This window comes from Bombina bombina, chromosome 7, assembly GCF_027579735.1.
Source record: "Bombina bombina isolate aBomBom1 chromosome 7, aBomBom1.pri, whole genome shotgun sequence".
Classification (NCBI taxonomy): Eukaryota; Metazoa; Chordata; class Amphibia; order Anura; family Bombinatoridae; genus Bombina; species Bombina bombina.
Genome location: NC_069505.1, coordinates 544,997,290 through 545,141,468, shown reverse-complemented (window position 1 = coordinate 545,141,468; position 144,179 = coordinate 544,997,290). Strand labels below are relative to the sequence as shown.

General features: G+C 39.6%; 1 protein-coding gene and 1 long non-coding RNA gene across 2 annotated transcripts; both read left to right on the top strand.

The window, feature by feature from the left end:
• The first annotated feature begins 13,315 nt into the window (after positions 1-13,315).
• Positions 13,316-21,275, top strand: LOC128636064 (uncharacterized). The gene is made up of 3 exons (XR_008398653.1): positions 13,316-13,448; positions 18,155-18,294; positions 21,179-21,275. It is a non-coding gene; the product is annotated as an uncharacterized LOC128636064 (long non-coding RNA).
• A 39,180-nt stretch (positions 21,276-60,455) lies between these two features.
• Positions 60,456-121,131, top strand: LOC128636530 (zinc finger protein 665-like). Its single transcript, XM_053689528.1, has 5 exons — positions 60,456-60,516; positions 61,371-62,474; positions 65,331-65,408; positions 74,242-75,207; positions 121,022-121,131. Exons 1-5 carry the CDS (start codon positions 60,456-60,458, stop codon positions 121,129-121,131), a joined length of 2,319 nt encoding a protein of 772 aa, XP_053545503.1.
• The last annotated feature ends 23,048 nt before the right edge of the window (positions 121,132-144,179 follow it).

Genomic DNA, 144,179 nt, shown 5'->3' with positions numbered 1-144,179 from the left:
TAAATAAACCTAACACTAGCCCCTGAAGATCTTCCTACCTTGTCTTCACCATCCAGGTTCACCGATCCGTCCTGGCATCCGGTGCTGAAGAGGTCCAGAAGAGGCTCCAAAGTCTTCCTCCTATCCGGCAAGAAGAGGACATCCGGACCGGCAAACATCTTCTTCCAAGCGGCATCTTCAATCTTCTTCCATCCGGTGCGGAGCGGGTCCATCTTGAAGCAGCCGACGCGGATCCATCCTCTTCTTCCGGTGTCTCCCGACGAATGACGGTTCCTTTAAGGGACGTCATCCAAGATGGCGTCCCTCGAATTCCGATTGGCTGATAGGATTCTATCAGCCAATCGGAATTAAGGTAGGAATATTCTGATTGGCTGATGGGATCAGCCAATCAGAATCAAGTTCAATCCGATTGGCTGATCCAATCAGCCAATCAGATTGAGCTCGCATTCTATTGGCTGTTCCGATCAGCCAATAGAATGCGAGCTCAATCTGATTGGCTGATTGGATCGGCCAATCGGATTGAACTTGATTCTGATTGGCTGATTCCATCAGCCAATCAGAATATTCCTACCTTAATTCCGATTGGCTGATAGAATCCTATCAGCCAATCGGAATTCGAGGGACGCCATCTTGGATGACGTCCCTTAAAGGAACCGTCATTCGTCGGGAGACACCGGAAGAAGAGGATGGATCCGCGTCGGCTGCTTCAAGATGGACCCGCTCCGCACCGGATGGAAGAAGATTGAAGATGCCGCTTGGAAGAAGATGTTTGCCGGTCCGGATGTCCTCTTCTTGCCGGATAGGAGGAAGACTTTGGAGCCTCTTCTGGACCTCTTCAGCACCGGATGCCAGGACGGATCGGTGATACCTGGTGAGGTGAAGACAAGGTAGGAAGATCTTCAGGGGCTAGTGTTAGGTTTATTTAAGGGGGGTTTGGGTTAGATTAGGGGTATGTGGGTGGTGGGTTGTAATGTTGGGGGGGGGTATTGTATGTTTTTTTTTACAGGCAAAAGAGCTGATTTTATTGGGGCATGCCCCGCAAAGGGCCCTGTTCAGGGCTGGTAAGGTAAAAGAGCTTTTAACTCTATTAATTTAGAATAGGGTAGGGCATTTTTTTATTTTGGGGGTGTTTGTTATTTTTTTAGGGGGCTTAGAGTAGGTGTAATTAGTTTAAAATTGTTGTAATATTTTTCTTATGTTTGTAAATATTTTTTTATTTTTTGTAACTTAGTTCTTTTTTATTTTTTGTACTTTAGTTAGTTTATGTAATTGTAGTTATTTGTAGCTATTGTATTTAATTTATTTATTGATAGTGTAGTGTTAGGTTTTATTGTAGGTAATTGTAGGTATTTTATTTAATTAATTTATTGATAGGGTAGTGTTAGGTTTAATTATAACTTAGGTTAGGACTTATTTTACAGGTAATTTTGTTATTATTTTAACTAGGTAACTATTAAATAGTTCTTAACTATTTAATAGCTATTGTACCTGGTTAAAATAATTACAAAGTTACCTGTAAAATAAATATTAATCCTAAAATAGCTACAATGTAATTATAATTTATATTGTAGCTATATTAGGATTTATTTTACAGGTAAGTATTTAGCTTTAAATAGGAATAAGTTATTTAATAAGAGTTAATTAATTTCGTTAGATTTAAATTATATTTAAGTTAGGGGGGTGTTAGTGTTAGGGTTAGACATAGCTTTAGGGGTTAATCCATTTATTAGAATAGCGGTGAGCTCCGGTCGTCAGATTAGGGGTTAATAATTGAAGTTAGGTGTCGGCGATGTTAGGGAGGGCAGATTAGGGGTTAATACTATTTATGATAGGGTTAGTGAGGCGGATTAGGGGTTAATAACTTTATTATAGTAGCGGTGCGGTCCGCTCGGCAGATTAGGGGTTAATAAGTGTAGGCAGGTGTCTGCGACGTTGAGGGGGGCAGATTAGGGGTTAATAAATATAATATAGGGGTCGGCGGTGTTAGGGGCAGCAGATTAGGGGTACATAAGGATAACGTAGGTGGCGGCGCTTTGCGGTCGGCAGATTAGGGGTTAATTATTGTAAGTAGCTGGCGGCGACGTTGTGGGGGGCAGGTTAGGGGTTAATAAATGTAATATAGGGGTCGGCGGTGTTAGGGGCAGCAGATTAGGGGTACATAGGGATAATGTAAGTTGCGGCGGTTTACGGAGCGGAAGATTAGGGGTTAATAATAATATGCAGGGGTCAGCGATAGCGGGGGCGGCAGATTAGGGGTTAATAAGTGTAAGGTTAGGGGTGTTTAGACTCGGGGTACATGTTAGAGTGTTAGGTGCAGACGTAGGAAGTGTTTCCCCATAGGAAACAATGGGGCTGCGTTAGGAGCTGAACGCGGCTTTTTTGCAGGTGTTAGGTTTTTTTTCAGCTCAAACAGCCCCATTGTTTCCTATGGGAGAATCGTGCACAAGCACGTTTTTGAGGCTGGCCGCGTCCGTAAGCAACTCTGGTATCGAGAGTTGCATTTGCGGTAAAAATGCTCTACGCTCCTTTTTTGGAGCCTAACGCAGCATTTTTTTGAACTCTCGATACCAGAGTTAATTTTATGGTGCGGCCAGAAAAAAACCCGCGGAGCGTTAACAGCCCATCTACCGCCAAACTCCAAATCTAGGCCATAGTGTCTCAGAACATTTTAGATTATACCATCATCAAGACCCACGTAGCCTTAGAATTAGTATCTTGGAAACTGTCCCAGTAGGTGTTAATCCTCACCAAAGACTAACTGTTCTCAGACAAAAAGAAACTAAATGGATACAAGAGCTAGGCAGCTTAACCCCTAATGGATTAAATATTGACCTTGACTTACAAGCATTTATGATTTAGAGAGGATAATATTAATTGTCATTTCACATTAATTACATTTTGATGAGGTTCTTGATAGGGATGTTTTAATAAAAATAAGAGTGTTTATATCAACTTTTTAAAAATGATTTTATATATCAACTTTTTTAATATAAATGATTATTAGAAATTTTCTGGATATTTATGTATTTTTATTTATATGAAATTATATTATTTATAGCCTGTGTTGTTTTATGGTAATAACCTACAATGATTTTTATTAATATGTATATAACTGTTTTTTCATTAATAGAGTTTCTTTATTGGTGAAATTTTTATATATTATAAGATTATATAAATTGTTGTTCATTGATTTTATGAGCTTTGAATGAAGAAGTATGTTATTATGTATAGCGCTCTAACTCTAGGCAGACAGGAATGACACCGACTGTTATACCATCTTGAAAAACACTATGTAATGATAACTGTGGCATTAATATGATAGTATTTATGATTCTCATATATATTAATGCAAGTATCGTTTCAGGCAATACCGTTGTGCAATATTTTTGTAGTATGAGTACAGGGACATTCAATGGAAAAAAGGCTCTGACGTACTGAGCATATATTGGTCTACCAGAGGGGTGTGTAATGTGTATGTATATCTCGGCGCCGACTAAACCTTATATGCCCGGAGTGGTGGTACCTAGCTGCCACCTAGGGTGAATCTAGTAAGAATAATGTATCCAGGCGCCAACAATGGAGGCTAAGGTTGAAATTTTAACCTTAGCCTCCATTGTTGGTGCCTGGATACATTATTCTTACTAGAGGGGTGTGTAAGCAAGCAAACCACTACGCCACTACGCAACACGTAAGAGGTATGTCAGGGGCGCATACATAAGAGAGGATTCCACCGTACAGGATTAGCTGATCTCTGGGTCTTGAAAAAGTCCCAATAGGCGGGACGAAACGCGTAGACGGAGGAGCAGCCTGTCGTTTGTAGAGACACTCACTACTGTTTCCTGCAGCCGCATTGGAACTCAAAAGAAACTGGGAGAAAAAGCCTGCAAGTAAGGAACGCTTGATACAGAGTATGGACATTGTTTCCAGCTGACGATCACTCCATAGCCCCTTTTTTATGTGTAAGATTTGGTCTTCTTTTTTAACCATAGTATCTTAACTTACTAAGAACACTAGTGCACTATTTAAAGGGATACACCTGGTAATTTGAAGTAATTTTGCATTTGTTTTTGTTTTTTTATTAAAGACACACCATTAGCGAATGGCACCTGACTAATTTAGATTTTGTTTTTGATTAGCACTTTTATTCCACTAGGATATACTACTAGCAATACTGGGTTTTATCGTATTCCATAAATCACGTTTAGAGTTAATTCACCTTCAGCTTTTAGCGCTCCTGTTTTCTGTTATTTTGTACTTCTAGCTTCTGACCTATATAAGGGACCTTTAGGTCTATCAGGAGTTTGGTGATTCAACCTGCGCTCATATTTAACCTTTTTTATTTGCAGTTGTATCTCTCTAAGGGCATGTGTGCACGGGCTCCACGTCTGGCTTACCCATTACTCTTAGGGAGACCCAAGAGTAATTTACATAAATGTGAAAAGAGAAAAGCACTCCTGAGATAGAACAAAATCTAGAATAACTTCCATGCCTGTTCATTTATATTTACAACTCAGGGTGCAGGTTCTTTTAGCACACTATGCCCCTTCACAGAGAAAAAATATCCTGTAGCATATCAGTCTGATCCTGCCCAATGACAGTCCAGCGCCGAAATACCAGGCAATTCTTCTCAGAACAAGGGAAGCAACAAGGGTTGTTGTTTCTTTTGTTCAGAGAAGAATTGCCTGGTATTTGGATAGGGATAGAGGGATAGGGATAGAGGGATAGGGATAGAGGGAAAGGGATAAATGGATAGGGATAGAGGGATAGGGATAGATGGATAAAGGGATAGATGGATAGAGAGATAGAAATAGAGGGATAGATGGATAGGGATTGATGGATAGGAATAGAGGGATAGGGATAGAGATAGATGGATAGAGATAGAGGGATAGGGATAGAGGGATAGGGTAAGAGATAAATGGATAGAGATAGATGGATAGAGGGATAGGGATAGAGGGATAGGGATTGTGATAGATAGATAGATAGATAGATAGATAGGGATAGATGGATAGGGATAAAGGGATAGGGATAGAGGAGTTGGGATAGAGGGATAGGGATAGAGGGATAGGAATATATGGATAGGGGTAGACGGATAGGGATAGAGGGATAGGGATAGAGGGAGAGGGATAGATGGATAGAGGGATAGGGGCAGATGGATAGGGATAGAGGGATAGATGGATAGGGATAGAGGGATAGGGATAGAGGGATAGGGGTAGATGGATAGGGATAGAGGGATAGAGATAGAGGGATAGGGGGATAGAGATAGAGGGATAGAGGGATAGAGATAGATGGATAGAGATAGAGGGATAGATGGATAGGGATAGATGGATAGGGATAGAGGAATAGAGATAGGGGGATAGAGATAGATGGACAGAGATAGAGGGATAGAGATAGATGGATAGAGATAGAGGGATAGATGGATAGGGATAGAGGGATAGGGATAGAGATAGGGGGATAGAGATAGGGGGATAGAGATAGAGGGATAGAGATAGAGGGATAGAGATAGATGGATAGAGATAGAGGGATAGATGGATAGGGATAGATGGATAGGGATAGAGGAATAGAGATAGGGGGATAGAGATAGGGGGATAGAGATAGAGGGACAGAGATAGAGGGATAGAGATAGATGGATAGAGATAGAGGGATAGATGGATAGGGATAGGCATAAAGGGATAGATGGATAGAGGGATAGGGATAGATGGATAGAGGGATAGGCATAGAGGGATAGATGGATAGAGGGATAGATGGATAGAGGGATAGGGATAGAGGGATAGATGAATAGAGGGATAGATGGATAGGGATAAAGGGATAGGGATAGAGAGATAGGCAGATAGAGGGATAGAGAGATGGGAATAGAGGGAAAGAGGGATAGGGATAAAGGGATAGAGAGATAGGCAGATAGAGGGATAGAGAGATAGCAATAGATAGAAAGAGGGATAGAGATACACATTTTGTCCCTTGTACATGGGCTTTAAGTAACTCTAGTATATATATATATATATATATATATATATATATATATATATATATATATATATATATATATATATATATATATATATAAATGAAATAAAAATCACACATATATGATGTTCCTAATGATATTCTTATTTATCCCAGTGCCCCTCTAATATGTAAACCCAGGTGAAATGCCCACTAACTAAATCCTCATTTCTATAACAAACTCCCTGTCTTCTCACTCACTGTTGTGTTTTTTCATCAATAAAATCCTTAAAAAAAAACATTGAAAAAGAATAAAATTGTATTTAATGTCTCACAATATCAGTCATCAATTCTGAGTACAATCCCATTGCCAAGCAGCTGTTACCCGTCCATGTTTATCATTATTGGAGTCTTTATTTCCAATGACAATTATGTTTGCTGTATAGTACACAAATTTAAAGGGAAACAAAGGTTCTATTTTTTTAAAAGATACTTCCTAACATTAAAGGGACAGTAAAGTCATAATTAAAATACCATGAGAATACAATTTTACAACAACTTTTCAGTTTACTTCTATGATTAAATTTGTTTTCTTTGATTTCCTTTGTTGAAAAGCATATGCAGTGCATTGCTGCTCTTACAAATATATTACTGACAATGAATAGTGTGTGTGCTATTCTCAAAAGAGAGATAGAAGGATAGAGATAGAGGGATAGGGATAGAGTGATAGGGATAGAGATAGAGGGATAGGGATAGAGCAGGGGTGTCAAACTCAAATTCATCGGGGGCCGCATCAGCAGTTTGGTCACCCTCAAAGGGCCTGCTGCCCCCACCCCCTTTGTTTTTAGGCTGTTTTTCAGCCACAATAATTTTTGGTCATGGTATAATGTGACTTTTTTAAGATTAGGACACAAGGAAGGAACAATTATTTCTAATGTTGTTAAAGTTCACAACTTTTTCACATTCACACACATATGTACGCACACACACAGAAACATACATTCACACATTTACACACACACAAAAAACATACATTCACACTGTCACATTAACACACACACACACATTTACACACACATACACATATTTTCACACACAAACATACCTTTACACACAAACACACATATTTACACACACAGACATATAAATTCACAGATACACACACAAACATACATTCACACATTTACACACACACAAACATACATTCACACATTTACACACACACACACACACAAACATACATTCACAGATTTACACACAAACATACATTCACAGATTTACACACAAACATACATTCACACATTTACACACAAACACACATTTACACACAAACACACATACACATATTTACACACACATACTTACACACACAAACATACATTCACACATTTACACACACACAAAAACTTTATTACTGCTCTGATTTAGGTGGGCAATAAACTAATGATAATGCAGTGTGAATATGTTTTCCCATGCATGCAAGCATAACAGGCAGGGATAAGGTTAATAAAATCTGTGCAGACTACAAATCAGTCACAGACAGTACAAGTGTAGGAGCAGACTCCCGAGATAAAGATTTGATTTATTACCTGGGGAAGGCTGAGAGCAGAATAAGACAATCTGCAGAGACAGAGCCTCAGAACGGCTGTTTACTTAGAATTGTCCTGCTGACATATTATTTAAAAAAAACATGTTTTTCTTACCAGCCTCGCTGTGTGCCTGCTGCTGCCTCTTTGGTCTCTGCTGCTAGCCCTTTTCCCGCGCGTGCAGATACATAGGGAAGCTGGGAGGAAGTGATGAGGGAGCAGGAGGTCAGTGTCTTGTTCTCACCCAGTCACTTCCTACCAGCCAGAAGTTTTCCATAAGTTAAATATGTATGTGAAGGCTGGCGGCCGGCGGCGGCTACACGGGCCACATGACGAGGTCTGGTGGGCCGGATTCGGCCCGCGGGCCTTGTGTTTGACACCCGTGGGATAGAGGGATAGGGATAGATGGATAGAGGGATAGGGGCAAATGGATAGGGATAGAGGGATAGGGATAGAGGGATAGGGATAGAGGGATAGGGATAGAGAGATAGGGATAGAGGGATAGGGATAGAGGGATAGAGATAGAGGGATAGGGATAGGGATAGAGAGATAGGGATAGAGATAGAGGGATAGGGATAGAGGGATAGGGATAGAGAGATAGGGATAGAGGGATAGGGATAGAGATAGAGGGATAGATGGATAGAGGGATAGATGGATAGATGGATAGAGATAGAGGGATAGATGGATAGAGATAGAGTGATAGATGGATAGAGATAGAGGGATAGAGGGAGAGAGATAGAGGGAGAGAGATAGAGGGATAGAGATAGAGGGAGAGAGGGAGAGAGATAGAGGGAGAGATATAGAGGGATAGAGATAGAGGGATAGAGGGAGAGAGATAGAGGGAGAGAGATAGAGGTAAAGAGGGAGAGAGATAGAGGGATAGAGGGAGAGAGATAGAGGGAGAGAGATAGAGGGATAGAGGGAGAGAAATAGAAGGATAGAGATAGAGGGAGAGAGATAGAAGGATAGATGGATAGAGATAGAGGGATAGAAGGATAGAGATAGATGAGGGATAGAGGGAGAGAGATAGAGGGATAGATGGATAGAGGGATACAGATAGAGGGAGAGAGATAGAGGGATAGAGATAGACTGAGATTGGGAGAGAGATAGAGGGAGAGAGATAGAGGGATAGAGATAGAGGGATAGAGGGAGAGAGATAGAGGGAGAGAGATAGAGGTATAGAGGGAGAGAGATAGAGGGATAGAGGGAGAGAGATAGAGGGAGAGAGATAAAGGGAGAGAAATAGAAGGATAGAGATAGAGGGAGAGAGATAGAAGGATAGATGGATAGAGGGATAGAAGGATAGAGATAGATGAGGGATAGAGGGAGAGAGAGGGATAGATGGATAGAGATAGAGGGATAGAAGGATAGAGATAGATGTGGGATAGAGGGAGAGAGATAGAGGGATAGAGGGAGAGAGATAGAGGGAGAGAGATAGAGGGATAGAGGGAGAGAAATAGAAGGATAGAGATAGAGGGAGAGAGATAGAAGGATAGATGGATAGAGGGATAGAGCTAGAGGGAAAGAAGGATAGAGATAGATGAGGGATAGAGGGAGAGAGATAGAGGGATAGATAGATAGAAGGATAGAGATAGAGGGATAGAAGGATAGAGGGAGAGGGATATGCCTCCTAAGAGGTATATTTCTTTTCTTACACATTTTGGCCCATGTACACGGGCTTTAACTCTAGTATAAATATAAATGAATTAAAACTCACACATATATGTATATATTCTTTTTTTTTTCTTTTTTTCTTTGGGTTTAAGAAAATACAAAAACATACAGTTTGCTCATGTAGCATACCAAGCTTAAAGGTCAAGAAGATGATATTGCATGTACAGAAATATGACTTCATCGACGTAGAATAAAAACAGTAGGAGTTTACAAACACATTAACCAGTCACAGTACAGAATAACCTACTCTTCAAATATTTAAAAGCAAACCTAGGGACACCCCTCTTTTTCACCCTAATTAACATCCAAGGCCACTTATGAACCCCAAAAATGTATAGCTCTCTAAACTGAGGGTTTTTTAGGCGACGCAAGCCACTCTTGAACCTGCGCCTTCACTTAATATATGTAACAGTTATAAAAGTTATAGAACTATAGATAGTAAGATAACAATTATGGAAGAGAGATCCCCCACACTAATTGAAGACACTTTTGGACTTGAAGACACATTATGGCACCGTATTAAGAGGGATAATATTTTACTTGTACGGCCACTTTTGGACCGCTAAAACTATACACCCAGATATAAAACAAGCTTAGAAGGTTACATTGGTACAACCAGACACACCAAACTCTCAGAAAGAATACGGTACAATTTTTCTCTCAAATTTAGTATAGGGAGGATAGGAATATCTGGGAGCAACCATCCCATGGGTAAGGTCTATAGACCTGCTAAAGCAGGTAAAATAAGAATATGCTATGTCTCTGTCTTAAGCAGTGTCAAACATCTGAACTACAGAGGGACAGGAAAACTTTAAAATTATTATTGGCTGCATATATAGAACACACAGGCTTTCTGCTTGCCTCAACTGTGAAGTATCTACAGTATCCATGATCAGTAAATAATCAGACAAGTAATACAGCAGGGAGATATATGCCTATGAGGCAGTATGGACGTAGTATAGATTGCTGAGTTAGAAAATATGCACTTGCAATATAATGACTTAACTTCTATTTACCAAAAACTTGACAAAGAAATACATTGCAGAAAAATAAAAGAAACAGGTTCAATTCTACTATAGCAGGACATAGCAATGCTAGATTTGGTATCATAGAGTGCACTAGCAAGTGGACCCTATTAGGTAATGTAATAAAACTTGACAAACAAGCATAGTGCACTTCAACACAGGTGGTAGCCCAGAAAGGAAGCAAAAGTCCCCAGATAGGGTCCAATGGAGATGTAGAACTTGAATAATCTATGCTTGTAGAGCAATAATCTATATCACAGTCCAAAAGTATCTAAATGACCCTTTGCGAAGCATATCAGACCTAATGGTCATCATTCGTACACATAAGAGAGTCGAAGTGGACACAGGAAGATAGTCCTTATTTGAGGGCTGAACGAAGTGCCCAAAGTTATCCAATACCAGATCGGACCTCCATACTCACAGTGCTAGCGTATGTGCCATTTTCACCAAATTCCAGTGTCCCTAGAATATAGCTCCCAGCTTCTGAGGGACTAGAGTAGCTGAACAAACAACGATAGCTCTCCACACAGCAGATCCCGCCGGTGAGCTGGCGGCCCTTCCCCCAAGCTGGGCCGCTAACATCTTTAGAAAAACTTAAGCCAGGAGGCCCCGTCTCCCACCTGGGGAGGCCAGCCACATCCCCCTGGCAGTCAACAGGATCGATTCCGGTCCAGTGCTCCACAATCGCCCATCTAGCAAGGAGCTCTATGAAACACGCACAACTGGGAGCTGTCAGTGGATATTTGAGGAGCTGCAAACTATCACAGCGTATTCAGACAGCTCCGGGTCATGCTTCCCTGAGGCCATGGTAGAGAGGTCAGTAGCGGAGAGATTTCGCACTAGCTGCTCATTGCCCTTCACAACTGGGCAATTTGTGAGGTTCAATCTTTGGGAAGTAGGAAGTCTCACATCATTCTATAGCATTTCACTGTGTAGACCTGAGTTAGGCACTGAAGATGTTGCGGGCTGCTGCAAAAGGATTCGGTCAATTCTGTTACAAAATTACTCCTCACGCTCCTCCATTAGAGCTTTAACAGCAAGATATAGCTAGGGCCGCCAAAGTCCTCAACGGCCCGGTCTGGATAGCTCTGAAATATAAAGAGAAAGGTATTGCCTAATCCAGTAGAGTGTCCCCTATTTAGTATAGTAAAAATTTAAGCTGGATGGCGTGACATCAAACAGATACACAACGGACTGTAAATAGTTCAGCAGAGCTACCAATTTTTACAGCCATTTTTGGCCCGGGCATGCACCCAGGATATTCTTATTTATCCCAGTGCCCCTCCAATATGTAAACCTAGGTGAAATGCCCACTAACTAAATCCTCATTTCTATAACAAACTCCCTGTCTTCTCACTCACTGTTGTGTTTTTTCATCAATAAAATCCTTAAAAAAAACATTGAAAAAGAATAACATTTTATTTAATGTCTCACAATATCCGTCATCAATTCTGAGTACCATCCCATTGCCAAGCAGCTGTTACCCGTCCATGTTTATCATTATTGGAGTCTTTATTTCCAATGACAATTATGTTTGCTGTATACTACACAAATTTAAAGGGAAACAAAAGGTTCTATTTTTTTTAATAGATACTTCCTAACATTAAAGTGACAGTAAGGTCATAATTAAAATACCACGAACATGCAATTTTAAACAAGTTTACAATTTACTTCTATGATCAAATTTGCTTTGTTTTCTTGGTATCCTTTGTTGAAAAGCATTTCTAGAGCATTGCTGCTCTTACAAATATATTACTGACAATGAATAGTGCGTGTGTGCTATTCTCCGAAATGTCACATAAGAAATGCAAATGTTTGCAAAGTTTTGCTATATAAATCCAGTGAGTGCTGATATAGGCTTTTTAATGTTTTGTTTTGTTTTTTTAAATTTTGTTAAAGGGATACTGTACCCAATTTTTTTTCTTTCTCTTGGTATCTTTATTTGAAAAAGCAGGAATGTAAGCTTGTGAGCCGGCCCATCTTTGCTTCAGCACCTGGGTACAGCTTGCTGATTGGTGGCTAAATGTACCCACCAATCAGCAAGCGTTATCCAGGGTGCTGAACCAAAAATGGGACGGCTTGTAAACTTACATTCCTGCTTTTTCAAATAAAGATACCAAGAGAACGAAGACAATTTGATAATAGGAGTAAATTAGAAAATTGCTTAAAATGGCATGCTCTATCTGAATCATGAAAGAAAAAAAATTGGGTTCAGCATCCCAATAGATAGATGTTTGTATGTATATATATATATATATATATATATATATATATATATATATATATATATATATATATATATATATATATATATATATATATATATATATATATATATATATATATATATATATATATATATATATATACATATCTATATCTATATATATATATGTTTATATTTATTCTCTCTCTCTCTCTCTCTATATATATATATGTAGTATAATATATATTATTATTTGCAGTTATTATTATCAATAGTTTATAGGGTGCAAAGAGATTCCCTGCGTTATATAGGTATAATATTGCAAAGGTAGGAGATACATGGTTTATATATAGATATATATATCTATCTAATCTATCATCTATATATATTTCATCTATCCATATATCAATTTATCATCATCATCTATCTCTATTATCTAATCTATCCGTCTGTCTGTATATCTATCAATCAGTCTATCTCTCTATCATCTATCTATATCATCTATCATCTATCTATCTATCATCTATCTATCTATCTATCATCTATCTATCTATCTATCTATCTATCTATCATCTATCTATCTATCTATCTATCTATCTATCTATCTATCTATCTATCTATCTATCTATCTATCTATCTCTATCTATCTATCTCTAATCTATCAACACACACACACATATTTAGATTATAAACTACATTTGTTATATATTTTTAAATAACCATATTAACAAACAATTAACAATCTAGAGCAACATAAAAAAAGCTAATTTGATGAAAACTAGACTGGTCCATGTTCTCTGTCAGAATCAGAACTTTACCAACCCACACAAACATCTTTATCAGCGATTGGTCGCTGCCAGTCATGTGATGTTGAATAGCCTGATGGGAATTGTAGTCCTGCTCTTAGTCAGCATTTGGCACAAGCAACGGGCCTGCAAGTCCTGGAATACGATCAATTAAAGGGCAAGTGACCAGGATTTATCGCCCTGGGGTCTGGGGCTGCATCTCTGCAATTAGGTAGGAGCCTGGTTTACACCCAGAAGATATGTGTTAAACCTGATAATGGTAAATACACACTGAAATACATATGAGCATCATATACAGGAAGTACATTGTATCATTGTGTATGTAAATAAATGGTATTATTCACCCTCTGCAGTGACACTGCATAAATAACACAATGGTAAATATATATATATATATATATATATATATATATATATATATATATATATATATATATATATATATATATATATATATATATATATATATATATATATATATATATATACACACTAGTTAACTCAGTCTGCTGAGCCACATATGTCCAATGAATATGTTATACTGTGGAGCTGATTCACTAAAGTGTAAGGGAGATTTCCAAATCTTTGTGAATCACATCCACAGAATAGAAATAGATTTGAATCCTTAGAGAGGTCTTTCATTGTGAATCAAAGCCACTGTTAGATATTGATATTATTATATTGAAAACACAGATTTAGCAATGGAAACAACTGGATAACAGTGACAGATTTTATTCACTAAGCAAAAGATTGTATTATAACAGCAAGATTATTTCCTCCATTGAGAATCATCTCTCCAAGGTCTATGCTATAGGTGCATCAAATATGTTATAAATATATATATATATAAAAAAAATTATTATTTATTTTTTTTCAAACTGATTTTCTTAGCAAAAATGACTTGTGTATTTTTATTTTATATTGTTTGCTGTGGAGAATTAGGGACAGATATAAATGATCTCATGAACTGATCAAGCAACTACTGTCTAGAATGTTGCAGGATCAAGATGAATGCTAAAATCTTTGGGACACTAGAAAATAGCAAATATTTGAGACTTAAAGGGACACAAAACCCCATGATTCAGATAAGAGCATGTAATTTTAAGCAGCTTTTTAATTTATTTCTATTAACAAATTGTCTTTGTTGTCTTGGTACCCTTTGTTGAAAAAGCAGGAATGTAATCTCAGGAGCGGCACATGTCTGCAGCATTATATGGCAGCGTTTTTTTTTTAAGAACCATGAAATAGCACTCTTTCCTGCCATGTAGTTATCCAGGCTACCTAGGTATCTTTTTTTAACAAAGAATACAATGAGAACTAAGCAAATTTGACAACATAACAAAATTGGAACATTTTTAAAAATGTTATTCTCTTTCTAAATCATTAAATAAAAATTTAGAGTTTCATGTAATTTAACTTATAGAAATAGCGAGCAAAATAAATAAAGGTCCAAAGATGTTGTTTACTTTGAGTAGTTAATTAATATACATGGAATTACATTCTGAGTTGTTGTTTTGCAGGGTTGGTAGAGTCAAAATAATAAAAAAAATGATATAGCTAGATTTAAACAGATACACCACATTTTCATTTGTATTTAAAAGGATAGTAAACCCAAATGTTTTCTTCATTCTCTTGCAATCTTTATTTAAAAAAAAGAAGCAGGGATGTAAAGCTTAGGAGGTGGACCATTTTAGGTTCAGCACCCTAGATAGCACTTGTTAGGGCTAGATTTATCAAGCTGAGGCGGATAGAGGCGCATATACGCGCCCCTGTATGCCGCAGATCGCCTCTGGCGGGGCGAATTTCCCTGGAGAAATTTACCATTGCACATGAGCGCTATTTTGCGCTTTCGTGCAATCCTGCCCGTGCACAGCCAATCATGTGCAGGGAAGAGCTGTCAATCTCCCCGGTCGGACTAGACTGCGGAGATTGAATAGGTGGCGAAAGGTTAGGAAAGCAGCGCTCTCATGACTGCAGCTCGTTAAATACAGTGAGCAGGTTCTCTTGTGAGAACCTGCAGTCGTAGGGGCTCAAAGGCTGCCGAAAGCCTTTGATAAATTGACCCCTTAATGGTGGCTACATTTAGCCACCAATAAGCAAGCGTAACCCAGGTTCTGAACCAAAAATTGGCTGGCACCTAAGCTTTACATTCTTGCTTTTTAAATAAAGATAGCAAGAGAGCAAAGACAAATTGATGGTAGGAGTAAATTAGAAAGTTGCTTAAAATTGCATTTTCTATCTAAATCATTAAAGAAAAAAATGTGGGTTTAGTATCCCTTATTCACAAAGAAATGCAGCAGAATACGCAAACCCATAATTCATGTGAATAGAGGCATATTGCTCTCAAAAAGGACACTCAGTGCTACATATGAGAATCCTGGTTGTATATTTTGCGTGAAAACCATAAAAATTATTGTATCTTGACTTGTAAATCATAATATAGTTTGTATTTAGTAATATATTCAGATATGTTATATAAAAAAAAAAATATATGTGAAATTGCTTCCTTTCATTGTATATGTATTTGTTACAGGGTGCTCAGATAAGGAATTGTTACTATAGCCGCGTTCCGCAAACTGTTTTGTGAAGACTTCAAAGCGAGGCGCTGGGCGTTCGCTCAATGCTCTGATGACGCAAGTCCCAGCATTTCCAGCGTGCTGGTAAAGCTGGGACTTTTAAGAGAAAGCTCAGACGCTTGTAAACATGGCAGCCTCCACGATCAACACGTGTGTGTGTGTGTGTGTGTATATATATATATATATATATATATATATATATAAATAAGTGTTGTAAATTTAATAATACTTTTACAAGTAAGGGAGCTTATAATAAACGTTTGCATGCGCAAAGGGATATGCTGCACAATAATGGAGTACTGGAATACTTTAAAGGTATTAGAAATATTGCAAGCAAATAGAAGTGTCTCACATATGAATTATATAGGAGTACAGTACTCCATTATTGTGCAGCAGATCCCTTTGCACATGCAAACGTTTTTTCTAAGCTCCCTTACTTGTGACATCTCCTAGCACCACGTCATCGCTGGAGCAAATGTGCCCAGCGCTGGCTCTGAGCGTTTGCCGAATGCGGCCCATATAACACACGCCGCTCTTTTTATCCCAACAAACAGATGGGGAAATAATTCTATAGTGTTTTTTTTTTTTTTTTTTTTAACTTGTAAGAGCCATAAAAAAAAGGAAGGCGCATATTTGTTTTCCTGCCACAATTTATGCGCCCAGCAAAGTATGGCGTACATGAGATCATACAACTGTTATGATTTTTCGATTTTGAATAGCAGGTGACTGTATTTCAAAGTTTAACCCCATATTGACAGTAAGCGCTAGAGACAGCCAAAGTACTGGGTAAGCAAGCTGTTGTTAAGGGGTTAATGACACTTTACCTTTAAATTATGTTGTATACGGGTTTCAGATGTAGTCTTAAAAGCAAAATATTTAGGTTAGATAGAAGAAAAACTAAAAAATAATCAGTTTAAAAAAATTAAAGGAACAGCTAATAGCTGTAAATTATCTATATGGATACATATTTATTTTTTGGGATAAGTGGGATAAGTAAGTTTCATATTAATTCAATTAAGTTCAATTAATCTCAGAACTAATGCTCTTTTTAATTGACCTGTATATGCTTTACGCTTTAAAGGGACAATTTAGTAGTGCTGCTGTTGGCGCTCTACAAATAAGTTATAATAATAATAATTGTAGGTTAAAAAAAATAATTAAAAAAAAGTTAGATAATTTGGCATTTGAACAAATTCCCTCTGTTTTACAAAGTGTTTAACTTCTTCAAAAGGACACACCCTATTCTATTTTGTTCCAGATGAGGATACATCCAGTGACAGGAGCAGATGGATGTATGACTGCTTCTGATTGGCTCAGAGGCTGTATCATCATCTGGAGTGGCACAGGAGCAGAACTTTGACTATGTATTTAACCCCCTTAAATCATAGTAGAAGAGTTCTCTTAAAGCAGCACAAAAGTCTAAACTAAACTTTCATGATTCAAATAGAGCATACAATTAAAAAATCCAATTATTTTCTGGTATCAGATATACTTCATTCTCTTGGTATCAGTATCCTTTGTTAAGAGCATATCTAGATACACTCAAGAGAGTGCATGTGGCTTCATCACATTTTATAAACTAGTAGAAATTGTTTCTTTAATTGATGAAACCTGACAGAAACATTTATCTGTTAAGAGCTAGCTGCTCATTATTGTAGGAGTGTGCACAGTTTTATTGAGCATATGAAAAAGTTATAAGCTCATATACATATAGGCATCTGTGATTGGCTAGTGAATTTCACATGACATGGGGCAGGAAAATAGAAGGAAACTTTGAAATTTATCAAAAAATCTACTGTTCATTTTAACTTCAATGTACATGTTGTTGCATTATCTTTTCATTATGTGTTTATCAGTAGATAGATAAGCAATTTTAATGTTTTGATCCTTTAAACTTCATCTTATGAAACAGAATGTACAATATTATGGGGTCGATTTATCAAAGGCTTTGCAAGCCTTTCGACCCTTTACGGCTGCAGTTTCTCACAAGAGAACCTGCACGCCGTATTTAACAAGCAGTGGTCATCAGACCGCTGCTTACCTAATCTTTCGCCACCCCTAAATTGGCAAAATTCAGTCTCCGCGGTCTAGTCCGACCGGGGAGATTGACAGCCCCTGTCCGCGCATGATTGGCTGTGCGCGGGTAGGAGGTGGGATTGCACACGAGCGCAAAAAAGCGCTCGTGTGCAATGCTGAATTCTGCCAGGAGAATTCAGCCCGCCAGAGGCGAGCTGCGGCGGACAGGGGCGCATATGTGCGCCCCTGTCCACCTCAGTTTGATAAATCGCCCCCTATGGCTCAGTTTCAACTCAGCCCTTTATAATGTTTGTTTTTATTATAGATTCTGCTGTCGGACCAGATGAACATTACTGAGGTTCTAGTCCGGTATAATTTATCTTATCAATAATGGGGGAAGCAAGACGGATAATGGAGACGGTCATAAAACACGCTTTTGAGATAGTCTACCTACTTACTGGAGAGGTGAGTTATATGAAATTGCATAAAATCAGGCGGAAGAATTTGAAAAGCACATAAAATCCTTCCAAGGGACATTAAACACTTTGAGATGATAATATAAAATTATAAAGTGTGTATATATACTGTATATATATAAATAAAACACTCTGCAATACACTTTCATTATTTATTTTGTCCCCCTTTTTCTTGTAATTCCATTCTGAAATTGTGAGCATTTCAGTTCCTGTTAGAAATGGAAGTGCAGAACACTGTTATATTCCACACAGCTATTGGCTGCACACTCTAGTGACCTATTTATACCTGTTCCTAATTGGCCACAGCAGAGAAGGGAACCTAAGTTACAACATGGCAGATCCCCTTGTTTTATAGACACTAAAACTTTATACTTATTTTGTCAATATTTAAACAACTATTGAAGCTTTAAAAATACATCTACTTGTTATTCTCAGACTAATCTTTTCTTTGACTGCATCATTCTATCTAGCATTTATTTAATGTTTAATGTCCCTTTAAGCAGAGGATGCTGCATTGGAGACCTTACGGTGCAGGCTCACTCTTACGCACGCTGCTTCTTACTCTTCCTGACGTACGTTCATTCGGGGTAATTGACAGGCAGCGTTGCTCAAGGAAGTCTAGAACGTTGGAACCCAGAAATGTGAAATAAAGTTTTGTTTATTTTTTATTTTAACTTTTTGTTCTCACAACAATATTTATATTATTTTGATGACCATTGCAGGCAATATCAGATCTCATTATGTTATCACTTTGTGTACACACAGGACAAAATTACAAGTGGAGCGCTAAATTATCCCGCTCCTGCAAACGAGCGCGATAATTAACCAGCCATTACAAGTGGCTGGTTATTGCTACCGCAAACTAGCACTAGGCAGTTTTGGGGCTTTAAAGTTGATGGGAGTGGGGTGTTAGAATAAAATGTCACTGAAAAAGTGCCTTTGCATTGCAGTCTATGTGAACTGTGTGTTCCCAGTAAATTTATGTGTACAGTATATGCTTAAATACATAGTTAATGTGTGTATATACACATATATTAGCACATAAATATATATGTATATAATCATATACTGTACATATATATTTACTAACTGCTGCCCATTGCTGCGCTACTTACCTCTTTGCTGTGCGATGTTCTGATGCCGTCTGTGATGGCATCAGAATGAGACTCCCATAAGACCCTATGGAAGCGCGCTCTCGTGAGCGCAATGCTTCCCAGCAATGTGAATGCGAGCTCACATTCACAGTGCTGTAAACTTGTAATACCAGCGCACATTAGCATGCCGCTGGTATTACACATTGGAGCGCAAATATCGCTTTAGCTGAAGCGATATTTTGCGCTCCACTTGTAATCTGGCCCACACTTGCTTCCTTATCTTATATCTGTTTGTAAACCAATGCTCAATATTTCAAGAGAACAATAGAACATTTACATTGTATTACTTAAAGGGACAGTCTACTCCAGATTTTTTATTATTTAAAAAGATAGATAATCCCTTTATTACCCATTCCCCAGTTTTGCATAACCAACACAGTTATATTAATATACTTTTTCCCTCTGTGATTACCTTGTCTCTTAGCCTCTGCAGAGGGGCCCCTTATCTCATTTCTTTTGACAGACTTGCATTTTAGCCAATCAGTGCCCTCTCATAAGTAACTCCACGGGAGTGAGCACAATGTTTTCTATATGGCACACATGATTTAGCGCTGTCTAGCTGTGAAAAACTGTTAAAATGCACTGATATAAGAGGCAGCCTTCAAGGGCTTAGTAATTAGCTTATGATCCTACCTAGGTTTAGCTTTCAACAAAGAATACCAAGAGAACAAAACAAATGTAATGATAAAAGAAAATTGGAAAGTTGTTTAAAATAGCAAGCCCTATCTGAATCCTTACAATTTAATTTTGACTAAACTGTCCCTTTAACCCCTTCACCCAAATGAACGTATATACTGTATACGTTTTACTTTGGCTATCGTACCGCACCACATATATATACGTCCTAGCTTCAGGAAGCTCCAGCACTCTCTGTTAAAGGGTCAGTAAACACCAGATATTTTGTTGTTTAAAAAGAAAGATAATCCATTTATTACCCATTCCCCAGTTTTGCATAACTAGCAATATTATATTAATACAGTTTTTACCTCTGTAATTACCTTGTATCTATGCCTCTGCAAACTGCCCCCTTATTTCAGTTCTTTTGACAGAATTGCATTTTAGCCAATCAGTGCTGTCTCCAAGGTAACTTCACGTGCATGAGCTCAATGTTATCTATATGAAACACATGAACTAATGCCCTCTAGTGGTCAAAATGCATTCAGATTAGAGGCAGTCTTCAAGGTCTAATAAATTAGCATATGAACCTCCTAGGTTTAGCTTTCAACTAAGAATACCAAGAGAACTAAGCAAAATGTGTGATAAAAGTAAATTGGAAAGTTGTTTAAAATTACATTCCCTATGCCGATGCGCTTAGGGAAAACAAACAGACCCGCTCAGTAGAGCCAGGAGCGGCGTACTGTAAAAGTAATTTTCGTAGGAATATTTCTCTGAAATCCTTTAAGGTAGAAAGCTGGTGCTAAGCTGATGTTATATAATTCTGCACTATGTGCAGAGTTATATTACATTATTTTGTGGGTTTACTGGCCCTTTAAAACATACATATAGTTTTGACAGGTAAATAAAAAAAAAACAAGGCTTTATTTCTGTATAAATGGAGTGATAGCAAAAATGCTAAAAATTCTCAGGTATTTTGGACCAGTTTCTCTCTGAAAGTCCCGGTAATGAAGGGGTTAAATATCATATTCTGTTTGTAATTACTAGGGAGGGAACTGTAATGTGTGTGTTTCCTTGATCTCTAATATAATTCTAAACTTTCAGAGTTATATTGTAGTGAAGATAAAAGATGAGCACAGTCCATTTGTGGCTAAAAGCGTTTATGGGCCGCCATCTGCTGTGTTTGCGTGGGAGAAAACTGACAACAAATCCTTAATTATCAATACAATTGTGAACCATGCCTCAAATATAATTCACCTGATGAATGGAGAGGTGAGTACGGTTTTTTAATCATTTTTATAGCCTTAAAGAGACGGTAAACAACTTGAGACTTTTATTAAAAAAATGTTTAGCTATGCCTAATGAAACAACTTTGCAGTGTATTTTAATTATTTATTTTGCCTTATTTTGATGTAATTTGGTGGATAGTGGGTTGGATCATGGGCGTGGCTGGTTGGTTTGTGGGCGTGTCTTGTTGGTTTGGGGTCAAGTCAGGTTGGTGTATGGGTGGGGCTAAGAGAAATTCTACAAATAGCTGAGTCAGAGGGACAGAGCTCAGAAATCGGGACTGTCCCTCTCAGATAGAGACGTGGGAGGTCTGAAATTGTTTCCAGAACTTGGTGAATATAAATATATTTACAGGCATTTTCTCTGTTCCAGATGCCAGTCAGATATGACAGTGTTGCTGTGTATTTCTCTATTGAAGAGTGGCAATATCTCAAGCAACATAAAGACCAGTACAAGAGCATTATTGAGAATTGCCAGACTGTCAGCACATCAGGTAAATTACAATCTGTAGTGAGTACATGGAATAACCTTCTGGTAAAAGTGAACAATGTTAACAATATAAAGGAATCAAAAATATCTAATATCAGCTATCATATCCATACAATTATGCCAGAGCTTTAGATGTATTAGACTGTTAAACAAGTGGGCATCATAGTTGGGTTAAAGGGAAGTTTGAATGTATTTTGGGAACGCTAATTTATCGCGTGCCCGCAAAGCAATAAATTAGTGTCTGGTTATTGCTACCGCAAGCTTGCGGTAGCAGTTAGTGCTTATAAAATTAACTAGAGATCAGATCTCTGGTTAATTTTATAAATGTGCCCCAAATGCCCTCAAAATATAGTGTAGTGTATTTTATTAAAAAAATAAAGATAGCAGCATTTTTATTTTTTTTATAAAATAACTGCACTAAGCAGTATTTTGAGGGTAAAGTTGGCGGGTATGGGGTGTTAGAAAATAACGGCACTGAAAAGTGCCTTTACATTGCGGTCTATGGGAACTGTGTGTTCCCAGTAAATATATATGTATATGCTTATATACATATATATGTATGTGTTAATGTTTCTATATATACATATTAACACATACATATATATGTATATAATCATATACATATATATTTACAATTTGCTGCCATTTCTGTGCGACTTACCTCTTCGCTAAGCTAGGTTCTCATACCGTCATAAGAATGAGGCTCCCATGAGCCTATAGAAGCACTCTCTCATGAGAGCAATGTTTACCAGCAATGCGAACGATTGCTGTCACCTTGTAATACCAGTGCACATTAGCGTGCGCTGGTATTACTCAGTAGAGTGCAAATATCGATTTCACAAAAGTAATCTGGCCCTTTATGTTTATCCCTTGAAAACAGGGTAAAATACAAAATCAAAGTAGTGCTCATGTGCCATTTCAAATGAAGGTACAGCAGGTTAGCCAATCAGGAGCAGGCATACATAAGTATGCTCCAATCCCTGCACAATATTGTCATGGAGCAGTACAGGGGTATAACAGCAGTGCCCTTACACTATGTGCTTTATCATTTTCAAGAAATTAAAAATATAGCAAAAGAAGAAAATGTATTGAAAGATAAATTGTCTTTTTACACTTTAATATTCTTTTAAGCATTTAAAAATGGTAGATACCCAGGACTGCAAATAAGCTAAGAACACTAATGTGCTATAATTCTCTGAAAATCACTCAAGTGTAGAAACCATCTTTGTACCAGAATGTTTGCTTAGAAGTATCTGGACACGGAGAGACATAACCAAAAACATTGTGCTTTGTTATTTCCAGACTTGTAAATCAAGCAGTAATTTCTGCTCTTATGACCCCAGTAGGCATGGGCGAATGTTTCGAAACACATCGCACATCGGTGAATCACATATACCGCGCTGGCAGTTCATAAACTGCCGTAAGTCGGATAAACTAGCGATGTCCAGAAATGAGCGTAAATACAAATTTCTGGAGTCGCCAGTGACTACGGCACTTTAGAAACTGCCGGCGCCTAAGAAAATAAAAAAAAAAAATCAAATCTCCTGTAAAAGTCTAACACGCCTCCCAAAAATAGATCCGACACATAAAACCCCCATTTCCGCAATCCCCCCACATCGCAACTAATAATAAATGTATTAACCGCTAAACCGACAACCCCCCACAACGCAATATGCCTAATTAAACTATTAACCCCTAATCCGTCCTTCACCCACATCGCAATCTACCTAGTAAAAGTATTAACCCCTAAATCCACCAACCCCAACATCGCAAACTACCTTATAAATGTATTAACCCCTAATCCGCTATTAACCCACCTCGCAAAGTACCTATTAAAACTATTAACCCCTAATCCGCCATTAACCCACTTCGCAACAAACCTTATAAATCTATTAACCCCTAAACCGCCAAACCCACACAAGGCAATAATCCTAATAAAACTATTAACCCCTAAACCACCAAACCCACACAACGCAATATTCCTAATAAACCTATTAACCCCTAAACCGCCAAACCACCACAACGCAAATAACTAATTTAATTACTAAGCCCCCTAACCTAACACCCACTAAATTTATAAATATAAATAATAAAATACTAAATTATAATTAAAATAATAAATCCTAACAGTATTTAGAAAAATAAATCTAAGATTAAATTAAAATAAATTAATCTAAAATTACCAAAAATAAAAAAGTCTAACATTATAGAAAATAATAAACATTATTAAATTATCCAAAATAAAAAAATAAACCTAATCCCTCTGAAAATACCCCCCCCCCCAAAAAAAAATAAAAACACCCCCTCATCTAATGCTAAACTACCAATAGCCCTTAAAAGGGCTTTTTGTAGGGCATTGCCCTAAGTTAAACAGCTCTTTTGCATTTAAAAAAATTCTAAGTCCCCCCTAACAGTAAATCCCACCACCCACCAAACCCCCCAAAATAAATAAACCTAACATTAAAAAATCCTAAACTACCCATTGCCCCTAAATGGGCATTGCCCTTAAAAGGGCATTCAGCTCTTTTACTGCCCTTAAGGGTTCCCAATAAATCTAAAAAAAACAAACCCCCCCAAAAATAAAAAAAAGCCTAAGTCTAACTCCCAGATAGGTACTCACAGTTTTTAAAGTTCGGCGGAGAAGGTCCTGTTCCAGGCGGTGAAGTCTTCTTCCAAGCGTCCGACATCTTCCAAGCGGGGACCTCTTCCTTCTCTTCGTACGATCGCGGCCGTACACTGAATATTGAATTCAAGGCACGTGTTTAAATATGGCGTTCCTTGCATTCCTATTGGCTGATTTGATTCTTCAAATTCAAATCAGTCAATAGGATGAGAGCTACTGTTCAAATCAGCCAATAGGATTTCAGTAGCTCTCATCCTATTGGCTGATTTGAATTTGAAGAATCCAGTTAGCCACTAGGACTGCAAGGGACGCCATATTTAAACGCGTATCTTGAATTCACTATTCAGTATACAGCTGCGATTGTACGAAGAGGATCCTCCACGCTCTATGGCTCCGCGGTCGCCAGTCCTGCTCTGCGCTCATCTCCGCGCCGCACTGGCTTTGTCCTGGATGAAGAAGGAAGAGGTCGGCCGTTTGGAAGAAGACTTCACCGCCTGGAACAGGACCTTCTCTGCCGGACTTCAGGAACCGTGAGTACCTATCTGGGGGTTAGACTTAGGCTTTTTATTATTTTATTTTTTTTATTTATTTTAGATTAGGGATTTATTGGGCACTCTTAAAAGAACTGAATGCCCTTTAAGGGCAATGCCCATACAAATGCCCTTTTAAGGGCAATGCCCATACAAATGCCCCTTAAGGGGCAATGGGTAGTTTAGGATTTTTTAGTGTTAGTTTTTTTTATTTTGGGGGGTTTGGTGGGTGGGGGGTTTTACTGTTAGAGGGGAACTTAGTATTTTTTAAGGTAAAAGAGCTGTTTAAATGCCCTACCAAAGGCCCTTTTAAGGGCTATAAGATTAGGGGGTGTTTTTATTTTGGGGGGGCTTTTTTATTTTCATAGGGATTAGGTTTAATTTTTTTTATTTCTGATAATTTGGTTTATTATTTTATGTAATGTTAGACTTTTATATTTTTTTTAATCTTAAATTAATTAAAACATTTTTTATTTTTAAGTAATGTTAGGTTTTTTATTTTAATTGTAACTTAGTATTTTTTAATTTAGGTAATTGGGGTTAATTTAGGGGGTGTTAGTTTAGGGGGCTTAGTCATTTAATTAATTGCGTTGTGGGGGTTTGGCGGATTAGGGGTTAATAGATTTATTAGGATTATTGTGTTGTGTGGGTTTGGCAGATTAGGGGTTAATAGTTTTATTAGGTTTATTGAGTTGTGGGTTAATGGCGTATTAGGGGTTAATGGTTTTATTAGGTTTGTTGCGATGTGGTTTAATGGCGGATTAGGGGTTAATACATTTATTAGGTTTATTGTGATGTGGGTTAATGGCGGATTAGGGGTTAATACATTTATTAGGTTTATTGCGATGTGGGTTAATGGCGGATTAGGGGTTAAGAGATTTATTAGGTTTATTGCGATATGAGTTAATATATTTTATTAGTTACTGCGGTGGGGGTTGGCGGTTGACAGGTAGATAGATATTGCTCATGCGTTAGGTGTTAGTTAATATTTTCAGGCAGTTACGGGAGTTACGGTGCTCACATTTTTAGCCCAAGGCTTGCTGCTCCTGCCTATGTATGGTGAGGTGAAAATGGAGTAAAGTCCTTGCGCGGAATATGTGATACCGATTTGCGACGCGGTTCTATGTTAGCTTATGGGAGTAAAAATTGCGGGTGACGGGTGAAATATACGCTCCATATTTATATGCTGCGCCGTATATGTGATACCAAAACCCCGTAAAAATCGGCTTTGTCGGCTTTTGCGGACGACGCCACATATGTAATCTTGCCCCCAATTTGAATATAAACACATTCGCCCATCCCTAGTCCTCAGTATATATTTGGATTAGTAGTGATGTGGCAGTAATTTGCATGGCCAGACAATGAGGTACCTTTGGAAGTGCAGAGCAAAGAACGGATATTCAAGCATGGCCTCTTTTTCATTGCACCGGTCCAGCTTGACCTTTTGGACAAGGATCAAGGGCGTTCATAATTTCAGAAAGGTTTTGAAATACTCTTGAGCTAACAAAAAGGATCCTCAATATAGTTAAAGGGATATGAGACCCAACAATTTTCTTTTCTGAATAAGACAGAACATACAAAAAAAGTTTCAAATTTACTTCTATTATCAAATTTTCTTTGTTCCCACAATATTCTTTGTTGAAGAGATACCTAGGTACTTAGGTGTCTGGAGCACTAAATTAAAGGACATAAGGGCTGCAAATGGATTTCTTGCAAAACTGCTGCCATAGCGCCTTGAGACCCTCACGGTGATTAGTTTGCGCTCTATAAGTACCCAATAGATAGTAATTTGCATACGAAGAGAGAAGCGCTCTACCAGGAATGAACAACAGCTCATCAGCTAGTTCTTTGGCGATTTACCACCCGGAAGCAGCCTCTTGTAGACCTGTGTGCTTTTCACAGAGGATAACTTTCCTGAAGTATATCAGTCTGATCCTGCCAAGTAAGGTCAGTCCAGCCCCTAAATACCAGGCAATTCTCCTCTGAACAAGGAACATGACAACCCCAGACGACCGTTTCGGCCTCCTATGGGCCTCGTCAGTGAGGTGCAGCCACATTCCTCTAAGCACACTGGGCAAGGAGTCCACATCTGGTTCCCCCCATCACCCATAGGGAGACTTCCCCAGGGTCATATTAATTTGCATACAAAGAGAGAAGCGCTCTACGAGGAATGAACAACAGCTCCTCAGGAAAGTTTTCCTCTGTGAAAAGCACACTGGTCTAAAAGAGGCTGCTTCTTGGTGGTAAATCGCCATAGAACTAGCTAATGAGCTGTTGTTCGTTCTTGGTAGAGCGATTCTCTCTTTGTATGCAAACCCAATAGATAGATAGATATGCTCCAGAAATGAGCTGGCTCCTAAGCATATGTCCCTGCTTTTCAACAAAAGATACCAAGAGAATGAAGAACATTGAAAATAGAAGTAAATCAGAAAGTTGTTTATAATTGCTTGCTCTATCTGAATCATGAACGGACATTTTTGGATTTCATGTCCCTTTAACATGCCCTTTTATTCACATCCCATTTTCACTGATCTTGATCTATACTTCCTGCTACTTCCCTACCATATTTATGACCTAGTAAAACACAATCAATGGACTGCCCCAACTCTGCTCCGTTAACCTTTTTCTCCACCCCTCCAGGCATCTGACCAAATCTGCACCCAAGCCATATCCACATATCCTAAAACCTATTATAATTTGCAACCACCCTGCTTCTCACTCCCCAAACGTCAGCTTGTCCTTACTCTTCTAGTACCAGATTTAGATTTTTGGATGTTGTTATGGAAACCCACAGTCCAAAACACATACAGAACAAATTCTAAAGAGGTAAGATACCTACATGGCCAAGCTCAGTAGAACCTAAGACTTAGAGCTTAGGTTCTTATATAGGCAAATGCTCCTAAGACAGAAAGAAAACTAAACCCACTATGGAATGTTCAATCATATCATTTTTATTTTGTGATGCTAAATACTGTGAGTTATAATTACTTCTAATAAATACATTTTGAAAACTAAACCCCTAACAGGGACCTTTGTCCCAATGTCTCATCTTCCTCTTAAAGTGGTTGTAAAGTTGAATGATTTAAAGCCCAGTATTGAAAAATGCTCTTATAAACATGGGCACTTTAACGGCTAGATTACGAGTTGTGCATTAAGGTAAAAAAGCAGCGTTATCAGGTCCTAACGCTGCTTTTTTACGCCCGCTGCTATTACGAGTCTTGCAGGTTTAGGGGCACCACACACTTCTTTGGTCTTACGGCAAAACGACTTACGTTAACTTTGTAAACCCTTTTTTCTATGGGACTTCCATGGCGCCGGTATTACGAGTCTGTCCTGGGAGGCCAAAAAGTGAGCGGTACACCCTCTACCGACAAGATCCGTAACGCATTCTAAAGTCAGTAGTTATGAGTTTTACACTACATAAAACTCATAACTAAAGTGCTAAAAAGTACACTAACACCCATAAACTACCTATTAACTCTAAACCGAGGCCCTCCCGCATCGCAAACACTATAATAAAATGTTTAACCCCTAATCTGCCGCTCTGTACATCGCCGCCACTAGAATAAACATATTAACCCCTAAACCGCAACACTCCTGCCTCGCAAACACTAGTTAAATATTATTAACCCCTAATCTGCCGCCCCTAACATCGCTGCCACCTACATTATACTTATTAACCCCTACTCTGCCGTCCCCAACGTCGCCTCCACTATATTAAATGTATTAACCCCTAAATCTAAGTATAACCCAAACCCTAACACCCCCTAATTTAAATTTAATTTAAATAAATCTAAAGAAAATTACTATAATTAACTAAATTATTCCTATTTAAAACTAAATACTTACCTATAAAATAAACCCTAAGCTAGCTACAATATAACTAATAGTTACATTGTAGCTAGCTTAGGGTTTATTTTTATTTTACAGGCAAGTTTGTATTTATTTTAACTAGGTAGAATAGTTATTAAATAGTTATATAAAACCTAACCTAAGTTACAATAACACCTAACACTACACTATAATTAAATAAATTCCCTATATTAAATACAATAAAATAAATGAAATTAGCTAAATTACAAACCCCCCCCCCCCCCACTAAATTACAGAAAATAAAAAACAAATTACAGATCTTTAAACTAATTACACCTAATCTAATAGCCCTATCAAAATAACCCCCCCCCCCAATAAATAAAAACCCTAGCCTAAACTAAACTATTAATAGCCCTTAAAAGGGCCTTTTTAGGGGGGCATTGCCCCAAAGTAATCAGCTCTTTTACCTGTAAAAAAAAATACAAACAACCCCCCCACAGTAAAACCCACCACCCACACAACCAACCCCCCAAATAAAATACTAACTAAAAAAACCTAAGCTCCCCATTGCCCTGAAAAGGGCATTTGTATGGGCATTGCCCTTAAAAGGGCATTTAGCTCTTTTGCAGGCCCAAAACCCTAACCTAAAAAATAAACCCACCCAATACACCCTTAAAAAAATCCTAACACTAACCCCCGAAGATTCACTTACCGGGAGAAGTCTTCATCCAAGCGGCAAGATGTCTTCAACGAAGCCGGCAGAAGTGGTCCCTTAGATTCCGATTGGCTGATAGAATTCTATCAGCCAATCGGAATTAAGGTAGAAAAAATCCTATTGGCTGATGCAATCAGCCAATAGGATTGAGCTGGCATTCTATTGGCTGTTCCAATCAGCCAATAGAATGCAAGCTCAATCCTATTGGCTGATTGGATCAGCCAATCGGAATCTAAGGGACGCCATCTTGGATGACGTCACTTAAAGAGATATTGATTACGAATAAGATGTTGTTTGAAGAGGATGCTCCGCGTCGGATGTCTTGAAGATGGACCCGCTCCGCGCCGGAAGGATGAAGATAGAAGATGCCGTCTGGATAAAGACTTCTGCCCGTCTGGAGGACCACTTCTGCCCGTCTGGAGGACCACTTCTGCCGGCTTCATTGAAGACATCTTGCCGCTTGGATGAAGACTTCTCCCGGTAAGTGAATCTTCGGGGGTTAGTGTTAGGAATTTTTTAAGGGTGTATTGGGTGGGTTTATTTTTTAGGTTAGGGTTTTGGGCCTGCAAAAGAGCTAAATGACCGTTAAGGGCAATGCCCATACAAATGCCCTTTTTCAGGGCAATGGGGAGCTTAGGTTTTTTTAGTTAGTATTTTATTTGGGGGGTTGGTTGTGTGGGTGGTGGGTTTTACTGTTGGGGGGGGTTGTTTGTATTTTTTTGTACAGGTAAAAGAGCTGATTACTTTGGGGCAGTGTTAATTTCGTCGACTAAAACTAGACTAAAATGACTATAAAACTAAAGAAATTCTGATGACTAAAATACGACTAAAACTAAAATGACATTTTAGTCAAAAGACTATGACTAAAACTAAATCAAAATGACATTTTAGTCAAAAGACTATGACTAAAACTAAATCAAAATTTGCTGACATAAACATTTTATGCAAGGTGTTATAATCAATCCATATCCAATTACTTATCTTTTGTAAAATTTACGAAACTTAATTTTATTAAATTTTAAGATAAAGACATGTTATATACCACAACAGTTAAATCTGTTAAATCTGTATTGCATGTTCAAACCTTAATACCACAAATAAAAACAAGTAAATAAACCTTTACTCCAGGAGTATATAATGAGTTTGGAAGTTCTAGAGCAGTGCTAATATCTTTGCCGAAAATGTTACGAATCTGTGAACAATCAATTGATTCTTCCTATAGAAATTAGCATAACCCACGAATATGGGTTTAAGTTATGCTGTGCCTGTGCTAGCTGCAGAAACTTTTTGTTGTGTTGAGTTACTTGAAACTTGTTTTAATTATTAACAGAGAACTGTTAAAGTTTTTATATTAGGTAATATGTTGAATACAGCCAATACAGTTTACAGTTTTGTTTTTTTATATTTTAACCCCTTAAGGACAAGGCCATTTTTTAATTTCTTTCCCTTAAGGACCAGGGCTATTTTTACATTTCTGCAGTGTTTGTGTTTAGCTGTAATTTTCCTCTTATTCATTTACTGTACCCACACATATTATATACCGTTTTTCTCACCACTAAATGGACTTTCTAAAGATACCATTATTTTCATCATATCTTATAATTTACTATTAAAAATATTATAAAATATGAGGAAAAAATGGAAAAAACACACTTTTTCTAACTTTGACCCCCAAAATCTGTTACACATCTACAACCACCAAAAAACAACCATGCTAAATAGTTTCTAAAATTTGTCCTGAGTTTAGAAATACCCAATGTTAACATGTTCTTTGCTTTATTTGCAAGTTATAGGGCACTAAATACAAGTAGCACTTTGCTATTTCAAAACCACTTTTTTTCAAAATGAGCGCTAGTTACATTGGAACACTGATATCTGTCAGGAATACCTAAATATCCATTGACATGTATATATTTTTTTTTAGAAGACATCCCAAAGTATTGATCTAGGCCCATTTTGGTATATTTCATGCCACCATTTCACCGCCAAATGCGATCAAATAAAAAAAAATGTTCACTTTTTCACAATTTTTTTCACAAACTTTAGGTTTTCTCACAGAAATTATTTACAAACAACTTTTATGCAATTATGGCATAAATGGTTGTAAGTGCTTCTCTGGGATCCCCTTTGTTCAGAAATAGCAGACTTATATGGCTTTGGCGTTGCTTTTTGGTAATTAGAAGGCTGCTAAATGCCACTGCGCACCACATGTGTTTTATGCCCAGCAGTGAAGGGGTTAATTAGGGAGCATGTAGGGAGCTTGTAGAGTTAATTTTAGCTTTAGTGTAGTGTAGTAGACAACCCAAAGTATTGATCTAGGCCCATTTTGGTATATTTAATGCCACCATTTCACCGCCAAATGTGATCAAATTTAAAAAAAACGTAATTTTTTTTCGCAATTTTAGGTTTCTCACTGAAATTATTTACAAACAGCTTGTGCAATTATGGCACAAATGGTTGTAAATGCTTCTCTGGTATCCCCTTTGTTCAGAAATAGCAGACATATATGGCTTTGGCAATGCTTTTTGGTAATTAGAAGGCTTCTAAATGCCGCTGCACATCACACCTGTATTATGTCTAGCAGTGTAGGGGTTAATTAGGGATCTTGTAGGGAGCTTGCAGGGTTAATTTTAGCTTTAGTGTAGAGATCAGCCTCCCACCTTACACATCAGACCCCCTGATCCCTCCCAAACAGCTCTCTTCCCTCCCCCACCCCACAATTGTCCCCGCCATCTTAAGTACTGGCAGAAAGTCTGCCAGTACTAAAATAAAAGGTATCTTTTTTTTTTCCTCTTTTTTTTGGGAGCATATTTACATATCCTGTTGTGTAGGATCCCTCTTAGCCTTAAACCTCCCTGATCCCCCCCCAAACAGCTCTCTAACCCTCCCCCTCTACATTATTGGGAGCCATCTTGGGTACTAGCAGCTGTCTGCCAGTACCCAGTTTACAAAAAAAATGTATATTTTTTTATTTTGTCCCCACTTTTCTGTAGTGGAGCTTCCCCCCCCAAGACTAAACCCCCACCCCCTCCCAGATCACTTCGATTAACTTATTTATAAAACATTTATTCCCCCTCTCTCCCTCTAAATACAAACCGCACTGTTCCATAGTGTAACGGTTCCCACCCGCTCCCTCACCGTGCACGCGGCCGCCCGCCTCCCCTGTGCACGCGCGCGCGTCCGTGCGCGCCCCCAGCAACACCGCCCACGATCCCGCCCACCGATGCACATTGGTAAGCCATCGATGGCCGCCCACCCGCCTCCCACGTCTGCTCCCACCCACCAACGATCGCGGCATCGATGTCCGGTGCAGAGAGGGCCACAGAGTGAAAAATGTTATTGCAGTGATGCCTCGATATCGAGGCATCACTACAATAACCGGAAAGCGGCTGGAATCGATCAGGATCGCTTCCAGCCGCTTTCAACCCCAACGTCGTACAGGTTACGTCGCTGGTCTTTAAAGACCAGTTTGTGCAAGACGTACCCTGTACGACGCGTGTCGTTAAGGGGTTAAAGTTGCACTTCAGTTTGTTTATGAAACTTGGTTTTATTTAATTTTAAGTTTAATAAAGATGTTACATATCACAAAGGCTAAATCTGTGTCTGTATTGCATGTTTGAACCTTAATACCATAAATATTAACAGGTGTTATGTTTACTCCTGGAGTATATAATCAGTTTGTAAATTATAGAGAAATGCTTAAATAATGCATAACACTTTAACTAAACCCCTTAGATTTTAGTCGACTAAAATCTACTGGAGATTCAGTCGACTAAAACTAGACTAAAACTAAAACAATTCAGATGACTAAAATACGACTAATACTAAAATGGCATTTTAGTCAGAAGACTAAAACTAAGACTAAATTGAAATTTGCCATCAAAATTAACACTGCTTTGGGGCAATGCCCCGCAAAAGGCCCTTTTAAGGGCTATTGATAGTTTAGGCTAGGGTTTTTTTATTTTGGGGGGGCTTTTTTTATTTTGATAGGGCTATTAGATTAGGTGTAATTAGTTTAAAGATCTGTAATTTGTTTTTTATTTTCTGTAATTTAGTGGGTTGTTTTTTTTGTAATTTAGCTAATTTAATTTAATTTATTTTATTGTATTTATTGTAGGGAATTTATTTAATTATAGTGTAGTGTTAGGTGTTATTGTAACTTAGGTTAGGTTTTATTTTACAGGTAAATTTGTATTTATTTTAGCTAGGTAGTTATTAAATAGTTAATAACTATTTAATATCTATTCTACCTAGTTAAAATAAATACAAACTTGCCTGTAAAATAAAAATAAACCCTAAGCTAGCTACAGTGTAACTATTAGTTATATTGTAGCTAGCTTAGGGTTTATTTTATAGGTAAGTATTTAGTTTTAAATAGGAATAATTTAGGTAATTATAGTAATTTTCTTTAGATTTATTTAAATAAAATTTAAGTTAGGGGGTGTTAGGGTTAGGGTTAGACTTAGGGGTTAATACATTTAATATAGTTACTGCGACGTTGGGGGTGGCAGATTAGGGGTCAATAAGTGTAGGTAGGTTGCGGCGACATTGGGGGCGGCAGATTAGGGGTTAATAAATATAATGTAGGTGTCGGCGATGTTGGGGGCAGCAGATTAGGAGTTAATAAGTATAATGTAGGTGGCGGCGGTGTCCGGAGCGGCAGATTAGGGGTTAATAAGAATAATGTAGGTGTCGGCGATATCGGGGGCGGCAGATTAGGGGTTAATAAATGTAGGTAGGTGGCGGCGATGTTAGGGACGGCAGATTAGGGGTTAATAATATTTAACTAATGTTTGCGAGGGGGAGTGCGGCGGTTTAGGGGTTAATAACTTTAATATAGTGGCTGCGACGGGGCGGCAGATTAGAGGTTTATAAGTGTAGGTAGGTTGCGGCGACATTGGGGGCGGCAGATTAGGGGTTAATAAATATAATGTAGGTGTCGGCGATGTGGGGGGCAGCAAATTAGGGGTTCATAAGTATAATGTAGGTGGCGGCGATGTCCAGAGCGGCAGATTAGGGGTTCATAAGTATAATGTAGGTGGCGGCGGTGTCCGGAGCAGCAGATTAGGGGTTAATAAGAATAATGTAGGTGTCGGCGATGTTGGGGGCGGCAGATTAGGGGTTAATAAGTGTAAGATTAGGGGTGTTTAGACTTGGGGTTCATGTTAGGGTGTTAGGTGTAAACATAAATTTTATTTCCCCATAGGAATCAATGGGGCTGCGTTACTGAGATTTACGCTGCTTTTTTGCAGGTGTTAGGCTTTTTCTCAGCCGGCTCCCCCCATTGATGTCTATGGGGAAATTGTGCTCGAGCACGTACGACCAGCTCACCGATCCTGTTATGTGAAGAACATTGGAATGTGAAATTATATTTTCATGTCGGGTTAGCGCACTTAAGAATATGTGATTGTGTTTGTAGAGTGTTTTTTCCCTCTTTTTTGCTCTGTCGACTTCTATGGGGGAATAAATTATCTTGCGCATTATTGTTCTGCTTTTTACGCGCATCGGGTTAGCGCGTGAGCGAAAACGGTTTACTTTCAACTTGTAATACGAGCACTCGAGCCGAGCTTTAAATACTGCTCCACTTGTAATTTAGCTCTAGATGTGAATTGTTACTACAGTAGCCCTAAAACTATCATTAAAGGCTTGGAGTATAGAGCTGTTAACATTTGAATAATTTAAAGGGACAGTCTAGGCCAAAATAAACTTTCATGATTCAGATAGAGCATGTAATTTTAAACAATTTTCCAATTTACTTTTATCACCAATTTTGCTTTGTTCTCTTGGTATTCTTAGTTGAAAGCTTAACCTAGGAGGTTCATATGCAAATTTCTTAGACCTTGAAGGCCACCTCTTTTCAGAATGCGTTTTAACAGTTTTTCACCACTAGAGGGTGTTAGTTCACATATTTCATATAGATAACACTGTGCTCGTGCACGTGAAGTTATCTGGGAGCAGGCACTGATTGGCTAGACTGCAAGTCTGTCAAAAGAACTGAAATAAAGGTTCAGTTTGCAGAGGCTTAGATACAAGATAATCACAGAGGTAAAAAGTGTATTATTATAACTGTGTTGGTTATGCAAAACTGGGGAATGGGTAATAAAGGGATTATCTATCTTTTAAAAAAATAAAAATTCTGGTGTAGACTGTCCCTTTAAATGTGAACCAATGGTATAGTATTCCTACAAAATACCTAACATTTAAAATGCTTGATAACCTATACAAAGGAACATAATTTTTTTGGTAAAGGAATCATCATGGTCCGTTAACTAGATTTGTCAGTGCAGTCATTCTGGCTGTTAGAAATCTCATTCCTAGAGCTTGGACTTCTATAAAAGAACTTAAAGGGACACTGAACCCAAGTTTTCTCTTACATGATTCAAATAGAGCAGCACTTTTAAGCAACTGTCTAATCTACTCGTATTATTAATTTTTCTTTTTTTTATATATTAACCCTGGATTGCTGATTGGTGGGTACATTTAGCCACCAATCAGCAAGCTGTACCCAGGTGCTGAACCAAAGATGGGCCGGCTCCTAAGCTTACATTCCTGCTTTTTCAAATAAAGATACCAAGGGAACGAAGAAAGATGGATAATAGAAGTAAATTAGAAAGTTGCTTAAAATTGTTGCGCTATCTGAATCACAAAAGAAATTGGGTTCAGTGTCCCTTTAAATTAAAATCTTTATTTGATCAAATTCATTGCCAAATGATAATTGAACTATATGATGTACAAATAAAGTGTTAAAAGATTTCTTTTGTAAATGGGGAGGCTATATCAAGTCTTTAAACACTGATGTGCAATTGTTTATCCTTTTATTAACATTGAAACCATTCATTATGCTCAATTAAAGGGACATTAACGTCAACATTAAACTTTCATGATTCAGATAGAGCATGCAGTTTAAACAACTTTACAGTTTACTTCTGTGATCAAATTAGCTTTGTTCTTTTGGTATCTTTTATTGAAGAGTAAAACTAGCTCATAAGAACTCAGGAGTGTGCACGTGTCTTTTGTACTCTGGCAGAAGTGTTTTGCACTAGCTTTGTTATACAATGTTGCAAAACGCTGCTGCCATAGAGTACTTAAGACACGTGCACACTCCTGAGCTACTAAGAGAAGAGCCTACCTAGTTTTACTCTTCACTAAAAGATACCAAGAGAACAAAGCAAATTTGATAACAGAAGTAAATTGGAAAGTTGTTTCAAATTGCTGCGCTATCTGAATCATGAACGTTTAATTTTGACTTTACTGTCCCTTTAAAGGGTTTTAGACACCTGGAGGGGAAGAGGATTTGGGCTGGGGTAGGGGAAGAGAGAAGGAGAGGTTAATTGCTATGGTGGACACCCCCACTTTTTCATACATTATAGTTTAATGTATGAATTTGGGGTGTTGAGGTTGGATTCATAGTGATAAATTAGGTTTTGAATTAATGGGACATGAAACCCAAAATTTTTCTTTCATGATTTAGACAGAGCATACAATTTTAAACAACTTTCCAATCTACTTCTATTATTTAATTTGCTTCCTTCTCTTGTTATCCTTTGCTGAAAGGTTTATCTAGGCAAGCTCATGAACAGCAGAGAACCTAGGTTCTAGCTGTTGATTGGTGGCTGCATATATATATATATATCGATTGTGATTGGCTCACCCATGTGTTCAGTTAGAAACCAGTAGTGCATTGCTGCTCCTTCAACAAATGATAGCAAGAGAATTAAACAAATTAGATAATAGAAGTTAATAAGAAAGTTGTTTAAAATGGTATTCTCTATCTGAATCATGAAAGAAAAAAATTGTATTTCATGTCCCAACAAGGCCTAGGGCAGCAGATTTGCGATGGGCTGCACATCTGTCCTATCCTCTCTCTAAAAGCCAGCACACAGTACAGTGAGGGATAAAGTGCAGGATTTTACAGAGAAGACAAAGCACATGCACTGATTAAGGTCGCTCTTCACAGGCAGTGCTCATTTAAACCGTTGCTTTATTTAGAGCCGCCGGCATTTTTTGCAGTGGAAGCGTTATTGGTGAGAAACTTGACCGGGGATATGCTTACAAGGCTGGAGGAGAAGACCTTGTGCCGATATGTTGCGTCTCCTTGTCAGCTGTGGTGGGTCTGCGAGCGCAGTGCTTATTGCAGGTCTTAGTAACTAACAGACTGGATGCGTCTGTGCTCTGCTTAGATCAGCTTGTGATGTCTAATCATAAACTCTCAGCGCTAATGTATGTTAGCTACTAATAGCTAGCTTTCTCTGCATTCATGTGATGTCTAATCATAAACTCTCAGTGCTAATGTATGTTAGCTACTAATAGCTAGCTTTCTCTGCATTCATGTGATGTCTAATCATAAACTCTCAGCGCTAATGTATGTTAGCTACTAATAGCTAGCTGTCTCTGCATTCATGTGATGTCTAATCATAAACTCTCAGCGCTAATGTATGTTAGCTACTAATAGCTAGCTTTCTCTGCATTCATGTGATGTCTAATCATAAACTCTCAGTGCTAATGTATGTTAGCTACTAATAGCTAGCTTTCTCTGCATTCATGTGATGTCTAATCATAAACTCTCAGCGCTAATGTATGTTAGCTACTAATAGCTAGCTGTCTCTGCATTCATGTGATGTCTAATCATAAACTCTCAGCGCTAATGTATGTTAGCTACTAATAGCTAGCTTTCTCTGCATTCATGTGATGTCTAATCATAAACTCTCAGCGCTAATGTATGTTAGCTACTAATAGCTAGCTTTCTCTGCATTCATGTGATGTCTAATCATAAACTCTCAGTGCTAATGTATGTTAGCTACTAATAGATAGCTTTCTCTGCATTCATGTGATGTCTAATCATAAACTCTCAGCGCTAATGTATGTTAGCTACTAATAGATAGCTTTCTCTGCATTCATGTGATGTCTAATCATACACTCTCAGCGCTAATGTATGTTAGCTACTAATAGCTAGCTTTCTCTGCATTCATGTGATGTCTAATCATAAACTCTCAGCGCTAATGTATGTTAGCTACTAATAGCTAGCTTTCTCTGCATTCATGTGATGTCTAATCATAAACTCTCAGCGCTAATGTATGTTAGCTACTAATAGATAGCTTTCTCTGCATTCATGTGATGTCTAATCATAAACTCTCAGCGCTAATGTATGTTAGCTACCAATAGCTTTCTCTGCATTCATGAACCCACGGAGTAAATAGGAAACGGACACTTAAAAAGTTTAATTACTTGAATTATGGTAATTACTGTATGTTGTTGCAAGTGAAGGGCAGTGATTGTTTCAAAGTGTATTCTTCTTTCCCTTTCTCCCTCCCTCCCTCAGCTCACTCCCTCCTTTCCCTCCCTCCCATCTTTCTCTAAACTCCCTCCCTTGCTCCCTTCTTTCACTCCTTTCTTTCCCTCACCACTTTTCTATTCTCTCTCTCTCCCTCCTTTCTTGCTTTCCTTTCCCTCCCATTTTTTCCCCTCCCCTTCTTTTCTCTCCCTTCTCCCAGGGAGAAAATGGTATGAGATGCATGCAGTTCAACCCACCTGTATGCAAGTGTTTTGCTAGTCCATGTTCTTTTTAATTGTTAAAAACAAACAAAACAAAAACATTTTACACACTGACCCAAAAAAATATTAAGTGGAAAAAAGGCCTAAAATCTTTGGGGGGGGAAGCAGAATTTTGAGTGCCTAGGGCAGCACAAAACATAAATATGCCACTGGTTAAGTAATATTTTTTTTCTCTTATATGTATATATATATTTGGAGAATACTGTATTCCTAAATTAATATTGATTATAAAAATATATTTTTTCCTTTTTTTTTTCTTTCACTTTCTTTGTCAATTAACTGTTTCCCTGAAGTCCAATATTAAAACTTTCTTGTATTACTCAGGACTCTTTTAAGCACTGTTATAAAAGTATTTCTCTTTACTATTCTTAAAAGCTAAAATGAAATAAAATATTAACTTTGTATATTATACATACAAAAAATTAAAGCTGGATGTGAGTTACTGCTATGTGTAATCTCCACCCCTAAAGATGGGACCTCCCAGACCACCCCCACTCTTAATTAAGTCCCACCTCTTTTCATGTAAAGCCTTGAGCTAGATTTTAAAGTGGTGGGATGAAATATTTAATAATATGAATAGTAAAATAGTATTTATTTTGGGGGGGGGGGGAGTGCTATCAACACCTAAATATTTTATGACATGATATATACACTATATATACACTATATACACTATACACTATATACATATCGTACATATACATATCATGCAACAGGAATAGTAAAAAAGTTATTTTAAAATGAATATTGTTTCTGGCTTCTTTGAAATTGCTGCCAAGCTCCACCCACTGATGACATCATGGTCTGAGCTGCATATGGCATCCAATCACAAAAGACTCACAAGTTGTTTTCAACAACCTGTCAATGCCTAGATGTAGCCTAGATCATGATGTCATCAGTGGGCGGAGCTTGACAGCCATTTCAAAGTGGCCAGAAACAATATTCATTTTATAAAACTTTTTACTGTTCCTGCTGCATGATATGGAAAGGGTGCAGGAAGCTATTTGCTGCGTAATCTAAGGTAAGACTTTTAGATGACTAAGGTGTAGACTGTCCCTTTAAAGGGACATTAAACACTAAATAAATGCTAGATAGAATGAAGCATTCAGAGAAAAGATTAGTCTGAGAATAACACGTAGATGCATTTTTGAGAGTTTCATTAGCTGTTTAAATATTGATAAAACTAGTGTTAAAGCCCGTGTACACGGGCCAAAATGTGTATTGAATTTTTATGTTTTTATTCCAAAAAATAACATAAGATATAAAAATTAATGTAGACATAAAGTCATATTTTTATTTATAGTAAATTAAAATAAAATAAAGTTTAAAATGTACATGAAGAATATTGTTGCTCTAAATAATACAAAATTACTTGTAACTAAATAAAAATACACAACTTATTTATTTATTTAAAGTATATTTCTTTAAAAACAATGTTTTTTGTAAAAATGTTATCACTGTTTGGTAATATCTTTCCTTGCTTTGAACCTTGAAGTATCTTAATTTTGACATCAGATGATGTACGAACTCGAGACATTGCAACATAAAGTTGTCCATGACTGAATACTGGTTCTGGAAGGAATATTCCAACTTTGTCTAACGTTTGACCTTGTGATTTGTTGATGGTCATTGCAAATGCAAGTTTGATTGGAAACTGTCTCCTTCGTAAAATGAATGGTAGTTCAGTGTTGGCAGGGGCTAAATCTATTCTTGGAATAAACACCATTTGTTTTTGAGCTGTTCCTGTGAGTACCTCTGCAATTATTAGATTGGGCTTAAGATCTTTAACTATCAATCTTGTTCCATTGCACAGACCTCTTTTTGTGTTCAGATTTCTGAGCAACATAATAATACTTCCCAATTTTATTTTTAACTTATGAAGAGGCATTCCTGATGGAGCTAATTCGTTTAGAAACTCTATGGGATAGTTTTGTGCATCTTCATCTGTCTGATCGTCAATTGAATCTGAACTTAGATATATTTTTTCATCACCATCGAGTATATTTAATACATGCTCATTGATTTGATCAACATGACAATTTTTTGTACACAAAATGGCCTTTTTTGAAAAACTGTGAAGATCAGATGGAAGAAGTCTTTTTCCAAAAATTTCAGATATGATACAATCGTGGCATATTAATTTGGAAGGGATCTCAACTAAATCCTCAGGAAGGCCCTCTGAATTATTTAATGAACCCTGTCCTAATTGTAGTAGCCAATTGCTAAATTCTGGTTCCACTGAACGCACATTATTCTTCAATTTTAAAATTTTGAATTTATCCCAGTGATCATAGAACTTTATAGTAGCTTCCACAATAGCAGTTCTATTGCAATGAGGAAGAACTGGGAGTGTTTGTCGGAAGTCCCCACCAAGGAGTATAACTTTTCCACCAAAGGGCTTGTTGTTCTGCATAATTTCCTGAAGGAGCTTATTTACACATTTTAGAGCTATACCGGGTGTCATTGAGGCCTCATCCCAAATAAGCAATTGAGCATTACGTATGAACTCAGCATCTTTTGAAGTCATTCTCATATTTGATGTTGATGTGTCCAGTAATGGAATTGGAAGCTTAAACTGTGAATGGTAAGTTCTGCCACCATCAAGGAGATTAGCTGCTATTCCTGTAGAGGCAACAGGAAGAACTCCATCTGTGCGTCCACGTAAAGTACTCAATAGTGTTTTATATAAATAAGTCTTGCCACTTCCACCAGGTCCATCAATAAAAAAACATCTGTGTGGTAAATTTTCATTATCAATAGCAGACATTACATTGTCAAATGCAGCTTTTTGCTCGATGTTTAATGCTTCTTGAAGTTGTGCTCCAACTTGGGCTTCCAACTGTGTAACATAGTTGAATTGCATTTCTGGAATGAAGTTTGATGGATTGGGTAGTCCAAAATCTTCACAACGTTTACCATGTAATATGAGAACATTTAGAATATCTGTTAATGCAAAATTTTTGCAACTTTTGCAATCATCGATGTGGTCTTCATGACGTGAATAATCTTCATAAAGATCATGTTTGTATTTTTCAAAGAGTTGTGGGACATTAGGTGGGACAACAAAGATACACAAATAGGCAAACAGTTCCCTCATTTGTTTAGGCATTTGTTGAGATGCTGATTCGTTAAGTGTAAGATCCCATGTAGCGTCGTCATCTAAAAGTGAAAGCTTTTGGGCAGCTTCTTTGAATGTGTGACAAACTTGTCCATTAACAGTTCGTAAGTCCTTAAAGGATATTGCTCCTTTTAAGTGCAAGAGCAGTAACCTCAAACAAAATCTCTCCAAATCTGATGAAATATTTACATTATACAATCTGCCAATTGTTGTATCTGCTCCTCTTTGTCTTGGATTCCACTTACGGGTTTTTACATCAAATACAAAATGTTGAGGAATGTCAGAGTAAAAAAATTCACGTGCAGCATGATTATCAACATTCAACTTAAAGTATGCTGTCAAAGTGGTATCCCTGTCTTGTGCCTTTTCTGCAGCTAATTGTATCTTATCATTATGGAAATATACATCTTGTTCGTCTGGAAGATGAACTTGAAGTCTTATTATTGTATGTGTTTGATGGTGCATCAAAAAACCATACAACCTCCAAACAGCTTCAGGAGCACTGACATATCTTGTGTCCAAAAAATTTTGAATTTCATCATGCTGTAGTGTATTATGTTCCTTAATGGAAATATTTGCACAATCGTAACCTTTATATACATATTTGAAGAGATATTTAACACTTTTAACAGAAACACAACTCTCTACATTTATATGGCAGTTGTATTTCAAGCAGAAGTATGGGCTATATGGAACTACCCATGAGTTGTCAATTTTTTTCCCTTTGACAATTACAGTGGTCTCATTTTTTCGTCTCCGATATCGCGGATATCCATCAACATTAATTAAAGTTTCTTCTTGAAAATTTTTTGGAAAATTCTTGCTGCAATTACCATCAACCATGCACAGAGAATTTAAATTATGTTCTCCACATGGACCGTGTATCATATGCTTTATTACAATAGCATGTAGTCTGGGATAAATATGTTCATCAGGAATTTCAGCTGATATAAAAGTGTCAATGGTTTCAGCATCATTTGGCTTGTCTTCGGCTTTCAATATTAAAAGGATATGAGCATGTGGTAATCCTCTTTTTTGAAACTCTATAACATGCACTTTTGCGCAAGGACTTCCAAGAACATGTTTGTTCAAGATATCATGCAAAAGAGAATTTAATTTGAGATTGAAAACTCTTGCTACCAAATCTGGTCTGAACTCCACTGCTTGACCTTCTAATAGGTTATCAAGTATCTCAGGCCATTTAGGGTTGCAGGTCATGGTGATGAAGTAATCCGGTTTTCCATATTTTCTAACAATGGCCATAGCATCATGGTAGTTTTGGGCCATATTTCGTGGACTTCCCTGAAAAGATGATGGCAAAATAACTGCTTTTCCAGGCATCGGGCCCTGTGCAGCAGCCTCACTTTGAATGTAATCCATTAATCCTGTATATTTTTCAATGCGAAGGTTAGATTGATTTTGACGGATATAGTTGAGTCTGTTGGCCTCAGTCTTGACATAAGCATCAACAAAGTACTGCTGCGTCAACTTGCCAGCACTAAGGAAAGGATTAAATTGATCCCTAATTGAAATTCTGTAAGAGTAGTATTTCATTTGACTAACTCTTATCCTTGGATTGGTGGTTACTCTTCTTTGTACATCACTAATTGATGTTGGCCTGTAGTTAAGAGCAATGTTGGAACCCCAACTTTGGTCCCCATATGGAAACAACAAAGGATACAGCAATGGTTCAAGATTAGGATCTAAGACACTTATTCTTTCTGTTTTTTTTGTTTGATCTGTAGATCGGCAATGAATAAGAAGGTCACGTTCAAGAGGAGGTTCACCATCAGAATTTTGGAAAATAACAGCAACCTCATTAACTCTTTGTACGTTATATCTTCGGCAATCTGATGTTCTGTCCTGCAGAATTACCATTGAAACTTTAGAAGTTTGAACTCCATTTAAAGATGCTTCATGGATGCATTCTTGCTCTACCTCATAGAGCATTTTACATGCTTTTGCGAAAGGGTTATACTGAGACATATATGAACTTAACTCCCTCAAAAGTTCAATGTGACATCCTGAATTTTCTTTTAGTGCAGCTCGTTGGTCCGCAGCTTCCTCAGGACTAAAAATGTAGAGTTGTGCAAATTTGCGTTGATCATCATTTTCAGGATGCAAAGCACCAGATCGGTGATAAATTTGGCCATTTATTCTAAAACAGTATGGGCCATATCCTGGAGATGGTGCAATGTTTGCTCCCATTGATGCAAACGCCAATGCACTATTTATAGAACGGATATTTTGCATAAAATTCTTTGAATGTGTGTGATGTCCAGTCATTAGTTGTTGGATCAGTGGTGAAATTTGTATATGAGGTAATGTTATTTTTCCTTTATTGCAGCATTTATTAAAAAGCTTATCGCTTGGTTGTTCCTCTGGAAAATGCTTCGCCATGCAAAATTTGCAAAAAACATTAAGTTGACCACATGTGTGCATCTGGACATTGTCTTCATTAAATAGTGAATGGTTATAACTTGTGATAGTGATGTTAGTACGATCTGTATTATTTTTTCTACGGGCAGCAGAACGTGATCTTTGCATGTCCAGTTGGAGAGCTTTTTCCTGAGCAGTCATATTGGCCCTACAAATCCGTTTGTTTGCAGAATCCTTGTTACGTAGAGTTACCCTTTGTTGTTCAGTCATATGTGTCCGTCGTATACGTTGAGTTTCTTTTCTTCTGCGTTTAACGTTTTCTGCATCTTCCTGTGTTAAAATTCTCTTAGGAGACATTCTTCAGTTTTTAACTTTTTATGTACTTATGTTTTGCAGCCTGTTTGTCTCATACTTTTTTTTTTCTCACTCGTATTGTCTTTATAATTTTTTTTTTTTTTAATATATTTTTTTTTTGTCTCTACCTTATTTTTGTGTGTATCACGGTCTATTTATTTGTTTGTGTATGCAATTTCTTTATTTTCCATAGGCAGTCTTTTTATTTGTACTTTTTTTTTTTAGGCAATCTATTTATATTTTTAGGCAGTCTCTTTATTTCCCTTTTTTTTTTTTTAGGCACTCTCTTTATTTGTTATTTTTTTGTTATATAGGCAGTCTTTATTTTTTTAGATAGTCTTTATTTTGTATTAGGCAGTGTTAGGCACACTTTCTTTTTTTTTAGACAATCTTTATTTTGTTTAACAAAGTCTTAGGCCTAGATTTAGAGTTCGGCGGTAGCCGTCAAAACCAGCGTTAGAGGCTCCTAACGCTGGTTTTGGGCGCCCGCTGGTATTTGGAGTCAGTGATTAAAGGGTCTAACGCTCACTTTACAGCCGCGACTTTTCCATACCGCAGATCCCCCTACGCCATTTGCGTAGCCTATCTTTTCAATGGGATCTTCCTAACGCCGGTATTTAGAGTCGTTTCTGCAGTGAGCGTTAGAGCTCTAACGACAAGATTCCAGCCGCCTGAAAATAGCAGGAGTTAAGAGCTTTCTGGCTAACGCCGGTTTATAAAGCTCTTAACTACTGTACCCTAAAGTACACTAACACCCATAAACTACCTATGTACCCCTAAACCGAGGTCCCCCCACATCGCCGCCACTCGATTAAAAATTTTAACCCCTAATCTGCCGACCGCCACCTACGTTATACTTATGTACCCCTAATCTGCTGCCCCTAACACCGCCGACCCCTGTATTATATCTATTAACCCCTAACTTGCCCCCCACAACGTCGCCGCAAGCTACTTAAAATAATTAACCCCTAATCTTCCGACCGCAAATCGCCGCCACCTACGTTATCCCTATGTACCCCTAATCTGCTACCCCTAACATCGCCGACCCCTATGTTATATTTATTAACCCCTAATCTGCCCCCCACAACGTCGCCGACACCTACCTACACTTATTAACCCCTAATCTGCCGAGCGGACCTGAGCGCTACTATAATAAAGTTATTAACCCCTAATCCGCCTCACTAACCCTATCATAAATAGTATTAACCCCTAATCTGCCCTCCCTAACATCGCCGACACCTACCTTCAATTATTAACCCCTAATCTGCCGACCGGAGCTCACCGCTATTCTAATAAATGTATTAACCCCTAAAGCTAAGTCTAACCCTAACACTAACACCCCCCTAAGTTAAATATAATTTTTATCTAACGAAATAAATTAACTCTTATTAAATAAATAATTCCTATTTAAAGCTAAATACTTACCTGTAAAATAAATCCTAATATAGCTACAATATAATTTATAATTATATTATAGCTATTTTAGGATTAATATTTATTTTACAGGCAACTTTGTAATTATTTTAACCAGGTACAATAGCTATTAAATAGTTAAGAACTATTTAATAGTTACCTAGTTAAAATAATAACAAATTTACCTGTAAAATAAATCCTAACCTAAGATATAATTAAACCTAACACTACCCTATCAATAAAATAATTAAATAAACTACCTACAATTACCTACAATTAACCTAACACTACACTATCAATAAATTAATTAAACACAATTGCTACAAATAAATACAATTAAATAAACTATCTAAAGTACAAAAAATAAAAAAGAACTAAGTTACAGAAAATAATAAAATATTTACAAAGATAAGAAAAATATTACAACAATTTTAAACTAATTACACCTACTCTAAGCCCCCTAATAAAATAACAAAGCCCCCCAAAATAAAAAATTCCCTACCCTATTCTAAAATACAAATATTACAAGCTCTTTTACCTTACCAGCCCTGAACAGGGCCCTTTGCGGGGCATGCCCCAAGAATTTCAGCTCTTTTGCCTGTAAAAAAAAACATACAATACCCCCCCCCAACATTACAACCCACCACCCACATACCCCTAATCTAACCCAAACCCCCCTTAAATAAACCTAACACTACCCCCCTGATGATCTTCCTACCTTGTCTTCACCATGCCAGGTTCACCGATCCGTCCTGGCTCCAAGATCTTCATCCAACCCAAGCGGGGGCTAGACATCCACTGAAGAAGTCCAGAAGAGGGTCCAAAGTCTTCCTCCTATCCGGCAAGAAGAGGACATCCGGACCGGCAAACATCTTCTCCAAGCGGCATCTTCTATCTTCTTCCATCCGATGACGACCGGCTCCATCTTGAAGACCTCCAGCGCGGATCCATCCTCTTCTTCCGACGACTAGACGACGAATGACGGTTCCTTTAAGGGACGTCATCCAAGATGGCGTCCCTCGAATTCCGATTGGCTGATAGGATTCTATCAGCCAATCGGAATTAAGGTAGGAATTTTCTGATTGGCTGATGGAATCAGCCAATCAGAATATAGTTCAATCCGATTGGCTGATCCAATCAGCCAATCAGATTGAGCTCGCATTCTATTGGCTGTTCCGATCAGCCAATAGAATGCGAGCTCAATCTGATTGGCTGATTGGATCAGCCAATCGGATTGAACTTGATTCTGATTGGCTGATTCCATCAGCCAATCAGAAAATTCCTACCTTAATTCCGATTGGCTGATAGAATCCTATCAGCCAATCGGAATTCGAGGGACGCCATCTTGGATGACGTCCCTTAAAGGAACCGTCATTCGTCGTCTAGTCGTCGGAAGAAGAGGATGGATCCGCGCTGGAGGTCTTCAAGATGGAGCCGGTCGTCATCGGATGGAAGAAGATAGAAGATGCCGCTTGGAGAAGATGTTTGCCGGTCCGGATGTCCTCTTCTTGCCGGATAGGAGGAAGACTTTGGACCCTCTTCTGGACTTCTTCAGTGGATGTCTAGCCCCCGCTTGGGTTGGATGAAGATCTTGGAGCCAGGACGGATCGGTGAACCTGGCATGGTGAAGACAAGGTAGGAAGATCATCAGGGGGGTAGTGTTAGGTTTATTTAAGGGGGGTTTGGGTTAGATTAGGGGTATGTGGGTGGTGGGTTGTAATGTTGGGGGGGGGTATTGTATGTTTTTTTTTACAGGCAAAAGAGCTGAAATTCTTGGGGCATGCCCCGCAAAGGGCCCTGTTCAGGGCTGGTAAGGTAAAAGAGCTTGTAATATTTGTATTTTAGAATAGGGTAGGGAATTTTTTATTTTGGGGGGCTTTGTTATTTTATTAGGGGGCTTAGAGTAGGTGTAATTAGTTTAAAATTGTTGTAATATTTTTCTTATCTTTGTAAATATTTTATTATTTTCTGTAACTTAGTTCTTTTTTATTTTTTGTACTTTAGCTAGTTTATTTAATTGTATTTATTTGTAGCAATTGTGTTTAATTAATTTATTGATAGTGTAGTGTTAGGTTAATTGTAGGTAATTGTAGGTAGTTTATTTAATTATTTTATTGATAGGGTAGTGTTAGGTTTAATTATATCTTAGGTTAGGATTTATTTTACAGGTAAATTTGTTATTATTTTAACTAGGTAACTATTAAATAGTTCTTAACTATTTAATAGCTATTGTACCTGGTTAAAATAATTACAAAGTTGCCTGTAAAATAAATATTAATCCTAAAATAGCTATAATATAATTATAAATTATATTGTAGCTATATTAGGATTTATTTTACAGGTAAGTATTTAGCTTTAAATAGGAATTATTTATTTAATAAGAGTTAATTTATTTCGTTAGATAAAAATTATATTTAACTTAGGGGGGTGTTAGTGTTAGGGTTAGACTTAGCTTTAGGGGTTAATACATTTATTAGAATAGCGGTGAGCTCCAGTCGGCAGATTAGGGGTTAATAATTGAAGGTAGGTGTCGGCGATGTTAGGGAGGGCAGATTAGGGGTTAATACTATTTATGATAGGGTTAGTGAGGCGGATTAGGGGTTAATAACTTTATTATAGTAGCGCTCAGGTCCGCTCGGCAGATTAGGGGTTAATAAGTGTAGGCAGGTGTCGGCGACGTTGTGGGGGGCAGATTAGGGGTTAATAAATATAACATAGGGGTCGGCGATGTTAGGGCAGCAGATTAGGGGTACATAGGGATAACGTAGGTGGCGGCGGTTTACGGAGCGGCAGATTAGGGGTTAAAAGTGTAATGCAGGGGTCAGCGATAGCGGGGGCGGCAGATTAGGAGTTAATAAGTGTAAGGTTAGGGGTGTTTAGACTCGGGGTACATGTTAGGGTGTTAGGTGCAGACGTAGGAAGTGTTTCCCCATAGGAAACAATGGGGCTGCGTTAGGAGCTGAACGCTGCTTTTTTGCAGGTGTTAGGTTTTTTTTCAGCTCAAACAGCCCCATTGTTTCCTATGGGAGAATCGTGCACGAGCACGTTTTTGATGCCGGCCGCGTCCGTAAGCAACTCTGGTATCGAGAGTTGCATTTGCGGTAAAAATGCTCTACGCTCCTTTTTTGGAGCCTAACGCAGCATTTGTTTGAACTCTCGATACCAGAGTTAAATTTATGGTGCGGCCAGAAAAAAACCCGCGGAGCGTTAACAGCCCTTTTACCGCCGAACTCTAAATCTAGGCCTTAGGCACTCTTTACTTTGTTTTAGACACTTTTTACTTTGTTTTTGGCAGTCTTAATTTTTTTTCATGCAGTCTTAGGCACTCTTTATTTTGTTGTAGACATTAGGCAGTGTTTGTCACTCTTTACTTTGTTTTAGACACTCTTTATTTTGTTTTATGCACTCTTTATTTTAGACACTTTTTTTATGCAGTATATATGTTTTTTAAGCTTTATTAGTATTAGGCACTCTTTATTGCCTTTTTTATGCTGTATATATGTTTTTTTAAAAAGGTTTCTTATAATGCTGCTTATGTAGTATTAGGCACTCTTTATTGCCTTTTTTATGCAGTATATATGTGTTTTTTTAAAAAGGTTTCTTATAATGCTGCTTATGTAGTATTAAGCGCTCTTTATTGCCTTTTTTATGCTGTATATATGTGTTTTTTTCAAAGGGTTTATTATAATGCTACTTATGTAGTATTAGGCACTCTTTATTGGCTTTTTTATATGTGTTTTTTAAAAAGGTTTATTATAATGCTGCTTTTTTTAAAAAGGTTTATTATAATGCTGCTTATGTAGTATTCGGCACTCTTTATTGCCTTTTTTAAGCGTTTGGCTCTTTTATGACCCTATATTAAGGCAGGTTTTTTTTTAGTTGTATAGAGACTTTTTATATGTGCTGTGCAGCACAGTGTTGGGCTCTTTTATGTGCCTATATTTTGTATGTGCTGTGTATCACAGTGTTGGGCTATTTTTTGACCCTATTAAGCCTGTTTTTTTTCTTTTCTTTTAAACTAAAATAGTTATGTTATATGTGCTGTGCAGCACAGTGTTGAGCTCTTTTATGAGCCTATTAAAGTAAAATATATGTTTCTCCTGTTAAGTGTGATCAGTCCACGGGTCATCATTACTTCTGGGATATTAACTGCTCCCCTACAGGAAGTGCAAGAGGATTCACCCAGCAGAGCTGCTATATAGCTCCTCCCCTCTACGTCACCTCCAGTCATTCTCTTGCACCCAACGACTAGATAGGATGTGTGAGAGGACTATGGTGATTATATTTAGTTTTATACCTTCAATCAAAAGTTTGTTATTTTATAATAGCACCGGAGTGTGTTATTCCTTCTCTGGTAGAATTTGAAGAAGAATCTACCTGAGTTTTTACTATGATTTTAGCCGGAGTAGTTAAGATCATATTGCTGTTTCTCGGCCATCTGAGGAGAGGTAAACTTCAGATCAGGGGACAGCGGGCAGATTAATCTGCAAAGAGGTATGTAGCAGTTTGTTATTTTCTGATATGGAATTGATGAGAAAATCCTGCCATACCATTATAATGTAAACTCAGCCTTAAATGCAGTAGATGTGGCTGATATCAGGCTGTCATGTATGTATATTTTACACTTCAGTAGTCTGGGGAATGGTACTTCTCTGGTTTTATACTGTATGCATAGACTTAACCTAATTTGCAGGGACTTGCAATAGGTTTTAAATGACAATTAATTATTGAGGTGAAACGTTTTTTTGCTGGCATGTAAAAACGTTTATTTCTCTGAGGTACTGGGTGAAAAAATGTTTTGGGCACTATTTTTCCACTTGGCAATAGTTTTTCTTTAAATTAAAGCAGTTCACTGATCTCTCTCACTGTTATGTGTGAGGGGGAGGGGCCATTTTTGGCGCTTTTACTACGCATCAAAAAACTCAGTCAGAGGTTTATTTTCTTCCTGCATGATCCGGTTCATCTCTACAGAACTCAGGGATCTCCAAAGCCTTTTTTGAGGGAGGTAATCATCACAGCAGAGCTGTGAAGATTGTAATTGACTGTGATAAAAAACGTTTATTTGTGTATTTTTTTCTGCTGCCTGGGTTAGTTATCCTTTGCTGTTGGGAACAATCCTTTGCTAAAACTGTATATTTCTGACAAAGATTGATGCTATAACTTAATTATTTTTAACTGTCATAATTTTTTTCTGTGCTTCTTATAGGCACAGTTTGTTTCATATTATTGTAAATTACTTAAACAAAGCATTTCCAAGTTGCTAGTTAAGTGCTAGTGTGTTAAACATGTCTGATTTAGAGGAAGATACATGTGCTATATGTGCTAATGCCAAAGTGGAGCCCAATAGAAATTTATGTACTAAATGTATTGATGCTACTTTAAATAACAGTCAATCTGTACAAATTGAACATATTTCACCAAACAACGAGGGGAGAGTTATGCCGACTAACTCGCCTCACGTGTCAGTACCTGCATCTCCCGCTCGGGAGGTGCGTGATATTGTAGCGCCGAGTACATCTGGGTGGCCATTACAAATCACATTACAGGATATGGCTACTGTTATGACTGAAGTTTTGGCTAAACTACCAGAACTAAGAGGTAAGCGTGATCACTCTGGGGTGAGAACAGAGTGCGCTGATAATGCAAGGGCCATGTCTGATACTGCGTCACAGTTTGCAGAACGTGAAGACGGAGAGCTTCATTCTGTGGGTGACGGTTCTGATCCAAATAAACTGGATTCAGACATTTCAAATTTTAAATTTAAGCTTGAGAACCTCCGTGTGTTACTAGGGGAGGTATTAGCGGCTCTGAATGATTGTAACACAGTTGCAATCCCAGAGAAAATGTGTAGGTTGGATAAATATTTTGCGGGTACCGACGAGTACTGACGTTTTTCCTATACCTAAGAGACTTACTGAAATTGTTACTAAGGAGTGGGATAGACCCGGTGTGCCTTTCTCACCCCCTCCTATATTCAGAAAAATGTTTCCAATAGACGCCGCCACACGGGACTTATGGCAAACGGTCCCTAAGGTGGAGGGAGCAGTTTCTACTTTAGCTAAGCGTACCACTATCCCGGTGGAGGATAGCTGTGCTTTTTCAGATCCAATGGATAAAAAATTAGAGGGTTACCTTAAGAAAATGTTTGTTCAACAAGGGTTTATATTGCAACCTCTTGCATGTATTGCGCCTGTCACGGCTGCAGCAGCATTTTGGTTTGAGTCTCTGGAAGAGACACTTGAATCATCCACACTAGATGACATTACACACAAACTTAAATTCCTTAAGTTAGCTAACTCATTTATTTCAGATGCCGTAGTACATTTAACTAAACTTACGGCTAAAAATTTCGGATTCGCCATTCAGGCACGCAGAGCTCTGTGGCTAAAATCCTGGTCAGCTGATGTTACGTCTAAATCTAAATTGCTTAATATACCTTTCAAAGGGCAGACCTTATTCGGGCCCGGTTTGAAAGAGATTATCGCTGACATTACAGGAGGTAAAGGTCATGCCCTGCCTCAGGACAAGGCCAAAGCCAAGGCTAGACAGTCTAATTTTCGTTCCTTTCGTAATTTCAAAGCTGGAGCAGCATCAACTTCCTCTGTACCAAGACAGGAAGGAGCTGTTGCTCGCTACAGACAAGGCTGGAAACCTAACCAGTCCTGGAACAAGGGCAAACAGGCCAGAAAACCTGCTACTGCCCCTAAGACAGCATGAATTGAGGGCCCCCGATCCGGGACCGGATCTAGTGGGGGGCAGACTTTCCCTCTTCGCCCAGGCTTGGGCAAGAGATGTGCAGGATCCCTGGGCGTTAGAGATCATATCTCAGGGATACCTTCTAGACTTCAAATCCTCTCCCCCAAGAGGGAGATTTCATCTGTCAAGGTTGTCAACAAACCAAACAAAGAAGGAAGCGTTTCTACGCTGCGTACAAGATCTTTTATTAATGGGAGTGATCCATCCAGTTCCGCGGTCGGAACAAGGACAAGGGTTTTACTCAAATCTATTTGTAGTTCCCAAGAAAGAGGGAACCTTCAGGCCAATCTTGGATTTAAAGATCCTAAACAAATTCCTAAGAGTTCCATCGTTCAAGATGGAAACTATTCGAACAATCTTGCCCATGATCCAAGAGGGTCAGTACATGACCACAGTGGATTTAAAGGATGCTTACCTTCACATACCGATTCACAGAAATCATTACCGGTATCTAAGGTTTGCCTTTCTAGACAGGCATTACCAGTTTGTAGCTCTTCCATTCGGATTGGCTACGGCTCCAAGAATCTTCACAAAGGTTCTGGGCACTCTTCTGGCGGTACTAAGACCGCGAGGAATTTCAGTAGCTCCGTATCTAGACGACATACTGATACAAGCTTCAAGCTTTCAAACTGCCAAGTCTCATACAGAGTTAGTACTGGCATTTCTAAGGTCGCATGGATGGAAGGTGAACGAAAAGAAAAGTTCTCTCTTTCCACTCACAAGAGTTCCCTTCCTGGGGACTCTGATAGATTCTGTAGAAAGGAAGATTTACCTGACAGAAGACATGTTAACAAAGCTTCAAAATGCATGCCGTGTCCTTCATTCCATTCAACACCCGTCAGTAGCTCAATGCATGGAGGTAATCGGACTAATGGTAGCAGCAATGGACATAGTTCCTTTTGCACGTCTACACCTCAGACCGCTGCAATTGTGCATGCTAAGTCAGTGGAATGGGGATTACTCAGATTTGTCCCCCACTCTGAATCTGAGTCAAGAGACCAGAAATTCTCTTCTATGGTGGCTTTATCGGCCACATCTGTCCAGGGGGATGCCATTCAGCAGGCCAGACTGGACAATTGTAACAACAGACGCCAGCCTACTAGGTTGGGGCGCTGTCTGGAATTCTCTGAAGGCTCAGGGACTATGGAATCAGGAGGAGAGTCTCCTTCCAATAAACATTCTGGAATTGAGAGCAGTTCTCAATGCCCTTCTGGCTTGGCCCCAGTTAACAACTCGGGGGTTCATCAGGTTTCAGTCGGACAACATCACGACTGTAGCTTACATCAACCATCAGGGAGGGACAAGAAGCTCCCTAGCAATGATGGAAGTATCGAAGATAATTCGCTGGGCAGAGTCTCACTCTTGCCACCTGTCTGCAATCCACATCCCGGGAGTGGAGAACTGGGAGGCGGATTTCTTAAGTCGTCAGACTTTTCATCCGGGGGAGTGGGAACTTCATCCGGAGGTCTTTGCCCAAATACTTCGACGTTGGGGCAAACCAGAGATAGATCTCATGGCGTCTCGACAGAACGCCAAGCTTCCTCGTTACGGGTCCAGATCCAGGGATCCGGGAGCGGTCCTGATAGATGCCTTGACAGCACCATGGACCTTCAAGATGGCTTATGTGTTCCCACCCTTCCCGATGCTTCCTCGATTGATTGCCAGAATCAAACAGGAGAGAGCATCAGTGATTCTAATAGCGCCTGCATGGCCACGCAGGACTTGGTATGCAGATCTGGTGGACATGTCATCCTGTCCACCTTGGTCGTTACCTCTGAAACGGGACCTTCTGATTCAGGGTCCGTTCAAACATCAAAATCTAACTTCTCTGAAGCTGACTGCTTGGAAATTGAACGCTTGATTTTATCAAAGCGTGGTTTTTCTGAGTCAGTTATTGATACCTTAATACAGGCTAGGAAGCCTGTTACCAGAAAGATTTACCATAAAATATGGCGTAAATACCTATATTGGTGCGAATCCAAAGGTTACTCTTGGAGTAAGGTTAGGATTCCTAGGATATTGTCTTTTCTACAAGAAGGTTTAGAAAAGGGGTTATCCGCTAGTTCCTTAAAGGGACAGATCTCAGCTCTGTCCATTCTGTTACACAAACGTCTGTCAGAAGTTCCAGACGTTCAGGCTTTTTGTCAGGCTTTGGCCAGGATTAAGCCTGTGTTTAAAACTGTGGCTCCGCCATGGAGTTTAAACCTTGTTCTTAACGTTTTGCAGGGCGTTCCGTTTGAACCCCTTCATTCCATTGATATAAAGTTGTTATCTTGGAAAGTTCTATTTTTAATGGCTATTTCCTCGGCTCGAAGAGTCTCTGAGTTATCAGCCTTACATTGTGATTCTCCTTATTTGATTTTTCACTCAGATAAGGTAGTTCTGCGTACTAAACCTGGGTTCTTACCTAAGGTAGTCACTAACAGGAATATCAATCAAGAGATTGTTGTTCCATCCTTGTGCCCAAATCCTTCTTCGAGGAAGGAACGTCTTCTGCACAATCTGGATGTAGTTCGTGCCCTAAAATTTTATTTACAGGCAACTAAAGATTTTCGACAAACGTCTTCCCTGTTTGTCGTTTACTCTGGTCAGAGGAGAGGTCAAAAAGCTTCTGCTACCTCTCTCTTTTTGGCTTCGTAGCATAATTCGTTTAGCTTATGAGACTGCTGGACAGCAGCCTCCTGAAAGAATTACAGCTCATTCCACTAGAGCTGTGGCTTCCACTTGGGCCTTTAAGAATGAGGCCTCTGTTGAACAGATTTGCAAGGCTGCAACTTGGTCTTCGCTTCATACTTTTTCCAAATTTTACAAATTTGACACTTTTGCTTCTTCGGAGGCTATTTTTGGGAGAAAGGTTCTTCAGGCAGTGGTTCCTTCTGTATAAAGAGCCTGCCTGTCCCTCCCGTCATCCGTGTACTTTTGCTTTGGTATTGGTATCCCAGAAGTAATGATGACCCGTGGACTGATCACACTTAACAGGAGAAAACATAATTTATGCTTACCTGATAAATTCCTTTCTCCTGTAGTGTGATCAGTCCACGGCCCGCCCTGTTTTTTACGGCAGGCAAATATTTTTTAAATTATACTCCAGTCACCACTACACCCTTTGGCTTCTCCTTTCTCGTTGGTCCTTGGTCGAATGACTGGAGGTGACGTAGAGGGGAGGAGCTATATAGCAGCTCTGCTGGGTGAATCCTCTTGCACTTCCTGTAGGGGAGCAGTTAATATCCCAGAAGTAATGATGACCCGTGGACTGATCACACTACAGGAGAAAGGAATTTATCAGGTAAGCATAAATTATGTTTTTGTATGTGCTGTGTAGCACAGTGTTGGGCTCTTTTATGAGCTTATTAATAAAATATATCTTTTCTATGTGCTGTTAGCACAGTGTTGGGCTCTTTTATGAGCCTAATAATCCAGACGTTTGCACATACATAAGTCGTGAGCAAATTGTTTTTACTATGTGCTATGTAGCACATACATAAGTCCTGAGGGCATTTTTTTTTTTTACAATTTTTTTTTTTAACTAAAATATCTGTTTTCTATGTCCAGACCCAATTTTTTTTAAAGTATAGAGCAAATGTTTGTTTTTAAAACGTAAATATGTGTTTTGTATGTGCTGTGTAGCACATAGATAAGTCCGGAGCTTTCAAATGACCTTTCTATCAGTGCGTTGCGCATTTGTATTAAGTTTTGTTATGCCTCGCGACGCTTTCAACTGCTAGTCACGCGACTTTGGTAGCTCGCGCTGAGGCTATGTTTGCGTGCGCGTGGGTGCGAGGGTGCGCGTGCGCGTTCTGCCAAGTAAGTGTGTGTTGGGATAGGCTAAGTGGGTGCGCGGGTGCGCGCGGTGAGGGTGCGCGTGCGAGGTACAATCTGTCAGCTGTCAGCTATGCCGAGGTGTGCGGTGAGGGTGCGCGTGCGAGGTACAATCTGTCAGCTCAATCTGTCAGCTGTCAGCTATGCCGAGGTGCGCGTGCGAGGATCTAAGGCCAAGTGTTTGTCTGTACTGCGCATGACGGCTTCAGACAAACACTTGCCTTTTATAATATAGGATAAGTGTAAAGTTTTAGTGTCTATAAAACAATGGGAGCTGCCATGTTGTAACTTAGGTTACCTTCTCTGCTGTGGCCAATTAGGGACAGTTATAAAAAGGTCACTAGAGTGTGCAGCCAATGGCTGTGTGGACTGTAACAGTGTTCTGCACTTCCATTTCTAACATGATTAAAAAACTCACAATTTCAGAATGGAATTACAGGAAAAGGGGACAAAATAAATCATGAAAGTAAATTGCAGAGGTTTTTGTTATATATACGATTTATCATTTTATAATATCTCAAAGTGTTTAATGTCCCTTTAAGGAGACATAATTAGTAATGTTTCCTGAAATCTACTTTACTTTTATCCACTGTGATTTTTTTGTTTCTTACAGCTAATTGTCAGATTATAGATGAAGACTGTGAAGATGCAGCTCACTCAACTTTTGAATCAGCAGGTAGTTTCACTGATCAATGGAGAACAAAGCAGCCCAGATATAGAAAAAAATCAGAAGCAATTTCAAGCGCGGTTTAAAGGGACATAAAACATTTAGTAATTTTAGAATGTGTGTATTGCAATAAGCTAGTATATCAGCTGAATGTGAAAACTTTATGATTACATTAACAGACATCCCAACCTACAAAATTTCAGGGAGGTGGCTTCTCCCGCTACTGCGCCGCCACGCCCCTCCCAGTTATATATTGGACACCTTGAAACCCTAAATAAGATAGAGGCTTATAATTAAAGTAGCTTCCCACTAAAGTCACATTAAAAAAAAGTAGCTTTATTGCACAACCTTATACAACAAACCTATTTTTCAGTGATCGTACGCTTGTTGAGTGCTCAAATATATTAGAATAGTTTAATTACGTGCAGTAAATAAGGTAGTATTTGTGTTTTAATTTTATTAAAATCAATGGGGGCTTTTTGGTTACTGATGCAGGCTTTAAGGGTTCTATAAAGTCCCAGCAACTAAAGGCATTGCTTAAAGAAATACTTTTCCGGATTTGAGCCACATTGGATCATGGTACTTGGAGTTTCAGGGAGATTGCACTTCATTTGTTGGCATCAGGGAGTCGCTATTACAATCAGGGAGACTCCCTGAACTTCAGGGAGAGTTGGGATGTCTGCATTAACATTTTGTTTATTGCAAATGTTTTGCAGTGGTCAAACTCCCCGCCCACTTGCCTTGTTTAGAGTAGCCATTCCAAACTTGGTATTAAAGTAGACACAGCTAGCTACTGTCATATTGCTTGCAAAACATTGATAAGCACTTTTTTAACATTATCATTCCTGCTGAGGTCAATAAGGGAAATATATGTAGCAGGGTTAGGTTTGTGACATGTTTTATTACATGAAAGGGGAGCAAAGTAAACAAGTTTAACAATTCCCCCCACTATATATAATTAAAGGGATAGTGCTAAAATAAATTAACCCTGCAAAAGGATGAAACTGTATTTATAGGAGCTAACTTAAAGGGACATAATACCCATATACTTAATCACGTAAAAGTGATGCAGTATAACTGTAAAAAGCTGACAGGAAAATATCACCTGAACAACTCTATGTAAAAAAGAAGGATATTTTACCTCACAATTCCTTCAGCTCAACAGAGTAAGTATTCTGTAAAAAGTTATCTCAGTGCAGTGCTGAAGTCATGCTTTGCTTTACTGTGGTCTTGTGAGATTTCAATGAAACCTCGTGAGATTTCATGGTAAATGGATAGAAAAGTAAGTTGTTACTGTTTTTCTGTGGCATATTCAGATATCCTGTGAGAGCCCGTGCACTAGTATTCAAACACCCTGCCTGCTCAATCTGGGGGTGGTTTGTATTGCTTCTAATTACATAATGTGTGTCATACAAGCCACTGTTGACTCTCTGAGAAGGTTTAGTGTTTGGATACTGGCGTACTGGTCCTCATAGCATATGTGCGTATGCCGCAGAAAAGCAGTAATAATTTTTACTAGAAGCATTTTTGCTAATGGAAGTATATTGAAAAAATGCTTCAATTTCAAATAGAATAGTACCCATGCACATTTATTATTTTTTTTTTAATTTTCTTTTTATTAAGGTACTATAATCATACATCATATGTCAAGAAAAAACAAAATATTACAAACAAAATAATGCAAAACAGATTGACATTCAATACATATCAAACACTGCACTAATAATGTCCTCCCGGAATAGGGCAATATCTCCTTTCTGAACTAATGCAAGCACCCTATTCATTTATTTGAATTTATGCACACATCCGTACCTTATTTATAACTGCAATTTAAACCTTTAGACAACATGGCTAATTCTTCTAAGCTGCGATATGACAATAGTCATCAGAAACATATTCTAGCCCTTTTTTAAACTAGAGTTATAGTCTGTAATAACACCTTAATTGTTGTGAATATCTCCTGATACCTCTTTCAAAATATATCAATTAGTGAACACAATACATGAGCTATATGCCAAACCATGACTATTAAGTTATTATATAATGTTTCTGTATAGTAATTTATAAACATCAATAGTGGAGACATTCCTTTTATCCTATGCTTGTTCGTACAATATTAAGCACTATTAGCCACATCTATATTAACAATAGCGGACCAAAGCCGCTTGCTAGATAACCCAGATAATAACCCGCGAGATATTACCAAATAAGAGAACCTTCCATAGGTGTGTTATATAGGCTACTAGTGTTATCACTCTATTAGGGATATAATTATATCTAAAGCTAAACTTAATATCTAAATGAGCCAACCCATCATTATGTAGAAAACCAATATTCAAAATGGATCGGACCTGGTTAGTGTAACGGCAACATAAGAATACACATCTCCCTAACAGGTCAACAGTGAATTGGGTCAATGCTTCATTTGTCTGTTCATGCTTATTATGGTGAATACAAAAGATTCTTATTATTATCTAGATCATTCTGACGTTTACCGTTAGAACTGTTAAGTCCAAAAAGATATACTTGGGATACTATATCCCCTCTCTAGGTCTGCTGGAATAGACATAATAAAATGGGCATATCCCTAAACAAAAACTGCCCTCCGACAGGTGATCATCCAATGCCTTTTCTCGGGAATGTCACTACTACTAAGCCATCAAGCGTAGCTCCCTTGACCTCAGACTGGACCCTCCACTCCTGTAGTGTAGCAATGAAGCTAAGCTAGCTCCTCCGCTGTAGATCCCCCTTCTCCTCGTGGGTTCTGCTTGATTCAGGTGATCTCAGCACCCGGTCGCGGGAGCCGGCTGCTCCCCCCCCCCCCCGACTTAGGAAACGAGATGGGAAATGTGCACTTGTCTCCGCAATGAGGATCAGCTTGGGTTCCGAGAGTCTGCAGTCCCGGTTTCTGAAAGCACCGGCATATGGTATGCATCAATGTGAAGAATTCTTTAATGCATCCGAATCCACCCCAGCTGTTGATGTTTCCGTAAAAGTGAGCCCTGGGTTCAGTTGTATAGGTCTTTGTAGCTGCGATGCGTGTGCTTCTAGGGCAGGCCCAGGGACCATCTGCGTGCTCTGGCCTATACTCTGCGCAATATGAATGAGGTCCAACATGCATTCGTCAAGTTTAGATTCTAGCTTCAGTAACATAGCACGTATAGTCTCCCTTGTCTTCCCAATGCTGAGTGATCGTTCGTCCGCTGTAGCTATCGAACTAGTAGGGGCTAAGGAACTCGGTTCTCACGGGGGGAATGCTCCATTTGCGGCACTAGGCCACCACCTTAGATTATGATGGTCCGGGGTTAGGCTTATCAAACAAAAACTCTTACAATTCTGGTATCAATCTCTTCAGGGTACCTTCCCCTGTTGAGTGGTCAAGTGTGTTCTACCCTAGACTGCAGAAATATTGCTAAAATCAGCTGGTTAGTGGAAGTCTTGTTAAGAGCTCTAGAAAAAGCAACCAAGCATGGCCGCCACCCCGACATGCCCCCTGCACATTTAATTTTTGACCTTTCTATGCCTTTAATATTGACTTTTGTGTCCCTTGAAACATTATTTATTAGAACCTAAAGTTATTTATGTGAGTGTGTTATATAACACAGAACTTACTTTAATGGTTCCATTCTGTATGGTTATCAGAGAGCTCATTCAATATAATCTTCTTCTAATTTAATAAAGCATTCTTTACATATTGAAATAAATACACCCTAATTATAATTTAATATGTAACTAAACACAGAATTTATGAATATATACATTTGTTTTTCTTCTTCTCTAGGACCATTTGTGATCAGAGATGAGGAAAAACCTAAAGCAAAGCATGTAGCTCTCCCCTCAAAGCATAGTTTATTTGAAAGTGGAGAAGATCCCATGAGGAGCAGTACCGTTAATCAGCCTGAATGTGAAGGACACAATATTTTGACAACTGAAATACAAGACCTAAATCAATCAGAAACTCAACAATGTGTATTGGATAGTCACAAAATTATGAATAACAATGATAAAAATATTTTACAAGAAAATAAGGAACATATATGTAGCGAATGTGGAAAAGGCTTTGATAACAAGAGACATTTTAATAATCACTTGAGGAACCACAGAGGAGAGAAACCATTTATATGTGCTATGTGCGGAAAAGCGTTCTCATGCAACTTTCATCTTATTGTACATATAAGATCTCACACTGGAGAGAAACCCTTTGTGTGTGGTGATTGTGGAAAAGGTTTTACTAGTCGTTCAGCTATGCTTTTTCACCAGAAAAGCCAGACTGGAGGATTTATTTGTTCCATATGTGGTAAATCGTTAATTTGCCGCTTAGGTCTTGCTAGACACAGGTTGATTCACACAGGAGATCGTCCATTAGCTGGTTCTCACATAGGGCAAAAAATGATGCACTCCCCAGAGAAGTCTTTTGTTTGCAAAGAATGTGGTAAATGTTATAAAAACCGCTCATCGCTATACGTTCATAAAAAGATACATCACGATATCCGACCATGTGATTCTGGACATGAAGACCAACACTTAGACCACAAATGGATGTATTCCTCAGAGAAGCCCTTTCTTTGCAAGGAATGTGGAAAATGTTATAAAAACCGTTCATCTCTATACACTCACAAGAAAAAACATGCTCATTTGCGACCATTTGAGTGCAACATATGTAGTAAAAGATTTAGTACTGATTCCCGTCTTGAGCTGCACATGAATAAACATACTGCAGAGAAGCCCTATATCTGCTCTGAATGTGGGAAAGAATTTTGTCAGAGTTCAGAACTTGTTAAACATATGAGGTTACATATGGGAGATTCAAGCTATGCTGCCAGTGAGTGTGGAAAGGACTACACAATTAATGAGAATACCATAACTCAAGAGAAAAGCAATACAGGTGAGAAGCTATTTGTAAAATTTCAGCAATGCATTTGTATAATCTTGGTATTGTCTCACTGGTTAAAGTAAGGAAAGAGGCTAGACCAAAACATAAAATGAAAATTACCTATAGCAGTGAATCCAGCAGGCAATGTTAGACACATCAGCTAGAGACTGGATACTAGCTGGCTATAGTATGATTATGGAGGTGAAGCACCAATCAGATTATACACACTTAGTCCAGTAAAATGCAAATAGGGTAGCTGGAACATGAAGTATGATATGTCTTGAGCGATCTGGTTATATATGAACAATCCTGTATGTGGCAAACAGGGAAACTGGAACTAGAGTGACTGCAATGCACACAATCAGATAATATAAGCTCAGTGCAGAAAGGGGCAAACTAATAACTGGAACAAGATGTACTATATGGCTGGAGCAAACTGTTGTAGATTGCTATTAGCACAGATCAGCAAGCAAGATAGGGAAAAACACAAGTATTTAAAGGGACAGTATACACCAATTTTCATATAACTGCATGTAATAGACACTACTATAAAGAATAATATGCACATACTGATCTAAAAATAATATGCATGATACTGATCTAAAAATCCAGTATAAAACCGTTTAAAAAGTTACTTAGAAGCTCCCAGTTTAGCTCTGTTAAAAATGTAGCTGGAACACCCACTGCAAGTGGGAAATAGCAGACACTCCCCCCTCCCCCTTCCTTTACATATGGAAAGACTATTTACACAAACAGGAGCAAGCTGGAGTAGGTATACATCAGTATGCTTCTAAAACTTTGGGGCTTGGTTAGGAGTCTGGAAATCAGAGCAATGTTATTTAAAAATAAGCAAAACTATACTTTTTTTTAAAAAAAACCCTGTATGGGCTATATAAATGTATCATCTACAAAACATTTATGTAAAGAAAAAATCCCTTTAAGCAGAAAGACATTAAAATATAGAAATTCACAATATCCACGAAAGCAACCAGAGTCATACAAAGGTATTCTGGCAGTAATTAAGTGTAAAGCAGTTATTAATAATCAAGCTGTAGCAAGCAGTGTCATACACAGGTATTTATACATAGGCAGAGTTGTGATATGACTTTTGGTCAAGAGGCAGCAGGAACTCACACACCTTTTCAACAAGTATTGATAATCACACACAGAGCAATGACATTCTTGGTCAGTTTAGGGGCCTGGAGATTGAGTTAGAATATATATGTAGGACCAAGTAACACTTATGGGCAATTGTGAAATCAGTGTACGGCAACATCCCAGCATCATCTGCAGATTCAGAGATAAATCCAGTATTCTAAAAAACACAAAATGACACTGTTGCAGAATATAAAAAAAAAAACTTGTTTAGCACAGGAGAATACACAAAATAAATTGTTTGAGAAGAGTATTACCAGAATATGGTCCCTCTTTACATTTAAGGGACAGCAACACCAGAATTGTTGTTGTTTAAAAAGATAGATAATCCCTTTATTACCCATTCCCCAGTTTTGCATAACCAACATTGTTATATTAATACACTTTTTTACCTCTGTGATTACCTTGTATCTAAGCCTCTGCAGACTGCCTCCTTATTTTAGTTCTTTTGACAGACTTGCATTTTAGCCAATCAGTGCGTGAGCTCAATGTTATCTATATGTAGGCTGACCATATTGCCGCTTTAAAAAGGGACACATGAAAAACACATATGTCAGGGTTCTTATACAAAACATTTCTTTTAACAGCCCTGACATATGTATTTGTCATATGTGTACCTTTTTAAAGCGGCAATATGGTCATCCTATCTATATGACGCACATGAACTAACGCCCTCTAGTGGTGAAAAACTGTCAAAATGCATTCAAATTAGAGGCGGCCTTCAAGGGCTTAGAAATTAGCATATGAGCCTACCTAGGTTTAGCTTTCAACTAAGAATACCAAGAGAACAAAGCAAAATTGGTTGTAAAAGTAAATTTGAAAGTTGTTTAAAATTACATGCCCTATTTGAATCATGAAAGTTTATTTTGGACTAGACCCTTTAAGATTTGTCCTGTGAGAATCTTATATACAATTTGAATGATTCTCGACTTTGTTTTCTAAGCCATTCCATTATTAGCAACACTCTTTTATATATATATCTGTAAGAGCATTTTAATATTGGACTTTAGCTTGCAAATCTAACCCCTGCTAGATTCAGCTGCAGAACAGCAATGCACTTCTAGGAGCTAGCTGAAAACATCTGGTCAGCCAATGACAAGAGGCATATGTGCTTAGCCACCAATCACCAGCTAGCTCGCAATAGTGCCCTGCTGATCCTGAGCCTACTCATGTATGCTTCTCAACAAAGGATACCAAAGAACAAAGTACATAGAAGTAAATTGAAAAGTCAAAGTTTAAGATTGTTGTGCTTTCTTTTTAATTTCTAGTCTAATCGTAAAGGGACAATAAAGTCAAAATTAAATTTAAATTTATTAGCTAGAAAGTTAAACAACTTTCCAATTTACTTTTTTTTATCAATTTTGCATATTTCTTTTGGTATCCTTTGTTAAAAAATAATCTTAGGTGAGCTTCTAGGCAGCTGGAAGCAGTTTATAGCAATGATATACATAGATACAAACACTGATGCCACAGATTGCTAAAGTCATGTGCACACTCCTATAAACCTACCTAGCTTTATTCTTCAACAAAGGATATTAAGATAACAAAGCCAATTTGATAATTGAAGTAAATTGGAAAGTTGTTTTAAATCACATGCTGTTTCTGAATCTTGAAAGTTTAATTGTAACTGTACTGTCCATTGAAATTATTCCTTCTGTGATCACTAAAAAGTAAGTACATACTTTTACTCACTGTGTATATTTTTTTCTACAGACAATTGTCAAATTAGAGAAGAAAAGTCAGAAGATTTGTCTTACATAGTGGATGATTCAGTTGAGAGATTTGTTGAAGGTAAATAAATTTATATAAAAATCAAAAACTGCTCGGTGGGGCTAAGTAGGGAGTTTTTATTATTATTAAAAAAGGGACACTCAAGTCAAAATTAAACGTTCATGATTTATATATAGAGCAGGAATTTTAAACACGTTTCCAATATAGTTCAATTAACAAAATCTGCCTTTTCATATTTACACTTTTTGAGTCACCAGCTCCTACTGAGCATGTGCAGGAATTCACAGAACATTTGCATATGCATTTTTGATTGGCTGATGGCTGTCACATGATACAGGGGGAGTGGAAATAGACATAACTCAAATTTGTCAGAACAAAATCTACTACTCATGTGAAGTTCAGACTTAGAGGTCGATTTATGAAGTAGTGGATGCTGCTTCCGACCCACTCCGCTTCAGGTCCACCTGAAGCGGAAGTTAAGAAGCAGCTGTCGTAAGACCGCTGCTCCTTAATTCGTCTGCCACCTCTGAGGCGTCGGACACAAATTAGCACCATTGGATACGATCAGGTTGATTGACACCCCCTGCTAGTGACCAATTGACCGCGAATATGCAGGGGGCGGCATTGCACAAGGATTTTACTAGAAATGCTTGTGCAACGATAAATCCCGACAGCGTATGCTGTCTGCATTTATCGATGTGCGGCGGACTGGCAGCTAAGGGCTTATGTAAAATTAAAAATTAATAGTTTAGATTCGCTATATTTAAATTACAGCCTCCACAGTAGAAATTGTATGTATATGTTTTATATGCAGTCCTGTGATATATATATATATATTATATACAGTAAACTCTCAGTTAACTGGCACCCATGGGGATTGGTAGATTCTGGATAAGTGTACTGTACTTGAGAGTTACTATTAAAAATAAACTAGTTCTATAACCCATACTATACTATAAACGCTGTATTTACTTGATATTAATATTTAAATGCAGTAAATAAAAGCAGGAAGCTGCGGAGCAACGTTGGTGTTAATTTTGATATACAGCATCTTCGATTTTTTTTTCTTCAGTTTACTGTATGTATATATATATTAGGGCTGGGCGATTAACCGCATATGCGGTTTTAAACCGCAATTAACCGCCGTGAATTAAAACCCGCGAGGGGGGGGGCAGGGCCTGGAGGGACATCACGTCACGACGATTGTGCCGTGTGAATAAAATGGAAGGAGCCGGGCCCGGACCACAGGTAACTGAGCATATAGCTAGGCAGAGCAGCCGTGCACAAACAGCAGTTGAGTGGAGACATGTGGTCAAGGTGGGGTGGGTTGCTCACTCAGGCAACTGGAAGCTGGCGGCAAGCAAGTAAGAAACTTGCACTACGGGCTGGATAAGGCAGCAATCTGACTGCACTGCCACTGTCTGTAGGGTTATAAATAAAGTAAGGAGATAGCAGGAAATATAGCGCTAAATTCTAGAGGATAACTTTGCCACTCTACGACAGTCACCCCAGGACTGCCACAAATACAACAATTAAAAAGAGAGATTAAAGAGGGCGCTGGGATGCTAAGTTAACCACCACACCTAGTCAAAAACACTATGGTAGATAAAAAGGAGGGACAAAAGAATAATGTAGTATATAAAACTTTACTGCAGATTAAAATACAATATAATAAAAGACAGAATTAGGGACGTCTCCCTTTTATATAAAATAAAACCTAATGAAAAAATTTAATATGAGAAATAAGACTGGATTACCACCCTAATAAATAAAATTGAAGCTCAAAAAATTAATTTCGTCAGCACATCAAATTAGATGAAAAAGTCCAGCAAGGATAACTATTGATACAAAGTGTACATAATTTCTCCAGCCAGGATGAAACTGTCCCAAACACTGATTTATCAGCTACAAAGTTTCTGTTAGTAACAGATCCGACAGGCGCTGCAAATGTAACAGATGGATTACAGCGTAATAGGATTAGTGAAATCGGCGTATAACACTAGTAGAGCCACCTTATTAAGTAGGTATTATTCACCTTATTGCCGAGAAAAATATTCTTACACCTCTGTGAAGCAGCTGTATATCGATCTTTAGCTCACACTGCTGAAGGTTTCACAAATGTAGACAAAGTCTCCCAGCACTGCACGCTTCTTTCAGCGTCTGCTGAACCCGGTCAGCATCGATAGAGACTGCACGTTCCTCCGGCGTCCATGGTGAGTATGATCCCAGCACAGGAGGGAGATGATAGTGCAAAGACCCGCACTTAGCGTGGAACACGCGCAGGCAACTGGAAACTGAAAGCTAGGTACCTAGAATCCAAAGAAAATGTCCTTGACAGGTAAACAACTCAGGACTTAATCTACATCTTGAAAAAGCCCTATAACACGGGTGAAACGCGTAGATTAAGTCCTGAGTTGTTTACCTGTCAAGGACATTTTCTTTGGATTCTAGGTACCTAGCTTTCAGTTTCCAGTTGCCTGCGCGTGTTCCACGCTAAGTGCGGGTCTTTGCACTATCATCTCCCTCCTGTGCTGGGATCATACTCACCATGGACGCCGGAGGAACGTGCAGTCTCTATCGATGCTGACCGGGTTCAGCAGACGCTGAAAGAAGGGTGCAGTGCTGGGAGACTTTGTCTACATTTGTGAAACCTTCAGCAGTGTGAGCTAAAGATCGATATACAGCTGCTTCACAGAGGTGTGAGTAAGAATATTTTTCTCGGCAATAAGGTGAATAATACCTACTTAATAAGGTGGCTCTACTAGTGTTATACGCCGATTTCACTAATCCTATTACGCTGTAATCCATCTGTTACATTTGCAGCGCCTGTCGGATCTGTTACTAACAGAAACTTTGTAGCTGATAAATCAGTGTTTGGGACAGTTTCATCCTGGCTGGAGACATTATGTACACTTTGTATCAATAGTTATCCTTGCTGGACTTTTTCATCTAATTTGATGTGCTGACGAAATTAATTTTTTGAGCTTCAATTTTTTTTTTTAGGGTGGTAATCCAGTCTTATTTCTCATATTTAATTTTTTCATTAGGTTTTATTTTATATAATAGGGAGACGACCCTAATTCTGTCTTTTATTATATTGTATTTTAATCTGCAGTAAAGTTTTATATACTACATTATTCTTTTGTCCCTCCTTTTTATCTACCATAGTGTTTTTGACTAGGTGTGGTGGTTAACTTAGCATCCCAGCGCCCTCTTTAATCTCTCTTTTTATAAATAAAGTAAACAAGCTCCGGGAGAGGGAGGGGAGGGAGGCTCCGTGGAAGTGAAAGCAGTCTGAACAACAGATGTGGCACTGCCCCCTGGCATATACTTATACCTGGAGATTTGTCCAATAAAATGTTTGTTTTTATTTTCATACATCTACACAGTAAGTAAAAAAAGTTTAATGGCTAATGCTTTACATACTTACAGTATATATGTAATGTAGGTGTTTGAAAATAAAAACAATTATTTTATTGAATAAATCTCCAGGAATAAGTATATGCAGCAAGTTATTCAGACTGCTTTCACTTCCACTGAGCCTGTCTTCCCCCTCTCTCTCTTTCCCCGGAGCTTGTTTAGAAAATGAAGGTGTCTTCGTAATTTTTAAGAAATTTGAGTAAAAAATCGCGATTTTCATATTTGCCCATATCGCCCAGCTCTAATATATATATATATATATATATATATATATATATATATACACACATCCTATATTATAAAAGGCCAAGTGTGTTTGTCCGAAGCTGTCATGCGCAGTAGTGGTGTGGGCGGGGCCCGGGCGTGACGTGGGTGTGACCAGACGGGGCCGGGCGCGACATGGGCGGGGTCGGGCGGGGCCGAGCATGACACGGGCGGGGCCGGGCGGGGCCGGGCGGGGCCGGGCGGGGCCAGGTGCCGAGTGTGTGGCTGTGCACAGTGAGTGAATCATAAGAGGTGCCGGGTGTGTGGCTGTGCACAGTGAGTGAATCATAAGAAGACAGAGAGCTCTAAAAAGAAGGGGATAGTGAGAGCAGAAGAGGGGGATAAAGAGATTGGGGAGATAGCACAAAAGAGATTGGGGAGATAGCACAAAAGAGATTGGGGAGATAGCACAAAAGAGATTGGGGAGATAGCACAAAAGAGATTGGGGAGATAGCACAAAAGAGATGAGGGGGGAGAAAGAGAGCACAAAAGAGATGAGGGGGGAGAAAGAGAGAGCAAAAGAGATGAGGGGGGAGAAAGAGAGAGCAAAAGAGATGAGGGGGGATAAAGAGAGAGCAAAAGAGATGAGGGGGGATAAAGAGAGAGCAAAAGAGATGAGGGGGGAGAAAGAGAGAGCAAAAGAGATGAGGGGGGAGAAAGAGAGAGCAAAAGAGATGAGGGGGGAGAAAGAGAGAGCAAAAGAGAGGGGGGAGAAAGAGAGCAAAAGAGAGGGGGGAGAAAGACAACAAAAGAGGGAGAGAGACAGCAAAAGAGAGGGGGGGAGAGAGAGCAAAAGAGAGGGGAGAGGGAGAGCAAAAGAGAGGGGGAGAGAGCGCAAAAGAGAGGGGGGGAGAGAGCGCAAAAGAGAGGGGGGAGAGAGGGGGGAGAGCGCAAAAGAGGGGGGGGAGAGAGAGAGCAAAATAGGGAGAGAGACAGCAAAAGAGAGGAGGGGAGAGAGAGAGCAAAAGAAGGAGAGACAGCAAAATAGGGAGAAAGACAACAAAAGAGGGAGAGAGACAGCAAAAGAGAGGGGGAGAGAGAGAGCAAAAGAGGGAGAGAGACAACAAAAGAGGGAGAGAGACAGCAAAAGAGAGGAGGGGGGAGAGAGAGAGCAAAAGAGAGGGGAGAGAGAGAGAGCAAAAGAGAGCGGGGAGAGACACAGCAAAAGAGGGAGAGAGACAGCAAAAGAGAGGGGGGGGGAGAGAGCGCAAAAGAGAGGGGGGAGAGAGAGAGCAAAAGAGAGGGGAGAAAGAGAGAGTAAAAGAGAGGGGATATAGAGAGAGAGCAAGGGGTGGGACCGCTGTACTGCAAAAAATGGCCCGTGTGAAGGGCTTTAAGACTAGTATATATATATATATATATATATATATATATATACACATATATATATATATATATATATATATATATATATATATATATATATATATATATACTGTATATATATACATATATATATTCCTGAACAAACGGCCGCACTCTCAGGTCTTTTGGTGAAAAAAGTAAATACTCTTTAATGGAACGTTTTCAGGGAATTCCTCCCCATCATCAGCATCAATTCCCCGAAAACGTTCCATTAAAGAGTATTTACTTTTTTCACCAAAAGACCTGAGAGTGCGGCCGTTTGTTCAGGAATATTTATTGCATGTTTGCACCCAGGCAGATGTCCACAGGAGGTTAACACTGTACATTGGATGGGATTATATATATATATATACACACACACATATATATATATATATATATATATATATATATATATATATATATATATATATATATATATATATATTACAGCAATCCTGTTATTTACTATATGCTATATACAGTAATGTGTGATCTTTACTCATTTATTTTTTTTCCTTAAGGAACTTATCAGATGGGAGATGATGGAAATAATACATATCACACATCTGTCAGCTCAGAAGGTGAAGTGAATCATAAATAAAAAAAAAAGTAAACAAATCCATTTAAATGTGTGAATATAAAAATTACATCTCATATTTCAAAAACTCACATCCAATGTTATCATGTGCTGATATAAAAACTGTCCCTTTAAGTAATACAAAAGGAACTTTTATAATAATTATTAAAGAGCTGAGTACTTAATAGTGCATGTTGTATTTTTGTTAAACCAGAAAAGAAAAGGTAGATCTGTTTAGGTTATTCAACGTGATTAACATACTAGAAAATACTGATAGTGATAGAAAACATGTTTATATATTGTAAGCAAGTAGTGAAATATTTAAATTATTTAGTGAAATAATTTAAAGGGCTAGTAAATACAACAGATTTGCATAATCAACAAATGCATGATAACAAGACAATGCAATGCATGATAACAAGACAATGCAATGCATGATAAGAAGACAATACAATAGCATTTAGTTTGAACTTCAAATAAGTAGCAGATTTTTTTCTGACAAATTTCAGGTATGTCTATTTCCACTCCTCCTGTATCATGTGACAGCCATCAGCCAATCACAAATGCATTACGTATATTCTGTGAATTCTTGCACATGCTCATTAGGAGCTGGTGACTGAAAAAGTGTAAATATAAAAAGACTGTGCACTTTTTGTTAATGGAGGTAAATTGGAAAGTTGTTTAACCCCTTAATGACCACAGCACTTTTCCATTTTCTGACCGTTTGGGACCAAGGCTATTTTTACATTTCTGCAGTGTTTGTGTTTAGCTGTAATTTTACTCTTACTCATTTACTGTACCCACACATATTATATACCGTTTTTCTCGCCATTAAATGGACTTTCTAAAGATACCATTATTTTCATCATATCTTATAATTTACTATAAAAAAAATATAAAATATGAGGAAAAAATGGAAAAAAAACACACTTTTTCTAACTTTGACCCCCAAAATCTGTTACACATCTGCAACCACCAAAAAACACTCATGCTAAATAGTTTCCAAATTTTGTCCTGAGTTTAGAAATACCCAATGTTTACATGTTCTTTGCTTTTTTTGCAAGTTATAGGGCAATAAATACAAGAAGCACTTTGCTATTTCCAAACCACTTTTTTTCAAACTTAGCGCTAGTTACATTGGAACACTGATATCTTCCAGGAATCCCTGAATATCCCTTGACATGTATATATTTTTTTTTAGAAGACATCCCAAAGTATTGATCTAGGCCCATTTTGGTATATTTCATGCCACCATTTCACCGCCAAATGCGATCAAATAAAAAAAATTGTTCACTTTTTCACACATTTTGTTACAAATTTTAGGTTTCTCACTGAATTTATTTACAAACAGCTCGTGCAATTATGGCACAAATGGTTGTAAATGCTTCTCTGGAATCCCCTTTTTTCATAAATAGCAGACATATATGGATTTGGTGTTGCTTTTTGGTAATTAGAAGGCCGCTAAATGCCACTGCGCACCACACGTGTATTATGCCCAGCAATGAAGGGGTTAATTAGGGAGCATGTAGGGAGCTTGTAGGGTTAATTTTAGCTTTATTGTAGTGTAGTAGACAACCCTAAGTATTGATCTAGGCCCATTTTGGTATATTTCATGCCACCATTTCAACGCCAAATGCGATTAAATAAAAAAAAAAGTAAAATTTTTCACAATTTTAGGTTTCTCACTGAAATCATTTACAAACAGCTTGTGCAATTATGGCACAAATGGTTGTAAATGCTTCTCTGGGATCCCCTTTGTTGAGAAATAGCAGACATACATGGCTTTGGCGTTGCTTTTTGGTAATTAGAAGGCCGCTAAATGCCGCTGCGCATCACACGTGTATTATTATGGCTAGCAGTGAAGGGGTTAATTAGGTAGCATGTAGGGAGCTTGCAGGGTTAATTTTAGCTTTAGTGTAGAGATCAGCCTCCCACCTGACACATTACACCCCCTGATCCCTCCCAAACAGCTCTCTTCCCTCCCCCACCCCACAATTGTCCCCGCCATGTTAAGTACTGGCAGAAAGTCTGCCAGTACTAAAAAAAAAAGCTATCCTTGATAAAAAATAAATTAAAAAAAAGGCATATTTACATATGCTGCTCTGGAGGATCCCCCCTTAGCCCCCAACCTCCCTGATACCCCCCAAACAGCTCTTTACCCATCCCCCTCTAACTTATTAGTAGCCATCTTTGGTACTGGCAGCTGTCTGCCAGTACCCAGTTTATAGTAAAACATGTTTTTATTATTTTTTTTAAATAATTTTCTGTAGTGTAGCTTGCCCCCCCCAAAAGACCAACCCACCACCCCTCCCAGATCTCTTAGATCGACATATATTTAAATATATTTGGCAATCACTGCCACTTTTCTCCCATCATTTTTCTGTAGTGTAGCGGTTCCCACCCGCTTCCTGCCCGCGCGCGCACCCTCGTGCATGCGAGCGCACCCGCGTGCGCACCCGGCGTTCACGCCCACGATCCCGCCCCCCTCCACATCATACGGCCCATCGATGGCCGCCCACCCGCCTCCCAGACTGGCTCCCACCCACCAACGAAACCGGCCATCGATGTCCGGTACAGAGAGGGCCACAGAGTGGCTCTCTCTGCATCGGATGGCCAAGGGGGGTTATTGCAGGATGCCTCGATGTTGAGGCATCACTGCAATAACCGGAAAGCAGCTGGAAGCGAGCAGGATCGCTTCCAGCTGCTTTCCAGACCAAGGACGTACGCCACACGTCCTCGGTCATTAACTGTATTTTTTTTGAGGACGTGTGGCGTACGTCCTTGGTCATTAAGGGGTTAAAATGGCTGCTCTATCTGAATCATGAAAGTTTAATTTTGACTTAAGTGTCTCTTTAAATATAAATTATTTTGAGTTTACATTTATAAAATGTCAAATTACTTATTTGTTTATTAAAAATAAATTAACATTGATCATATTAAAGATGATTTTATTAAGTATTTGCCTAATTCCCACTGTTTTCATATATTTTTTCTTTGTTTAAGTTTTTAAGCATGCTCAGTTTAGATGCTAATAACCATTTTAAACATTTAAAAATATAATTCATATCACAGTCCTAAACTATGAAAATTGTATACAACTTAAATATAGACATCCAAATTTTATTTTATAATTGCCAGACTTTGATTTCATTTTTAATTGCACATGTTAAAAAAATCATATTACCAGCAAAGTAAAAAAACTCAAATATAGCTGACAGATAAGCTTTCATATTGACCCTATTAGGTTAATATTTATATGAATATATTTGTTTTGCTTATTTTCAGGAACACATATAACTAATAAAGAGGAAGAACCTATATCAAATGACGTGGCTCCTTTATCAAATGAATGCTTACTGGAAAATGGAGACAGTGATAGGCAAGATCCCTTAAAAATTAGTACAGATAATTCATTAAGCCCATCTAAGTTTGAAACGCACAATCTTATAACAAACCAAACACAAGACCTAAATCACCAGGAGACGGAAAGTGCATCCGATGCTTATGAAAATGATAAAAATATTTTAGCAGAACAGAAGGAACATGTTTGTAGTGAATGTGGAAAAGGCTTTGATAATAAGAGACATTTTAATAATCACATGAGGAACCACAGAGGAGAGAAACCATATTCATGTGGTACATGCGGAAAAGCGTTCTCATGCAACTCCCTTCTTGTCGTCCATAATAGAACGCACACTGGAGAAAGACCCTTTGAGTGTGGTTATTGTGGAAAAGGTTTCATCAGTCGTTCTTCTTTGCTTTATCACCAGAAAAGCCACACTTGTTCTGTATGTGGCAAATCCTTTACTTGCCACGTAGCTCTTTCTAAACACAGGTTGACTCATGCAGGAGATCGGCCAATAGCTTCTTTTGAACATGAAAAACAACACTTAGGCCACAGAAGGATACACTCATCAGAGAAGGCCTTTGTTTGCAAGGAATGTGGGAAATGTTATAAAAACCGTTCATCTCTAAGCACTCACAAAAAAATGCATAGCAATATGCGACCGTTTTGTTGTACTATATGCCCTAAAACCTTTAGTTCTAGCTCACGTCTTGTTCTGCACGCGAGATTACATATTGCAAAGGAACCCTATACATGTTCTGAATGTGGAAGTAAATTTTGTCAAAGCTCAGAACTTGCTGAGCACATAAAGTCACATATGGGAGATATGACCTGTGTTGGCAGTAATTGTGCAAACGACTCCACAATTCATGAAAATCTTGTAGATCAACAGAGAATCAACACAGGTGAGAAAACAGTTTTATAGAGTGTAAAAACATGAGGTTATTGAGAACAAGGTAATACACATAAGAAAAAGCTGTATGTTCATATTACTTATGAGTAGAGATTTAAAGGGACAGTATACACCAATTTTCATTTAACTGCATATAGTAGACACTACTATAAAGAATAATATGCACAGATACTGATCTAAAAATCCAGTATAAAACTGTTTAAAATCTTACGTAGACGCTCCCAGTTTAGCTCTTTTGATTAGGTTAGCAGGAACCCCCAGGGAAAGTGGTTCTATAGCAAAAAAAAGCAGACCCCCCCCCCTCCCCCTTTTTCTGCATATGAAAATACTCTTTACAAAAACAGGAACAAGCTGGAGTAGGTATCTGTCGGTATTCTCCTAAAACTTTGGGGCTTGGTTAGGAGTCTTTATAATAGGCTATATAAATGGATCATCTACAACAGGGGTCAGCAACCTTGGGCCCCCATTTGTTTTAGAGCTACATTTCCCATGATGCTGGGACACTCTTTAGGCTGTCTGAGCATCATGGGAAATGTAGTTCCAAAACATCTGGGGACCCAAGGTTGCTGACTCCTGATCTACAAAACATTGATGCAAAGAAAAATCTAGTGTATAATGTTCCTTTAATGTAAAATAGTGTTATTATTTCAGTTAATTAGCCTTAGCATAACTTTGTATTCAACTCATATGATTTTTGGCTTCTTTTCAATTTACATTGCAAAACATGAAAGGCACCTTGGTTTGAATCATTGAAGACATTGTAATCAAAGATATGGTAAATCAAGAATAATTTAGATTATTTTATTTTTTTTGCACATTCAGATTAGACAATCGACATAAGTGGTTGCACTAAATCAGGGCTAAGAGACAGTATTATTACCGTACTCACAACAATAAAATATCAAAAAAGTCAGAGTATTTAATTACAAAACAATAGATACACATATCTTATGGTGTATATAAAGCTTACATAAATACATTTTTAAAAATCCCACTTTCAATATAAACATTTCTTTTTTGAGATCTCAAAAAATGATTAAAACTGTAAATAAAGGCAACTGTCTAAAAGAGCATACTAACAATGTTGTTCTCTAGATATACAGTAAGTATTGTCAAGTTTTTAGTGCAGTATGTTGCGCTCTCTATTGTTAGGCTGATTAAGGGGTCGATTTATCAAGCTACGGCGGACAGGGGCCTACATATGCGCCCCTGTCCGCCGCAGTTCGCCTCTGGCGGAATTCATAATTGCACAAGAATGCAATTTTGCGCTCTTGTGCAGTGCCGCCCCCGGCCCGCGCACAGCCAATTACGGGTGGGCAGGAGCTTTCAATGTCCCCGGTCGGACAAGACCGGGGAGATTGAAGCTCGCGACCTAAGAGATGGTGAAGAGTTAGGGAAGCAGCGGTCTGTTGATAAATACTAGGGCTGTGAAGCCTTTGATAAATCGACCTCTATATGTTTCATGCAACAACAAAAACATAGTAGCTCAGTTTGCATCCAGAAAGGTAAATAACAGTTCAGAGAGCTCCTCTATTATATTTCCTTAGTCTCCACAATTGCTAATAGTAAAAGCCTCCTTGCGTGTCCTATGTCCAGTGAGGTGTGATGCGGCTCACTCTAAGATCTTTACTGTAACTGGTTACCTCTTTTTGGAGATCGGTGACTCCACTGCACATAGGTTCCACCAGACCATCCCATGTCACCATACAAACGTCACTTACTCCAAACCAGACGTGCTGATGATCTCATCCTGTCACAGCTTCTATGCGTTTTGGTTTAATGTGGGAGCTGGTGCCTTTAAAGTATAAATAAATAGACTGTGCACAAGTTTTTTTTTCTTAACGTGAATGTAAATTTTGATGCTAAAGTGCCCGGTTAATAAAAATTTGATTAAAAACAGGGGCACTTTAATTCATCAAAATTTACATTTCACTTGTGTTGTGAAAAAAAACTTACCTTTTAATCTTCACAGCAGCTCCAGCTTCCTCCGGTCGTTGCAAGCCATTTCTGATGTCAGAAATGATGGATAGGTCATCCTCCAATCACAGCTTCCCCCCCGGGGGAATCAGTGTCTGATTCAACGCTGTGATTGTTGGAAGCCGGATTCCTCATTTTAGACCCAGGAAGAGGCTTTGCAACGGGTAGAGGAAGCTGGAGCTGCTGTCAAGATTAAAAGGTAAGTTTTTTTTCACAACAGGAGTGAAATGTAAATTTTGATGAATTAAAGTGCCCCTGTTTTTAATCAAATTTTTAAAAACCGGGCACTTTAGCATCAACATTTACATTCACTTTAAATTGCATGTTCTATCTGAACCAAAAAATTTAAATTTTTACTTTAGTCTCCCAAAAATCAAATAAAAATAATTCTATTCCCAAGCTACTTTCAGGAAGCTGTGAATTCAGTTACTACATCACATACAACCCATGGTTGTCATGCACATCAGTTCCCCTGTGCGGGTGACTATCGTGTCATCACTCTGGGAGGGTCCTCCTTCCAATCTGGATTCTAGGGACCCCTGCACTACAGATGGGGAAGGAGACTGCAGTCACAAGGAGGTGGGGACTTCCTGGGGCTGGGGGTGGGTGGGTTAAACTGAACTTTAAGTGCTGTAACAGCTTTCAAGGTTTTTGCCATTTTTTTAGTGATCGCTTGCATTTCATTAACACAAGAGTACCCCTCACTTGAAAAAAGGGAAGTCTCCTCTTTCAAATGAGGGTTTGCATGCCCCTGTAAAATACATACCATCACTCTTGAAACGACAATAGCCTGCATTTAAAAGTTCTATTAAACCAGTGTTAGAAGGGGGGTTAAACAGAGCCCTTATCTCCCCCCCCCCCATTTGTGATAGAGGAGCAAGTGACCTCTTTGGAAGAGGGGAGTCTGCCCTTTCAAATGAAGGGTGACTTTTCTGTTTAGCATAAACGGGGGGGGGGATAGAGGCTTTAATTACTTTTTTTGTAGATTATTACTATTTTTCTTTGATAGCCTGCATTTTAATGCAAAAGACACCCCTCACTTGAAAGAAGGATTTCTCCCCTTTCAAATGAGGGTCATATGCCCCTGTAAGATGTTGGATATTGCTCTGAAGACTTTAATAACCTGCATTTAAAGTGGCTGTTTCACCTGAGCGGAAGAGGGATTTAAACAGAGCCCCTATCGCCCAATCTATTGCTGTGTTATAGGAACAGGTGACCCCCCTCATTTAAAAGAAGGGAGGCTGCTATTTTATATGAGTGGTCACTTGTTCCTCTAGCACAAACAAGGGGGGGAGGTAGTGGCTTTGTAAGGGCACTCCTCTTCCTGGGGATAAACAGCAAGTTTATATGCAGCTGCAGGTTATTGCCCCTTAAAGGGTAGTAACTTGCATCTTATAGGGGTATGCAACCCCTCATTTGAAAGGGTATTGCCCTCTTTTAAATGAGGAGTCACACCCCTCTAAATTTCAGGTGATTACTATCCCCTAAAGACAGCATACAACACAAATGCACACATGAAAATAGGGGTTACCTATTTTCAAATGAGGGGTCTCATTACCTGTTTTCTAGGTGTCTTCTACTGTGCTATCGGCTATAAAAGGGGCCATAGCATCCCAACATAAACACTACAATGGGACAAGAGACCCATCTTTTGAATAAGGAGAGGCCCCTCTTTCAAATGAGGGGTCACATGCTCAGGTGGCCAGCAGATGATGATCATAGCATCAGTTATCACCTGAAAGAACCATTAGCATATTGAACAACATCAAGGAGTTGGGGTATGCCCAAAGTTACCCCCACAATTCATAGACAAACTTGAGACCACTTATTTTAAAGCAGCAATCTTCCTCTTTCAAATGAGTGGTCCTGTGTCTGTTTCACTGACAAATACCTCACAGCTTTGGTTCTATTTCAGACGTCTGGCATTTTGTAAGAGGTTTTTATTACCCCCTCACCATAGAAATATATTAAAAGACCCTTTATTTGAAAGAATAAGTTCCCATGAATCAAATACACGGGTCCATTTCCTTATAGCTTTCAAGTGTTGTGCCATTAGTGCTCACAGATAGATGTTTATCTGAACTGATAAAACAATAAAATAATATTTGAGATATCATGTTAGTTTGTTACAAATATATTTTGTAAAAAGTCTTTATAGAATGATCTTTGGTACAACTATTTTGTCACAATGGGAAAATCAGAATTTTGTGTCATTTTAGAGGGACAGTCTAGTCCAAATTAATCTTTCATAATTGAGATAGTGCACGTAATCTTAAACAACTTTCCAATTTACTTTTATCATCAAATTTGCTTTGTTCTCTTGGAATTTCTTAGTTGAAAGCTAAATCTAGATAAGCTCATATGCTAATTTCTAAGCCATTGAACGCTGCCTCTTATCTCATGCATTTTATAGTTTTTACAACTAGACAGCGCTAGTTCATGTGTGCTATATAGATAACATTGTGCTCATGGGCGTGGAGTTACTCATGAGAGGGCACTGATTGGCTAAAAAGTAAGTCTGTCAAAAGAACTGAATTAAGGGGGCAGTCTGCAGAGGCTTAGATACAAGGTAATCACAAAGGTAGCAAGTATATTAATATAACTGTGTTGGTTATGCAAAACTGGGGAATGGGTAATAAAGGGATTATCTGTCTTTATAAACAATAAAAAGTCTGGAGTAAAATGTCCTTTTAAATGTATCTAATATTTGTGTGATTAGATATTTTATGCCTACTCATTTTCTGTATAGTGACAAAAATAATACATTTTATCTTCTGATGTTCATTTAGCAATTGTTATTGAAAAATACAAATATAAAATCCTAAGTTTTGTTGTTTTAGGAAGCTGAACAGATACTTAAAGGGACATGAAACCCAACATTTTTATTTTGTGATTTAGGTAGAACGTACAATTTTAATCAACTTTCCAATTTACTTCTAATATCAAATTTGCTTAATTCTCTTGGTATCATTTGTTGAAGAAGCAGCAATGCACTACTGTTTTCTAACAGAACACATGGGTGAGCCAATAACAATCAGTATATATATGCAGCCACCAATCAGCAGCTAGAACCTAGGCTATTTACTGCTCCTGAGCTTACCTAGATAAACCTTTCAGCAAAGGATAACAGGAGAAGGAAGAAAATTAAATAATATAAGTAAATTGAAAATTTGTTTATAATTGTATGTTCTATCTAAATCATGAATGTGGGACAATAGGTCTGAAATATTTAGGAAATAAAGATCCCTGTACTACTAATTTTTATGTATGCCAAAATATATATTTTTCTTTTTACATTTCATATAGTGGGATTTTTCTATATTTAAATTTATATTTAAGTCTGCTGAAAAAAAATGAGTTATAATTTCTATGGGTTCCTCACAGAAAAACAAAACAAAACTAAGTTGAAACAACAACTCCATCACAGGGGTGTTAAAAATGGTTCAGCGGTGAAAGGGTTAATCAGAATGCAGTCAGGTGTATATATAATGCATATGCTGTCTTTTTTGTTCTAAACATACACAGAAGATGGATTAAACTCCTTGATGGCCAGGAATGTGTGGTAACTAAGGGGTTAAATTGCTGCAGTAACACACAAGAGTGGCTTAACCCCTCCGTTACCCAAACACTCAGGATGCAAGTTAATCATATCTGAGCTGGAGCACAGGTGAAATAATCAGCTGATTAGGGAACCTGGTTATTTTACCTGCTGTCATACAGGGTAATCCTAAAAACCTGGCCTGTTGGGGAGGCTTCAGGACAGGTTTGAAAACCAATGATCATCTATCTGAACCGTGCAAGTTTAATTTTCACTTTCCTATCCCTTTAACTTTACTTAATTTTCCAGACTTTATTAACCCTTTTGTGACTGGGTTAAAGTGTCTACATCGGAACAACATTCCGATGTAGACAAATTGAAATCATGCGATCGTGCAAACAATCGCGAGATTTCAATTATGGGATCGGGTCTGGGGGGCGTCCCTATGACGCTAGGAACGCCCTCCAGACCGCGGTCAAATCCTGCAAGCGCAGTAGGCTTCAGGACTGCCGTTGGCTATGCCGTTGTATTCCGTCATAACGGCTTTAAAGCCCAGCGATGTTGTAACGGAATACAACGGCATACCGGCGTTAAAATGCATTTAACTTCCAAAATAAAACAAATACAATGCAGATTTCAATATTTTACTAATAGGTTTCTTTTTAATGGTCAGCATTTCTTATGCTAAAGTTATAATAAAAAATAATCTTTACAATTTCAGTGTGGAATGGAGGTGATGGTTTTTAAATTAAAGGGACATGAAACACAACATTTTGCATGAATCAGACAGAGCTTACATTTATAACAAACTTTCCAATTTACTTCTATTATCAATTTTGCGTCATTCTCTTGGTATCCTTTCTTGAAGGAGCAGAAATTCACTACTGAGAGCTAGCTGAACACACTGGTAAGCCAATCATAAGAGGCATGTATATGCAGCCACCAATAAGCAGCAAGCTCTCAGCTCCTGAGCCTACCTACATATGCTTTTCAACAAAAGATACAAAAATAACAAAGCAAATTAGATACAACACATATATTGGAAAGTTGTTTAACATTGTGTGCTCTGTCTGTATCAGAAAAGACAAACATTGGGTTACATGTCCCTTTAATGCATCTCTTGTTTGCCTCTTAAATAACACACCACAAACACATTTAGATAATATGGGTTGGGTCAAGGGTTGGCAATTATTGGCCCTCCAGATGTTATGGACTACATCTCCCATGATGCTTTGCCAGCATTATGTCTGAAAGAGCATTATGGTAGATGTAGTCCGATAATTTACCACCCCTGGGTTAGATGCTAATAGCTAGAAATAATTGTGCCACATGGTGGAGCTGACTTCCAAAAGGTTTAGGTTTTGTTTAAAGGGACATGAAACCCAATTTTTATCTTTCATGATTCAGATAGAGAATACCATTTAAGAAAGTTTCTAATTTACTTCTATTATTTAATTTGCTTTGTTCTCTTATTATTCTTTGTTGAAGTGATATCTACACAGGTAGCATGCACATGTCTGGGGCACAACATGACAGGAAATAGTGCTGCCCTATAGTGCTCTTGCTAATGTGTAACATTAGTACTACATAACAGGAAATAGTGCTGCCATCTAGTGCTCTTGCTAATGTATACAATTAGTACTACATGACAGGAAATAGTGCTGTCATCTAGTGCTCTTGCTAACGTATAACATTTGTACTACATGACAGGAAATAGTGCTGCCCTCTAGTGCTCTTGCTAATGTATAACATTTGTACTACATGACAGGAAATAGTGCTGCCATCTAGTGCTCTTGCTAATGTATAACATTAGTACTACATGACAGGAAATAGTGCTGCCCTCTAGTGCTCTTGCTAATGTATAACATTAGCACTACATAACAGGAAATAGTGCTGCCCTCTAGTGCTCTTGCTAATGTATAACATTAGTACTACATGACAGGAAATAGTGCTGCCATCTGGTGCCCTTGCTAATGTATAACATTAGTACTACATGACAGGAAATAGTGCTGCCATCTAGTGCTCTTGCTAATGTATAACATTAGTACTACATGAGAGGAAATAATGCTGCCCTCTAGTGCTCTTGCTAATGTATAACATTAGTACTACATGACAGGGAATAATGCTGCCATCTAGTGCTCTTGCTAATGTATAACATTAGTACTACATGACAGGAGATAGTGCTGCCATCTAGTGCTCTTGCGAATGTATAACATTAGTACTACATGACAGGAAATAGTGCTGCCCTGTAGTGCTCTTGCTAATGTATAACATTAGTACTACATGACAGGAAATAGTGCTGCCCTGTAGTGCTCTTGCTAGTGTATAACATTAGTACTACATGGCAGGAAATAGTGCTACCATCTAGTGCTCTTGCTAATGTATAACATTAGTACTACATGACAGGAAATAGTGCTGCCACCTAGTGCTCTTGCTAATGTATAACATTAGTACTACATGACAGGAAATAGTGCTGCCATCTAGTGCTCTTGCTAATGTATAACATTAGTACTATATGACAGGAAATAGTGCTGCCGTCTAGTGCTCTTGCTAATGTATAACATTAGTACTACATGACAGGAAATAGTGCTACCATCTAGTGCTCTTGCTAATGTATAACATTAGTACTACATGACTGGAAATAGTGCTGCCGTCTAGTGCTCTTGCTAATGTATAACATTAGTACTATATGACAGGAAATAGTGCTGCCATCTAGTGCTCTTGCTAATGTATAACATTAGTACTACATGACAGGAAATAGTGCTACCATCTAGTGCTCTTGCTAATGTATAACATTAGTACTACATGACTGGAAATAGTGCTGCCGTCTAGTGCTCTTGCTAATGTATAACATTAGTACTATATGACAGGAAATAGTGCTGCCATCTAGTGCTCTTGCTAATGTATAACATTAGTACTACATGACAGGAAATAGTGCTACCATCTAGTGCTCTTGCTAATGTATAACATTAGTACTACATGACAGGAAATAGTGCTACCATCTAGTGCTCTTGCTAATGTATAAAATTAGTACTACATGACAGGAAATAGTGCTGCCACCTAGTGCTCTTGCTAATGTATAACATTAGTACTATATGACAGGAAATAGTGCTGGCCTCTAGTGCTCTTGCTAATGTATAACATTAGTACGACATGACAGGATATAGTGCTGCCACCTAGTGCTCTTGCCAATGTATAACATTAGTACTACATGACAGGAAATAGTGCTGCCACCTAGTGCGCTTGCTAATGTATAACATTAGTACTATATGACAGGAAATAGTGCTGCCCTCTAGTGCTCTTGCGAATGTATAACATTAGTACTACATGACAGGAAATAGTGCTGCCATCTAGTGCTCTTGCTAATGTATAACATTAGTACTACATGACAGGAAATAGTGCTGCCCTCTAGTGCTCTTGCTAATGTATAACATTAGTACTACATGACAGGAAATAGTGCTGCCCTCTAGTGCTCTTGCTAATGTATAACATTAGTACTACATGACAGGAAATAGTGCTGCCCTCTAGTGCTCTTGCTAATGTATAACATTAGTACTACATGACAGGATATAGTGCTGCCACCTAGTGCTCTTGCTAATGTATAACATTAGTACTACATGACAGGAAATAGTGCTGCCACCTAGTGCTCTTGGTAATGTATAACATTAGTACTACATGACAGGAAATAGTGCTGCCATCTAGTGCTCTTGCTAATGTATAACATTAGCACTACATGACAGGAAATAGTGCTGCCATCTAGTGCTCTTGCTAGTGTATAATATTAGTACTACATGACAGGAAATAGTGCTGCCATCTAGTGCTCTTGCTAGTGTATAACATTAGCACTACATGACAGGAAATAGTGCTGCCATCTAGTGCTCTTGCTAATGTATAACATTAGCACTACATGACAGGAAATAGTGCTGCCCTCTAGTGCTCTTGCTAATGTATAACATTAGTACTACATGACAGGAAATAGTGCTGCCATCTAGTGCTCTTGCTAATGTATAACATTAGTACTAAATGACAGGAAATAGTGCTGCCATCTAGTGATCTTGCTAATGTATAACATTAGTACAACATTACAGGAAATAGTGCTACCATCTAGTGCTCTTGTTAATGTATAACATTAGTACTACATGACAGGAAATAGTGCTGCCATCTAGTGCTCTTGCTAATGTATAACATTAGTACTACATGACAGGAAATAGTGCAGCCCTCTAGTGCTCTTGCTAATGTATAACATTAGTACTACATGACAGGAAATAGTGATGCCACCTAGTGCTCTTGCTAATGTATAACATTAGTACTACATGACAGGAAATAGTGCTGCCATCTAGTGCTCTTGCTAATGTATAACATTAGTACTACATGACAGGAAATAGTGCTGCCACCTAGTGCTCTTGCTAATGTATAACATTAGCACTACATGACAGGAAATAGTGCTGCCATCTAGTGCTCTTGCTAATGTATAACATTAGCACTACATGACAGGAAATAGTGCTGCCATCTAGTGCTCTTGCTAATGTATAACATTAGCACTACATGACAGGAAATAGTGCTGCCATCTAGTGCTCTTGCTAATGTATAACATTAGCACTACATGACAGGAAATAGTGCTGCCCTCTAGTGCTCTTGCTAATGTATAACATTAGTACTACATGACAGGAAATAGTGCTGCCATCTAGTGCTCTTTCTAATGTATAACATTAGTACTACATGACAGGAAATAGTGCTGCCATCTAGTGCTCTTGCTAATGTATAACATTAATACTACATGACAGGAAATAGTGCTGCCCTCTAGTGCTCTTGCTAATGTATAACATTAGTACTACATGACAGGAAATAGTGCTGCCCTCTAGTGCTCTTGTTAATGTATAACATTAGTACTATATGACAGGAAATAGTGCTGCCCTCTAGTGCTCTTGCTAATTTATATTATTAGTACTACATGACAGGAAATAGTGCTGCCCTCTAGTGCTCTTGCTAATGTATAACATTAGTACTACATGACAGGAAATAGTGCTGCCACCTAGGGCGCGATCCGATATCGATCGTAGTTTGCGGCGCAAGCGAGGGAACCGGCGTCGCCCGCAGTTTCAGCTCGCAACTCGAGCTATCCCATATAAGTCGCCGTCAGATGCTAACGTGCCGCAAGTCTCACAAACCAGCGATGTCCAGAAATCTGCGTAAGTACAAATTTCTGGCGTCGCCAGTGACTTGCGGCACGTTAGAAACTGCCGGCGCCTATAAAACCTGACTAAAGTCTAAATCACCCGCACTGTCTAACACGCCTCCCTAACATAGCCCGACACGTCTAACCCTCTATCCGCTATCCCCCCTCACTAGCCTAACAATAAAATATGTATTAACCCCTAAACCGCCGCTCCCAGAGCCCGCCGCTCCCTAATAAAGTTATTAACCCCTAAACCGCCGCCAGCTATATTAAATATATAACCCCCTAAAGTGAGCCCCTAACACCGCCGCCATCTACCTTACCTACCCCCTAAAGTGAGCCCCTAACACCGCCGCCATCTACCTTACCTACCCCCTAAAGTGAGCCCCTAACACCGCCGCCATCTACCTTACCTATCCCCTAAAGTGAGCCCCTACCCCGCCGCTATTTTAAAATTATTAACCCCTAATCTAATCCCCCTACCCCGCCGCCATCTATATTAAATTATTTAACCCCTAAAATACTAAACTATCCCTACCACTAAACCTAAGTCTAACCCTACAAATAGCCCTGAAAAGGGCTTTTTGCGTGGCATTGCCCCAAAGTAACAGCTCTTTTGCCAGCCCTTAAAAGGGCTTTTTGCGGGGCATGCCCCAAAGTAACAGCTCTTTTGCCAGCCCTTAAAAGGGCTTTTGGCGGGGCTTTGTCACAAAGTAAACTGCTCTTTTGCCTACAATCTACATCCCCCTACACCGCGGCCACCTATAATAAATGTATTAACCCCTAATCTAATCCCCCTACACCGCCGCCAGCTATATTAACTATATTAACCCTAATTATATTAGGGTTAATATAGTTATATTATATATATTAACTATATTAACCCTAATTATACTAGGGTTCATATAGTTAATATCGTTATTATAATTATATATATATTAAGTATAATAACCCTATCTAACTCTAACACCCTAACTAAACTCTTATTAAAATAAATCTAATATTAATATTATTAATTAAAATATTCCTATTTAAATCTAAATACTTACCTATAAAATAAACCCTAAGATAGCTACAATATAATTAATAATTACATTGTAGCTATGTTAGGGTTAATATTTATTTTACAGGTAAATTGTTAATTATTTTAACTAGGTATAATAGCTATTAAATAGTAATTAACTATTTAATATCTACCTAGTTAAAATAATTACCCAATTACCTGTAAAATAAATCCTAACCTAAGTTACAAATACACCTACACTATCAATAAATTAAATAAACTACAAACATCTATCTAAAAATACAATTAAATTAACTAAACTAAATTACAAAAAAAAACAAACACTAAATTACAAAAAATAAAAAAAAGATTACAAGATTTTTAAGCTAATTACACCTATTCTAAGCCCCCTAATAAAATAATAAACCCCCAAAATAAAAAAAATTCCCTGCCCTATTCTAAATTAAAATAAGCTCTTTACCTTACCAGCCCTTAAAAGGGCCTTTTGTGGGGCATGCCCCAAAGAAAACAGCTCTTTTGCATACAAATACAATACCCCCCCCCCCATTACAACCCACCACCCACATACCCCTATTCTAAAACCACCCAAACCCCCCTTAAAAAAGCCTAACACTACCCCCCTGAAGATCTCCCTACCTTGTCTTCACCACACCGGGCCGAACTCCTGATCCGATCCGGGCGATGTCTTCCTCCAAGCGGCAAAGAAGAATTCTTCCTCCGGCGATGTCTTCCTCCAAGCGGCAAAGAAGAATTCTTCCTCCGGCGACGTCTTCCTCCAAGCGGCAGCAAAGTCTTCATTCTTCCGGCGGCATCTTCAATCTTCTTTCTTCGCTCCGCCGCCGCGGAGCATCCATCCAGGCCGACGACTGAACGACGAATGAGGTATCTTTAAATGACGTCATCCAAGATGGCGTCCGCCGAATTCCGATTGGCTGATAGGATTCTATCAGCCAATCGGAATTAAGTTAGAAAAATCTGATTGGCTGATTGAATCAGCCAATCAGATTCAAGTTCAATCCGATTGGCTGATCCAATCAGCCAATCAGATTGAGCTCGCATTCTATTGGCTGATCGGAACAGCCAATAGAATGCGAGCTCAATCTGATTGGCTGATTGGATCAGCCAATCGGATTGAACTTGAATCTGATTGGCTGATTCAATCAGCCAATCAGATTTTTCTAACTTAATTCCGATTGGCTGATAGAATCCTATCAGCCAATCGGAATTCGGCGGACGCCATCTTGGATGACGTCATTTAAAGGTACCTCATTCGTCGTTCAGTCGTCGGCCTGGATGGATGCTCCGCAGCGGCGGAGCGAAGAAAGAAGATTGAAGATGCCGCCGGAAGAATGAAGACTTTGCTGCCGCTTGGAGGAAGACGTCGCCGGAGGAAGAATTCTTCTTTGCCGCTTGGGGGAAGACATCGCCGGAGGAAGAATTCTTCTTTGCCGCTTGGAGGAAGACATCGCCCGGATCGGATCAGGAGTTCGGCCCGGTGTGGTGAAGACAAGGTAGGGAGATCTTCAGGGGGGTAGTGTTAGGCTTTTTTAAGGGGGGTTTGGGTGGTTTTAGAATAGGGGTATGTGGGTGGTGGGTTGTAATGGGGGGGGGGTATTGTATTTGTATGCAAAAGAGCTGTTTTCTTTGGGGCATGCCCCACAAAAGGCCCTTTTAAGGGCTGGTAAGGTAAAGAGCTTATTTTAATTTAGAATAGGGCAGGGAAATTTTTTTATTTTGGGGGTTTATTATTTTATTAGGGGGCTTAGAATAGGTGTAATTAGCTTAAAAATCTTGTAATCTTTTTTTTATTTTTTGTAATTTAGTGTTTGTTTTTTTTTGTAATTTAGTTTAGTTAATTTAATTGTATTTTTAGATAGATGTTTGTAGTTTATTTAATTTATTGATAGTGTAGGTGTATTTGTAACTTAGGTTAGGATTTATTTTACAGGTAATTGGGTAATTATTTTAACTAGGTAGATATTAAATAGTTAATTACTATTTAATAGCTATTATACCTAGTTAAAATAATTAACAATTTACCTGTAAAATAAATATTAACCCTAACATAGCTACAATGTAATTATTAATTATATTGTAGCTATCTTAGGGTTTATTTTATAGGTAAGTATTTAGATTTAAATAGGAATATTTTAGTTTATAAATGAATTAGATTAATTTAATATAAATTTAGTTAGGGGTAGATAGAGTTAATATAGTTAATATAAATACTATAGTAACTATATTAACTATATAAACCCTAATATAATTAGGGTTAATATAGTTAATATATATAATGTAATAACTATATTAACAATAATATACTTAGGGTTAATATAGATAATATAGCTGGCGGCGGGGTAGGTAGATTAAATTAGGGGTTAATCATTTTAATAGAGATGGCGGCGGTGTAAGGGGCTTACATTAGGGGTTAATAATTTTTATATAGGTGGCGGCGGTGTAAGGGGTCAGATTAGGGGATAGATAAGGTAGATGGCGGCGGTTTTAGAGGCTCACAGTAGGGGGTTAGTTTATGTAGATGGCGGCGGGGTCCGGGAGCGGCGGTTTAGGGGGTAATAACTTTATTAGGGGCTCCAATAGTCAGCGTAAGGCTTCTTACGGCTGCTTTTTGTGGCGAGGTGAAAATGGAGTAAGTTTTCTCCATTTTCGCCACGTAAGTCCTTACGCTGCATATTGGATACCAAACTGCGCGGGTTTGGTATACCTGCCTATGGCCCAAAAAACTGCGGGCGACGGCAGAAATATACGGGCGTAACTTCTAGGTTACGCCGTATATGTGATACCAAATCCGCGCAAATATTGGCGTCGCCGGCATTTGCGGGCGACGATTTATATCGGATCGACCCCCTAGTGCTCTTGCTAATGTATAACATTAGTACTATATGACAGGAAATAGTGCTGCCCTCTAGTGCTCTTGCTAATGTATAACATTAGTACTACATGACAGGAAATAGTGCTGCCATCTAGTGCTCTTGCTAATGTATAACATTAGTACTACATGACAGTAAATAGTGCTACCATCTAGTGCTCTTGCTAATGTATAATATTAGTACTACATGATAGGAAATAGTGCTGCCATCTAGTGCTCTTATTAATGTATAACATTAGTACTACATGACAGGAAATAGTGCTGCCCTCTAGTGCTCTTGTTAATGTATAACATTAGTAATACATGACAGGAAATAGTGCTGCCACCTAGTGCTCTTGCTAATGTATAACATTAGTACTACATGACAGGAAATAGTGCTGCCATCTAGTGCTCTTGCTAATGTATAACATTAGTACTACATGACAGGAAATAGTGCTGCCATCTAGTGCTCTTGCTAATGTATAACATTAGTACTACATGACAGGAAATAGTCCTGCCATCTAGTGCTCTTGCTAATGTATAACATTAGTACTACATGACAGGAAATAGTCCTGCCATCTAGTGCTCTTGCTAATGTATAACATTAGTACTACATGACAGGAAATAGTGCTGCCATCTAGTGCTCTTGCTAATGTATAACATTAGTACTACATGACAGGAAATAGTGCTGCCATCTAGTGCTCTTGCTAATGTATAACATTAGTACTACATGACAGGAAATAGTGCTGCCCTCTAGTGCTCTTGCTAATGTATAACATTAGTACTACATGACAGGAAATAGTGCTGCCCTCTAGTGCTCTTGCTAATGTATAACATTAGTACTACATAACAGGGAATAGTGCTGCCATCTAGTGCTCTTGTTAATGTATAACATTAGTACTACATGGCAGGAAATAGTGCTGCCCTCTAGTGCTCTTGCTAATGTATAACATTAGTACTACATGACAGGAAATAGTGCTGCCATCTAGTGCTCTTGCTAATGTATAACATTAGTACTACATGACAGGAAATAGTGCTGCCATCTAGTGCTCTTGCTAATGTATAACATTAGTACTACATGGCAGGAAATAGTGCTGCCCTCTAGTGCTCTTGCTAATGTATAACATTAGTACTACATGACAGGAAATAGTGCTGCCCTCTAGTGCTCTTGCTAATGTATAACATTAGTACTACATGACAGGAAATAGTGCTGCCATCTAGTGCTCTTGCTAATGTATAACAATAGTACTACATGACAGGAAATAGTGCTGCCATCTAGTGCTCTTGCTAATGTATAACATTAGTACTACATGACAGGAAATAGTGCTGCCATTTAGTGCTCTTGCTAATGTATAACATTAGTACTACATGACAGGAAATAGTGCTGCCATCTAGTGCTCTTGCTAATGTATAACAATAGTACTACATGACAGGAAATAGTGCTGCCATCTAGTGCTCTTGCTAATGTATAACATTAGTACTACATGACAGGAAATAGTGCTGCCATCTAGTGCTCTTGCTAATGTATAACATTAGTACTACATGACAGGAAATAGTGCTGCCATCTAGTGCTCTTGCTAATGTATAACATTAGTACTACATGACAGGAAATAGTGCTGCCCTCTAGTGCTCTTGCTAATGTATAACATTAGTACTACATGACAGGAAATAGTGCTGCCATCTAGTGCTCTTGTTAATGTATAACATTAGTACTACATGACAGGAAATAGTGCTGCCATCTAGTGCTCTTGCTAATGTATAACATTAGTACTACATGACAGGAAATAGTGCTGCCCTCTAGTGCTCTTGCTAATGTATAACATTAGTACTACATGACAGGAAATAGTGCTGCCCTCTAGTGCTCTTGCTAATGTATAACATTAGTACTACATGACAGGAAATAGTGCTGCCCTCTAGTGCTCTTGCTAATGTATAACATTAGTACTACATGACAGGAAATAGTGCTGCCCTCTAGTGCTCTTGCTAATGTATAACATTAGTACTACATGACAGGAAATAGTGCTGCCATCTAGTGCTCTTGGTAATGTATAACATTAGTACTACATGACAGGAAATAGTGATGCCACCTAGTGCTCTTGCTAATGTATAACATTAGTACTACATGACAGGAAATAGTGCTGCCACCTAGTGCTCTTGCTAATGTATAACATTAGTACTACATGACAGGAAATAGTGCTGCCATCTAGTGCTCTTGCTAATGTATAACATTAGTACTACATGACAGGAAATAGTGCTGCCATCTAGTGCTCTTGCTAATGTATAACATTAGTACTATATGACAGGAAATAGTGCTGCCATCTAGTGCTCTTGCTAATGTATAACATTAGTACTACATGACAGGAAATAGTGCTGCCATCTAGTGCTCTTGTTAATGTATAACATTAGTACTACATGACAGGAAATAGTGCTGCCATCTAGTGCTCTTGCTAATGTATAACATTGTTGCCAAACTGGTGCCATATAGTGCTGCAGACACGTGCACACTCCTGAACTTACCTTCCTGCTTTCCAACAAAGGATAACAAGAACTGCCAGTGCTAGTCCATGTGTGCCATATTGAAAACATTGTGCTCACTTCCGTTGTAAAAAGGTGAAAAGAAAAAAAACAGCACTGAGATGAGGGGCAGTCTGCAGGGGCTTAGATACAAATAATCATGGAGGTAAAAGTATATTAAAGGGACACTCAAATCAAAATTAAACTTTCATAATTAAGATAGAGCATGCAATTTTAAACAACTTTCCAATTTACTTCCATTAAAGGGACAGTCAACTCCAAAAGTTTTTTTGTTTAAAAAGATAGATAATCCCTTTATTACCCATACCCCAGTTTTGCACAACCAACACAGTTATATTAATACACTTTTTACCTCTGTGGTTACCTTGTATCTAAGCCTCTGCAGGCTGCCCCCTGATCACATGACTGTGTTTATTATCTATTGACTTGCATTTTAGCTGTGTTGTGCACAACCCACGGGCATGAGCACAATGTTATCTATATGACTCACATGAACTAGCAGTCTCCTGTTGTGAAAAGCTAATAAAAAAGCATGTGATAAGAGGCTGTCTGCAGTGGCTTAGAAACAGGCAGACATTTAGAGGTTTAAATGTTATAAAGTATATTAATCTAACAATGTTGGTTGTGCAAAGCTGGGGAATGAGTAGTAAAGGCATTGTCCATCTTTTTAAACAATAAAAATTTTAGTGTTGACTGTCCCTTTAACAAAATGTGCACAGTCTTTTTATATTTACACTTTTTCAGTCACCAGCTCCTACTGAGCATGTGCAAGAATTAACAGAATATACGTAATGCATTTGTGATTGGCTGATGGCTGTCACATGATACAGGAGGAGTGGAAATACACATAACTTTGAAATTTGTCAAAGAAAATGGACTGCTCATTTGAGGTTCAGACATAGGGGTCAATTTATTGTCTGCAATAAACTATAACAATTTTTTTTTGCTGATTGGTGGTTACATTTAGCCACCAATCAGCAAGCACTACCCAGGTGCTGAACCAAAGATGGGCCGGCTCGTAAGCTTACATTCCTGCTTTTTCAGATAAAGATACCAAGAGACTGAAGAAAAATTGATAATAGGAGTAAATTAGAAAGTTGCTTAAAATTGCTGCTCTATTCGAATCATGAAAGAAAACATTTAGGTTCAGTGTCCCTTTAAACAACGTTACCCATATGCTAAATGATTTAATAGGCTACTAAAGTTAAAATAAAAGCTTCATGATTCAGATAAAAGTATGCATTTAGAAATAAAAGAAGTACACAGTATATATATATATATATATATATATATATATATATATATATATATATATATATATATATATATATATATACATTTTGTGATAGGCTGATGGCTGTCACATGATACAGGGGGAGGGGAAAATTGGATTAACTTTAAAATTTGCCAGACAACATTCTACTTCTCATTTCAAATTCAAAGTGTTCTTGTATTGTCTTTTTTATTGTTTTTGTCTCAGTTATTCAATTCTTCTGTATTTAGTGTTCTAACCCCTTGAGTGCTAACAATAGCTCTGAGTCGTTGCAAATTGTCCCATCGCCGGGGCTTCACGTTTCGCGCGGTGACGTCACCGCACAACTTTATTTAAAATGTACAATGAACAATATAGTGAAATGGGGGCATGCTGCTTAGAAGCCTGTATCTCAGAAATCTAAGTAACTACAGACTCCCAAGACCCACCGTCTGGAAAGGTAACCGCCTAACCTTTCCAATGGTATAAGTCTTGGGGATCTGGAAAAAAAACAAAAAAAGTAAAAAAGAAATATATTTAAAAAATGATATATATAAAAAAAAGCTCAAATCCAGCTTAGCACCCAGGTGGGAAATGGCTTAGCACTTAAATGGGACACAGCATAACTGTAAAAAGCTGACTAGAAAATGTCACATGAACATCTTTATTTCTGGTATCTGGTTTTTGGCATCTGCATGGTGAAAAACCAAAAACAATACCAACAAAAGGCATTCATCTTCAAGTGCTGAATTAGCTTTTCTATAATCTCATGGGATTTCACTGAAATCTCACAAAATTTCATAGTAAACTTTCTTAAACTGCGGAGGGAAATAAATTAACTCTGTGCTGCACATGCCAGATGCACACTCCCTTGCAAGTCCTGGGACTATCATCCTGATTGGCTGCTTAAAGTCAATTTACAGTGGGATAATTATTAGTTAGAATATTTTCTTTTTTTTTATATAGCAATGGTTATGCAATATTCTCTAGTTCAGCTTTTTACAGATATGCTCCATCACTTGTAATTCATTCCTAAATCTTAAAGGGACAGTAATTTCAAACATGAACCTTTATGATTAAGATAGAACAACTTTTGAATTCTTCTTTTATTATCTAACTTGGTTTGTTCGCTTGGTATGTTTTGTAGAACAGTAAGCTTAGGAAGGAACAAGAACAGCAATGCACTACTGGGAGTAGGTTATAGTAAGTAGCTGCTCCTGAGCCTGCCCTTCAACAATGGGTAACAAATAACAAAGCAAATTTGATAATAGAAGTTTCTGAATATGGAACGTTTAATTTTGACTTTACTGTCCCTTTCAACTCGGGCATTAGTAGTGTATGTCAGAGGTTTTCAGACCTGTCTTCCGGCCTCCCTAACAGGTCAGATTTTCAGGATTGTCTTGGGTGAGAACCATGTTTATTATTAATCAGCTAATTATTTCACCTGTGCTCCAGTTCAGATATCCTGAAAATGTGGCCTGCTAGGGAGGCTGAGGACAGGTTTGAAACCCCCTGGTGCATGTATACATCTTTATTTTATTTATTTCTTGTTCCTCTATCTGTTCCTTACCAAAATAATTCTTGAACTGCCTGACTGCTGCAACTACAACCGATGTGACAAGCTTACCCCAAACCTTATGTCGCTGCATCCTCAACCTGTAGACTGTAAGCTCTCCGGAGCAGAGCCCTATTCCTCCTGTACTAGATTTGTTTAGTTTTGTTATGTTTTGTATTTTATCACAAATCCTTGTCATTGTATACTCCTATCATTGTACCCAGCGCTACGGAATTTTGTGGCGCTATACAAATAATAATAAATAATCCCAATTTCCTTCTATTTTTCTCACTCTTTTCTTTTTCTTTCTCCCTCTCTTCTTTAACCCACCTTTCCCTTTCTCTTCTTCTCTCGCTTTTTCTCTTCTTGCTTTCCTTTAATAACTAACCATTTGTGTATTTCTCCATGCTTATGTCTGTGCTGATGTATCGCTCCCCTTGTGTTAATGTGGGGTTAAAGGGGTATGAAACCCCCCAAAAAATTGTGATTGAGGCATAGCTTAAAATAAAAAAAGTTTCCAATTATTATTATTAAATGTGCTTCATTCCCATGGTAATATTTGTTGAAAAGATATCTAGGTAGGTTTCAGGAGCACTATATTGCAGGAAATGGTGCTCATGCAAATAGATAACATTACTTCAAAATTACTGCCACAAAGTGCTTCACTCTGGTACGCATACGTCATTTGCTTTTCAACTAAAGATACCAAGAGAATGAAGACAATTTTAAAATTAGAAAGTTGTTTAAAATTGCATGCTCTATCTGAATGATGAAAGAAAACTTTTGGGTTTAATTTCCCTTTAAATATTTAAATTTGAGTTATCTTTAATAACAAATGGTGTAATTCTAACATATAGCAGAAGGGTAATTAGTGATTGATATGAATTCCTGTGTGATACATGCAACAGTAATCGCGTTATTTACAGTAATATATTTTATATACAGTAATATGTTATATACAGAGAAATGTATACAATTACTGTTATATGCAGTCATTTCTGTTATTCTCAAGGTAACAATATTTCTTCTGTTATGTGTGATCAGTCCACGGGTCATCATTACTTCTGGGATATTATCTGCTCCCCTACAGGAAGTGCAAGAGGATTCACCCAGCAGAGTTGCTATATAGCTCCTCCCCTCTACGTCACCCCCAGTCATTCTCTTGCACCCAAAGACTAGATAGGAGGTGTGAGAGGACTATGGTGATTATACTTAGTTTTTATAACTTCAATCAAAAGTTTGTTATTTTACAATAGCACCGGAGCGTGTTATTACTTCTCTGGCAGAGTTTGAAGAAGAATCTACCAGAGTTTTTCTTATGATTTTAACCGGAGTAGTTAAGATCATATTGCTGTTTCTCGGCCATCTGAGGGAGGTAAAAGCTTCAGATCAGGGGACAGCGGGCAGTTGAATCTGCATTGAGGTATGTCGCAGTTTTTATTTTCTGAATGGAATTGATGAGAAAATCCTGCCATACCGTTATAATGACATGTATGTATACTCTACACTTCAGTATTCTGGGGATGGTATTTCACCGGAATTACTCTGTAAAAGTACATTAAACCTTTTAATAGGTATTTAATTCATGTTAAACGTTTTTGCTGGAATGTAGAATCGTTTGCATTTCTGAGGTACTGAGTGAATAAATATTTGGGCATTATTTTTCCACTTGGCAGTTTGCTTGTTTTGATTATGACAGTTTCGTTTCTCTCTCACTGCTGTGTGTGAGGGGGAGGGGCCGTTTTTGGCGCTCTTTGCTACGCATCAAAAATTTCCAGTCAGTTACACTTGTATTTTCTGCATGATCCGGTTCATCTCTAACAGAACTCAGGGGTCTTCAAACTTCTTTGAAGGGAGGTAGATTCTCTCAGCAGAGCTGTGAGACTTATGTAGTGACTGTGTTTTAAAACGTTGCTCTGTGATTTTTATGTTTAAAATTTAATTAGTGTTACTTTACTAATGGGAACAAACCTTTGCTAACAAGTTGTGTTGTTTTTAAAGAGTGATGCTATAACTGTTTTTCAGTTCATTATTTCAACTGTCATTTAATCGTTTAGTGCTTCTTTGAGGCACAGTACGTTTTTGTTAAATAAGATTGTAACCAAGTTGCATGTTTATTGCTAGTGTGTTAAACATGTCTGATTCAGAGGAAGATACCTGTGTCATTTGTTCCAATGCCAAGGTGGAGCCCAATAGAAATTTATGTACTAACTGTATTGATGCTACTTTAAATAAAAGCCAATCTGTACAAATTGAACAAATTTCACCAAACAGCGAGGGGAGAGTTATGCCGTCTAACTCGCCTCACGTGTCAGTACCTGCGTCTCCCGCCCGGGAGGTGCGTGATATTATGGCGCCTAGTACATCTGGGCAGCCATTACAGATAACATTACAAGATATGGCTACTGTTATGACTGAAGTTTTGGCTAAGTTACCAGAACTAAGAGGCAAGCGTGATCACTCTGGGGTGAGAACAGAGTGCGCTGATAATTCTAGGGCCATGTCTGATACTGCGTCACAGCTTGCAGAGCATGAGGACGGAGAGCTTCATTCTGTAGGTGACGGTTCTGATCCAAGCAGATTGGATTCAGATATTTCAAATTTTAAATTTAAATTGGAAAACCTCCGTGTATTACTAGGGGAGGTCTTAGCGGCTCTTAACGATTGTAACACTGTTGCAATACCAGAGAAAATGTGTAGGTTGGATAAATACTTTGCGGTACCGGCGAGTACTGACGTTTTTCCTATACCTAAGAGATTAACTGAAATTGTTACTAAGGAGTGGGATAGACCCGGTGTGCCGTTCTCACCCCCTCCAATATTTAGAAAGATGTTTCCAATAGACGCCACCACACGGGACTTATGGCAAACGGTCCCTAAGGTGGAGGGAGCAGTTTCTACTTTAGCTAAGCGCACCACTATCCCGGTGGAGGATAGCTGTGCTTTTTCGGATCCTATGGATAAAAAATTAGAGGGTTACCTTAAGAAAATGTTTGTTCAACAAGGTTTTATATTGCAACCCCTTGCATGCATCGCGCCGATTACGGCTGCGGCAGCATTTTGGATTGAGTCTCTGGAAGAGAACCTTAGTTCCGCTACGCTGGACGACATTACGGACAGGCTTAGAGTCCTTAAACTAGCTAATTCATTCATTTCGGAGGCCGTAGTACATTTAACCAAACTTACGGCTAAGAATTCAGGATTCGCCATTCAGGCACGTAGGGCGCTGTGGCTAAAATCCTGGTCGGCTGATGTAACTTCTAAGTCCAAATTACTTAATATACCTTTCAAGGGGCAAACTTTATTTGGGCCCGGTTTGAAAGAAATTATCGCTGACATTACAGGAGGTAAGGGCCACGCTCTACCTCAAGACAAAGCCAAAGCTAAGGCTAGACAGTCTAATTTTCGTCCCTTTCGGAATTTCAAAGCAGGTGCAGCATCAACTTCCACTGCACCAAAACAGGAAGGAGCTGTTGCTCGTTACAGACAAGGCTGGAAACCTAACCAGTCCTGGAATAAGGGCAAGCAGGCCAGAAAACCTGCTGCTGCCCCTAAGACAGCATGAACCGAGGGCCCCCGATCCGGGACCGGATCTAGTGGGGGGCAGACTCTCTCTCTTCGCCCAGGCTTGGGCAAGAGATGTCCAGGATCCCTGGGCGCTAGAGATCATATCTCAGGGATACCTTCTAGACTTCAAATTATCTCCCCCAAGAGGGAGATTTCATCTGTCAAGGTTGTCAACAAACCAAATAAAGAAGGACGCGTTTCTACGCTGTGTACAAGATCTATTATTAATGGGAGTGATCCATCCGGTTCCGCGGTCGGAACAAGGACAAGGGTTTTACTCAAACCTGTTTGTGGTTCCCAAAAAAGAGGGAACTTTCAGGCCAATCTTGGATTTAAAGATCCTAAACAAATTCCTAAGAGTTCCATCGTTCAAAATGGAAACTATTCGGACAATCTTACCCATGATCCAAAAGGGTCAGTACATGACCACAGTGGATTTAAAGGATGCTTACCTTCACATACCGATTCACAAAGATCATTACCGGTATCTAAGGTTTGCCTTCTTAGACAGGCATTACCAGTTTGTAGCCCTTCCATTCGGATTGGCTACGGCTCCAAGAATCTTCACAAAGGTTCTGGGTGCCCTTCTAGCGGTTCTGAGACCGCGAGGAATTTCGGTAGCTCCGTACCTAGACGACATTCTGATACAAGCTTCAAGCTTTCAAACTGCCAAGTCTCATACAGAGTTAGTTCTGGCATTTCTAAGGTCGCATGGATGGAAAGTGAACGAAAAGAAGAGTTCTCTCTTGCCTCTCACAAGAGTTCCATTCTTGGGGACTCTTATAGATTCTGTAGAAATGAAGATTTATCTGACAGAAGACAGATTAACAAAGCTTCTAAATGCATGCCGTGTCCTTCATTCCATTCAACTCCCGTCAGTAGCTCAATGCATGGAGGTGATCGGCTTAATGGTAGCAGCAATGGACATAGTACCCTTTGCACGCCTACATCTCAGACCGCTGCAATTGTGCATGCTGAGTCAGTGGAATGGGGATTACTCAGATTTGTCCCCCACTCTGAATCTGGATCAAGAGACCAGAAACTCTCTTCTATGGTGGCTTTCTCGGCCACATCTGTCCAGGGGGATGCCGTTCAGCAGGCCGGACTGGACAATTGTAACAACAGACGCCAGCCTTCTAGGTTGGGGCGCTGTCTGGAATTCTCTGAAGGCTCAGGGACAATGGAGTCAGGAGGAAAGTCTCCTGCCAATAAACATTCTGGAATTGAGAGCAGTTCTCAATGCCCTTCTAGCTTGGCCCCAGTTAAACACTCGGGGGTTCATCAGGTTTCAGTCGGACAACATCACGACTGTAGCTTACATCAACCATCAGGGAGGGACAAGAAGCTCCCTAGCAATGATAGAAGTATCAAAGATAATTCGCTGGGCAGAGTCTCACTCTTGCCACCTGTCAGCAATCCACATCCCGGGAGTGGAGAACTGGGAGGCGGATTTCTTGAGTCGCCAGACTCTTCATCCGGGGGAGTGGGAACTTCATCCGGAGGTCTTTGCCCAAATACTTCGACGTTGGGGCAAACCAGAGATAGATCTCATGGCGTCTCGCCAGAACGCCAAACTTCCTCGCTACGGATCCAGATCCAGGGATCCGGGAGCGGTTCTGATAGATGCTTTGACAGCACCTTGGAACTTCAGGATGGCTTATGTGTTTCCACCCTTCCCGCTGCTCCCTCGATTGATTGCCAAAATCAAACAGGAGAGAGCATCAGTGATTCTAATAGCGCCTGCATGGCCGCGCAGGACTTGGTATGCAGATCTAGTGGACATGTCATCCTGTCCGCCTTGGTCTCTACCTCTAAGACAGGACCTTCTGATTCAGGGTCCATTCAAACATCAAAGTCTAACTTCTCTGAAGCTGACTGCTTGGAAATTGAACGCTTGATTTTATCAAAACGTGGTTTTTCTGAGTCGGTTATTGATACCCTGATACAGGCTAGGAAGCCTGTTACCAGAAAGATTTACCATAAAATATGGCGTAAATACCTATACTGGTGTGAATCCAAAGATTACTCCTGGAGTAAGGTTAGGATTCCTAGGATATTGTCTTTTCTACAAGAAGGTTTAGAAAAGGGTTTATCGGCTAGCTCATTAAAGGGACAGATCTCAGCTCTGTCCATCTTGTTACACAGGCGTCTGTCAGAAAATTCAGACATCCAGGCCTTTTGTCAGGCTTTAGCTAGGATCAAGCCTGTGTTTAAATCTGTTGCTCCGCCATGGAGTTTAAACTTAGCTCTTAACGTTTTACAGGGTGTTCCGTTTGAACCCCTTCATTCCATTGATATAAAATTGTTATCTTGGAAAGTTCTATTTTTAATGGCTATTTCCTCGGCTCGAAGAGTCTCTGAGTTATCAGCCCTACATTGTGATTCTCCTTATCTGATCTTTCACTCAGACAAGGTAGTTCTGCGTACTAAACCTGGGTTCTTACCTAAGGTTGTCTCTAACAGGAATATCAATCAAGAGATTGTTGTTCCATGCTTGTGTCCAAATCCTTCTTCAAAGAAGGAACGTCTTCTACACAATCTGGATGTAGTTCGTGCCCTCAAGTTCTACTTGCAGGCAACTAAAGATTTTCGCCAAACTTCTTCCCTGTTTGTCGTTTATTCTGGACAGAGGAGAGGTCAAAAAGCTTCTGCTACCTCTCTCTCTTTTTGGCTTCGTAGCATAATACGTTTAGCCTATGAGACTGCTGGACAGCAGCCTCCTGAAAGAATTACAGCTCATTCTACTAGAGCTGTGGCTTCCACTTGGGCCTTTAAGAATGAGGCCTCTGTTGAACAGATTTGCAAGGCTGCAACTTGGTCTTCGCTTCATACTTTTTCCAAATTTTACAAATTTGACACTTTTGCTTCTTCGGAGGCTATTTTTGGGAGAAAGGTTCTTCAGGCAGTGGTTCCTTCTGTATAACGAGCCTGCCTATCCCTCCCGTCATCCGTGTACTTTTGCTTTGGTATTGGTATCCCAGAAGTAATGATGACCCGTGGACTGATCACACATAACAGAAGAAAACATAATTTATGCTTACCTGATAAATTCCTTTCTTCTGTTGTGTGATCAGTCCACGGCCCGCCCTGTTTTTTAAGGCAGGTACATATTTTTTAAATTATAATTCAGTCACCACTACACCCTTGGCTTCTCCTTTCTCGTTGGTCTTTGGTCGAATGACTGGAGGTGACGTAGAGGGGAGGAGCTATATAGCAACTCTGCTGGGTGAATCCTCTTGCACTTCCTGTAGGGGAGCAGATAATATCCCAGAAGTAATGATGACCCGTGGACTGATCACACAACAGAAGAAAGGAATTTATCAGGTAAGCATAAATTATGTTTTTACCAATTTGTTTCGCCAATTTTACTCAGTGTATATTTGTTTTCTGAAGGAACTTGTCTGACAGGAGATGATGGAAAGGAGCACTCCACACCTGTCAGCCCAGAAGACTGTTTTATTGACGGTAAATTCTAAATAAAACTTTTTGAATATTTCCATTTATCCGTACACAGTTTGCATAGTTTTACTTATTCAAACTGCCAGTTTTTCTAGTGAATTGGGGGGAGGGGGGGGGGGGAATCACCATTGTAAACAATGTTTTTGCACAGAAATCCTGCTAGATTAGAATAAGACAAAACATTATACAACAAATAATAATAATTATTATTATTATACTTTATTTATGTAGCGCCATCATATTCCGCAGCACTGTTCATGGATACAGTTCATTTAAATAAAACAATATAAAACTTGTAAAAGACAGGACAACATTTACAAACACAATACAGGAGGAATTGAGGGCCCTATTGCCGTGGGAACTTACAATCTAGAAATAATATATTTATACTAATTTTGTCTGAAATGTGTTCATTAAAGGGACAGTAAACTGTTGTGCACAACTATAAAAGAATAGTTACTATTCACTATGGACTAAATTATAAATGAGGCGCTATCTTAATGTGCGCCCATAAAGGGGCAAATTTGTCAGTTCACAGGCGCTTGTTAAATAACCAGCCTCTGGTTAAAAATAAAGTTGCCCAAATTGCCCCAAAAATAAAGAGTACAGTACATTAAAGTGCCATAAAACAGGTTGAGATCTGTGCATATCCTAAAAGGGCTAATTAAGTAAAAATTGTTTAAAAATTGCTGGCAAGTATTTTAAAATAATTTTCAAAAATAAGCAAACTGACGTACATAGCTGTGCTTTCTGGAATAGACCGATCCACCCACCCCCCTTATCAGTGTTTAACATCAGAAACACGGGCATTGTATTTTAACTGAATTCACAGCAGCTTATTTGCTTCTAGGTATGCTCCAGCAGATGAGTGTTAAAGTCTTGCATTCTACCATATCAATGGGGGATATAGATGCAGCCATAAAAGGATTTGTGTGGGGGGAGTTAGAGTTGTACAATACGGACACTTAAAAAGAAAGTGTTACTGGCGAGGCACTGCAGTATAAATTTGCAGCTAAAACATAAATTATGCTTACCTGATAATTTCATTTCCATCTGTATGAGGAGAGTCCACTGCTTCATTCATTACTTGTGGGAATACAGAACCTGGCCACCAGGAGGAGGTAAAGACACCCCAGCCAAAGGCTTAAATACCTCCCCCACTCCCCTCATCCCCCAGTCATTCTGCCTAGGTAACAAGGAACAGTAGGAGAAATATCAGGGTATAAATGGTGCCAGAAGAAAAATAAAAGAAATGTAGGTCCGCCCAACGGATAACCGGGCGGGGCCGTGGACTCTCCTCATACAGATGGAAATGAAATTATCAGGTAAGCATAATTTATGTTTTCCATCTTAATATGAGGAGAGTCCACGGCTTCATTCATTACTTGTGGGAAACAAGCTCTAGAGGACACTGAATGAAAAAAAAAAACTGGAGGGTAAAGGAGAGGCGGACCCTATTCTGAGGGCACCACAGCCTGCAAAACCTTACTCCCAAAAGCTGCTTCCGCCAAAGCAAAAACATCACATTTGTAAAACTTGGAAAAATTATGTTAGGAGGACCAGGTAGCCGCCTTACAAATCTGCTCCATAGAGGCCTCATTCTTAAAGGCCCAAGAAGAAGTCACAGCTCTAGGTGAGTGAGCCGTAATCCTCTGAGGAGGCTTATGTCCCACTGTCTGATTTATCAGCATGAAAAACTAGGTAAGGGGGCTCACATTGCAAGGCCGCCATCTCAGAGACTCTGCGTGCCGAGGCAATAGCCAGTAGAAAAAGTACCTTCCAAGATAGTAATTTAATGGCAACCGAGTGCATGGGCTCAAACGAAGTCCTCTGCAAAACTTATAGAACCAGATTTAAACTCCAAGGAGGAGCGGAATGTCTAAACACAGGCCTGATTCTAGACAGGGCCTGAACAAACGACTGAATATCAGGAAGCTCAGCGAGTTTCTTGTGTAACAGAGCCGAAATCTGTCCCTTTAAGGAACTGGTGGCAAGTCCCTTCTCCAGACTGTCCTGGAAAAGGAAAGGATCCTTGAAATCCTGACCTTATGCCAGGGATACCCACTAGCCTCACACCAGACTAAGTAGGTCCTCCACACCTTATGATAGATGTGTCGGGTGACCGGCTTCCTGGCTTGAATGAGAGTATCAATCACACTCTCTGAAAACCCTCTCTTGGCTAGGACTAAGCGTTCAATCACCACGCAGTCAGCCTCAGAGAATCTAGATTTTGTTGCACAAAGGGACCCTGTACCAGCAGATCTCTGCGACAGGGTAACCTCCATGGAGGAGACGATGACATCCCCACCAGATCCGCAAACCACATCCTTTGCGGCCACGACGAAGCAATAAGAATAGTTGAAGCTTGCTCCTGCTTGATGTGGGCCACTACTCGAGGTAGAAGTGGTAACGTGGAAATATGTAAACTAGGTTGAACCCCCAAGGCACTGCTAAGGCATCTATCAGTTCTGCCTGAGGATCCCTGGACCACGACCCGTATCTGGGTAGCTTGAAGTTAAATCTGGACACCATGAGATCTATCTCCGGTGTCCCCCATCTGTTGCAAATCTCTGCAAACACCTCAGGGTGAAGAGACCATTCCCCCGGTTGAAACAATTGTCTGCTGAGAAAATCCGCTTCCCAGTTGTCCACACCCGGAATGTGGAGCGCTGACAGCAAACAGTTGTGGGTCTCCGCCCATTCCAGAATCCGAGATGCTTCCCTCATGGCTAGGGAGCTTCTCGTTCCCCCCGGATGGTTGATGTAAGCCACCGAGGTAATGTTGTCCAACTGAAATCCGATGAACTGGGACGACCCCAGGAGGGGCCAAGCCCTCAGAGCATTGAAGATCAAGCTCAAAGTTCCAGGATGTTGATCGGAAGAAGCGACTCCTCTCGATTTCACCTGCCCTGTGCCTTCCTGGCACCCCAAACAGCTCCCCATCCTGAGAGGCTCGCGCTCAAGAAGGATGTCCCCTGGGACAGCCGATCCGGACAGAGCCACCAAGAGAGGGATTCTCTCGACCAGTTGTCCAGAGAAATCTGTGACATCGCCGTTCCATTGCCTCAGCATGCACAGCTGAAGAGGTCTGAGGTGGAACCTGGCGTATGGAATGACATCTATGCTGGATACCATGAGCCCAATCACCTTCATACACCGGGCCACAGATGGCCTTGAGGAGGTCTGGAGGGCAAGACAGCTGGAGGCGATTTTGCAACGTCTCTAGTCTGTCAGGAATATCTTCATGGATATGGAGTCTATTATCGTGCCCAGGAACAACAATCTGGTACTGGGAACCAGATAACTCTTTCCTGAGTTTAATTTCCATCCATGAGATTGAAGAAGTAGCAGAGCGCTCGAATGGTCCTCTGCCAGCCAGCAGGACGGAGCCTCGACCAGTATGTCGTCCAGGTAAGGCGCTACTGCAATACCTCTGGATCTCGCCACTGCGAGTAGAGCTCCCAGAACCTTTGTAAAGACTCTTGGAGCAGTAGCCAGACTGAAGGGAAGAGCTACAAACTGGAAGTGCTGGTCCAGAAAAGCGAATCTTAGGAACTTGAAGAGATCCTTGTGTATTGGTACATGAAGGTAAGCGTCCTTCAAGTCTATCGTGGTCATGAACAGTTCTTCTTGAACTAAGGGCAGAAAAGACCTTATTGTCTCCATCTTGAACGATGGGACCGACAGAAACTTGTTTAAGCACTTTAGGTCTAGAATGGGGCGAAACGTACCCTCCTTCTTTGGGACCACAAAAAGGTTTGAATAGTACCCTAGACCTCTCTCCGCTAGAGGTACTGGTACAATTACTCCTAGAGAGGAGAGATCATTCACGCACTCTAGAAAGGCATCTTGTTTCTCTGGTTTTGACGATAGATTTGACAAGAGGAATTTGCCCCTGGAAGGGTGAGATTTGAACCCTATCCTGTAACTGTGGGCAATGACTTCCAGAACCCAAGGATCCTACACGGTCCTCATCCAAGCCTCCGCGAAAAGAGATAGTCTGCCCCCTACGCGATCCACAGACGGATCGGGGGCTGCCCCTTCATGCCAATTTTGTCTCTGCGGGCTTCTTGTTCTGCTTGGCTTTAGTTCAAGACTGAGAAGGTTTCCAAGATCCCTTTTGACTGCTCGGGCTTCGCGGCAGGCTGCTGTCGTTGGGACCCTTAGGCTTATTTTTCTTATCCTGCGGTAGATAGGCACCCTTGCCCCCCGTTACCGTGGATATGATAGAGTCCAGGCCTGGACCGAAAAGAACCTTTCTCTTAAATGGAAGAGAGTGTAATCTAGATATGGACGTCATGTCAGCAGACCACAACTTCAACCACAGGGCCGTCCGGGCCAAAACAGAAAAGCCTGATGTCTTGGCATTCAAGCGAATAATCTGCATATTTGCATCACAGATAAACGAATTAGCCACCCTCAGGGCCTTAATTCTTTCCTGTATCTCATCGAGTGTAGTTTCCACCTCGATCATATCTGCAGGAGAGTCACACCAATAGTTAGTGGCTCCCACCACCGCCGCGACCGCCGCTGCAGGCTGAAATAAGAACCCCGTGTGTTGAAACATCTTTCTTAACATGGTCTCTAATTTCTTATCCATGGGCTCCTTAAACGACGAACTATCCTCGAGGGGGAAAGTGGTGCGCTTAGCCAGCGTGGAGATAGCTCCATCCACATTAGGGACAGACCCCCACAATTCTAGCTGAGAGTCAGGAACCGGGAACAATTTCTTAAACGAAGAAGAAGGGGAGAAAGATGATCCAAGTCTCTCCCATTCATTCTTAATAATGTTTGCTATCTTTACGGGAACCGGGAAAGTTTGGGGCACTGCCCTGTCCTCGTAAAACTTTATCAAGCTTAGGAATAGAAGGTTCCTCGGGTAACTTCGGTTCTGGAACCTGTAGAGTAGCCAACACCTCTTTTAATAAAAAGCGTAAATGCTCCATCCTAAACCTAAAGTCTGGTTCCTCCGCAGCGAAGGTTTAGAGGCCGCAGATTCCGACCCAGAGAGAGAGTCCTCCGAAGTATCTGAGTCTTCTTCATCAGAGGATAATCTGGTCTCAGATACATTCAATGGAGTAGATGACCCCTGGGAAGGATAGCAATGTTTAACCTTTCGCGTAAAGCACTGAAGGCCGCAGACACCGCCGTTTGCAACTGATCAGCAAAATCTGGCAGCCACAGGGCCCCTCCCGCAGGAGGATTAGTAGTGCACTGGGGAGCTGCATGTGTAATTGGAGATGATTGTAGGGAACGCACCTCGCGGGACGGAGACCCCTCAGACATGGACGGCTCAGTGGTACTAAACATCTTGTTCTTTTTAGAGATCACTATTTTATTAAGGCATGTGGAACATAGTTGAGCAGGCGGATATACTGTAGCCTCCTCACAATAAACACAGACATTAGATCTAGGCAAAGAAGGAGTACCCTCTAACGCATCAGAGTCCTCCATAGCTTGCGCCTTTAATATGGACTATAAAAAATAAATGGCACCTTTATACCCTAATGGCCGGGGCACTCACCACCTCTTATGACCCAGGCCCACAGAGAAACCGCTTCGTCTCCTGCAACCGACGGTCAGGAAAGAGGAAGATAATGAGGCCACACCCGGTCACATGGAGTGCCATGCAGGACCGCCCCTGCAGCCGAGACAAACCGCGCCAAACTAAACAGACTGCACAGTTAATCAAAACAAAAGAAGAACCCGACTGTTCGCACATTGCCAGAGCCACATCTCACATATTTTGCAGCAAAAAAACACATTAAAGCAATCATGTATAAATCCCCCCCTGTTCAATAATCCCCTTCCAGAGATATTAACCCTTGATTCTATACAGGTAAAGGAGTCACACTGTGACCCTGTCTTCTTGTGTTATCATAAATGTATAAAAAAATGAAACAATCTTACCAGAATCTATGCCATGGAACAGGAACACGGCCTCTCAAGTTTGACAGTGTTGTAGCATCTTTCCTGACATGGACTTGAGTGGTAGAAAGCAGGCAGTGAAACTTGTCAACACTGATTGCTTAAGAAGCTGTTAATACAAGTCTGGATGGTTTTGCAGAAAGACTCTCCCTGCATCTCCAGACCCTAACATTCATCAGTGCTCTCACTGAGAGGCTGACAAGACTACTTAAAACTCCAGTCCATTTCGAAGAGTACTACCCTCCATAAGAGACTACTCCAAATCTTCCGACACTTCTCCATCCTCCTGTGACGAAAGGCAAAGAATGACTGGGGGATGAAGGGAGTGGGGGAAGTATTTAAGCCTTTGGCTGGGGTGTCCTTGCCTCCTCCTGGTGGCCAGGTTCTGTATTCCCACAAGTAATGAATGAAGCCATGGGCCTCTTTTTATCAAAGTCTGGCGGACCCTGATCCGACAGTGCGGATCAGGTCCGCCAGACCTCGCTGAATACGGAGAGCAATACACTCTCCATATTCAGCATTGCACCAGCAGCTCACAAGAGCTGCTGGTGCAACGCCGCCCCCTGCAGAATCGCGGCCAATCGGCCGCCAGCAGGGGGGTGTCAACCCGATTGTACTCGATCGGGTTGAATTGCGGCGATGTCTGTCCGCCTGCTCAGAGCAGGTGGACAGGTTATGGAGCAGCGGTCTTTAGACCGCTGCTTCATAACTATTGTTTCTGGCGAGCCTGCAGGCTTGCCAGAAACACGGGGCCTCAAGCTCTATCCGGAGCTTGATAGATATGCCCCATGGACTCTCCTCATATTAAGATGGAAAGTACATATTATATTTGGTCTTTATCTCAACTTTTTTTTAAGTCCCTTTAATGAAGCAGTTATAATGGGTTAAAGTGAGGGGATGTGCCTTTACATGGAGGTCAATGTGGGACTGTATATATATTTATGTGTTAATATGTATATATACACACATAAACACATAAATATTAATGTATATAAGCATATACATATTTATTTATTGCTGCCCAACGCTGGGCAATTTGCCCTCTGCGCTGCGCTAGGTGGTTTGCTGTGGCTGCCGGCATAAAAACGAGGCACCCATTGGAGCCTATGGAAGCACGCTCTTGTGAGCGATTGGCTTTCGGCAATGCAAACGCTAGGTCGCATTCACATTGCTCCGCACCTGTAATACCAGAGCACATTTACGTGCTTTGGCATTACTGAGTAGAGCACAACTATTGCGCTTGCGTAATCTAGCCCTATGTTATTACATTTTATCCTGTTCCTGCAGCTCTTTTCAAATCAGTTTTCCTGTTTTAATTGCTTAAAGAAGCTTAATGAAGCTCCGCCTCCTCATACTGGGGGCTGCCATCTTGGAGCTCAGGTATTCTCACAGCCTGTGACAGAAGCAGCGCCCACTCACAGATCAGTAATATTTACCACATTTGCTTGGAGTTAGTGTGCATTTTTTACATGGTTTTTACAGATACACAAAATATATTTAAAAAAGCTTTCAATGATAATAAATAGCAATGCTGCAGCTGCAAAAATGTACAGCTCCTGCTTTGTATCATGCACCCTAACCTGAAGCACTTTATAAAGTTGTCAAAAAGTTTACAACCTCTATATGTAAATGCACACTGCGTCTGTCACAGGCTGTGAGGATATGTGAGCTCCAAGATGGCAGCGCCAATTATGAAGAGGCGGAGCTTCAATATCTGTCTGGCACCTTTAAGCTATTAAAACAGGAAAACTGATTTAAAAAATAGCTGCAGGAACAGGATGAAATGCAATAAAATAGTGAGCAGTTACTATTATTTTGTAGTTGTGCATTTAAAGGACTATTTTAAAGAGTAAAATTGCACAATCAATACAATTCATAATAAAAGGACAATGCAAAAGCACTTAGTTTGGATTTCAAATAAGTAGATTTTTGTCTGACAAATATTAAAGTTTGTTACATTTTCCATCTCCATGGATCATGTGACAGCCATCAGCCAATTACAAAATGCATATTCGTATATAGCGTAAATTCTTGGACATGCTCAGAAGGAGCTGGTGCCTCAGAAAGAGTGCAGATAGAAACATTATGTACATTTAGATAATGGAAGTAATTGGAAAGTTGTTTAAGATTGTGTGATTTATCTGAATCATGAAAGTTTAATTTTAACTTTACTGTTCCTAAAGTGATGGTAAATCCAAATTTTTTAAAACGCTAGGATTCACGGTCACAACAAATAAAGGGGACTTTCAGTCATGAAGTATAAAATACTTCATGCTGAAAGTTATTTTATTTATCTGCAGCGTTCTTCACGCTGAGCACTTTAGGCCGCCCACGGCAGAAAGCTATTTCTTTCCTATGACATGGAGAGTCCACAACGTCATTCCAATTACTAGTGGGATATTCAACTCCTGACCAGCAGGAGTAGGCAAAGAGCATCCTAGAAAAGATGTTAAGTGTAAATTCCCTTACCCATAATCCCCAGTCATTCTCTTTGCCTCTGTCAATGGAGGTTGTGCGAAGTTGGTGTCTGAAGATTTTAATCTTTTTATGGGTACTTTTCCCTGCAAGCAAGGATTGGGGTCTAGCTGTTTCCACGTCAATCTCTTGAGTAAGAGTAGTGGTGGCTTTTAGCAGTTAAAAGGTGGCGAGGATGTCTTTGCTTTTCTTTTAACACTTTGCATTCCCCTTTGTAGAAAGACAGAGTTAGTTACTATGTTCTTTCTTTTCCTACAGGTCCATGACAGGGAGAGAAGTGCCTGCCACACCTATGGATCAGCATCTATCATGCAGTTGGATCTAAGGTAAGTGCCTTTGCCTTCTAGGTACAGAAGGACAGCAGCACTTAAGAGGTTAACCCTCTTTTTCAGATCCTTTTTTCTGGGACATAATAATCCTTATTTTTTAAGGATTCATATGGAGACAAGATATTTGGCACACTTAATTCAGTATGAGACAGATGTAAGGGTTAATGGTAAAAGATATCTTTTATTATTTAACCTGTGGCTATGGGCTATTAAGGGCTTATTTGTGTTTTAAACGGAATAGTCTATCACTTTGCACATTTTTTTCACTTAGAAGAAATATTGCGCAGTTTATTTTAGCCCCGGTCACGTGACGCCTGCACTTCCGGTTTAGCGGAGTGGTGCCGTTGAAACCACAAAAAGCATTTGCTACAGAGGAGAGGAAATCCAGCTCTTCTCGTGTCAGCTTTATTAACATCATCTACCCGGATCGTTTAAGAGGAAAGGATCTCTTCAAGGAGTCTGTTTTTTCCTCTTACTAGTGGGGTATTTCTTTTGGTGGTAGGAGCCTCAGGCAATCTGAGGTTGTTTCTAAAAGCTACCTTCTATGGTTATTGTTAAGGGACACTCAGGTTATATTAAATTTTCATGATTTTAAACAACTTTCCAATTTACTTCCATTAAAAAAAATGTGCACAGTCTTTTATATTTACAATTTTTGAGTCACCAGATCCTACTGAGCATGGGCAAGAATTCACAGACTATACGTATATGCATTTGTGATTGGCTGATTGCTATCACATGGTACAAGGGGAGTGGAAATATACATAACTTTGAAATTTGTTATAAAAAAAATCTACTACTCATTTGAAGTTCAGACCAAATGCTATTGCATCGTCTTGTTATCTTGCATTTGTTGATTATGCAAATCTAATGTGTTGACTGGTCCTTTATTAAAATTTGATATTTAATTTTCATTGATAATTATTTGAATTTAAAATTGCTTAATTTTATTTTTCATTTCCTTAATTTTGCCATTACTTGTGGGACTTGTTACCTCATAGCCATGGACTCAGAACAGGATCAGTCCATCTCTATGGATAAATGTTTACTTTGTTTAGAGGCCCAAATTGTTCTGCCTATGCAATTGTGCTCCTCTTGTTTAACCAAGACTTTCAAATTTAAGGACAAAAACACTAGCTGTGACATGTGTGACATGCCTCAGCTTTCTCCTCAAAATGTCCCAAGCCTTATTTGTTTCTAATATTGTGCCTTCTAGGTCCTCTCATCCACCTAGGGGTGTTTATTTACCTGGGGATTTTGTCGCTCATATTTCTTCTGCAGTAACAGCGGCTTTGTCAGCTTTCCCTTCATCAGGTAAGCGTAAGAGAAAATCTAAACATCTGCCTGATAGTAAGACTTCTGACTCTAGGTCTGCATTAACCAATATTTTACAGATGTCTGATGAGGAGAATACTTCAGTAGCTTCTGAAGATGAGATCTCAGACTCTGACACTTTAGCAGAAAAATCTTCAGAATCTGAAGAGGTTATATTTAGATTTAAGCTTGAACACCTCTGGTTACTACTGAAAGAGGTTCTAGCTAATTTAGACAACTCTGAACCTTCGGTTGCTGTAAACTCCACAAAGTCTTCTAAATTGGATAGAGTTTATGATACCCCATCTTCTGAGGAGGTTTTCCTGCCCCAAGGAAGATGTCTGAAATTATTGCTCAGGAATGGGATAAGCCAGGGGTCTTTTTTCCCCTTCCCCTTTTTTTAAGAAGATGTTATCCTGTTACTGACTCTTTTCATGACTAATGGCGCACTGTTCCTAAAGTAGAAGGAGCAATTTCTACTCTTGCCAAGAGAACTACTATTCCTATAGAGGATAGTTGCTCTTTTAAGGATCCAATGGATAAGAAGCTAAAGGCTTAATTAAATAAGATGTACATACATCAAGGATTACAGTGGCAACCTGCAGCGAGTATTGCCACAGTTGCAGCATCTTATTGGTGTGATGCCTTTGTCCGATCTTATTTCAGAGGAAACTATGGTAGAGGGGATCCAAGATAGGGTCAATGCCCTTAAACTGGCCAATACTTTTATCTGTGATGCAAACATGCAGATAATTAAACTGGGAGCTAAGATGTCTAGCTTCACTGTACTAGCTCGCCAAGCTCTGTGGTTAAAATCTTACGCCTAGATTTAGAGTTCTGCGTTAGCCGTCAAAACCAGCGTTAGGGGGCCCTAACGCTGGTTTTGTCCTACCGCTGGTATTTAGAGTCGTGTAGGTAAGGGTCTAACGCTCACTTTCCAGCCGCGACTTTTCCATACCGCAGATCCCCTTACGCCATTTGCGTATCCTATCTTTCAATGGGATCTTTCTAACGCCGTATTTAGAGTCTTGGCTGAAGTGAGCGTTAGAAATCTAACGACAAGACTCCAGCCGCAGAGAAAAGCCAGGAGTTAAGAGCTTTCTGGGCTAACGCCGGTTCATAAAGCTCTTAACTACTGTGCTCTAAAGTACACTAACACCCATAAACTACCTATGTACCCCTAAACCGAGGTCCCCCCACATCGCCGCCCACTCTTACATTTTTTTAACCCCTAATCTGCCGACCGCACACCGCCGCAACCTACATTATCCCTATGTACCCCTAATCTGCTGCCCCTAACACCGCCGACCCCTATATTATATTATTAACCCCTAATCTGCCCCCCCCAACATCGCCGCTACCTTACCTACACTTATTAACCCCTAATCTGCCGACCGGACCTCGCCGCCACTATAATAAATGTATTAACCCCTAAACCGCCTCAATCCCGCCTCGCAAACCCTATAATAAATAGTATTAACCCCCTAATCTGCCCTAACTAACATCGCCGACACCTAACTTCAAGTATTAACCCCTAATCTGCCGACCGGACCTCGCCGCTACTCTAATAAATGTATTAACCCCTAAAGCTAAGTCTAACCCTAACCCTAACACCCCCCTAAGTTAAATATAATTTTTATCTAACGAAATAAAATAAATCTTATTAAATAAATTATTCCTATTTAAAGTTAAATACTTACCTGTAAATAAAACCCTAATATAGCTACAATATAAATTATAATTATATTGTAGCTATTTTAGGATTAATATTTATTTTACAGGCAACTTTGTATTTATTTTAACCAGGTACAATAGCTATTAAATAGTTAATAACTATTTAATAGTTACCTAGTTAAAATAATTACAAAATTACCTGTAAAATAAATCCTAACCTAAGTTACAATTAACCTAACACTACACTATCAATAAATTAAATTAAATAAACTACCTACAATTATCTACAATTAAACCTAACACTACACTATCAATAAATTAATTAAATACAAATACCTACAAATAAATACAATTAAATAAACTAACTAAAGTACAAAAAATAAAAAAAGAACTAAGTTACAAAAAATAAAAAAATAATTTACAAACATTATAAAAATATTACAACAATTTTAAGCTAATTACACCTACTCTAAGCCCCCTAATAAAATAACAAAGCCCCCCAAAATAAAAAATGCCCTACCCTATTCTAAAATACAAATAGAAAAGCTCTTTTACCTTACCAGCCCTTAAAAGGGCCTTTTGCGGGGCATGCCCCAAAGAATTCTGCTCTTTTGCCTGTAAAAAACCCATACAATACCCCCCCCCAACATTACAACCCACCACCCACATACCCCTAATCTAACCCAAACCCCCCTTAAATAAACCTTACACTAAGCCCCTGAAGATCTCCCTACCTTATCTTCACCACGCCGGGTATCACCGATCCATCCAGAAGAGGCTCCGAAGTCTTCATCCTGAAGAGGTCCATCATCGGGCTGAAGAGGTCCATCATCCGGCTGAAGTCTTGATCCAAGCGGGGGCTGAAGAGATCCATCATCCCGCTGAAGTCTTGATCCAAGCGGGGGCTGAAGAGATCCATCATCCGGCTGAAGTCTTCTATCAAGCGGCATCTTCAATCTTCTTTCTTCCGGATCCATCTTCATCCCGCCGACGCGGAACATCCATCCTGGCCGACGACTTCCCGACGAATGACGGTTCCTTTAAGGGACGTCATCCAAGATGGCGTCCTCGAATTCCGATTGGCTGATAGGATTCTATCAGCCAATCGGAATCAGCAATCAGCCAATCGGATTGAACTTGAATCTGATTGGCTGATTCCATCAGCCAATCAGAATTTTCCTACCTTAATTCCGATTGGCTGATAGAATCCTATCAGCCAATCGGAATTCGAGGGACGCCATCTTGGATGACGTCCCTTAAAGGAACCGTCATTCGTCGGGAAGTCGTTGGCCAGGATGGATGTTCCGCGTCGGCGGGATGAAGATGGATCCGGAAGAAAGAAGATTGAAGATGCCGCTTGATAGAAGACTTCAGCCGGATGATGGATCTCTTCAGCACCCGCTTGGATCAAGACTTCAGCCGGATGATGGATCTCTTCAGCCCCCGCTTGGATCAAGACTTCAGCCGGATGATGATCTCTTCAGCCCCCGCTTGGATCAAGACTTCAGCCGGATGATGGACCTCTTCAGCCCGATGATGGACCTCTTCAGCCCCCGCTTGGGCTTGGATGAAGACTTCGGAGCCTCTTCTGGACGGATCGGTGATACCCGGCGTGGTGAAGATAAGGTAGGGAGATCTTCAGGGGCTTAGTGATAGGTTTATTTAAGGGGGGTTTGGGTTAGATTAGAGGTATGTGGGTGGTGGGTTGTAATGTTGGGGTGGGGGGTATTGTATGTTTTTTTTACAGGCAAAAGAGCAGATTTCTTTGGGGCATGCCCCGCAAAAGGCCCTTTTAAGGGCTGGTAAGGTAAAAGAGCTTTCTATTTGTATTTTAGAATAGGGTAGGGCATTTTTTTATTTTGGGGGCTTTGTTATTTTATTAGGGGGCTTAGAGTAGGTGTAATTATCTTAAAATTGTTCTAATATTTTTATAATGTTTTGTAAATTATTTTTTTATTTTTTGTAACTTAGTTCTTTTTTTTATTTTTTGTACTTTAGTTAGTTTATTTAATTGTATTTATTTGTAGGTATTTGTATGTAATTAATTTATTGCTAGTGTAGTGTTAGGTTTAATTGTAACTTAGGTTAGGATTTATTTTACAGGTAATTTTTGTAATTATTTTAACTAGGTAGGCTATTAAATAGTTATTAACTATTTAATAGCTATTGTACCTAGTTAAAATAAATACAAAGTTGCCTGTAAAATAAATATAAATCCAAAATAGCTACAATATAATTATTATTTATATTGTAGCTATATTAGGGTTTATTTTACAGGTAAGTATTTAGCTTTAAATAGGAATAATTTATTTAATAAGATTTATTTTATTTCGTTAGATAAAAATTAAATTTAACTTAGGGGGGTGTTAGGGTTAGGGTTAGACTTAGCTTTAGGGGTTAATACATTTATTAGAGTAGCGACGAGGTCCGGTCGGCAGATTAGGGGTTAATACTTGAAGTTAGGTGTCGGCGATGTTAGGGAGGGCAGATTAGGGGTTAATACTATTTATTATAGGGTTTTTGAGGCGGGAGTGAGGCGGATTAGGGTTAATAACTTTATTATAGTAGCGGTGAGTCCGGTCGGCAGATTAGGGGTTAATAATTGTAGGTAGGTGGCGGCGACATTGGGGGCGGCAGATTATGGGTTAATAAATATAATATAGGGGTCGGCGGTGTTAGGGGCAGCAGATTAGGGGTACATAGGATAACGTAGGTTGCGGCGGTGTACGGAGCGGCAGATTAGGGGTTAAAAAAAATATGCAGGTGTCAGTGATAGCGGGGGCGGCAGATTAGGGGTTAATAAGTGTAAGGCTAGGGGTGTTTAGACTCGGGGTACATGTTAGGGTGGTTAGGTGCAGACTTAGGAAGTGTTTCCCCATAGGAACAATGGGGCTGCGTTAGGAGCTGAACGCTGCTTTTTTGCAGGTGTTAGGTTTTTTTCAGCTCAAACTGCCCCATTGTTTCCTATGGGGGAATCGTGCACGAGCACGTTTTTGAAGCTGGCCGCGTCCGTAAGCACCGCTGGTATTGAGAGTTGCAGTGGCGGTAAATATGCCTCTGTGCTCCCTTTTTGGAGCCTAACGCATGCCATTCTGTGAACTCTAAATACCAGCGGTATTTAAAAGGTGCGGGGGAAAAAAAGCACGCGTAGATAACGCAGCCCTTTGGCCGCAGAACTCTAAATCTAGCCGTGTGTCTGCTGCTGTTTCTTCAAAGGCCAAGCTCTTGGCTTTACCCTATAAGGGTAAGACTCTGTTTGGACCTGGTCTATCAGATATTATTTCTGAGATTACGGGTGGAAAGGGATCTTTCCTTTCTCAGGACAAGAAGAATAGACCTAGGGGTCAACAGTCTTCTAATTTTCGTTCCTTTCGCAAATTTAAGGGACAGAAGTCCTCATCTTCCTCTTCCAAGCCTGACCATCCAGGTCCACTTGGAAATACAGTCAGCCCTGGAATAAGGGAAAACAAAACAAAAAGCCACCGCTGACTCTAAATCAGCATGAAGGGTCTGCCCCCGGTTGAAGTTTTGATCAGGTGGTGGGCAGGCTTTCTCTTTTTCGACAGGCTTGGATACACGATGTCCCAGATCCATGGGCTGTGGGCATAGTATCCCTGGGTTACAGGATAGGATTCAAGTCTTGCTCTCCAAAGGGCAGATTTCTGTGGTCAAGATTATCCTCAAACCAGGTAAAGAAGGAGGCCTTCTTAATTTGCGTAAAGGACCTATCCTCCTGGGTGTCATTGTACCAGTTCCTCTAAGAGAAGAAGGTCTAGGATTCTATTCAAATTTATTTGTGGTTCCCAAAAAGGAAGGAATGTTTTGTCCCATCCTAGATCTCAAGTGTCTCAACAAATTCCTCAGGGTTCTATTGGCCAGGAGGGTCAGTTGATGACGACCATAGACCTGAAGGACACGTACCTACATGTTCCCATTCACAGGATCATCACCAGTTTCTCAGATTTGCTTTTCTGGACAAGCATTTCCAGTTTGTTGCCCTTCTCCGTTTGGTCTGGCCACGGCTCCCAGAATATTCACAAAGGTTCTGGGAGCGTTATTGGCAGTAATCAGATCCCAGGGAATTGCTGTGGCGCCTATCTAGACGACATTCTGGTTCAGGCGTCACTTTTCAACTAGCCCAATCTCATACAGAGATGCTGTTGTCTTTTCTACGTTCCCAGGGGTGGGAACAATAATAGATTCCCTGTCCATGAAAATTTTGCTGATGGAGGTCAGAAAATCCAAACTTCTTGCTTCCTGCAGTTCGTCCATCAGTGGCTCAATGCATGGAGGTGATTGGTCTGATGGTGGCATCCATGGACATCATTCCTTTTGCTCAGTTCCATCTGCGACCACTGCAACTTTGTATGCTCGGTCAATGGAACGGAGACCATTCGGATTTATCACAGAGAATAAATCTGGGACCCTCTAACAAGAGACTCTCTCTCGTGGTGGATGTCACAGGAACATCTGTCTCGGGCACTTGCTTTCTGAGACCTTCCTGGGAGATTGTGACTACGGACGCCAGCCTATCAGGCTGGGGAGCTGTTTGGGTTCTCTGAAGGCTCAGGGCCTGTGGTCTCGGGAAGAGTCCTCTCTTCCCATAAACATCTTGGAGTTGAGAGCTATCTTCAATGCCCTATCAGTGTGGCCTCAACTGTCTTTAGTCCGGTTTATCAGATTCCAGTCGAACAACATCACCTCAGTGGCTTACATCAACCACCAAGGAGGAACTCTGAGTTCCTTAGCCATAAGGAGGTGACTCGCATTATGCAGTAGGCAGAAGCCCACTATTGTCTTCTATCTACCATCCACATTCCAAAACAACTGTGAGGCAGATTTTCTGAGCAGAACAGACCTTTCATCCTGGGGAGTGGGCTCTCAATCCGGAAGTGTTCTCTCAGATATCCCTCAGGTGGGGGGTTCCAGAGTTGGATCTGATGGCGTTGCGCCAAATGCCAAGGTTCCAAAGTACGGTTCGAGGTCAAGAGATCCTCAGGTCGTTCTGATAGATGCTCTAGCGGTTCCTTGGAGGTTTTCTCTGGCATATCTGTTTCCTCCGTTTGCTCTCCTTCCACAAGTCATTGCTCGTATCAAACAGGAGAGAGCATAGGTGATCCTAATAGCTCCTGCATGGCCTCGCAGAATCTGGTTCGCGAATCTGGTAAGGATATCATCTCTACCTCCTTGGAGGTTTACCTCAGAGGAAGGATCTTCTAATTCAGGGTCCTTTTCTCCATCCAAACCTAGATTTTCTAAAGTTGACTGCATGGAGATTGAATGCCTAGTTCTGTCTAGACTTGGGTTTTCTGAAGCGGTCATTGAAACTATGCTTCAGGCTCGTAAACCTGTTACTCGCAAGATTACCATGAGATATGGCGTAAATATCTTTATTGTGCGAATCTAAGGGGTTCTCCTGGAGGCGGGTGAGGATTCCCCGGATTTTGTCTTTTCTTCAGGATGGCCTGGAGAAGGGTCTATCAGTCAGTACTCTAAAGGGTCAGATTTCTGCATTATCTATCCTTTTGCACAAATGTCTGCCAGACTTACCAGATGTTCAAGCCTTTGTTCAGGCCCTGGTTAGAATCAAGCCTGTGTTTATACCTGTTGCTCCCCCGTGGAGCCTTAATCTAGTTCTTAAAGTTTTATAGCGGGCTCCGTTTGAGTCAAATTGTTATCTTGGAAGGTTTTGTTTCTTGTTGCTATTTCTTCCGCTTGCAGAGTGTCTGAGCTTTCAGCTCTGCAGTGTGATTCCCGTACCTTATTTTTCATGCTGATAAGGCAGTCTTTCGTACTAAATTGGGTTTTCGACCTAGGTTGTTTTCGGATCTAAACATTAATCAGGAAATTGTTGTTCCTTCTATTTGTCCTAATCCTTCTCATAAGGAATGTCTTTTGCATAACTTGGATGTTGTATGGGCTCTAAAATTTTACTTACAAGCTACTAAAGATTTTCGGCAATCTTCTGCCCTGTTTGTTGTTTTCCTCTGGAAAGCGTAAGGGTCAGAAGGCCACTCCTACTACTCGGTACCTCTGGTTGAGAAGTTTGATTTGTTTGGCTTATGAGACCGCTGGACAGCAGCCTCCTGAGAGAATTACAGCTCATTTCACTAGGGCTATCTCCTCTTCTTGGACTTTCAAAAATGAAGCTTCTGTGAAACAGAGTTGCAAGGCGGCAACATGGTCCTCTCTGCATACTTTTTCCAAATTCTACAAATTTGATACTTTTGCCTCGGCGAGGCTTCTTTTGGGGAGAAAGGTTCTTCAAGCGGTGGTGCCTTCTGTTTAGGTTCTCCTGCCTTTTCCCCCCACCATGTTTATTCCGTGTCTCTAGCTCGGGTATTGGTTCCCACTAGTAATTGGAATGACGTTGTGGACTCTCCATGTCATAGGAAAGAAAACAAAATTTATGCTTACCTGATAAATTTATTTATTCCGGACAAGGAGAGTCCACGACCCGCCCTCTTTTTAATTATAATTCAGCAGTTTTTTTGAGTTAACCTCAGCCACCTTTTCACCCTTGTGTTTCTTCTTCTTCCATTTTCCTTTGGCTGAATGACTGGGGATTATGGGTAAACGAAGTTACACTTAACAGCTTTGCTGGGGTGCCTCTTTGCCTCCTCCTGCTGGCCAGGAGTTGAATATCCCACTAGTATTGGAATGACGTCTTGGACTCTCCATGTCCAGAAAGAAAGAAATTTATCAGGTAAGCATAAATTTTGTTTTTTCAGTGAGGTGATCTTAGCCAATAGCGTGCTAGCTATTCGACATAATGCCAGTTGGGCCGCACGCCTATTGGCTAAGAGGTGGAAACGTCACCTCATTGAAAAAATAGCGTTCTGCTGTGGGTGGCCAGAAGCGCTCAGAGCGGCGAACGCTGCAGGACAAATAAGGGAACTTTATACTTCAGGACTGAAAGTCCCCTTTATTTGTTGCACTGGTAAATCCTAGCATTTCACAAAGGCTAGTATTTACCGTCACTTTAACCTAATCAAATTAACAAATGAATACAAAATGTGTCTATTAGTTAATTTACTTTGTCTATTTAATAGAGAAACTAAATTAAATAATTTTGCAAGCCACGAAAATTAAATCGACCATGTCCCTTAAACATATTTTTTAATTCTTCTTGTTCAGAAACATTTGTGGCCAGAGCAGAAGAACCTGAAGCCAAGTATGTGGCTCGTCCAACAAATGACAGTTTCTTTCAAAGTGGAGAAAGTCATAAACAAGATCCTTTAAACTGAGTACGTATAGTTCATAAGTCAATTTGAATATGAAACAAACAATCTTATAGTAAACCAGATAGAAGACCTAAATCACTATACAGGAGAAGCGCTGTGATCAACCCTCATGAAGTTGGTATCAACAATGATAAAAATATTTTTAGCGGAACAGAAGGAACATGTTTTGTAGTGAATGTGGAAAAGGCTTTGATAACAAGAGACATTTTAATAATCAATCTGAGGAACACAGAGGAGAGAAACCATTGTATGTGGTACATGTGGAAAAGCGTTTTTCATGCAACTCTCATCTTGTTATACACATAGAACCCACACTGGAGAAAGACCCTTTGTGTGCAGTGATTGTGGAAAAGGTTTTATTAGTCGTTCAACTTGCACAATCACAATAAAATCCAGACTGAGAATTACTTGTACCATATTGCGGCAAAGCCTTTCATTGCCGCTTAGCTTTTGCTAACCACAGTTTGCTTCACACAGGAGATCAGCCATTGGCTGGTTCTCACTTAGGTCACAAACCGATACACTCCCCTGATGAGTCTTTTGTTTGCAAGGAATGGTGGTAAATGCTATAAAAACCGTTCATCTCTAAGAGTTCATAAAAAGATACATTGTAATATGCGACCATTTGTGTCCTTTGTATGCTCTAAAAGTTTTAGTTCAAACTCACATCTCGTTCTGCACATGAGATTACATACTGCAGAGGAACCCTATACGTGTTCTGAATGTGGAAGAGAATTTTTTCAAATCTCAGAATTTGTTGAGCACATGAGATCACATATGGCAGAGGCGCCCTATGTTTTCAGTGATTATGGAAATGACTTCACAATTATGCAAGTCTTACCTCTCATCGCAGAAGTGGACCCAGGTGAGAAACCACTTCATTGCACAAAGTTTGGCACAAAATTATACTTCACAAAACATACAGATAATGAGCAGGACATTATGGAAGTATATGGATTCACCAGTGATATATACATAACTACACTATAAGGTTTGTGTAGGATCCCACATGATTTTGTAACATTGGTAAGTTGTGGGATTTAGAGCAACCTAAAAATAGCTGTAGACAGTAGATAGCATGTTGCAAAACATAAAATCTATTAAGAAATTTAAGTTCCTGTTCTATCATGATTCTATTCTATCTTGGCTCATCCTATTAGCACTCACCATTGAAAACTTCCATTTTAAGTGGGACAAACCATATTGCCTCTCATCACCTTTTTAGGTTAAAGGAACATGAAACTCCAAATTTTTCATTCATGATTTAGGTAGAACATACAATTGACTCCTATTTAACATAATTTTGAATGTGATTGCTTAATTCTGAACACAGCTACATCCCCAGTTATAAAAGGGTGTTCACACTTATGCAACCATATTATTTTATTTTTTATTTCCCTTTACCTAAAAGATTTCAGTTTGTTTTTCAATTGAGTTGTACAGTTTATAGGTCACATTAAAGGTGGAAAAAGTTCTGAAATGATTTATCTTGTCTCATTTTTTTACATCACAGAAACCTGATATTTTAACAGGGGTGTGTAGACTTTTTATATCCACTGTATATGTAGCCACCATCAGCAGCTAGGACCTAGGTTCTTCGCTGTTCCTGAGCTTGCCTAGATAAACCTTTCAGCAAAGGATAACAAGAGAAGGAAGCAAATTAAATAATACAAGTAAATTGGAAAGTTTTTTAAATGGTATGTTCTGTCTAAATCATGAATGTCTAATTATGTCTTTACTGTCCCTTTAAACAAAGTTCACTTCTTTTTATAGTTCAGCATTCTTTTTGACCATATACTAAATGCAGGATATATTCTCTGCCCACTTTGTTTTCTCACTGGATCTGATTCACCCATAATTTATACATGTATATGTTGTTTATGTTTTTATGAGCACATCATTTGGTCATTGGGGTCTTTTTTTATCTTATAATTGAGGGAACTACTTTACCTTTTTTTTTTTTGTCTTGAATGTCGCAATTCCCATACTTTTTCTTCTTTATGTACATGAGTGATTGTTTGTGCCCAGGAGACGTATTATTCCCTGAAGCCTGATTCAGCAGCATACTGCTGTTTCCGTGCGAGCCTTCAGTAAACTTAAGTTAAGAAGCAGCGGTCATAAGGACCGCTGCTCCTTAACTTGTCCGCCTCCTGGAGGTGGCGGACAGCGATCATCTGATCAGATACAATCTGGATGATTGACACCCCCTGCTAGCGGCTGATTGGCTGTGAATTTGCAGGGCGCGGCATTGCATAAGATTTTCACTAGAAATGCTTGTGCAATGATAAATGCCAACAGCTTATGCCGCCCGACAGTTAATAAATCTACCCCCAAGTGGAGAAAAAGCATTTAAAGGGACAGAAAACCCCAAAAAATAATTTTACTGATTTGGAAGAACATACAATTTTAAACAACTTCCAATTTACTTATATTATCAAATTTGCTTCATTCTCTTGTTATCCTTTGCTGAAGAAACAGCATTGCACTACTGGCAGCTAGCTAAACACATCTAGTTAGCCAATCACAAGAGACAAATGTGTGCAGGCACCAATCAGCAGATAGCTTCCACTAGTGTAGGATATGTGCATATTCTTTTTCACAAGGGATATCAGAGACTTAGGCCTCTATTTATCAAGGTCTGTCGGACCTAATCCGACAGTGCGGATCAGTCCGACAGACCTCGCTGAATACAGAGAGCAATACACTCGCCGTATTCAGCATTAGCACCAGCAGGTCACAAGAGCTGCTGGTGCAACGCCGCCCCCTGCAGACTCGCGGCCAATAGGGGCCACGTACTCGATCGGGTTGATTTCCGGCGATGTCTGTCTGCCTGCTCAGAGCAGGCAGACAGGTTACGGAGCAGCGGTCTTTGTTACCACTGCTTCATAACTGCTGTTTCTGGTGAGCCTGCAGGCTCGCCAGAAACACGGGGCATCAAGCTCCAGTCGGACCTTGATACATATGCCCCTTAGACAGTCATGCCTTTGTTAGTGTTATACTTGGCAAAAAGGTTGTATTTCTTCTTCCTTTCTGTTAATATATATAAAGTATTTTTTTTATAAGAATATACTTGTAAATCCTGTATATCCCTTTTCTCCCTCCCTAGCTATTTTTTAATTGCTTTGGCAATTGTTCATTAGTGAGTACTGATAGGGTGAGACAAGAAAGATAGTAATGCAATCCTAATTACCATAATTTTCTCTTATTTTGTTCAATTCCCCCAGATTCACTTATCAGCAACCCCGCTTTCATTTTATTGCTTATTGAGCTATAGTATAAAAATAACGAGCTGTCTATGTGCATGAAACACATAAAATGGGGAAGGTTACGGTTACTGTTGAAGGAAGACAATTTTTGATAGTGAGTACTAGTTAGGCAACTGGGACAAGAAAAAGCAAATTGATGAATGTGGAATTAAATTTCTCCTGATCACATTTTATTGTATAAATAGAACTATTGCATTAAAACAAGTCACGGTTCCATTGCTCCAAGATTTGTGTTGTGACATTTTTTTTTTTTTACTTTTTTTCCCCAGGAAATCTCTCTTCCGGAGATGACAACACGAAAAATGAATCAAATTCAGCACCTTCTTTAGATGCTGTTTTAGATGAAGGTGAAGTAAAAAGTAAGTCAAGTGAATTTGGAAATCAATTTCGATGAGGTCAAAAACGATAGTATTTTATATTCATTTAGCCCCTTTGCTTGCGGGAATTTCAGAGAAAAACTTGCTCAAAATACTGGAGAATATTTACCATTTTAGCTATCACTCCATTTAAACAGAAATAGAGCATTCCTTTTTTTTTGTTTACCTATCAAAGCTATATATATATATATATATTTTTTTTTTTTTTTTAAAGTAGAAACCCAGAGGCCAATTTTGGTAGATTTCATGCCACTGTTTTCACCATCAAATGCGACCATATAGAAAAACAGTTGTTTACCTTTTTACAAACTTTCTCACTGAAATCATAACACAAATGCTTTTCAGCACAGAATATCAAGAGAATAAAACAAATTAGATAATAGAAGTAAAATAGAAAGTTGTTAAAAATTGCAATTCATCTTTCTAAATCATGAAATGAAAAAAATTAGGATTCATGTCCCTTTAATTAGCTAGCTGGTAAGGGAAATAGTAATGTAATTTAGGGATTATCCTCTCACCTCCCTGATCCCTCCCAAATAGCTCTCTTAGCCCTCCCCACTCCTCACCCACCATTGTAGGTACTGGCAGACAGTCTGCCAGTGTTTAGTTTATGGCTTTTTAAATATATTTTTCCCCTGCAGTGTAGGGGATCCCTTCTCAACCCTCCCATCTCCCTAATAGCTCTCTAACCCTCCCCCCCCCCCACTAGTGGCAGCCATCCGGCACCAAGGGAGTGTCACTGTCTGTAACAATTTTGCACCTAAGGGGGTGGGTGGCACGTGCCAGCAAGAAGAACCCACAAGGGTTCAAGACTGGCACTTCAGATCATCTCATGTAAATTGCATCTAAATATTCCACAGTAGAAGATGCAATGCTTTAAAAGTTTTAGGCTTAGTGCCTCTTTGAGGTAACATTAAAGGACCAGTAAATACATTAGATTTGCATAATCAGCAAATGAATGATAAAAAGACAATGCAATAGCACTTAGTCTGAACATCAAATAATAGTAGATTTTTTTTCTGACAACTTTCAAAATTATGTCTAATTTCCACTCCCCCTGTATCATGTGACAGCCATCAGCCAATCACAAATGCATTTTTCTCCTGTTAAGTGTAGTCAGTCCACGGGTCATCCATTACTTATGGGATTATAATCCTCCCTAACAGGAAGTGCAAGAGGATCACCCAAGCAGAGCTGCTATATAGCTCCTCCCCTCTACGTCATACCCAGTCATTCTCTTGCACCTAACTAATAGATAGGACGTGTGAGAGGACTGTGGTTATTAAACTTAGTTTTTATTTCTTCAATCAAAAGTTTGTTATTTTAAACGGCACCGGAGTGTGTTGTTTTTTCTCAGGCAGCATTAGAAGAAGAATCTACCTGAGTTGTGTATGATCTTAGCGGACGTAACTAAGATCCATTTGCTGTTCTCGGCCATTCTGAGGAGTGAGGTAACTTCAGAACAGGGGACAGCGGGCAGGGTTCTCCTGCAAAGAGGTATGTTGCAGTATATTATTTTCTAAGGAATGGAATTGACTGAGAAAAATACTGCTAATACCGATGTAATGTAAGTACAGCCTTAAATGCAGTAGTAGCAACTGGTATCAGGCTGATATGTATGTATGTTGGCACTGAAGTATTTCTGGGGAATGGCACTTCACTGGGAAAATACTGTATACATATAACTTATAGCCTTTTCTGCAGTAAAAGCGACTAGCAACAGGCTTTTTAATAACATTTCATATATTTATATTTAAAACGTTTACTGGCATGTTAATCGTTTTTTCTCTGAGGTACTTGGTGAAAAATTTTATGGGCATTATTTTTTCCACATGGCTATCGTTTGTTTTGAATAAAATCAGTTTACTGAGCTTCCCCACTGTTGTGTTATGAGTGGGAGGGGTCTATTTTGGCGCTTTACTGCGCAGTAGAAATTCAGTCACAAGCCTTCCTTGTTTTCCCTGCACGATCCAGGACGTCTCTATAGAGCTCAGGGGTCTCCAAAACTAGTTTTGAGGGAGGTAATCACTCACAGCAGACCTGTGAGACTGTGCTTTGACTGTGATAAAAACGTATATATTTTTATTTGTTATCCGTTTTTTGATATTAAGGGGTTAATCATCCATTTGCTAGTGGGTGCAATCCTTTGCTAAATTAATGCATTTAATGTGAAAATTTGGTTACTATAACTAATCCGGTTCATTGTTATTACAACTGTGACAGTTTTGTGTGCTTCTTAAAGGCACAGTAACGTTTTTTATATTGCTTGCAAATTTATTTGAAAAGTATTTTCCAAGCTTGCTAGTCTAATTGCTAGTTTGTTTAAACATGTCTGACACAGAGGAATCTCTTTGTGCAGTATGTTCAAAGGCCAATGTGGAGCCCAATAGAAAATTTATGTACTAACTGAATTGATGCTACTTTAAATAAAAGCCAATCTGTACAAATTGACAAATTTCACCAAACGGCGAGGGGAGAGTTATGCCGTCTAACTCGCCTCACGTGTCAGTAACCTGCTTCACCCCGCCACGGGAGGTGCGTGATATTATGGCGCCTAGTACATCTGGGCAGCCATTACAGATAACATTTACAAGATATGGCTACTGTTATGACTGAAGTTTTGGCTAAAGTTACCAGAACTAAGTGGCAAGCGGGATCACTCTGGGGTGAGAACAGAGTGCGCTGATAATACTAAGGGCCATGTCTGATACACGCGTCACAGCTTGCAGAGAGCATGAGGACGGAGAGCTTCATTCTGTAGGTGACGGTTCTGATCCAAGCAGATTGGATTCAGAAATTCAAATTTTAAATTTAAATTGGAAAACCTCCCGTGTATTACTAGGGGAGGTCTTAGCGGCTCTTAACGATTGTAACACTGTTGCAATACCAGAGAAAATTGTGTAGGTTGGATAAATACTTTGCGGTACCGCGAGTACTGACGTTTTTCCTATAACTAAGAGAATTACTGAAATTGTTACTAATGAGTGGGATAGACCCGGTGTGCCGTTCTCACACCCCTCCTATATTTAGAAAATGTTTCCAATAGACGCCACCACACGGGACTTATGGCAAACGGTCCCCTAAGGTGGAGGGAGCAGTTTCTACTTTAGCTAAGCGCTACCACTATCCCGTGGAGGATAGCTGTGCTTTTTCAGATCCTATGGATAAAAAATTAGAGGGTTACCTTAAGAAAATGTTTGTTCAACAAGGTTTTATATTGCAACCCTTGCATGCATTGCGCCTGTCACGGCTGCGGCGGCATTCTGGTTTGAGTCTATGGAAGAGACCATTAGCTCAGCTACGTTGGATGAAATTACAGACAAGCTTAGAGTCCTTAAGCTAGCTAATTCATTTATTTCTGATGCCGTAGTACATTTAACTAAGCTTACGGCTAAGAACTCCGGATTCGCCATTCAGGCGCGCAGAGCGCTGTGGCTTAAATCCTGGTCAGCTGATGTGACTTCTAAATCTAAATTGCTTAACATACCTTTCAAGGGGCAGACATTATTCGGGCCCGGTTTGAAAGAAATTATCGCTGACATTACTGGAGGTAAGGGCCATGCCCTGCCTCAAGACAGAGCCAAAACAAGGGCTAGACAGTCTAATTTTCGTGCCTTTCGTAACTTCAAGGCAGGAACAGCATCAACTTCCTCCGCTCCAAAACAGGAAGGAACTGTTGCTCGCTACAGACAGGGCTGGAAACCTAACCAGACCTGGAACAAGGGCAAGCAGGCCAGAAAACCTGCTGCTGCCACTAAGACAGCATGAAGTGAGGGCCCCCAATCCGAAAGCGGATCTAGTGGGGGGCAGACTTTCTCTCTTCGCCCAGGCTTGGGCAAGAGATGTCCAGGATCCCTGGGCGTTAGAGATCATATCTCAGGGATATCTTCTGGACTTCAAAGCTTCTCCTCCAAAAGGGAGATTTCATCTTTCAAGGTTGTCAACAAACCAGATAAAGAAAGAGGCGTTTCTACGCTGTGTACAAGATCTTTTACTAATGGGAGTGATCCACCCGGTTCAGCGGTCGGAACACGGACAAGGGTTTTACTCAAATCTGTTTGTGGTTCCCAAGAAAGAAGGAACCTTCAGACCAATCTTGGATTTAAAGATCCTAAACAAATTCCTAAGAGTTCCATCGTTCAAAATGGAAACTATTCGGACAATCTTACCCATGATCCAAAAGGGTCAGTACATGACCACAGTGGATTTAAAGGATGCTTACCTTCACATACCGATTCACAAAGATCATTACCGATATCTAAGGTTTGCCTTCTTAGACAGGCATTACCAGTTTGTAGCCTTCCATTCGGGATAGGCACTGGCTCCAAGAATTTTCACAAAGGTTCTGGGTGGCCTTCTAGGCGGTTCTGTAGACCGCGAGGAATTTCGGTAGCTCCGTACCTAGACGACATTCTGATACAAAGCTTCAAGCTTTCAAACTGCCAAGTCCTCATACAGAGTTAGTTCTGGCATTTCTAAGGACCATGGATGGAAAGGTGAACGAAAAGAAAGAGTTTCTCTCTTGCCTCTCACAAGGGTTCCATTCTTGGGGACTCTTATAGATTCGGTAGAAATGAAGATTTAGCTGACAGAAGACAGATTTAACAAAGCTCTAAATGCATGCCCGTTCCTTCATTCCATTCAACTCCCGTCAGTAGCTCAATGCATGGAGGTGATCGGCTTTAATGGTAGCAGCAATGGACATAGTACCCTTTGCACGCCTACATCTCAGACCGCTGCAATTGTGCATGCTAGTCAGTGGAATGGGGATTACTCAGATTTGTCCCCCACATCAGAATCTGGATCAAGAGACCAGAAACTCTCTTCTATGGTGGCTTTCTGCGGCCACATCTGTCCAGGGGGATGCCTTTCAGCAGGCCGGACTGGACAATAGTAACAACAGACGCCAGCCTGCTATGTTGGGGCGCTGTCTGGAATTCTCTGAAGGCTCAGGGACAATGGGAGTCAGGAGGAAAGTCCTCCTTCCAATAAACATTCTGGAATTGAGAGCAGTTTCTCAATGCCTTCTAGCTTGGCCCCCATTTAAAAACTCTCAGAGGTTCATCAGTTTCAGTCGGACAACATCACGACTGTAGCTTACATCAACCATCATGGAGGGACAAGAAGCTTCCCTATCAATGATGGGAAGTATCAAAGATAATTCGCTGGGCAGAGTCTCACTCTTGCCATCTGTCAGCAATCCACATCCCGGGAGTGGAGAACTGGGAGGGTCGGATTTCTTGAGTCGCCAGACTCTTTCATCCGGGGGAGTGGGAACTTCATCCGGAGGTCTTTGCCAATACTTCGACGTTGGGGCAAACCAGAGTATTGATCTCATGGCGTCTCGCCAGAACCCAAACTTCCTCGTAACGGATCCAGATCCAGGATCCCGGGAGCGTCCTGATAGATGCTTTGACAGCACCTTGGAACTTCAAGGATGGCTTATGTGTTTCCACCCTTCCCCGCTGCTTCCTCGATTGATTTGCCAAAATCAAACAGGAGAGAGCATCAGTGTATTCTAATAGCAGGCCTGCATGCCGCGCAGGACTTGGTATGCAGATCTAGTGGACATGTCATCCTGTCCCCGTGGTCTCTACCTCTAAGACAGGACCTTCTATTCAGGGTCCATTCAAACATCAAAGTCTAAATTCTCTGAAGCTGACTGCATGGAAATTGAACGCTTGATTTTATCAAACGTGGGTTTCTGAGTCGTTATTGATACCCTGATACAGGCTAGGAATCCTGTTACCAGAAAGATTTAACCATAATATATGGCGTAAATACCTATACTGGTGTGAATCCAAAGATTACTCCTGGTGTAAGGTTAGGATCCTAGATATAGTCTTTTCTACAAGAAGGTTTAGAAAAGGGTTTATCGGCTATTTCATTAAAGGGACAGATCTCAGCTCTGTCCATCTTGTTACACAGCGTCTGTCAAAAATTCAGACATCCAGGCCTTTTGTCAGGCTTTAGCAAGATCAAGCCTGTGTTTAAAACTGTTGCTCTCCGCCATGGAGTTTAAACTTAGCTCGTTAACGTTTTACAGGGTGTTCCGTTTGAAACCCCTTCATTCCATTGATATAAGATTGTTATCTTGGAAAGTTCTTTTTTTTAATGGCTATTTTCCTCGCTCGAAGAGTCACTGAGTTATCAGCCCTACATTGTGATTCTCCTTATCTGATCTTTCACTCAGACAAGGTAGTTCTGCGAACTAAACCTGGGTTCTTACCTAAGGTGTCTCTAACAGGAGTATCAATCAAGAGATTGTTGTTCCCATCCTTGTGTCCCTAATCCTTCTTCAAAGAAGGAACGTCTTCTACACAATCTGGATGTAGTTCGTGCCCTCAAGATTCTACTTGACAGGCAACTAAAGATTTTCCGTCAAACTTCTTCCCTGTTTGTCGATTATTCTGGACAGAGGAGAGTCAAAAAGCTTCTGCTACCTCTCTCACTTTTTGGCTTCGTAGCATAATACGTTTAGCCTATGAGAACTGCTGGACAGCAGCCTCCTGAAAGAATTACAGCTCATTCACTAGAGCTGTGGCTTCCACTTGGGCCTTTAAGAATGAGGCCTCTGTTTAACATATTTGCAAGGCTGCAACTGGTCATCTCGCTTCATACTTTTTCCAAATTTTACAAATTTTGACACTTTTGCTTCTTCTGAGGCTATTTTTGGAGAAAGGTTCTTCAGGCAGTGGTTTCCTTCTGTAAAATGACCTGCCTATCCTCCCGTCATCCGTGTACTTTTAGCTTTGGTATTGGTATCCCATAAGTAATGGATGACCCGTGGACTGACTACACTTAACAGGAGAAAACAAAATTTATGCTTACCTGATAAATTCCTTTCTCCTGTAGTGTAGTCAGTCCACGGCCCGCCCTTTTTTATGGCAGGTCTAAATTTTAAATTAAACTCCAGTCACCACTGCACCCTATAGTTTCTCCTTTCTCGTTTGGTTTCGGTCGAATGACTGGGTATGACGTAGAGGGGAGGAGCTATATAGCAGCTCTGCTTGGGTGATCCTCTTGCACTTCCTGTTAGGGAGGAGTTATAATCCCATAAGTAATGGATGACCGTGGACTGACTACACTACAGGAGAAAGGAATTTATCAGGTAAGCATAAATTTTGTTATGTATATTCTGTGAATTCTTGCACATGCTCAGTAGGAGCTGGTGACTCAAAAAGTGTAAATATAAAAAGACTTTAAATTGTTAATGGAAGTAAATTGGAAAGTTGTTTAAAATATCATGCTCTATCTGAATCACGAAAGTTTAATTTTGAGTGTCCCTTTAAGATGAATTGGAAGTGCATGTTTGTGCACAACTGAAATGCAGGGGCAAATGTAATAATAGGAAAGCTTTTACTGCTCTGTTTGTGGAAAGTTTTAATATCAACCCAGCAATTTTACTTACATGTTTAAATTCAGCTCTTTCATACATATGATTAGAGAGATGATTAAAACTCAAAATGAAATGTTCATGGTTAAGACAGAGCATGCAGATTTTAAGATACGTTTTAGTTTGCTTCTGCTGTCATATTTACTTTGTTTGCTTGATATTTGTTGAAAAGCATACCTAGGTATTCTTAGGAGTAGCAATGAACTACTGGAAGCTAGCTGCTGATTGCTGGCTACATTCATATATCTTTTACAATATGTGTTCAGCTAGCTCCCAGTAGTGCTCTGAAATATTTTTATTTACATGTTAATTTGTGTGCGGTAAACGGTTATATGCAGGCAATAGTACAATAAAACGTTCAAACACATTTTTTGGCAAAATATATTGATTTATATATATATATATATATATATATATATATATATATATATATATATATATATATATTATATATATATATATATATACACACACACAATGACACTCTGTATGGCCAATACTATGTGGACACCCCGCACCTTTCCTGTCCCAGCATGACAGGGCTCCTATACACAAAGCGAGGGCCATGAAGACTTGGTTTGACAAGTTTGGTGTGGAGGAGCTTGAGCGGCCTGCACAGAGCACGGACATCAACCCTACTGAACACCTTGGGGATGAATGGGAACAACTGCAAGCCATAACATCACTGCCTGACCTCTCAAATGATCGTTTGGCTGAATAGGCACAGCATAGACACACCCCAAAATCTTATGGAAAAAATATTCCCAGAAGACTTGTAGCTGTTTTAGGAGCAATTCCATATAAATGCTAATGGTTTTGGAATGCGATCTCCAACAAGCTCAGACATGTGTGGTGGTCCAGTGTCTGCATACTTTTGGTCATATATTGTGATGTGATTTATATTATATATATATATATATATACAGGTAGCCCTCAGTTTACGCCGGGGTTAGGTTCCAGAAGGAATGGTTGTAAATTGAAACTGTTGTAAATTGAAACCCAGTTTATAATGTAAGTCAATGGGAAGTGAGGGGTTAGGTTCCAGGCCCCTCTCAAAATTGTCATAAGTAACACCAAATACATTATTTTTAAAGCTTTGAAATGAAGACTTTAAATGCTAAACAGCATTATAAACCTAATAAAATAATCACACAACACGAATATATAATTAAAACTAAGTTAAATGAACAAAAACATTTGCTAAACAGCAATTATAAAACCTAATAAAATAACACAGACTTCACTTGCATTTTTCTGCAAACAGTTATTTCTATACATTCCAATCTGGGACTGATTTATAAACAGGAAGATCTTGTTCCTTTGAAATCTGCTTGATAGCTCAGGTCTGGTTAAACTGATTAATTTCAGCTTGCTTGGCTTTGCTGCAACACAAGCGGACAGCTCTACCTACTGGCTATTTTAATCAATGCACTGCTTCTCAATGCTTTTCAATAGCAGTCACATGACTGGAAAAAAGTTTGTTATTCTGAAATGGTGCAAATTGAACCGTTGTAAACCGAGGGCCACCTGTATATACTGTAATGTATGTGTATATATATATATATATATATATATATATATATATATATATATATATATATATATAAAACACACCTCTCCATATAAAAATTCATAAATCATAGAACTATGTGAGTAGAGCAGTGGTTCTCAACCAAAGTGACCTCAAGGCCCGGTAAATTTTAGCTGGACATGTCCAGGCCCGGTAGTTTTATTTATATATATATATATATATATATATATGAAGAGAGAGTGAGAGGAAGAGAGAGGGGAAGAGAGAGAGGAGAGAAGAGAGGAAGAGAGAGAGAGAGGAAGAGGAGAGAGAGAGGAAGAGAGAGGAGAGGAAGAGAGGAGGAAGAGAGAGAGGAAGAGAAAGAGAGAGAGGAAGAGAAAGAGAGAGAGGAAGGGAGAGAGAGCGAGAGAGGAAGGGAGAGAGAGCGAGAGAGGAAGAGAGAGAGAAAGAGAGAGAGAGAGAAAGAGAGAGAGAGAGAGAAGAGAGAGAGAGAAAGAAGAGAGAGAGGAAAGAGAGAGAGAAAGAGAGAGAGAGAAGAGAAAGAGGAAAGAGAGAAGAGAGAGAGGGAGAGAGAGAGAGAGATAGAATGAGAGAGAGAGAGAGAGAGAGAGAAAGAGAGAGAGAGAGAAAGAGAGAAAGAGAGAAAGGAAGAGAGAGAGAGAGAGGAGAGAGGAGAGAGAACATCAGGGATTTGCCCTATCAGCAACTAAGCAGTTCAGTGTGGGTTTAGTGGGGGCCCTGGAGTGTGGGGGTCCTGCCAAGGGCCATGGAGTGTGAGGTCTGGCCCTGGAGGTTGGGGGCCCTTTCTTTGGCCCTTAATGTTGGGGGTACTGCCTCTGGAGGTTGATGGGCCTGTTGGGGTTAGGGCAGGGAGGCTACCATGTTCATTTGCATAAATTTGAATACATTTGGGTCAGTGTGAGACAGTTTTCCTGGGGCCTTGATTGGTCTCAGTCTGCCCCTTGTGTGCAGTGGGGTAAGAGTGTACAGTGGGGGCATGACAGGTCAGGGCCCACCAGCAGGGCTATCACGGCCCGGTACTGGGCCACGGCCCGGCTGTTGAGAAACCAGGGAGTAGAGTACATGTATATAATTATAAAAAAACATTAACATTTTCTATGTTTTGTAGGATTATATGTGACTGGTAAAGAGGAAGGACCAAAATCAACTCCATCAAATGAAGGTTTATATAAAAATGGAGATGACGACAGTTTGTGTGTATCTGAAACAAACCACAAACAACAACCTTTGATAAACACTACCAATAATACAATAATTCCTCCTAAATATGAAAGAGACAATTTTACAAGAAAACAAAATCAAACAGAGAAGCAACTTAGTTCCAGGACTTGCAGTAACAGTATTTTAGCAGAACAGAAGGAACATGTATGTAGTGAATGTGGAAAAGGCTTTAACAACAAGAGACATTTTAATAATCACCTGAGGAACCACAGAGGAGATAAACCCTTCCCATGTGGTTCATGTGGAAAAGCTTTTTCATGCAACTCCCATCTTGAAAACATATGAGAATTCACACTGGAGAAAGACCCTTTGTGTGCACTTATTGTGGAAAGGGTTTCATTAAGCGCTATTTTCTGAATAGCCATCAAAGAACACACACAGGAGAGAAACCTTACGTGTGTATTGATTGTGGAAAAAGTTTTACTGTTCGTTCCTCTTTGCTTAATCACCATAAAACCCATAAAGGTCAATTTACATGTTTGGAATGTGGTAAATCTTTTAATTCCAGTACAGTGCTTGGACTGCATAAGCTAATTCACACAGCAGATAAGTCATCGTAATTAACCAAAATGTAATTGTAATGTTTATTAAAGTGCCGGAAAAAAATAATAATCTAACTGTGCATCCTTGAATGAATGAATATCACTAGAGCTATCCTGCCATGGAATAATATATACTGTAAAATTAGCCAATGTATTTGATATACAAATTACCTTTTTACGTTAAATTTTAATCTTGAATGTGGTTCTTTTTAGATGCCTTAGTGACAATCTCCGTAGAAGAAACTAATACCCAGCACGAACATGCTGCTAAAAGCTCACTCACACCACAACTGAATCAATTTCATTCTTTTGCATATAGCTTAGGATTATACAATCAGTGATCAAACCAAGTGCATAAGAACAAATAATTAAGAATACATGTGTAGGTTATGGACTACTTTATGGAAAGCCAGTGGAGAGGAGGGGTAAACCAAGAAAACAATGAGTTAAGTAGCATTTTTAGGATATTGTGTAGAGTAAAAAAGAAAGGAAGCAAGTGGACCTGAGTGTTGGAGTTGTCAAGACACAACAACAAAGGAATATATTTGTTCCACTAAAATGCAGCAGGTTTTGAAGGGAATAGGAGGTGTTCTATATCTAAACTTTAGGGTGAAGACAAGAAATCCATCCAGTATGAGAGAAAGTAAATTTATGCTTACCTGATAAATTAATTTCTTCTATGGTACGACGAGTCCACGGATTCATCCTTTACTTGTGGGATATTATCCTCCTGCTAACAGGAAGTGGCAAAGAGCACCACAGCAGAGCTGTCTATATAGCTCCTCCCTTAGATCCACCCCCCAGTCATTCGACAGAAGGTACAGGAAGAAAAAGGAGAAACTACAAGGTGCAGAGGTGACTGAAGTTTAAAATCAAAAAATATAATCTGTCTTAAAATGACAGGGCGGGCCGTGGACTCGTCGTACCATAGAGAGAAATTAATTTATCAGGTAAGCATAAATTTACTTTTCTTCTATAATGGTACGACGAGTCCACGGATTCATCCTTTACTTGTGGGATACAATATCAAAGCTACAGGAGACGGATGAACGGGAGGGACAAGACAGCTGGATAAACAGAAGGCACCACTGCTTGAAGAACTTTTCTCCCCAAAATAGCCAAAGTATCAAATTTGGAAAATTTGGAAAAGGTATGAAGCAAAGACCAAGTCGCAGCCTTACAAATCTGTTCAACAGAAGCATCATTTTTAAAAGCCCATGTGGAAGCCACCGCTCTAGTAGAGTGAGCTGTAATCCTTTCAGGAGGCTGCCGTCCAGCAGTCTCGTATGCCAAACGGATGATGCTTTTCAGCCAAAAAGAAAGAGAGGTAGCCGTAGCTTTTTGACCTCTACGTTTTCCAGAATAAACAACAACAACAAAGAAGACGTTTGACGGAAATCTTTGGTTGCTTGCAAGTAAAACTTCAAGGCACGAACCACGTCCAAGTTGTGCAACAGACGCTCCTTCTTAGAGGAAGGATTAGGACACAGAGAAGGAACAACAATTTCCTGATTGATATTCTTATTAGTAACAACCTTAGGAAAGAATCCAGGTTTGGTACGCAAAACCACCTTAGCATGGAAAACAAGATAAGGCGAGTCGCATTGCAATGCAGATAATTCAGAAACTCTTTGAGCCGAAGAGATAGCAACTAAAAACAGAACTTTCCAAGATAGAAGCTTAATATCTATGGAATGCATAGGTTCAAACGGAACCCCTTGAAGAACTTTAAGAACTAAATTCAAACTCCATGGCGGAGCAACAGGTTTAAACACAGGCTTGATTCTAACTAAAGCCTGACAGAACGGCTGAACATCTGGAACATCTGCCAGACGCTTGCGCAGTAGAATTGATAAGGCAGATATCTGTCCCTTTAAGGAACTAGCTGATAGCCCCTTCTCCAATCCTTCTTGGAGAAAGGACAAAATCCTAGGAATCCTGATCTTACTCCATGAGTAGCCTTTGGATTCGCACCAATAAAGATATTTACGCCATATCTTATGATAAATTTTCCTAGTGACAGGCTTTTGAGCCTGAATCAAGGTATCTATGACCGACTCAGAGAAACCCCGCTTGGATAAAATCAAGCGTTCAATCTCCAAGCAGTCAGCCGCAGAGAAACTAGATTTGGATGCTGGAACGGACCTTGAATCAGAAGGTCCTGTCTCAGTGGCAGAGTCCATGGTGGAAGAGATGACATGTCCACCAGGTCTGCATACCAAGTCCTGCGTGGCCTCGCAGGTGCTATCAAAATCAACAAAGCTCTCTCCTGTTTGATTCTGGCAATCAAACGAGGAAGGAGACGAAAAGGTGGAAACACATAAGCCAGGTTGAACGACCAGGGTACTGCTAGAGCATCTATCAGTACTGCCTGAGGATCCCTTGACCTGGACCCGTAACAAGGAAGTTTGGCATTCTGACGAGACGCCATCAGATCCAATTCTGGTGTGCCCCATTGCTGAATCAATTGTGCAAACACCTCCGGATGGAGTTCCCACTCCCCCGGATGAAAACTCTGACGACTTAGAAAATCCGCTTCCCAGTTCTCCACTCCTGGGATATAGATTGCTGATAGATGGCAAGAGTGAGCCTCTGCCCATCAAATTATTTTGGTAACCTCTATCATCGCTAGAGAACTCTTTGTTCCCCCCTGATGATTGATATATGCTACAGTCGTGATATTGTCCGACTGAAATCTTATGAATCTGGCCGAAGCCAGCTGAGGCCACGCCAGAAGCGCGTTGAACATCGCTCTCAGTTCTAGAATATTTATCGGGAGGAGAGCCTCCTCCTGAGTCCACAAACCCTGTGCTTTCAGGGAATTCCAGACTGCACCCCAGCCCAATAGGCTGGCGTCCGTCGTCACTATGACCCATGCTGGCCTGCGGAAACACATTCCCTGGGACAGATGAACCTGTGACAACCACCAAAGAAGAGAGTCTCTGGTCTCTTGATCCAGATTTATCTGAGGCGATAAATCTGCATAATCCCCATTCCACTGTTTGAGCATGTATAGTTGCAGTGGTCTGAGATGCAAGCGAGCAAACGGAACTATGTCCATTGCAGCTACCATTAATCCGATTACCTCCATACACTGAGCTACTGACGGCTGAGGAATGGAATGAAGAGCTCGGCAGATGGATAACATTTTTGATTTCCTGACCTCTGTCAGAAAACTTTTCATGTCCACCGAATCTATCAGAGTTCCCAGGAATGGAACTCTTGTGAGTGGGATAAGTGAACTCTTTTTTACGTTCACCTTCCACCCGTGACTTGGCTAGTTGGTAAATCGACACCTGAATTAAAATATCGTCCAGATAAGGTGCCACAGCTATGCCCCGTGGCCTTAGAACCACCAGAAGGGACCCTAGCACCTTTGTGAAAATTCTGGGAGCTGTGGCCAACCCGAAGGGAAGAGCCACAAACTGGTAATGCTTGTCCAGAAAGGCGAACCTGAGGAACTGGTGATGATCTTTGTGGATAGGGATGTGTAGATACGCATACTTTAAGTCCACAGTGGTCATATATTGACCCTCCTGGATCATTGGTAAAATAGTCCGAATGGTCTCCATCTTGAAGGATGGGACTCTGAGGAATTTGTTTAGGATCTTGAGATCTAAAATTGGTCTCAAGGTTCCCTCTTTTTTGGGAACCACAAACAGATTGGAGTAGAACCCCTGCCCCTGTTCTGTTTTCGGAACTGGGCAGCTCACTCCCATGGTATATAGGTCTTCTACACAGCGTAAGAACGCCTCTCTTTTTGTCTGGTTTACTGACAATTGAGAAAGATGGAATCTCCCCCTAGGAGGAGAATCTTTGAAGTCTAGAAGATACCCCTGGGTTACGATTTCTAAAGCCCAGGAGTCCTGAACGTCTCTTGCCCAAGCCTGAGCAAAGAGAGAAGGTCTGCCCCCTACTAGATCCGGTCCCGGATCGGGGGCTACCCCTTCATGCTGTCTTGGTGGCAGCAGCGGGCTTTTTGGCCCGTTTACTCTTGTTCCAAGTCTGGTTAGGTCTCCAGACTGACTTGGATTGAGCAAAATTCCCCTCTTGCTTTGCAGCAGGGGAAGAGGTAGAGGGACCACCATTGAAGTTTCGAAAGGAACGAAAATGATTTTGTTTGGTCCTCATCTTATTTGTCTTATCCTGAGGAAGGGCATGGCCTTTCACTCCAGTGATGTCTGAAATGATCTCTTTCAGTTCAGGCCCGAATAGGGTCTTACCCTTGAAAGGGATGGCTAAAAGCTTAGATTTTGATGACACATCAGCAGACCAGGACTTAAGCCATAACGCTCTACGCGCTAAAATGGCAAAACCTGAATTCTTTGCCGCTAATTTAGCCAGTTGAAAAGCGGCATCTGTAATTAAAGAATTAGCTAGCTTGAGAGCCCTAATTCTATCCAGAATATCATCTAATGGGGTCTCAACCTGAAGAGCCTCCTCCAGAGCCTCGAACCAAAAAGAAGCTGCAGTAGTTACAGGAACAATGCACGCTATAGGTTGGAGAAGAAAACCCTGATGAACAAATATTTCTTTAGGAGATCCTCTAATTTTTTATCCATAGGATCTTTGAAAGCACAACTGTCCTCAATAGGTATAGTTGTACGCTTAGCCAGGGTAGAAATAGCTCCCTCCACCTTAGGGACCGTCTGCCACGAGTCCCACATGGTGTCTGATATGGGAAACATTTTCTTAGAAGTAGGAGGGGGAAGCGAACGGAATACCTGGTCTATCCCACTCCTTAGTAACAATGTCCGAAATCCTCTTAGGGACCGGAAAAAACATCAGTGTAGGCAGGAACCTCTAGAAATCTGTCCATTTTACACAATTTCTCTGGAACTACAATAGGGTCACAATCATCCAGAGTCGCTAAAACCTCCCTGAGCAATAAGCGGAGGTGTTCTAGTTTAAATTTAAAAGCCGTCATATCTGAGTCTGTCTGAGGGAACATATTTCCTGAATCAGAAATCTCACCCTCAGCCAGCAAATCCCTCACCCCCAACTAGAACATTGTGAGGGTACATCGGATATGGCTAATAAAGCGTCAGAGGGCTCAGCATTTGTTCTCACGCCAGACCTACTGCACTTCCCCTGCAACCCAGGCAGCTTAGATAAAACCTCTGTGAGGGTAGTATTCATAACTGCGGCCATATCTTGCAGGGTGAAAGAATTAGACGCACTAGAAGTACTTGGCGTCGCTTGTGCGGGAGTTAATGGTTGTGACACTTGGGGAGAATTAGATGGCATAACCTGATTCCCTTCTGACTGAGAATCATCTTGCGACATACTTTTAGTAGCTAAAATATGTTCTTTGCAATTTATTGACCTTTCAGTGCATGAGGGACACATTCTAAGTGGAGGTTCCACAATGGCTTCTAAACATATTGAACATTGACTTTCCTCAATGTCAGACATGTTGAACAGGCTAGTAATGACTACAAACAAGTATGAAAACACTTTATTTAGTGAAAAAAATAACAATCTTAAAAAACGGTACTGCGCCTTTAAGAGAAAAAAAGCATACACGTTCTGCAAAACTGCTTTAAAATGCACCAAATTTTTGCAAGCAGACACAATATATGTAGTTAAGATTGCCCCACAGGGAAATTTAACATTTAACCCTTTAATGTGCAAACCGGATTGAAATTAGGCCTAAATCCGGAAAAAACACCCCCAGCACCTTGCCACAGCCCTGCTGTGGCGCCTACCTGCCCTCAGGGATAGTTATATGGGGTTAAAGCTTCGAATTGGCCCAAAACATCCACCAGGGCCCTCAGGAGTTAGAGCTTGCTGCTTGCAGAGTGAAAATAACTGCGCATCTGAGGTGCGAAAATAGGCCCCGCCCATCAAAGAACCGCACCAGAGCGGTTTTAAACTAGCCATGTGGGTTCTGAGACCAAAAAAATAAGCCAAGTGTACTCTCAATAAGTTACCCAAAAAACGTTATTGCCCACAAAACATTAACAGCACTCCCAGTTCATAAAACGTTTGCCCACAAACATTCAAAACTCAGTGTCAACCATTTTTGTAATTAGCCCCTTATGCAAGCTTAGTAATGCCTTTCTATAGCTCTTAGGATTACTGCTTACCCTTACCCTCATGGGGATACTGTCAGCCCTTCTGAAATACACAGTCTCTCCAGAAAAAATGACTGAACATACCTCACTGCTATATAGCATGAAAACGTTCCTCACACTGAAGTTTCTTGTACCCCTCAGCCTCTGTGGGAACAGCACTGGATCTTAGTTACAAATGCTAAGATCATGATCCTCCAGGCAGAAGTCTTCATCCATCTGCTGCCTGAGAGTAAATAGTACACACCGGTACCATTTAAAACAAAAAAAACTCTTGCTTGAAGAAATTAAAAACTAATATTTTATCACCTCTTTCACTTTACCCTTCCTAGTACTTAGAGTAGGCAAAGAGAATGACTGGGGGATGGAGCTTAATGAGTAGCTATATAGACAGCTCTGCTGTGGTGCTCTTTGCCACTTCCTGTTAGCAGGAGGATAATATCCCACAAGTAAAGGATGAATCCGTGGACTCGTCGTACCATTATAGAAGAAAGGTCAAATATCTTTTAGTTTCATAAGGTCAAGTGTAGACTGACAGGTGTCTTCAACATAAGACTCTATAGGAATCCATATGATGTCATGAGCTTTAAAAGGGACAGTGTAGTCAAAATTAAACATTCATGATTCAGATAGGGCATGCAATTTAACCAACTTTACAATTTACTTGAATCATCAAATTTGCTTTGTTCACTTGGTATTATTTGTTGAAAGCTAAATCTAGGTAGGTTACTATGCTAATTTCTAAGCCCTTAAAGGCCGCCTCTTATCTCAGTGCATTTTGACAGTTTTTCACAACTAGACAGCGCTAGTTCATGTGTGCCATATTAGATAACATTGTACTCACTCCCCTGGAGTTATTTATGAGTTAACACTGATTGGCTAAAACGCTTCTCTGTCAAAAGACCAAACTAGCGGAATTCTTTAATAAATTAAATATACCAGGTAAGGAAAATAAATACCACTAATCTCGAACAAGTAAGAAAATGCAGCGTATCCCACTTCACCTATACAGCTGTGGCAGTTGCCCTGATCATTCAATAAGAATTTTCAGGAAGTACACAAGTAATTCTGTTATATTTGTTTGAATAAGCATTTAAAAAGCTTTCAATTCAAAATGTTCAAGCAAAATAAAATATTTTGAACATGTTTAAATGCGGTTTTATTGAATGAACGACAGTATTTTGAGTACAGCGCCTCTGATGCAGCACTGTGTATAAAGTCACTGGGGTATACAGTTCATTACTATTAGACGTGCAAATTCAAAATGATACAGGAGGCAGAAATCCCAGGTGACAAGAGCTTACAATATATTTATAAAAAGAATACAAAGGCTGCAATCCACCTCCGAAATGTCAGGTTCGTCTGAAACTCAAGTTAAGAGGCAGCGGTCATAAGATCGCTGCTCCTTAACTCATCTGCCACCTCTGAGGCGGCGGACAGCAATCATCCCGATCGGATACGATTGGGATGATTGACACCCCCTGCTAGCGGCTAATTGGCCGCAAATGTGAAGGGAGCGGCATTGCACAAGCATTTCACTAGAAATGCTTGTGCAATGTTAAATGGTGACAGCGCATGCTGTCGGCATTTAGCGATGTTTCGGCGGACATAATCCGCTACAGCGGATCATGTCCGTCGGACAGTTGTTCAATCCACCCGTATGTCTATGTCAGCGTCTCTCAGACATCTACACTTAGGTGCCTAATAAAAAATATTGCCATTTATATTGTTTCACATATAAAGAACCTGAAAATGGCACTTTATCTGTAGTGATATTGATTACAATAATGACAAACGGCGTCTTTAATGAAAAGGTTTTCAAACATACATAGCACATCTGTACATAGAGTGCAGGCCCTATCATGTAGATCAGGGGTTAGCAACCTTTGGCCCCCAGATGTTTTGGAACTACATTTCCCCGTTCAGAACAAAGACAGGATTGTTTACATTCGAGAATTTCCCAGCATGCAACAAAATCTTCAAATTTACTGAAGCTTGTGGCACACTTCCTGTAAACATGCGCGTCATGTGCAATGCATGATTTCTTCTTGCTGCCATTGTGCAACAAGCTACAGGTTTATTCTGGCACTGAAAGGATTAAAAAGGCTAAAATTGAAAAAAAATTAAAATTAAAAGGGGCAGATGTACAGCTGTCATATGAAATGTCTTTGACCAAACTATCGGGATTCTATTATAAATTAAATATACCCGGGAGGAAAAATAAATACATTTCCACTAGTCTCCAACAAGAAAATGCAGTGGATGAGTTAAAAAAACAAATGTATATTTTACATATTTGATGGGCGAGGTAGGAACAAGCGGGTCTAATGGATGATGACATAAGCAGTTATGGTTCCAAAACCTATGTTTTTGATCTTGTGACCAAAGAGGCAATATTGATTGAAAACACAGCAAAGTCACCTACAGTGGAATTGTAACAACAAGCAAAAGCAGCAATTTCAAGTGTCAAAATAAAGGTAAATAAGCTATTTCTATTTAATACACTCCAGAAGTTAAAATGAATCATTGGGGACACAGTACTATAACTTTATGTGTTTTAAAATACTTATTATACCTACTGCAGAGTATTACATGTTTTGGAAAAAGTTCCTTCACGTTATTT

Coding starts and splice junctions, on each gene's coding strand:
- LOC128636530 (XM_053689528.1), top strand. CDS start 60,456: ATGAGGATCAGCTTGGGTTCCGAGAGTCTGCAGTCCCGGTTTCTGAAA. Junction 60,517..61,370: donor TCTGAAAGCACCGGCATATG/GTATGCATCAAT, acceptor CTTCTTCTCTAG/GACCATTTGTGATCAGAGAT. Junction 62,475..65,330: donor TCAAGAGAAAAGCAATACAG/GTGAGAAGCTAT, acceptor TTTTTTCTACAG/ACAATTGTCAAATTAGAGAA.